Source organism: Castor canadensis, chromosome 6 (genome assembly GCF_047511655.1).
Source record: "Castor canadensis chromosome 6, mCasCan1.hap1v2, whole genome shotgun sequence".
NCBI classification, from domain to species: domain Eukaryota; kingdom Metazoa; phylum Chordata; class Mammalia; order Rodentia; family Castoridae; genus Castor; species Castor canadensis.
In genome coordinates this window covers 17154894-17274916 of record NC_133391.1, presented here as the reverse complement: position 1 = coordinate 17274916, position 120023 = coordinate 17154894, and the positions used below count along the sequence as shown (strand labels likewise).

At 42.5% G+C, this 120023-nt stretch overlaps 2 protein-coding genes and 1 pseudogene across 2 annotated transcripts; 2 read left to right on the top strand and 1 right to left on the bottom strand.

The window, feature by feature from the left end:
* Positions 1-30493: 30493 nt before the first annotated feature.
* Positions 30494-30668, top strand: LOC141424362 (U2 spliceosomal RNA; annotated as a pseudogene).
* Positions 30669-43190: 12522 nt separating this feature from the next.
* On the top strand, positions 43191-101513 carry Vkorc1l1 (vitamin K epoxide reductase complex subunit 1 like 1). The gene is made up of 3 exons (XM_074075797.1): positions 43191-43438; positions 93874-93983; positions 97775-101513. Exons 1-3 carry the CDS (start codon positions 43245-43247, stop codon positions 97999-98001), a joined length of 531 nt encoding a protein of 176 aa, XP_073931898.1. The 5' UTR covers positions 43191-43244; the 3' UTR covers positions 98002-101513.
* Positions 101443-117129, bottom strand: Gusb (glucuronidase beta). The gene is made up of 13 exons (XM_074075786.1): positions 116878-117129; positions 115804-115989; positions 115367-115548; positions 115056-115198; positions 114155-114342; positions 113632-113784; positions 113221-113399; positions 112993-113139; positions 110070-110154; positions 108065-108241; positions 105227-105362; positions 103369-103480; positions 101443-103262 (listed from the first exon to the last, which is right to left on the bottom strand). Exons 1-13 carry the CDS (start codon positions 117085-117087, stop codon positions 103148-103150), a joined length of 2013 nt encoding a protein of 670 aa, XP_073931887.1. The 5' UTR covers positions 117088-117129; the 3' UTR covers positions 101443-103147.
* Positions 117130-120023: the final 2894 nt, after the last annotated feature.

The window sequence follows — 120023 nt, the reverse complement described above, 5'->3', positions numbered from 1 at the left end:
TCTAACTGCACCCCCAAAGTTTCACTGTTTGATTTGGAAGGCCTATGCCCAGGAGGTCACCGGAAGTTGAGGAACCCAAATAGAACAGGAAAAAGTTTGAGCTGGCGAAATCCCAGCACTCAGGAGCCTTAGGCAGGAGGAATGTGAGTTCAAGGCCAGTCTGGCTACATAGCTAGACCCTGTTTCTAATTAATAAACAACCAAAGGTGTCCAACAGAGACTGCTTAAGGGAAATGTGGGGACGTGTTGCAGGACTTCTGTTAGCCATTTGATGGCACAGAACGTGCTCGGTGATGTAAAGTGAAAGATGGCCGGACAGGCTTGGAACCTTGGTCCTCCTGATCTCTGCTTCCTGAGTAGCTAGGATTATAGGTGTGAACCTCCAACACCCAGCTAGGAATATATTAAAACATCTGTTTCTATAAAAGACTGAAAGGAAATCCATCAAAGGCTATAAGTATCTCTGGCTGGCTATCATTGTTCTACATTTGATTTTTATCTTTGCACAAGTCCTTGTTTTCAGTAAGGAATAAGATTTACTTGAACCAAGTATGGTAGCGCATGTCCATAATCCCAGCACACAGGAGGCTGATTTAGGAAGATAGTTCAAGGCCAGCCTGGGCCACAGAGTGAGTTCCAACTGCACCCAAAACAGTTTCAGCTCTGCTTGTTGGAGGTAGAGCCGGAGTCATTGCACTCCCAGGTGTAATTACCTAATTACTGCCTCTCTAAACACTGCTCCAGGGGATTGGAAAGAAAGCCTTGCTTTGGTTGGATCTGACTAGCACAGATGATTCTCACCTCCTCAGAGATTTTCTTTTTAATAGGGAGAAAATAATTCCTTGCTTGTAAAGAGAAAATCAGAAATGTCTTAAATATTTGATCTTGCTGAGTTTTACCTGTGTCTGAGCTTCGGATTTGGGCTTTTCCTGCTCGCTCTGGAGCCAGATGCCCCTTGAGGGTGTGGCCTACATACCAGGCTCAGGGTGATTTTGGAGGCTCCTTAAATGAATGAATCCCAGAAGCAGGGGTTTTTGGTTTTGGTTTTGGTTTTTAATAAAACACTGAGGGGATTTTCACCTCCACCTACAAATCTTACACCTATGCTATGGGAGAGAGCAAATTAATTCACTATACTGCCCTCCTATAAGTGATCTCTTTAAATGTTGTTTTGAAAATACTCAGCTGGGTGCTGGTGGCTCACACAGCTACTTGGGAAGCTGAGGCTAGGAGGACTGAGGTTCAGGCCAGCCTAGGCAAATAGTTCATAAGACCACATCTCCAAAATAACCAGAGCAAAGTGAACTGGAGCTGTGGCTCAAGAAGTTCAAACCCCAGTCCCGCCCAAAAAGAAAAAAAAAGAAATTGAAAAAGAAAATCCCTGGTATTTTCAAAAGTGAAAAGAATAAAACAGTTAGTTTCCATATCTCATCATAAGGATTCAACAGTTAAGATCCAGAAATAATTTTCTTTATGTATCCTCATCTGTTTTCTTCTGCAATATAATTTTAGACCAAATTGCAGATGTGATGTAATTTCACTCATATGTATCTCAGTATACAGTGTTTAAAAAATGGACCCTTTTCTACTTCAGATATGGTGGCTCTCACCTGGGAGCCAGCACTGAGAGGCTGAGATAGGAGAATCTTAAGTTCAAGGCCAGCTTGGGCTACACAGCATATTCCAGGGCAGCCTGGGCTTCCCAGTGACACCCTGTCTCAAGCCCGCCCCCCCAAAAAAAACACCAAACAAACAACAAAAGTAAACCTGTTTCTTATGTAACCATAATACCATTTTCACACCTGACAAAAATCATCTGGCTCTGGTATTACACCTAGTCTAGAATAAAATTCCCCAATTCTCTAAAATACACTATTTTATATTAGTTTGCTCAACTCAGATACATACAGAAATCAACACATGAGATTGGCTTTTGTTGCTTTAACTCTCTTACCTTCTTTAGCAGTCCCCACCCTAACCCTTTAAATTTTTCTCTGGAACTGGGTCATTTGTCCTATACAATGTTCCACTTTGTGAGTCTGACTGATCCCTTCTGCTGTCATTTAAAACCATTCATCTCTCCCCATATTTCCCTAAACTGGGATTAGTGTAGAGATTTGTTGATGCTCAGATTCCATTGTGGGGGGTGGCAGGAAAACTTCCTAGGAAATGATGTGTGTTGGCATCATACGATGCCTTCTTGTCCAATTTCAGGATGCTGGACTCAGTGGTGACAGCCAGTCTCTGATTGTTTCCTACAGTGACAGCAGCCAGCAGCGGCCAGCAGCCAGTTACTTCCCTCCTTCATAGCAGAGTGTCATGTCCTCTCCATGAAGGACTTTCCTTGGCACCCCAGAAGGTAGATTCTAGAAAATTCTGCAGGACAGATTTCTTTCTCTTTGCTTTTCTTTTTTTTTTTTTTGGCAGTGCTGGGGCTTGAACTCATGGTCTACACCTTGACCCATTCCACCAGCCCCTTTTTTGCAAAGGTTTTTTTTTGAGATAGGGTCTCTTGAACTATTTGCCTGGGCTGTCTTTAAACTGCAATTCTCCTGATCTCTGCTTCCTGAGTAGCTAGGATTACAGGCATGAGCCACCAGTGCCTGACTGCAGGGAAGGTATCTGTCAGTACTATTGGCATGGCATCAAGCATCTCTCTCTCTCTCTCCCTCTCTCTCCCTTCTTTTTTCCCCCTCTCTAAATCACAGCTGACTGTCATCCACAACCACACTCTCTTCAACAAGCCCTGGTGGTCTACGTAGGCCTTAGGGTCATGTCTGTGCCTTTTATCTGCTGATCTTATATTCTTTGCCGTTTTCTTTTCCTGCTGAGATCTGTGTCTCCTATTCCTGCAGATGTGTGGGAGAGAGGAGATTTAAGACATGTGTTTTAGAAAGATAGATCCAGCATCTACGGGAGTGTCTTTTTGAGGGCTCCTTGGGAGACATGAAATTGTCTCATTCAAAGAGCCCTGGGAGCAAAAGCAGGCTCAGAGAATCAGAGGTGTTGCATTCGTTTTGAACAGTATCACAGCCACACTGCCACTGCTGGGCTGGGTCCAATCTCTCTTGTCTGCTTTCTTGAATGTGAACTGCCCTCGTGGACTCAGAAGTCAGATCTGCAGTAGATAAACACTGACTCACCTGTGTCCATGCTGCCAGGCCTTGGTGCCCCGAGCAGCTGCATGCAACATGTACAGAAAAGTTGGCAGATAGCATGTCCAGAGGAAATTGAGGCAGGATAGACTCAGGAAAATGCCGTATGATAATCAAAAGCCAGAAACTGAGAAAAATTGTTTATTAATTAATAAAATATGGGCTGGGTGCCGGTGACTCACACCTGTAATCCTACTTAATTTTGAGACTGAGAACAGAAGGATCACAGTTCTAGGTTAGCCTAGGCTAATAGTTTGCAAGACCCATCTCCAAAATAACCAGAGCAAAGTGGATTGGAGGTGTGGCTCAAGCTGTAGAGTGTCCGCTTTGCAAGCTCGAAGCCCTGAGTTCAGACCCCAGTACCGCCAAAGGAAAAAAAGAAGAAAAAAGAAAAGAAAACCACCCCCTCTGACCTTGCCTAGATAATTACTGTGCCCTGAGAACCAGGCATGCATATCTTGAAGAAAGACATTTATCCTGGGGAAAACGTTTGGTAAAATGACTCCTTTGATCACAGAAATGTTTGCAAAAGAAAAATACAAATCTTAAGGACATGTGTTTTAGAGGGAGCACCTGGTGAAACCCATCCTTCGTTTAAAGGGATGCTCAAGGAGAACAGACATCTATGTCACCAGGACTCTGGTGCCCAATCAGTTATGTCACAACAGTATAACGGGTGAACAGAACAAAAGGAAGCACTTATTCTAAGGCAAGCTTAAACCAACCTCCCTGAGGTAGAGGCACCTGTCTTAAAAGCACATGCCCTGATCTCAAACCCCAGTACTGCCATTAAAAAAAAGAAGGTGAGGCAGGCATCAGTGGCTCATGCCTGTAGTCCTAGCTACTCAGGAGGAAGAGATCAGGAAGATTGAGGTTCAAAGCCAGCCCGGGCAAATAGTTACTTGAGACCCTATCTCGAAAAAACCTTTTACAAAAAAGGGCTGGGGAGTGGCTCAAGGTGTAGGCTCTGAGTTCAAGCCCCAGTACTGCCAAAAAAAAAAAAAAAAAAAAAAGCCAGGCACCAGTGTCTTAAACCTGTAACCCCAGCTACTCAGGAAGCAGAAATCAGGAGGATTGATGTTTGAAGCCAGCCCAGGCAAATAGTCTGAAAGACCCTATCTTGAAAATGCCCAACCAAAACAAAATCAGTGGAGTGGCTCAAGTGGTAGAGCACTTGCCTAGCAAGCATGAGGCTGTGAGTTCAAACCCCAGTACTGCGTGCACACACACACATACACATACTTACAGCCACTTTTGCACCATAAATATGGCCAACTTTGAGCACTTTTTATGCCTCTTAAGTGCCTGTGACCATGTCGCTGGTCTTCCCTTCCCTTCCAAGGAGAAACTAAATTCTTTTTACCTGTTTGAAGTGGGTAATACCTTCTTTTTATTACATATACAGTTGGTTCCGTAGTGTGTAAGTCCTGATACGGCCTTGTGCCCCTCTCCCACATGGAGAGTGGCTTGATGATGTGGGAGAGGATACTGCTGCTCTCTGAGACAGTGATTCAGGTTGCAAGGAAGATGCCAGCCACCTTATTCTTAGAGACTTTATCTCCAGCTGTTCTAAGATTTCTCTTGGGGGTCATCTTTCTCTCTGCTTTCCTTGAATTTTGATTGGATCCAGTTAATCACCTCCATCCAATATGGAAAACTCAACTGCAAGTGCAGGCCATGGTCTAATGAAGCTACCTAAGATAGCCAGACTGATTTTACATGTTTAATTTTTATGGTGCTGGGGATTGAACCCAGAACTTCATGAATTCTAGGTAAGTGCTCTACCACTGGGCTACATCCCAGCCCCAGACCACTTTTTCCAAATGCCAGATGGGCCAGTGCTGCTCTCGTTTGAAGATGTTGTTTTGTCTTGGCATGTGTGTATCTTCCTGAGTCACCTTAAGTCCTTTCTAACTTAAAGTCGGACAACAACAACAACAAAAAGATTACTAATGGGTAATTAATCATCACGACCTCAAGAGCTCCCACCTTCGAGTCTCTGAGCAACCTGTTTCCATGGCCAAACCCTGAGTCATACCTTTGTGTGGAAGTGCTCCACCACCCAGCCTAGGGTGTGGCTCAGATGGTAGAGCTCTTACCTAACAAGAGCAGGGCCCTGAGTTACACCCCATACCCCAAAGCACTTGCCCAACACCCCAGCCTAAAACTGTAACATCTCATTTCCTCCCTCCCTACCTCCTTCCCTCCCTCTGTCCTTTCCTCCTTCCCTCCTCTTTTTTTCTATTCTTTGTCTTTGTGGTGCTAGGGATGGAGCCTCCTGCATGCTAGGCAAGTGCTCTACTCCTGAGCACTACTGTCCCTGTCCCCTGTCCCTACTATCTTATTTTTTAGCTGTACCTTCCCCCTCAGACTCCATCCTGATATGGGGTAGAGAGGTAGAAAGAGAATAATAACACAAAGGAGCCAGGGAACAGGTACATTTTGCCAAACATCCTGCTCCACCATGGTCCTGGAGTAATGGTTGACTTTGGTTGGGGCTACTTCTTGGTTCAGTGGCCAAAGGTCCCCAGCAATGACCCCAACATTTCCCCAACTCTAGAGATCAGTCAGAGGTTTCATATTATATCTTGTTATAGTTGTAGGTTCATGGATGTACTTCCTCCAAGCGCCATCTTGGCTCTGAGGACAACTTATTGGGTATACCATTCCCCAGTTCCCAGTTCTTGGAAAACTCCATAATTATGCACATAGCCTTAGCATAATTATTAAACCCTATTTATAAAAGTGCCTAAGTCCTAGGGGCTCCAAGCACTTGACTGCTTGTTCAAGCTGCCACCCTCAGTTTCATTTAGGGTGGTCTGTTGGTTTGTAATCACTTCTGTTTCAATAAAACCTAGCTTTTGCTTAAATAAATGTGCTGTGTTAAAGACTCCTCTGTGTGTCTGCCCCTGAATTCCTTCTTTGGTGAAACAAAGGACCCACCATTCATCTCTCCTCTGAGTTCTTTCTTTGGAGAGACCAAGGACCTGCAACTCATCTCCCCTGACAATCTCACCACATCTTCCTTTCATCTTTCCTAACACCTTTTGTAGCTTGACCCAGCCTGTCCTTCAGTCCCCTCCGAGTATTGTTCCCTTTTCTAATCAAAACAGACCTCATAAACCACCAATCTCCTCCTGAGGTCCCTGCTCTGGAGATCCCCATCCCTGGATCAGTTCATCATGTACCTTCTGCAGAAATCCACAGACAGGAGTATTGGCCAACTCCAACCACTTGCTTCCTTGGCTTCCCAAAGCAGCTTCTCTGGATCCCTGGTTAGTACTCTCTCCCATTATGTAGCCCATTTAGAAAGACCTCCATTCACGGGGTGCTGGTGGCCCACGCCTGTACTCCTAGCTACTCAGGAGGCAGAGATCAGGAGGATCGCAGTTCAAAGCCAACCTGGGCAAATAGTTCATGAGACCCTATCTCAAAAAAAAAAAACAAAAAAGGGCTGATGGAGTGGCTCAAAAGTAAGAGTGCCTCCCTAGCAAGAGTGAGGCCCTGAGTTAAAAAACAAAAAACCAAAAACTTCCATTCCCCTCCACTGTCTGTACTGAGTGGGCATTTTTCAATTTGCATATTTTATCCATTTTTCCCCAGCAATTGGCTCAAGGATGAGCACAGACCAACTTGGTTCAGTGGTGAGCCTGGTTCCTGGACCAGACTCTTTATTTCCTAGGCAGGTTGGTATGAGGTACAGTAGCTACAGCCAAGGAAGCTGATTGGCAGCATGTACAGGGTTGAGGGAGACTGGTGGCCCATCACCATGAGGGTCCTTAGGATTAAACCAGAGTGAGAAGCAGGGGTGGAAAGATGGAGAGAAAGGTGAATGATTTGAACTACTGGGCAGTTCTTGCTTCTTGGTTATAGGATTGCGTTAGTTAGGTTTTCATTGCTGAGACAAAATGCTTGAGAAAAACAATTTAAAAAGAGGAAACGTTTCTTTTGGCTCATGGTTGCAGAGGTTGGAGTCCATGGTTGGCTGTTTGTTTCTGTTTAGGCATAGCATCATGGCAGAAGGCTGTGGTGGAGCAAAATGGCTCACCTCATGACAGCCAGAAAAGAGAGAGAGAGAGAGAGAGAGAGAGAGAGAGAGAGAGAGAGAGAGAGGAGGGGAGTGAGGGAGAAAGCTAGGAGGGGGCCAGAGACAAGATTAACCCTTCAAAGTCAAAGTAATCCATTTCCTCCAGCCAGATCCCAACTCCTAGTTTCTGCCACCTCCCAATAATGCCATAAGATTTTGAATCCATCAATTAATTAACCCATTGATTAGGTTCCCTCATGATCCAATGACCACACAGTGATTTGATCCACCAGCTGAGGACCAGTCTTTTGGGGGACACTTCAAATTCAAACCATAGAATAGTTGGATTTTTCTGTTAGTGTAATTGAACAACTCCCAACTCAGGGGTCACTCTCCAGTTCCCACCTCACTTAGTCTTAGTGGGTGCCATTGTTGAGTTTTTTGCATGGTGCCATTTCTGGTTCTGACCCTTGCTCCTCCCTCTTTCCCTGTTTAAAGGATCCTTGCCATTACATTGGGCCCAACCAGGAACTCCAGGATAATCTTGTTTTAGGGTCAACATTAATTCTGTCTGCACTCTGATTCCTGTTTTCCATGTAACATAGCATAATAACATGGGACTTAGGACATAGACATCTTAGGACAGTGCCAGGTGCTGAGCTAAGCACTGGACAAACTTTTTTTAAGTTAATTTTTTTTATTAAGATATATTCATTGTCCAGGGGATTCATAGAGACGATTCCGATTAGACTTGTATGTTGGTTAGATCTCCACACCTTCTCTTCCTTCTCGGCCCCCTCCCTGCCCCACTTACAGCAATTGCAAGAAGTTTCTTTTTTCTGTTTCATATAAGTATACAAAGTCTATAGCCATATTCCCTCACCTTCATCTCCTTCGTTCATCCTCCCCCTCCCACAAGTACCCCCTCCCACTGTACCTATTTCACAATCCTGTCTTTAATTATTAATACTTAAATCAGTGTTCCAAGGGGTGTCTCAATGTTTCCCGCTCTGAGTCTATTTTACTTTGGTCCATTCAACCCCTTCCATTGCTCTTCCTTACTCCTTCACCTCCCACCCTCCATTTCACCAGCTTTCAATATACAGTCTTTATCCTCTACCTTCCTAGATGTTATATTTTACAATATTACCGATGCTCTGTCATTCTCTTTCCCTTCCCTGAGTTCCATAGAGTAGTTCTACTGTTACAAACATGTTCTGCATATGAGTTTGTATGTGGTCATGCTTGTTTTTGTGTTATATGTTTATCTTTTGGTTCTGTTTTCCACATATGAGAGACAATATGTGGCCTTTGGCTTTCTGGATCTGGCTTACTTCACTTAACATGATGTCCTCCAATTGCATCCATTTACCTTCCAACCCCATGTCATTATTCCTTGTGGCTGAGTAAAACTCCATTGTGTATATATACCACAATTTCTTGATCTGTTCATCTGTTGTAGGGTATCTGGGTTGTTTCAAGAGCTTGGGTGTTATGAATAAGCACTGGAAAGTTAAGTACGAATAACACACACTCCCTAATCTCATTCATGGAAGGAGTATCTCACATTTCATGCTCCAAGAGTTTGGGGAATCAAGGAGGGCTCCTAGGAAGAAGTGATGCCAAGGAGGCAAGTGACAGATGAGTCAAACAGAATAGGAGTTTAAGGGGAAGAGAGTTCCAAGCGGAGAGAATAACATACTCCAGAGGCTCACTGAAGAGACAGCATGGGGTATTTAGGGGATGGAAGAGTTTCAGTAGAAACTGTTGACAGGGGCCAACAGTGAGGTTGCTTTCTGTTATGAAGTTTGGATTTAATCCCCAAGGCAAGAGGAAACTAATAATCCTTTTTTTTTTTTTTTTGCATACTGGAGATTACACCCAGAGTGCTTGCTAGGCAGGTGCTCTACCACTTGAGCCATAACCTTGAGTCCTTTTTGCTTTAGTTATTTTTTCAGATAAGGTCTTGCTAACTTTTTCTGGATGGCATTGGATCACAGTCCTCCTACCTCCACCTCCTAAGTAGCTGGGATTACAGGCATGTACCACCATGTCCCACCCAAGAAGAAGCTATTTAAATGAGGCGTGCCACGATCAGATGCATGGACTAGAGCCATGTGCAGGCTGCATGTGGGAAAGCAGATGGCTTGGCGGGTGAGCTTGAGACCAAATGGGGAGCACACTGCTTTTAGAGAGGGCTTTTTAAAGTGGAAGAAACATGAGCTATTTAAGTACAGTGACAGGGAACTAAAAGAAGCAGATAGGTTAAAGATATACAGAAGAGGGAGGAAAATTGCTAAGTGTGATTTCAGAGAAGGCTAGAGAACAGGAGATCCCCACAGAGGGGAATAGCACTTTATAACAGGAGGAAAAGAGGAAAAATAGAAAGCAGGAAGCCGGGCACAGTGGCTCAACCTGTAATCCCAGCAGAGATCAGGAGGATCGGGGTTCGAAGCCAGCAAATAGATTGAGAGACACTATCTGGAAAATATCCAACACAAAAAAGGGCTGGCAGAGTGGCTCAAGGTGTAGACTGAGTTCAAGCCCCCGTACTGCAAAAGAAAAGAAAAGAAAAAAGAAAGGATAGTGTGTAGATTAAGGGTAGAAAAAGTTCAGGGAGCAGTGTGATAGTTTACGAGTGTTTGTGGAGCTGGGGTCATTAACTGCAAATGAGAGGCAAGGGCTGAGGTTAGGGACAGGAAGTGTTAGAGAAGCAACTGGGGATAAGAGATAAAGAGCTAGCTAGACATACACAGGGTCCTTCTTGGGGATAAAGCGTCCCATGAAGGGTGGCAGTGATGAAGTTACAATGGCTCCAACCTGTGTGGTTGCAGGGATCTTTCTCCTGTCCTTCTGAGACTGTCTGCAAGCCTTGGAGGGTTTCCCTTCCCTCCCATCCCCTCCCCTCTTCTCTCCTCCCCTCCATGCAAACTGTTTGCCTAGGACTGGCTTCCAACGGCAATCCTTCCAATCTCTGCCTCATGAGTACCTAGGATTACAGACTTGAGCCACCACACTTGGCTTCTGACGCCTTATTAAACACTGTCAGTAGAGGGCGATGGAGAGAACTTGCTAGAGAGAGGCTTTTCTTTCTGGTTCTGTGTGCAGCTCTCCAAGGGCCCAGGGCTTGTCCAGCACCACACTCCTGCAAAGCAGGGTGGTTAACAACATCTAGTGGTTAGCAGCTTTCCCCAGTGCCCATCCAGGCACTTCTGTAATGGAGCGTTTCCATTAATTCATCTAGCCTACAGATTCCAGACATCTGGATGGGTTTCTAGCATGTTCCACAGTGTCCCAGTATGACTTCTCTGCTGTTCAGTGACTTATGACTGTCTGGGTCCTCTTCCAGGAGGACTGAATCCCTCTGAGAGAGGATACTTGCTCAGCCTAGGAAAAGTAGCTGCTCCTTAGACAGCCTGATGAACTGCTAATCCTGTATTATTTTCTTTTTATTAGCATATATTAAATATATATGTGTGACATTTCCACATGTGTATAAATACTTTGATTAAGTTCACACCCTCTATTATTCTTTCTTGACCTCTCATTCTAAAGCAATTTTAAAGGGTTTCTTTATTCTATAGTCCTATAATCATTAAAGTTCTCTTGCTACATATCTGTTCTTATACTAAGATTAATCCATCCTTCTCTCCCTCCCTCCCTCCTCTCTCCTTCCCTCCCTCCCTCCCTCCGTCCATCCCTTCCCTTCCTTCCCTCCCTTCCTGCTGCTCTTCCTTCTTTCCCTCTCTTCCTCCCTCCATTCCTTCCTTTCTTCCTTCCTTCGAGACAGGGTCCTGCTGTGTAGTCAAGGCTGGCCTTGAAGTTTGGATCCTCCTGCTTCAGCCTCTGCACTTTATCACTTGAGCCACTCCACCAGTCCTGCTTTGTGATGGGTTTTTCTTTTTATTTATTTATTTATTTTATTCATATGTGCATACAATGTTTGGATCATTTCTCCCCGCTTCCCCCCACCCCCTCCCTTACCCCACCCCACACTTTCCCTCTCCCCCCCACCCCCTTGCTACCAGGCAGAAACTATTTTGCCCTTATCTCTAATTTTATTGAACAGAGAGTATAAGCAATAATAGGAAGGACCAAGGGTTTTTGCTAGTCGAGATAAGGATAGCTATGCAGGGTGTTGACCTGCATTGCTTTCCTGTGCATGTGTTATCTTCTAAATTAATTCTTCTCGAACTAACCTTTTCCCTAGTTCCTGGTTCCCTTCTCCTATTGGCCTCCATTGCTTTAAAGTTGTGATGGGTTTTTTCAAGATAGTATGCTTGAACTGTCTGCCCAGGCTGGCTTTGAACCACGATCCTCCTAATCTCTGCCTCCTGAGTAGCTAGGATTTTAGGCGTCAGCTATCAATGCCTGACTCCAGCAATAATTCTTTGTATGAAAATGTACTTGTTTAAACTTCTGTGTGATTTATGTCTCCTGATTCTGTCAGATACAGCATTGTTACGAGGAGGGGTAGGAGGAGGCAGAAGATAGACCCACACAGATGGGCTCTGAGAATAGGTTTGGTTATACCCTTGGCCTTGAGTGCAGTTCGAGCTCCTTTCTAATGGGAAAATGAGATGGTGGTAATTTATGACATGAAATAACCTCACAGTCAAGCTGCCATTGGGGATTGTGATGAAATGCCACCGAGGCACATGCCCTGGAAGCTAAGTAGAGTGACACTTGACAGTTATGACAGTAATGATAACATGAAGACTGTGGCTAGATTCTTTTGAGAGCACTCAAGAACTCAGAAAAATGACAAGTTCAAGTCTAACCCTCAGCTTAAGTCATGGTCTAAGAACCAGAGAGCTTCCAGGATAGTTTATTCTTGTACCTACAAGGACTGATATTTGGAAAATCAAATACACATGTAAAATATAAGAATTGCTTAATCACAATTGAATTCTGCCTCACCAAATTCCTCATGAGAAAGTAAGGATATTTAACAGGGAAAGAGTAGGATCCTAAAACTTGAAATGAAAAGTGTGTGTGGACCCAAAGGAAATTAATAATCTCTCATGGAAGTTGAGAAGCAAAAGGGGTGGTTCATACTAGTAACTGCTTCATTGCCTCTCAGTTCCAAATCCATTTTATTATTATTATTTTTATTATTATTTTGGTGGGATTGGGGTTTGAACTCAGGGCTTTGCAGTTGCAAGGCAGACTGCTCTACCACTTGAGCCATGCCTCCAGTCCATTTTGCTCTGGGTATTATTTTGAAGATGGGGTCTCAAGAACTATTTATCGATCTTCCTGATCTCACCCTCCCAAGTAGCGAGGATTACAGGTGTGAGCCACCAGCACCCAGCTTGTTATGACTTTTTTTGGCAGTACTGGAGTTTTAAGTGAAGGCTGTGTGCTTGCTAGGCAAGTGCTCTACCACTTGAGCCACGCCTCCAGTCCTTTTTTGTTTTGGTTTGCCTTTGAGACAAGATCTCACTAACTTTGCCTGGGCTGGCCTTGAACTCAAGATCCTCCTGCCTCTGCCTCCCAAGAAACTGTGATTACAGGTGTGCACCACCTCACCTGACTCCTTTTCATATTTTTGCCATAGCAGTTTTTACAGGTGGCAGCTCTAGATTCCCCATCTCAGAAGATACAGGTCAAAATTTGTTGAGGTGGTTGAGGTTGGAGGGATTGCAGCTACCAGACTTGTCTAGAAGCAGTAAACATACGCTTTTTACTTTGATAGTGGAGTGTTATTTGGTGTGACTTTAGTGGAGGCTGCTGAATACAACAGTGATGCTGAAGTACTCTGGTGCATTCTCTTGGCCACACTTGGTGGCCCATCTCTAAGATGATCTGTTGCTGGGACAGGCTTGGCAGATCCAGGAACTGGTACAGAGGTCAGGGCTGCTTACAGGGAGCTCACCAGGAAGGAGGAACAGCAAGGCAGAAAGTTCTGGATCAAGAGTGATGGTTCAGTTGGGCATAGTGGCACATACCTATAATCCCAGCACTTGGGAGGCTGAGGTAGGAGGATCTCGAGTTCCAAACTAGCTGAGTTCATGGCTAGCCTGAGATAAAGAGCAAGACCTTGTCTAAAAAAATAAAAAACGGGACTGGTGGAGTGGCTCAACTGGTAATAGTGCCTGTGTAGCACTTGTGTGAGGCACTGCCAAAAAACAAACCAACAAACAAACAAAAAAAAACCCAGGTCCAACCAAAAAAATAAATAAATAAATAAAGTTGATTCCAAGAGAAAAGTGGTTCAGAGTGGGTTCTTCAGTCTATTCTTATCTTCAAACTACAGCCCAAGCGGGAAACTGGTGGCTCATACTTGTAATCCTAGCTACTCAGAAGGCAAAGATCAAGAGAATCAAGATTGGAGGCCAGGCCGGGGGAAAAAACAAGTGAGACCCTATTTCAAAAAAAACAAACATTAAAAAAAAAAAAAAGGCTGGCAGAGTGTCTCAAGCAGTAAGGGCATCTGCGCCTAGCAAGCATGAAGCCCTGAGTTCAAACCCCAGTACCACCCAACTACAGCCCAAGACTAATGTCAGAGAGAAAGACAACTCCTGTAGGGTCTTTCAGGTTCTTGGTGAACCATTCAGGATGTGTGGTACAGTAGAACCTTGGTATCCATGGGTATTTGGTTCCAAGGAGACTGCCATTGAGGAAAACCCATGTATACAGTTTGAACAGTTCTGGTGATGTGGAACTGACACAGCTTCTCCACATCAACAGAGCTGTGCTGGAATTTGTTTCTGGGTCAAACCTGTGTATAATTTGCAGATAAGGCAGGCTTCCTGTACTGAACTCTGGGCCTTGCTAGGAGATTATGCAACATGCTTCGTGTTTTACATCTAAGTCTCTGGGTGCCTTGGGGAAATGAGACTGTAAGTAGACAAGTGTTGGGCCCTGACACTGGCTGTTGTTGCTGCACTAGGCCCCCAGAATGTCAGGGACCATTATTAAGAATATCAAAGGAAGCTGGGTGCTAGTGGCTCATGCCTGTAATCCCAGGTACTCAGGAGACAGACAGAGATCAGGAAGATCGAGGTTCAAAGCCAGCCTAGGCAAATAGTTTGTGAGACCCTATCTCAAAAAAAAAACCCATCACAAAAAAGGGCTGGTGGAGTGGCTCAAGGTGTAGGCCCTGAATTCAAACCCCAGTACTACAAAAAGTTTGGCCTTCCTTTATGACTATGATTGTGGCCTCATTTTGCAGCTCTGGGCTGGAATTAGCATGATCTGCAAGACATGGGTCATATCTTTATTGCCATTTGATTTTCATGGGTCATTAAGAGCTTATTTTTTTTTGGCAGTACTGGGATTTGAAGTCAGGGCCTGCACTTGCTAGGCGATGTTCTATCATTTGAGCCACTCTACCAGCCCAAGAACTTACTTTTTGATTAGTGTAGTATGAATATATAGCCTTAAGTTCTGCATTTGCAGATTCAACAAACTGTGGATCAAATACACTTGGAAAAAAATTGTGTATGTACTGAACATGTACAGAGCTTCCATTCTGATCATTGCTCCCTACACAATACAGATAAATCAGTCTCTATATTGTATTAAGTATTGTAAGTAATGTAGGAGAGTTGGCAGGTGTTGTGGTACACAACTATAATTCCAGCTACTTGAGAAGCTGAGCCAGTATTGCAAGTTCAAGACAAGCTTGAGCAACTTAGTTAGACCGTGTCTCAAAATAAAATTTTAAAAAGGACGGGGAATGCAGGTCAGTGATAGAGTGTTTGTAGATATGCAAATATGAGCCTCTGGGTTCAATCCCAGTACCACAAAACAAGAAAACAACAATAACATTAAAAAAAAAAACAAAACACATAGTATGTAGCTTATTTGCAGATGCTACCCCATTTTATATAAGGGACTTAAGCATCTGCAGACGTTGGCCCTGGAACCAATTTCCCACAGATTCCAAAGAATGAATGAAATTATTCTTGTGAAGGATAATTTCCACAATTATTCATTGTGAAAGAGATTTTTTTTCTGTACTGGGGTTTGAACTCAGGGCCTCACACTTGCTAGACAGGTACTCTACCACTTGAGCCACTCCACCAGCCCATGAAAGAGATTTTTGAATACCTAGTCATTGCTAAGTTTCCTTGGGATTTCTTTTGACAGTACTGGGATAGGCAGGTGCTCTACCAGTTAAGCCACACTCCAGCCCTCCTTGGGAGTTTGAAATCACCCTTAGCATAAACACTGAATAAGTACAACCTATCATTATCAATGAAAGTGAGATGACCATGAGTCAATCGGACTTTGCCCTGTAACCACCTTCCAGTACAGCATCTCAAAGGGCTGGAAATATCTATGATTATAGGTGTAAGCCAATGGTACCTGGCTATAATTCCTACTTTTTGATGAGTTATATGTGAATTAGATGATCCAATGGGTGCAAAATTTAGTATATAATAGATGCTGAATAAATATTGCTTCATGTAGCTTCTTTTTTTTTAGCTCCTTCTTAATAACTGCTTAATTTAAATTGTTTTACAATGAGTACTGGGGTTTTTTTTTTCTTAATTTCTTTGTTTCCTTCTTTTCTTTTTCCTTCCTTCCTTTCTGTTTTGTTTTGAAGTAGGGTCTCTCTGTGTAGCCCAGGTTGGCCTTGAACTTGTGGTCTCCTGCCTCAGCCTCATGAATACTGGGATTATAGATGTGTCCACCATTCCTGGCACAAATATTATTTTGTAAAAGCAATTTGTAATTATTATGTGAGGTCAAAGTCATGTAGAAAAGTCTAAAGGACAAAGTAACAAATCATGACAATTCCTACCACCAAGAGATAATGGGGTTCTGTTTCGTTTTTTTACAGTGCTGGAGATTGAACCCAGGGCCTTTTTTTTTTTGTACTGGGGTTTGAACTCAGACCTGCACCTTGAGCCATTCCATCAGCCCTTTTTTTGTGATGGGTTTTATTGAGATAGGGTCTCACAAACTGTCCACTCAGGCTGGCTTGGAACCAGGATCCACCTGATCTCTGCCTTCTGAATAGCTAGGATTATAGGTGTGAGCCACTGGCGTCTGGCACCTGGCATCCAGGGCTTCTTGAATGCTAGGCAAGTGCTCTTCCATTGAGCACTAGTTATCCCTAGCCCAGGATAACTTTTTTTTTTAACATTAGTTGGTTATCATTTCATTTTTTTGCATGTCATTATCATTTCATATTTTTTTCTGTGCAAGTAGGTAGTTAGAGCTGGGTGCCATGGTTTACACCTGTAATCCTAAGTACTAAGGAGGCAGAGATCAGTAGATTCTTGGTTCAAAGCCAACCCCTGCAAAGAGTTCATGAGATGCTCTCTTGAAAATATCCCAAACAAAAAAGGGCTGGTGGAGTGGCACAAGTGGTAGAGCAACTGCCTAACAAGCATTGGGGTCCTGGGTTCAAACCCCAGTACCACCAAAAAAAAAAATAGGTAGATTGATAAGTAGGAGACAAGTGAATAGATTAAAAATAATTTTGCACATTTTGTGTTTTAGTTTAAATACATACAACCTCTCTTGATACAGAAGCTAAGGAAACTAAAGTAAAATAAAGGAATTTCTAACATTTGTATAAATGCTGACTTACACTGATATCTTCTTCAGGGTTCACTAAAGACTGGAGGAGTGACTCAAGCAGTAGAGCGCCTGCTTTGCAAGTGTGAATCCCTGAATTCAAACCCCAGTACCACCAAAAAAAAAAAAATCCACTAAAGCTATGAAGAAAGATTAAAAACATGATTCTTAGCAGGGTGCCAGTGCCTCATGCCTTAATCCTAGCTAGTTAGGAGGCAGAGATCTGGAGGATCAAGCTTCAAAGCCAGCCCAGGCAAAATAGTCTGTGAGACCATTCCTTGAAAAACTCATCACAAAAAAAGGGCTGGTGGAGTGGCTTAAGGTGTAGGCCCTGAGTTCAAACCCCAGTACCACGAAAAACAAAAGAAAAATCATGATTCTTATAATGTCAGTTTCTACTTAGCTTCTGTATTTCCTGGATTGGAAGTTTCTGCTTAATGTACTGGATGATGTCTTGGTAAAATATATATACGCACATGTATACATATGTATTTGTGTATATGTATGTAGGCAGTATTGGGGTTGAACTCTGGGATTTGAACTTGCAAAGCAGCAGCTCTACCACTTGCACCATACCTCCAGCCCTTTTTTGTTCTGGTTATTTTGAGATAGGGTCTCATTTTTCATTCAGACCAGCCTGGACCATGACCCTTCTATTTTAGGTTTCCTACCATCTCTGGGATTACAGGAGCAAATCACCCATACCCAGCTTTTTTCCATTGAGATGGGATCTTGCCAACTTTTTTTTTTGTCCTGGGCTGGCTTTAAACCTCAATCCTCCAGATCTCAGCCTCCTGAGTAGTTAGGTGTGAGGCACCAACACCTGGTGAATACTCCTGATTCTCTCTCCTTGTCTTCAGACCTTCCTTTGAGCTTTGAGTCTAGGCTCTGAGTGTAGTTATGGAAAATCTGGCTGGGTGTTGTCAAGTGTAGGTCATGTTTTCTGCCTGAAGGCTTGTGGAATGTTTTCTTTATCCTTGAAGTTCAATGGCTTGGCCAGGACTGTCTCCAGGCCAGTTCTTCTATAATAATTTTTGTAGGTATGAATGTGTCTTTGACTGCTAGTTACATTATTCTCTATCTCAGCTTGTTCTTTTTCATCTTTTAGGTCCTCTACCTTTAGGGTCACCAACTGACAACCTGAACTTAGACTACGATCTCTGTCTAATTTCTAGATTTATTAATTTCAGTCCCTCTAATCTGTTTCTTTTTTGTTTGTTTTTGTGGTATTACAAAACAAAAACTCAGGGCCTCCACCTTGAGCCATTCCACCAGTCCTTTTTTGTGATGGGATTTTCAGTATAGAGTCTTGAGAACTATTTTCCCAGGCTGGCTTCCAACCACAGTCCTCCTGATCTCTGCCTCCTGAGTAGCCAGGATTACAGGTGTGAGCCACAAGCACACACCTTTTTAAGGTGGCCTGCCTTTGAACATGAGTTAGTCACATATTTCTATGGAGAGAACACAGTGGAAGTGTTGCCATGACAGCCAAGGCTTGGGTATAAGAGATGATAGAGTCTCCACTTGGCTCTTACTTCTGGGATGGTCTCTCTTAGATCCCACTTGTCACCCTGTGCATGAGCCCTGGCTGCATGTAGCCCAGAAAGTAGCCACATTAAAGAGCAGATATTTGCTGGGAGTAGTTGTATACTCCTGCAATCCCAGCACTTGGGAGGCCAAGGCAGAAGGTTCACAAGTTCCTGCCCAGGAACTTGGCAGTGAGACCCAACTCAAAAAAAAAAAGATACTTGAGCAAGAAAACCTTAAAGACCACTTAACCTCAGTCACTGTTTGAAGATAATCATATAAGAGACCTTGAGAGAGAATCATCTAGGGCTGGCAGAGTGGCTCAAGTGGTAGAGCTCTTGCCTAGCAAGTATGAGGCCCTGTGTTCAAGCCCAAGTATCACCAAAAAAAAAAAAAAAAAAAAATCCAGTTAAGTTTAATTAGCCTCCAGAATTATGAGAATAACAAGTGATGTTTTTATTTTACACCACTAACCTGGGGGTGATTTTTTACACAGCAATAGCTAACCAAACCGCAAAACAGTTTTCAAATACCAATACTGTGTCACTTCCCTATTTGAGCACATCTAATGGTTTAGAATTGAGTTTTGCATAAAAAAAAAAAACACAAGTGCTAGCATGATCTAGCCCTGCCTGTCATCTTCTCCCCTTTCCTCTTGCTCTTTGTGGCTCGATGGATAATCCTATAATACCAGGTGTTTTCAGGACCTTTGCACATGCTCTTCTCTGCCTAAAATGGACTTCCCAACTCAAGCATTACCTGTGCAGAGGGTCCCTCCCTCATCCTGTGGAAGTTCATCCCTATCCTCCTTCCTGTCATATCACCTGCCTGCTTCCCCCAGAGCAAACATTGCACTAAAAAATTAGCTTGAGCCAGGTGCTGGTGGCTCAATCCTAGCTACTTGATGGTCTGAGATTAGGAGGATTGAAGTTTGAGGCCATTCCAGGAAAATAGTTTACAAGACCCCCATCTCCAAAATAACTAGAGCAAAATGGACTGGAGGTGTGGCTGAAGTGGTAGAATGCTTGCTTTGCAAGTATGAAGCCCTGAGTTTAAACCCTACTATTACAAAAAAAAAAGTTAGCTTGTAAAGCCAGGCATGGTGGTATATGCCTGTAATCACAGCACTCAGGAAGCTGAGGCAGGACAATTGTAAGTTCCAGGCCAGTTAGGGCAACTTAGCAAGATCTTGACTCAAAAAACGTAAACAAAAAACAAAGACATGGAGCCATGTGAATATTGGAGAGGTGCTGGGCACTGGTGGCTCACACCTGTAATCCTAGCTACTTAGGAGGATTGTGGTTCAAAGCCAGCAGGGACAAATAGTTTGAGAGACCCTATCTTGAAGAAAAACCCATCACAAAATAAGGTCTGATGGAGTGGTTCAAGGTATAGGCCCTGAGTTCAAACCCCAGTACCACAAAAAAAAAGGAAAAAAAGATCAGGGAGGCTTTTAGCAGTGGGGCAGCTAAAGTTCCTGAAAAAGCTGGCTGTCTGTGGTGTGTCAGAACAGCTCTGAGGCCAGTGTGGCTGGTAGAGGAAAGAGGCAAGAGCTGAGGTCAGAGGAATAACAAGAGCCAGGCAGTGAGGTTTCCGAAGTCCTCCTGAGGTCTTTGGATTTTGTGCTAAGAATTGTGGAAGGCTGTTGGAGGATTGTGAACTGATCTGCTTTTTCTTTAAAGAAAATTCCAGCTGGGCACAGTGGTACTTACTTGTAATCCCCACACTTCGGAAGCTGAGGCAGGAGGATCCTGAGTTGGAGGCCAGTCTGGACTTTACAGCATGTTCAAGGACAGTCTGGGCTGTGTAACAAGACCCTGTCTCAAGAAAAAAAAAAAAAGTGGGTAGAGAATGAAGATTCCAGGGCTGTGGCTCAGTGGCAGAACTCTTGCCTAGCATGTGCAAGGTCTTGGGTTCAATCCCCAGCACCAAAAAACAAAAGATTGGCAGAGTGACTCAAGTGGTAGAAAACCTGCCTAGCAAGTGTGAGGCCCTGTGTTCAAACCTCAGTACTGCCAGAAAGAAAGAAAGAAAGAGGTAGAAGAGGGGAGAAAAAAAGAGGAAGGAAGGAAGGAACAAAGGAAGGAAGGAAGGAAGGAAGTTCTAGCTGCCTGTCAAGACCCACAGTGGCAGCAGAAGGACAGGTGAGGAACCCCCATCTCAATGTGCTGATGCCTTTCATCACTCCAAAGTAATCTAAGTGTTGAGCAGGCCTCTAAGTAAATATCCCTGACACAGGTGCAGGCCTGTGGGGTCAGGTGAGCTGTGTTAGGGTTTGAACTCAGGGCTTCACACTTGCTAGACAGGCACTCTATTTCAGTTATTTCTGAATAAGGTTTTGAGTTTATGTCCAGGCTGGCCTGGACCAGGATCTTCCTATTTACACTTGCCATGTAGCTGGGATGACTGATGTGTACCACCACACCCAGATGTTTTGTCCAGATGGGGTCTTGTGAACTTTTTGCCAAGACTGGCCTGAAACTATGATCTTCCCCATCTCTGTTTCCACCATGCCTGGCTTGACATCTTGATTCATCCTTTTCATGTTGTACACAGTGGCCTGTCTCTCATTTGTTTTAATTGCAAACACCGGAGTATCTCTTACCTCATCCATAGTTTGTGCTCTCAATAGTTTGCACTGACACAAATGATCGACACAGTTTCTGACCCAAAATAGTCCCTCAGCAGCAGTGGGCTTCTAAGAAGTGGAAGTTCCCCCATGTTTGAAAACGAAATCCACCCTTAGCGAGGGAGGAAGAATGGGGAAGAGAGAAAGCTAAGGAACCAACCAGGCTTGTCTGTAAAAACATCAAGTCCCTCAAATTGGTTTTACTTCCACAATACATCTAAGGAAGCCTCTTTTTTCAGTTTCTATACATTTTTAAAAGTTCCTACTAGGGGGGCTGGTGGAGAGGCTCAAATTGTAAGAGTGCCTGCATAGTAAGTGTGAGGCCCTGAGGTAAAACTCCAGTGCCACCAAAAAAGTGATAATGCTATGAGGCATGGTGGCACATACCTGTAATCCCAGCACTTAGGAGGTGGAGGCAGGAGGATTGCAAGTTCAAAAACAGCCCAGCCTACATAGACCATGTCTCAAAAAACAAACAAACAAATTTAAAAACAGTTCCTACTTGGCATGTGAATTGTTTTCCTTGTCAGCAAATTCAAACATTGAGTGCTTATTCTGTCACTTAATGAAGCAAATATTTTATATTTGGAAACCAACGAGGCTGAGGCAGGAGGATCGGAAGTTCAAGATGAGCCTGGCTACACAAGTCAGGGCCAGGCTGCACTGCATGTCAAGACCCTCTCTCAACAAACAGACAACAAACAAAAGCTAAAAATCCCTTTCTTGCTCAAAGAAAGTGTTTATGAAACAGCTAATCTTAAACATTTGCTGTTATTATCACACACTGCCTTTTAAGTGACCTGGGTTGTATTTTCCTGTGTTTCTAAAATGTTTAAGCATTATACTTACCATAACAATAAGAAAAAGATGCCAATGGCTCATGCTTGTAATCCCAGCTACTAAGGAGGCAGAGATCCAAGAGGACCAAGGTTTGACAGCCTGGGCAAATAGTTCAAGAGATCCTATCTCAAAAAAAGCCATCACAAAAAAGGGCTGGTGGCTCAAGGTGTATACCCTGAGTTCAAACTCCAGCACCGCAAAAAAAAAAAAGAAAAAAGAAACTACCTAGGCACCTTTCATTAACTTTAATCAACATTAACTTACTTCAGCTGTGATCCTTTGGAGCCAGGGAGTAAATGTTTGCTTTGTCTGACTGTATTATATCATTTTCACAGGAAAAATTCCAGAGGTGAAAGGGAGCAGGTTGTAGCAGATCATGGCTTCCCTAGCTAATTAAATATTTGAAAAAGAAGCCTGGGTTTAGGAATATGAAACATGAGCCAAACAAGGAACCTGAATACTGTCGTGTGCTAAGAACAGAATCAAAGAACAGCCAGGTGTGGTGGCTCATGCCTGTAATCCTAGCTAGTCGGGAGGCAGAGATCAGGAGGATTGAGGTTCAAAGCCAGCCCAGGCAAATAGTTCAGGAGACCCTGTCTTTAAAAAAATCCATCACAAAAAAGGGCTGGAGGAGTAGCTCAAGTGGTAGAGCACCTGTCTAGCAAGTGTGAGGCTCTAAGTTCAAATACCCTCACTACCAAAAAAAAAAATTGAAGGATAGAGAAGGGAAGCAAGAGTGAGACCTGCAACTCTTGCAAAGCAGATTCCCTATGGCTTGAGCCACACCTCCAATCCATTTTGCTGTGTTTATTTTGGAGATGGGGGTCTCTCGAACTATTTGTCATGGCTGGCCTCAAACTGTGATCCTTCCAATCTCAGCCTCCCAAGTAGCTAGGATTACAAGGGGGAGCCACCAGTGGCTGGCTGATTTCCTCCATTTTTACTCAAAGCCTTCTTTTTTTCCTTCTTCCCTCCTCCCTCACCGTTCTGCCCTTTTGTGTTCTGGAAACCATAAGAATAAATACTGACTTTATTTCCAAGGGTAATTTTTTAATGGAGGAGAGTCCACTGACAAAAAATATCTGCTCTACTCTTTTTTTTTTTTTGGTGGGACTGGAGTTTGAACTCAGGTCTTCACTCTTGCAAAGCAGCACTGTACCGCATGAGCCACACCTCCAGTCCCTCTGCTCTACTCTTAAACTGGTGAGTTTTCACTCTGTTTTCTCTTCTCTCTCTCCCTTCCCCCCTCTCCTCCTTCCTTTCTCTACCCTCTCCCCCTCCCCCTTCCCCTCTCCCTGTCTTCTCCCCTGCTAGCTGAGGATTGAACCAGGGCATCAGTGCTCTACCACTTGAGCTACTCCATGATCCCTTTTTGCTTTTGTTATTTTTCAGGTAGGGTCTCATGTGACCCTCCTACCTATGCTTCCCGCCTAGCTGGGATCATATGTGTACCCCACCATTCTGGGCTTGTCAGTTAAAATGGGCTCTTGCTAACTTTTTGCCTAAGCCAGTCTTGGACCTCAATCCTCCCAATCTCTGCCTCCCAAATAGCTGGAATTACAGGTGTGAGCTTCCAAGCCCAGCCTGACACTTTGTTGTTTTGTCTTTTCATTGTTCTGGCTTCCATTTTCTTATTGTTTGTTTTGCATTTGGAGTAAAACATTAGGTTTCATTTGGTCCAAGGGAAAAGTATAGAAAAGTAGACAAATTATTTCAGTCTCTACTAGCAAAACCTTTTTGGGTGTAGCCCCTTCCTCACCTGCTTCTGGCCAGTTGGCTGGTCATGCCATCTTATGTAGAGATTTGAACACATTTTTTTTTCTTTTACTTCAAGAGCAAAGTAATTTTACTTCTACTTCATGAGCCTCCAGCCACAATGGGTGAAAAAAAATTATGCTTTTTCTGTCATCTCTAACCTCTTAGGGAAGGAGTTTCTATCCTAGCCTTTGCCTTTAATTACACAGAGTGGAGTGTCTCTTAGTTCAGTACCTGGTGTAGCCCAAGAGTTTGCACAAACACAAAATTAAGAAGCACCACTTGCTGAAAGGTGTGCAAAAGGTAAAGGACAAAGTGGCTGTCCTCTGTGGTGAAGGCATTCTGTGCTGCCTTTGGCTTACCCCATTGAACTCTGGGAAGCAGGTGGCGTCAGACCTCGCCGGTTTGCCAGAGAGAGACCCCTTGCAGTAGCAGTCCACCTAAGAGCTGCTCTTCTTCTCCACATGGTGATTGGCTTAGCCTCTTTGGTTCCAGTTTTCTCATCTTGAAAATCAGGGAATGAGCAGGGTGTGGTGGTACATGTCTGTAGTCCCAGTTATTCAGAAGGCTGAGGCAGGAGGATCACTAAAGCCCAAGAATTTGGGGCCATCTTGGGCAATATAGTGAGACTGTCAGAAAAAATTTTTTTAAAAAGGTGAAGAAAGAAGAGGAGGAAGAGGAGGCAGAGAAGGAGAAAACAGAGGAGGAGGGGGAGGAAGAAGATGGGAAAGAGGAGAAGGAAGGAAAAGAAGAGGGGGAGGAGAAGGAAGGGGAGGAATTATTAAGATTGATGTGGTAGTGTATGTCTGTAATTCCAGTACTCAGAGCCTAAGGCAGGAGGATTGGGAGTTCAAGGCCAGCATGGGCTCCATGAATAAATAAATAAATAATAAAATAAAATTAGAGAATGGAACCACATGTTCCCAAAGATGATTTTCTCTTGTCAACTATATGAGTTAATGAATGAGATTTATTTTCTCATAAGTACACATCCAAAAAAAGACTGGGGCCCTGAAGTCAGGCCTTCCATGTATTTCAGCCATTTTGTAATTGCCCCAAATGAGGAAGTATTTGTGGGGCAGATCTGCCTTCCCCACTCCCTCCCTCCCTCCCTCCCTTCCTTTCTTCCTTCCTTTACTTTTTTTGGTCCAAACTATCAGTTCTTTTTTTAAAAAATTTAAGCAGATTTCATACATGCTAAAGTACTTCAATCAAAGGGCTCATCTTTTTTTTTTTTTCTTTTTTGTTTTTTGAGACAAGGGCTTGCTCTTTAGCCCAGGCTGGCCTTGAATTCATGATCCTCCTGCCTTGGCCTCTTGAGTGCTGGGATTACAGGATTGACTCATCACACATGGTTCTTTCATTGCCTTTCAATAACCTTACTTGCCTTCTCTTGACTATCTTTAGAACTACAATCTTTTGTCTTTTGAATCTAGAATTGATCTTAAAGTAAGAAGCCAAGCATGAGGTCACAACTTTGGCTAAAACAGTTTCCCTGAGAGTATGCTGTTTACTCTGAAATGCTGTCTGCCAGTCACCAGGTCACAGTTCACGCTTCCTGTCAAACTCAGAATTGCAAATGAAAAATATCCCTGGTTTCAAAGGCATAAAGTACTAGAGCCTTTCTATTCTCTTTGTTTTTTTCCTTCTTCTTCTTCTTCTTCTTCTTTTGTGGAACTGGGGTTTGAACTCAGGGCTTTCCATTTGCTAGGCGGGCACTCTACTGCTTAAGCTACAACCTTCAGTCCATTTTGCTCTAATTATTTTGGTAGAGGGCTTCTCAAACTATTTGCATAGGCTGGCCTTGAACCATGATCCTCCCAATCTCAGCCTCCCAAGTAGCTAGGATTACAGGAGCGAGACACCTCTCCCAGCAGAAATATATGTATTTGTAGAAAGGACTTAGGCCATGATGAAAGCAGATGATGGGGTTTCCCATATTCCTAATGGCATCTGGCATAATGGCCTGATGTGTAAATGGGATCACACAGTGGAAGTCAACAAAATTGTGAGAATACTTTCCCGAATACACTGGCACCTCCTAAACAGGAGTGCCATCATCCTCATCTGAGGAAGAAGGAGGTGCACAAAAATAACAGCACAGGAGCCTGACATCAGAACCTATCCCAGGAGTGTCTTCTGCAGGGGAAAGAGCGAACATGTACCATGATCAGTTGATAAGATAGTTTTAATAGAACCCACCAGTTTGGGGCTCAGATTGTAATCTTCTATTATCTACAGCTAAGCCTAGTATTTTTTTTTTTTTTGGCAGTACTGGGGTTTGAACTCAGGGCTTTACCTTTACTAGGCAGGTGCTCTACCACTTGAGCCACTCCATCAACCCTTTTTTGTGTTGGGTATTTTCAAGATAGGATCTCTCAAACTATTTGTCCAAGTCTGGCTTCGAACTTCGATCCTCCTGATCTGTTCTTCCTCAGTGGTTAGGATTACAGACGTGAGCCACCAGCCACCGACTCTAAACCTAGTTTGAGGGGGAGAACTATTTGCTTCTTTGTCTTACTCTCCCATCCCCATTTTACCTCTTTTTGTGAACATCGGTGTCTAGGGGAATCAGCAGCCATTTGTCCCTGGGGTGGGTGACAGCAGAACGTGGGAGTGGATCAGACCAGAAAGTAATGTTGGAGGTACATACCAGAGCTTCAAGTGATGCCAATAACTAGGTTGCCCTGAGGCAGTAGCAGAAGTGGATTGGAGCCAGTTGGTGTGGGAGGAAGGTCAACTCATTAGGCAGATAGTATTGTACATGGTGTCCATGTCTGTATTTACTTCATCTTCACTACAATCGTATTGAGTGATATAATAATAATAATATCTACCCAATAGATTATTATTATTATTATTATTATTATACTTTTTTTTGTGGTACTGGGATTTGAACTCAGGGCCTAACCTTGAGCCACTCCACCAGCCCTTTTTTGTGATGGGGTTTTTCAAGATAGGGTCTTGAGAACTATTTGCCTAGGGCTGGCTTTGAACCTCAATCCTCCTGATCTCTGCCTCCTGAGTAGCTAGGATTATAGGTGTAAGCCACTGGTGCCTGACTTCATTTATACTTTTATAGATGAGAAACTAATACCTACATAGGGTTTTATGTATCCAATTGTATTTTCCAAAGGTGTCAATTTTCCCCTACCTTACACATTATTCTATATTGTGACTCTGATACTCCTACCATTAAGAGATGGGGCATAGACACCATAATAGCCAGTTTTTCATTGCTGTGACAAATGACTGAGAGCAAGAACTTAAAAGGAGAAAGTGTTTATTTTGGCTATGGTTTCAGTGGTTTTAGTTCAAGGTTGGCTGACTCCGTTGCTTAGGGTCTGAGATGAGGCACAGCATCATCGTGGAAGGGGCATGAGGCAGAGGAGAGCTGTTCACCTCATGGCAGCCAGGAAGCAGAGAGAGAAAGAGACAGGAATGGGCCAGGGACAAGTCACCCTTCTAAGGCACACCCCCAGTAAGCTATTTTCTCCAACCAGGACCTACTTCCTAAATTCTACCATGTCGCAATAATGCCATCAAATTGTGGATTAATCAGTGGATTAATTATGATTAGATCAAAGTCCTCATTAACCAATCACCTCTCAATAAATGGATCACCCAATGGGAACCAAGAATTCGACACAGGAGTATTTTCAGGGACACTTCATGTCCCCTGTTCCCCTCACTTAAACCTGGAAAGGCTTCTGCAGCAAAAGTGACTTCCACAGCTCTGTCAGAAAACAGGAGTACTTTTCACCTGGTTTGTTCAAAGACTCACAGCCTGAATCCCAAAACTGCCAAAGAAGCTGTTTGACTTCTCCCAGGGCTGCCATGCTGTTAGAAAGCCCAAGCTAACCCATGATAAGAGACCCCGTGGAGAGGTCTCAAAAATATATAAAGACAAAAAAAGACAAGCTAGGCACTGATGGCTCGTCTGTAATCCCAGCTACTTGGGAGGCTAAAATCAGGAGGATCACAGTCCGAGGCCAGCCTGGGCAAATAGTCCTTGAGATGCATTTATAAAATAACCAGAGCAAAATAGACTGGAGGTATGGCACAAGTGATAGAGCACCTTCTTTGCAAGTATGAAGATAAGAGTTCAAACCCCAGTCTCACCAAAAAAAAAAAAAAAAAAAGAAAAAGTATACCCACAGCCCCAGCTGCTCAGTCACCCTGCTGTTCCAGTTTCAGCCACTGTCCTGATCTCAAACAAATGGCAATCAAGCTGTTCTGAACTCCCAACCCACAGAAACCAAGAGCAGTAATAAATTTATAATTGGATTCGGGTCACTGGGTCCAAGTACCAGAAAGTTCTTGTCTTATTGAAGAAAGAATTCAAGGACTGACACAGAAAGTACTTAAGCAAGAGCAGGTTTATTAATGCAAAGCAGAGCAGAAGTGCACCCTGCAGACAGGTGCCGGTGGCTCGCTCCTGTAGTCCCAGCTACTCAGGAGGCAGAGGTCAGGAGGATCATGGTTTGAAGCCGGCCTGACAAATAGTTCTAGAGACCCTATCTGGAGAAAAACCATTACAAACAAAAAAGGGCTGGCGGAATGGCTCAAACGGTAACAGTGCCTGCTATCAAGCATGAAGCCCTGAGTTCAAACCTCAGTGCTGCCATTAAAAAAAAAAAAAAAACCCAAAAAAGAAAAAGAAAAAGGCATGCCTTTCAGATAGGAGGGTGGGCAGGCTCAGGAAGGAGTGCTGCACTGGGTCTCAAGAACTCGAGCTTTTATTGGGGTCTGTGGACAGAGGGTGGAAGATGGGTTAGTGTGGTGTTAACTTCCAGAGGCTGTGCTATGTGTCTTCAGCTCCTCCCACATATTGTGTGGAGGAGTTCTTGGCCTTGGATGGCTTTGGATAGAGCTGTCATTTTCTCACAGACTGTGGGGGCTGTGAGATAGGAAGACCCTGCTGTGTGTCACAAGTTAGATTCTGTTCATGTCAGCAAGTCAGGATGTGATCTTTCTTTTTTAGTTTTTGTTTTTGTTCTTGTTTATTTTTGGGGGGTTGCACTGGGTTTTGAACTCAGGGCCTCACGCTTGCAATGCAGACTCTCTACCACTTGAGCCACTCCACCAGCCCTGGATGTGACCTTTTATCAACACCCAAGCCATGATTCTCAGCCATCCGGTTTGCTAACTCCCTGCCTACCCTATATCAAAATGTCTGTTGCTGGTTTAAAATCACTAAGTTTTGGGATTTGTAGTGCAACAAAAGATAAATAACCAATGCTTGCCCAAGTCTTCTGAGTGGTGCAACTGAGATTTCAACCAGATAACACCTGCATAAAAGAAGACACTTCTTTTTGAGATTTCCAATGTAATTGGTATCTCAGTCCATTTTGTGTTGCTATAACAAAATGCCTAAGACTGGGTCATTTTTAAAGAACAAAAATTTATTTGTCACAATACTGGATGCTAGGAAGTCCAAGATCAAGACATCTGCTACCTGGTGAGGCTTGATCTCTGCTTCCAAGATGGCACCTTAATGTGACATTCTCCTGAGGGGAAGAATGCTGTGTCCTCACATAGTTGAAGGGACAGGAGGGAAAGGGGCTGAACTCTGTCTGGCAAGCCCTTTTATAGTGCCACTACTGTACTCATGAGGGCTCTGCCTTCCCCAGTGGCCCCTACTTCCCAATAAGTACATTGAGGATTAAGTTTTAAACATGAGTTGGAGGGAATCACATTCAGACCATAGTCCCTAGAGACAAGAACTTATTCTTGAATAATTATGTGGGATTCAAATTCATGAGAACGGGCTATAATTTTAATATGACCATGTTTGTGTCTATAATTTAATGAGGTCTGGGATATTTAAATTACAAAGCAAAGCCAGGCCTTTTCTTTTAAAAATATGTCTAATTTCTTTCTAGCATGTGATAACCATTAAATCAATAGTGCTACTCAAAGACTCACCCTGGAGGTCAGGGGCTGGTTAAAATGCAGACCTGGTGTGGTGGTACACACTTGTAATCCCAGCACTCAGGAGGCTGAAGCAGGAGAATCTCAAATTCAAGGTCAGCCTAGGCTATAGAGCCAAACCCTGCCTCAAAAAACATACAAATAAAACAAAAGCCAGTCAGATACCAGTGGCTTGCGCTTGTAATCCTACCTATTTAGGAGGCTGAGATGAGGAGGATCACAGTTTGAGGTCAGCCCAGGGAAATAGCTTGTGAGACCCCCATCTGCAAAATAACCAGAGCAAAACAGACTGGATATGTTGCTCGAGAGGTAGAGCGCCTGCTTTGCAAGCACTAAGCCCTAAGTTTGTTTGTTTGTTTTTTAAAGCCAAAAAATAAAACAATGCGTATCTGTAGGTGGGAGTGGTTTTGTGTGCCTGTAATCCCAGCTACTTGGGAGGCTGGGGCAGGAGGATTGACTTTGAGGACAGTCTGGGATACATAGCAAGACCTCATTTCAAAAAGAAAAAAAATGCAGAACTAATAAGGATTGCCTAGAGGCTTTTGCGAACTATTCCTAGGCTTCTCCTTGTGTTGGAATCAAAGATGAAACCCAGAAATCTGCATTTTTTTTTTTTTTTAGAAATCTGCATTTTAAATGACCTCTTTTATGGAGTTATTGGAATATAGATTGGTTAAATTTTGGATAGCATTTACTGAATATGATTGTTGTAATTTTCAAGTTGCAGTTTATTTTAAGGCACTGCTTCTAGAAGAATTTAATCTCACCAGAGCTGCATTTCATTCCCACCCGTAGATAAGGATTGCAGTAACCATAGCTAGCATTTATTGAAGGCTCCTATGTGTCAGGAGCCCCAAGTATTTAATCCTCCTGAAACCCTCTAAGGCAGGCACTCCTGCTATCCTAGTTTATAGGTGAAGACAGGCAGGGGAAGGCTAGATACACAGCTGGTGAAACACAGAGCTGTGATTCAACCCATCCTCTTAACCAAAGCTGCACTGCATTTATTCCAGACTATTTTCTCTAATGCTCAAAAATGCCTCATTCGATGCTCTATGAAATTTGCTTCTTATTTAAAAGAGAAAGGTTATCGCTTCTCAGCCTTTTGGCTAAAATCAAGTGTAGTGTCTGTTCTTGATACGTCCTCTATCCGAGGACAATATGTTAAGTGGATTTTTGGAACAGGGAGATGAAATGGGGCTTGTTCCGCCTACTCCACGCTTTGACCTGGTATTGCAGTACCTCCAGGAGCGGTGCACAAAAAAAAGAGAAAGTTTTCCTGTACCCTGTGTGGGTCCTCCAATTGCTGTTGTTCTTAACAGACACAAGCCTCTTCTAAAAATTTTTGCTACGTTAACAAGACTAATTAAATCTGAGAAAGATTACGAATTGAATTATACAGTAAGGTGTGTTAGTCATTTTTCATCGGTTCAGAAAACAACCTGAGGAAGGACAGATTGGTTCACAGTTTCAGAGGTTTCAGTCCTTAGTGGCCTGGCTCCATTGCTTTCAGACTTGAAGCAGAGGAGCGCATCATGGTGAAAGGGGGTGGTGGAGGAAAGAGCTGCTCACCTCCTGACAGCCAGGAAGCAGAGAGAGACAGGCAGGAAGGAGCAGCACAAGATACGGATGGGCAGGACCCTTTAAAGGCCCATCCCCAGTGACCTACTTCCTCCAGCCAGGCCCCACTTCCTAATAGTCTGCTCGGCTATGAGCTCATCAATAGATTAACCCATTGCTGAAGCTGATTTCCTCTTCATCCAGTTATGTCTCAGTAATGCCACTAGCTGGAGACCAAGCCTTCAACACATGAGCCTTTGGGGACACTTTATACTCAAGCCAAAACACCATGGTAAAGCCTTTGTTAGTTGTTTCTCATTTTTGTGGTACTGGGGATGAATTCAGGGCCCCAAGTTTGCTAGCCAAGCCCTATACCACTTGAGCCACGCCCCCAGTTCTTTTGCTTTTACTTATTTTTCAGATAGGGTCTTGGCTTTGTCTGGGCTGGCCTCAAATTTATGAACCTCCTACCTCTGCCTCCTGAGTAGCTGGGATTACAGATCTGCACATCCAGTTTATTAATTAGTTTTGTGTGTATGTCTGTTAATTAATTTCAAATAATTTATTCTTGTGCTTCCTGTGACTTGTTGAGGAATTGCCTAACAAATCTTGGAAATTCTCTAGGAAGTTTTAAAATAAAAAAAATAACAAACATTCATGGGAATGATATTTGAGAATAACTGCTTTGTGTGTGTGTGTGTGTGTGTGTGTGGTAGTGGGGCTTGAACTCAGGGCCCACACCTTGAGCTACTCCTCCAGCCCCTTTTTTGTGATGAGTTTTTCAAGATAGGGTCTCACAAACTATTTGCCTGTGTTGGCTTTGAACCTCAATCCTCCTGATCTCTGCCTCCTGAGTAGCTAGGATTGCAGGCGTGAGCCACCAGCACCTAGTGCATAACTACTTTTGACACATTATCCTACCAAGAAATTCAGGACCTCAGCAGGATTTTTGTTATATGATTTACTTTAAATAGAAAGCATGCACACTAATTATTTGTTCCATATAGTGAATAAAAATGCAAGAAAAGGAAGAGCTCGGTGTGCAGGTAAAGTCAGGTCTGGCTGGTATTTAGCTGCATTGATGGGTTGAATGAGCCTTGGGCAAATTAACTCATTTCTTTTTGGGTAGCATGTGTGCCTTCTTGGAGAATCTCAGAAACCCTTAGGGAGGGGGGACTCTTAAAGTCAGGGTTTGCTACAGTCACACAAGACATTGAGTATTCAAGGGAATAGAATGCTGAAGAATGCATAGACATGTAGGCTCTACAAGAGAAGATGAAAAATGGTCCAGGACTCTCCATGAAGATCATGGAGATATTCCAACCTGGGTCCGTGGGGAAAATAGTTAAGGCAGAACAGGACTCCAAGGAGAGATGAGGTTTGGTGAGGCAGAAAATCAGAGGTAGAAAGTCACCGTTGGTCCATAGCCTCATGGCTTTAGAAGCTTAAAACAATTTTTATTTTTTTTCCCATGGTTCTAGTCGTCGCCTGGGTTCAGCTAAGTTATTTTCACAAGGGGATCTGTTGTGCTGGCTGGGGCTGGAGTCACTTCACAGTCTTTTTTAGCCCCATGTCTGGTAAATGCTGTTGACAAGTGGCTAAGGCCTGAACTGACTAGAAGATCTAAATACTGCAGCCTCACAGGGTGCCAGTGGCTCACACCTGTAATCCTAGCCAGTCGGGAGGTAGAGATCAGGAGGATCAAAGTTCAAAGCCAGCCAGGGCAATTAGTTCCCAAGACTCTATCTCAAAAAAAAAAAAAAAATCAACCCATCATAAAAGGGCTGGTAGAGTGGCTCACATGGTAAGAGTGCCTGCCTAGCAAGTGTGAGGCTCTGAGGTCAAACCCCAGTTCAGCAAAAAAAAAAAAAAAAAAAATGCACTTGCTGGGTATACACTACTCTGTGGTCAGGCCCTGTTCCAGAGACCAAAACAGTAGTTAACAAAACAAGCAGCTTTGGCCTTTGAAGACAGACCTAAATAAGTATAATACCCATTAGGTTTTAGGGTTGTAAAATCTGAATTCTCTGTATCTTGGTTCATGGCACAGGGTTTATTTATTTATTTATGAATTTAAGTCTGTATGTATGTATTTATTTAGAGACAGGGTCTCAGTATGTAGGCCAGACTGGTGTCAAACTTAAAAGCCTCCTGTTTCAGCCTCCTGAGTGCTGGCATTACAGGCGTGTCTGGCGGGACATTTAACTATATCATCTGTCCTGTAGTAATGTGCTCAGTGGAGGCCTCTTCGCCTGGAGGGTCAGCAGCAGGCCATCTGTTGTATCAAGGATGTTTATTGGCCTCATCCAGTTTAAAAACCAATGTGTTTCTCTTACTGACAGAATCCATTATCCTTTGAGTGTGAAAATAACATACTAATCTCCTCTCAATAGGCTATCATTTTATTGTTTCCCTGAAGGGCCCTGGGAGACTTTGGGCTTTCACACTGTGCTATAGAAAGATTTCTAGCCAGCTATTGCCATACCTCTGGGGTCCTGCACTATCCTTATTACGATTTCCAACATGTTAGCAGAGAATAGAGAGCACAGAATTCCAATTCAAAGCAAGCCGGAAATCACTGAAGAAGCTTGTACAAAACTTTTTGGAGGCTGGCGGAGTGGCTCAAGTGGTAGAACACCTGCTTAGCAAGGGTACAGGCCCTGAGTTCAAACCCCAGTACACACACACACAAAAAAAATGTTAAACCTTTTTGGATTTCTGATTCTGACATGGAAAGTTGAGCCTACACAGATCTTCCATTTTGTGCAAATACAAAAAAAAGAAAGAAAAAGAAAAACGGGTAAAATATCCTAGAGAAAAAAAAAGAAAAGCTTAAACACAGCTGAGCTTGGCAGAACATAATGCACATCTTCAGGTGTTGATGAAAATGAGACCTTAAAACCAGCACAGGAAGCAGGGCATGGTGGCATGTGCCTACAATCCCAGCTACTCAATAGGTGGAGAGAGGAGGAGGAGGCTAGGCTAGGGAAAAGCATGAGAAACTATCAAAAACAAACTTAAGTAAAAAGGGCTGGGGGCATGGCTCCAGTGGTAGAGCTCCTACCTAGCAAGCACAAGGCTGTGAGTTCAAGCCCCAGAACCACCCCCACCAAAAAAAGAAAGGTTAAAGCTACTGAGCATGGTAGTGCATACCTGTAATCCCAGCATTTGGGAGGTAGAGCCAGGAGGATCACAAGTTCAAGGCCTTCATAGGGTACATAGCAAGATTCTGCTTTGAAAGAATAATATTGCTATGAATTTCAGGTACAGGTGTTGATGCAGATGGAGGAGTTCAATTCTCTTGTGTGTACACCTAGGAGTGGAGTTACTGAATCATGCCATACTTCTCTGTTTAACTCTTTTTCTCTTTTGGCAGCACTGGGGTTTGAACTCAGGGCCTCACCCTTGCTAGACAGGAGCTCTACCACTTGAGTTACTCTTTCAGCCCTGTTTTGGGGTGGGTATTTTTCAAGATAGGGTCACTGAAAGTATTTTCCCAGGCTGGCTTTGAACTGCAATTCTACTGATATTCCTGATTTTTGCCTCCCAAGTAGATAGGATTACACGCATGAGCCACTGGTGCCTGATAATGTTTAACACTTTGAGGAACTGTCAAACTGTTTTTCCAGGGGCTGAACCATTTCATATCACTACCAGCAATGTATGAGGTTTCCAGCCATGTACCAATCCTGACATTTACATCCCTTTTTTCCCATTTGGTGGTATTGGGATTTGAACTCAGGGCCTCATGCTTGCTAGGCAGGCACTCTACTACTTAAGCCACCACACCAGCCCTTTTTGTGTGTGTGTTGGGTATTTTCAAGATAGAGTTTCTTGAACTGTTTTCATGGGGCTGTCCTCAAACTGCGATCCTCCTGATCTCTGCCTCTTGAGTAGCTAGGATGACAGGAATGAGCTTCTATACTCAGCTAACATGGATTAACACAAAGGGACCTTCCAGAACTGTGCCCACCAGCCACAGGAAGCCCTAGCTGTTGCCTGGCATTACAAAAAGGCTAATGACTAGCTATCCCTGTCTGGCAGTAGAGGAACTAAACAGGAGTTGTCCTTTGGGAGCCTCCGATATGGACATCTCACAGGCATCCCCCCAGAACACAAACTCTGTGAGACAAGGGCTTGTAGGTTCAACCTTGAAACCATGCTTGGCACACAGCAGGCACTCAATTATTTGTGGAATAAATGAATGAATTAGCCTCCTGCATTTTGTTTTGCAGTGCTGGGGATCAAACAAGAGCCTCACTGTACCACTTACCTACACTCCCAGCCCTTGCTTCCTGCTCTGTCCCCCCAGATACCACTTTCAGCTTCTGGGACAATACTTTTTTGTTCTTTGGGAAGACTGGTCCTTCATGGAATCTAACCTGTGGATCTTTCAGGGCTGCCATCTCAACATTCTTTCTCTCTACCTACAAGGACCTAGGTTGGTCCATCTGTCAGAATTCTTCACCAGTATTTTTAACATTGGAATCAAAGGATCTGTCAAAAGACAATTTTTTTCTGGTGGCACTGGTGTTTGAACTCAGGGCTTCATGCTTGCTAGAAAGGCACTCTAACACTTGAGCCACTCTGCCAGCCCTGTTTTATATTGGGTTTTTTCAAGATAAGGTCTCATGAACTATTTGTCCAGGGTGGCTTTTTGATTCTCCTTATCTCTGCCTCCTGAGTAGTTAGAATTATAGGCGTGAACCACCCACACTCTGCTCAACAAATTAAGTTTTAGATTCAGTTGCTTTGTGTTAGCTTTTGGCAGCTGTGACAAAATACCTGAGATGATCAACTTTAAGGAGGAAAGACTTATTTGGGTTCATAGTTTTGGAGATTTCAGTCCATGGTTGGTTAACTCCATTGTTTTGGGCATGTGGCAAGGCAAGACATCATGGTGGGAGTACACCATGGAGCAAAGCTGCTCACCTCATGGCAATTGGGAAGAAAAAAAGAGAGAGGAAGGGGTGGGGTCAGGGTCCTAACATCCCTTTTAAGAGCACACCTCCAATGACCTAATGTCCTTCCATTAGGCCTGCCTTTTAAAGGTTCCACCACCTCCCAATAGTGCCCCAGGGTAGGGACCAAGCTTTTACCATGTGGGCCTTTGGGGGACATTTAAGATCTTAGCTACACATGGCTTTTATTACAGATTCATGAGTTGGGCAGCAGTTTCTCTTCTACAGTTTTGTGTGTGTGTGTGTGTGTGTGTGTGTGTGTGTGTGTGTGTGTGTGTGTGCATGTGTTATCAGTAATTGATCTCAGGCTTTTGCTTGCTATCTGTCACTTGAGCCATGCCCCAGCCCTTTTTGCTTTAGTTTGTTTTTTGATAAAAGTCTCATGCTTTTGCCCTGGCTGAGCTCAGACCTTGATCCTCCTACCTCTACCTCCTGAGCAGCTGGAATTACATGCATGTGTCACCATACTCAGTTTAGGTTTTTTGGTTTTTGTTTTGGTTTTCTTGGTATGGGAGTTTAAACTCAGGGCTTCATGCTTGCTAGGCAGGCACTCTTCAGTTTGAGCCACACCTCCAGCCCTTTTTTTTGATAGGGTCTCATGTTTTTGCCTGGGGCTGGCCTCAGACTGCAATCCTCCTATCTTTACTTCCTGGCTAGCTGGAATTACAGGCATGAGCCAGCATACCTGGCCTCATCTAAAGACTTATATAAGGGCACTTTTGGCAGAACAGCTTGTTTTTATAAGGTAGCTTGAGCAGGAACAAGGAAACAGCACAATACAAAAAGCAGATTGGTAAGTACATTACTTTAGGTTAATTTCCCCCATAAGGGTTAAAGCATGGAGACTTCCTTATCACACAGACTAGAACTGGCCTGGTTGGGAATATGGCTATTATCTTTCTCCTGATTTCTTGCAAGTTCAGATAAACAACTTAGTTTCTGTTTGATGATATAGAACATGAGCAAGAGAAACTCCATTTTGTTCTGTTGGTGCAAGAGGCTCAGCCCAAAACAAGGCGCTTCTATAAATTTTATCTAACAGTTGTTTTGGAGAAAATAGAGACACAAAATGGGAGAACTACTGGAGACTGCTCTTCTGTATCCAAAACACTTACCTGAAAGATGGGACCCTGGTGTCTCACACCTGTAATCCTAGCTATTTGGGAGGCTGAGGTGGAGGAGGATCTCAGTTTGAGCCCAGGCAAATAGTTCACGAGACCCCCATCTCTAAAATAACCTGAGTAAAATGGACTGAAGGTGTGGCTCAAGTGACAGAGTGCCTGCTTTGCAAGCTCAAAATCCTGAGTTCAAACCCCAGTTCCACAAAAAAAAAAAAAAAAAGTTGGCCTAAGAGAACAAAATCAACCCTTAAAAGTGAAGAGAGAGGGAGAGAGAGAGAGAGAGATAACATGAGAGCAAGTGTTGTGGAGATCTGAGTCTCTGGTCCGTGAGTAGGGTTTTTGGTAGTACTGAAATAGAAGTAGGGACCACCACAGGGACAAGGGACAATAGATTCTCATGCCTTTTATCTGTAACCTGTTACCCACCAAGAGTCTCTTTCCTCCCTCATCAGCAATGTATGGAATGTACCTGTTTTTCATCTTCTTATCACAAGGGAAAAACCCATCAGGTGAAGGCGGGGTGCATGATGTCTCCAAGAAGGAAGAGGCCAATCATCTGTGTTCTACACACAGAAAAATCTCCTCAAAATATGAGGAAGACATGCATTAGAAATACCATCCTCATGACCAACAGAAATTACCAGAACTCAGGCCACTCCAATAACCCGATAAAAATGCTCTCACCACCGGTCCTTTTTTTTTTTTAAAGCGTTACTGGGGTTTCACCTCAGGGCTTTGTGCTTGCTAGGCTGGCACTCTACCACTTGAGCCACTCCACCAGCCCTTCCACCACTGGTCCTGTGAATCCTTTTCCTCGACTCCTTTTTCCTTCATTAAAATGTTTGACTAAGAGATTGCTCTGTACATCTCAGCCTTTATTTCCATAATCATTGGATGGGAGTTCCCTGCATCCCAGAGCTGTGAACAAGTCATGTTTGTCTGAAAATTCCAAGGTGAGAGGTAGTGGAATGTCTGTGGGGAATTCAAAGAAATATGTTTTTGTTATTTACCAAATATCAATGTTAAGAGAGGACAGAGGGTTGGATGCCGGTGGCTCACGCCTGTAATCCCAGCTACTCAGGAGGCAGAGATCAGGAGGATCCTGGTTTGAAGCCAGCCCAGGCAAATAGTTCATAAGACCCTATCTCAAAAATATCCAACACACACAAAATAGGTTGGCAGACTGGCTCAAGTGGTAGAATGTCTGCCTAGCAAGTGTGAGGCCCTGAGTTCAAATCCCTGTACCACAAAAAAAAAAGGACAGAGACAAGCCATAGAGTACTAGAAGATACCTGCAAAACACATACCTGACAAAAGACACTTCAGTAAGAAAACATAAAGAACTTCTTGGGTTGGGGGTGTTGTTCAGTGATAGAGCACTTGCCTAGCATGTTCAAGGCTGTGGGTTCAATTCTCTCTACTGCAAAAAAAGAACATTTTTGCCCAGGCCAGTCTTAGATTGGAATCCTCTTACCTTTGCCTCCCATGTAGCTGGGAGTACAGACTTACACCACCCAACATGCCTACCTTGCTTTTGGTGATAGAGTCTCACTAGCTTTTTTTTTTTTTTTTTTTTTCAAGCTGGTCTCAAACCTGGGTCCTCCTATCTCTACCTCCCATGTAACCAGGATTACAAGTGTGAGCAACCACACCTAGCCTTAAAAAAGAACTTCTTAAACCAATAAGAAGATGACAGACAACTAATTTTTAAGTGCACTAAAGACTTTCATGGCACTTGACAAAAAAAGAGCTAAGCAATTAATAAAGCATATGAAAAGGTGCTGAAGCTAGTTGCTGGTGGCTCACACCTGTAATCCTATGTACTCAGGAGATAGAAGATCGAGGTGCAAAGCCAGCCTAGGAAAATAGTTTGTGAGACCCTGCCTTGAAAAAACCCATCACAAAAGTAGGGCTAGTAGAGTGGCTCAAGGTGAAGGCCCTGAGTTCAAACCCCGGTACTGAAAAAAAAAAGGTGCTGAAATTCACTAGTCAGGGAAAGGCAATTTATTTTTTTTGGCAGTGCTGGCCATGGAACTCAGGCAATCTCACTAATGCTAGGCAAGCACTGGCTACCTCCCCAGTTACAACTTTTAAAAATGATTAACTCCCTCTACAGAGCCACCAAAATGTCTGAAACTAGTCTAGCACAGTGGCCCATGTCTGTAATCCCAGCTACTCAGGAGGCAGAGATCAAGAGGATTTTTGGTCGAGGCCAGCCCAGGCAAAAAATTTGTGAGATTCCCATCTCAACGAATAGCTGGGCATGGTGGCACACACCTCATCTCAGTTACACGGGAGGTGTAAATAGGACAATATGCCTGGGCAAAAACACAAGACCATATTTCCAAAATTACTAAAGCACAAAGGACTAGGGGAGTGGCCCAAGTAGTAGAGCGCCTATCTAGCAAGTTTGAGGCTCCGAGTTCAAACCTCAGTACCACCAAAAAAAAGTGTCTTAAACTAAAAGCACTGGTAACACTAACCCTCATACATTGGAGCAACCACTTGAGAAAACTGTTTGGTAGTGTGGTGGCCCCCATGGTGGTGCCTGACTCTCACATCTCTTCAGCAAACCTGCTCCATGGGGGCTGACTGGCCAGCCTCCAGCTGCCGCACCTTTGAGGCCACCACAGTGTTCCTTTGATGCCATGCTACCCCAGCCTCTCCCAGCCAATGACCGCTCACAGCAAGAGTGCTAGATTTGGGCCATGCCTGCTGTAGACAGCTCTGTAATGGTCAGTCTTCCCTGACCAATATGGCTGAGACTGTAGAGCTCTCCCAGCTGTCAAACCTGTCCTGTGGTCTGGAAGCTCTCCTTGCTTCTTCTTCTTCTCTCTCTCTCCAGAACTGGAGTTTGCTTCTTGGAACACCTGAATTGACATAGGTAGAATTCGCTAATACTGTCACACTCAGTAATTCCAATCCTGATAAATCCCCAATAGAAATGAAGACTGATGTCCACCAAAAGACATTTATACAATGTTCATAGCAGCTTCTTTGGTCATCATAGCTAAAACTGTGCTAATGCCTATCATAAAATAACCATAAAATTGTAGTTTTTCATACAATGGGTTTGATCCAGAATGAAAATTAATAATTCGTTATGTATAATAACAATGAATAACTCTCACAAACATAATGACAAGTGAAAGAACACAGAGGATCAATCATTCTCATTAGCTGAGTAAAGGAATCCAGAAAGAGGGGTGTATAGCACAATCATTTATTTTATTTTTTATTTTATTATTTTTATTTTGCGGTGCTGGGGTTTGAACCCAGGGCCTATACCTTGAGCCACTCCACCACCCCTTTTTTTTTTGGTGGGTTTTTTTGAGATAGGATCTCCAGAACTATTTGCCTGGGCTGGCTTCGAACTGCGATCCTCCTGATCTCTGCCTCATGAATAGGTGGGATTACAGGTGTGAGCCTGTATCTTAATCTTTTTCTTTCTTCCTTCCTTCCTTCCTTTCTTTTCTTTCTTCTTTTGGCAGCAACTTGGGTTTGAACTCAGGTCCTCACACTTGCTAGGCAGGTGCTCTATGACTTGAGCCACTCCTCCAGCCCCACAATGATTTATGAAAACCATTAGGGGTGAGAGTGGAGATCTCACGGAAGACTGTAGGAGACAACCTTTAACCCGCTCCTTCTGATATCTGTGCTCCATGTAATCAGCTCCCTTGGAGTGTGTTCTGGATTTTGGGACCATCTTCTAAGAACTAGAATGTGCAAAAGTGACGGAGACCATTTCTGAGATCACATTACACAAAGACTGTGTGTAACGTCTTTCTGGAGTTGAACCAATATATACTAAGCAAGTTGCACTGAGCTACAACTCTCTCTCTCTCTCTCTCTCTCTCCCTCTCTCTGAAATGGGATTTGAACTCAGAGCTTTGTGCTTGTAGGCAGGTGCTCTACCACACCTCCAATCCTCTTTCTTTTAATTCTTTGTTCTGGCTGGAGACCAGTTGCTGCTTCTGGAGAGGTCAAAGTGACAAGGAAGTGAGGTTCCTAGCCGATAGTGAGAGGCCTACTAAGTGACTATAAGTGAACTTGGAGGATTCTCAAGCCTGAAGATAACTCCATGCCTCAGAGGATGGGGGGAGTGGGAGGGGAGAGAGAGAGAAGAGAAATAAATAGATCCTCAGCCAGAGCTTATAGCTAAACTGTACTCAGATTGACCCACAAATACTGTGAGAAAATAACTTTTTATTTTATTCTTCAGTTTGGGATAATTTGTTACCCAACAATGGAGAGCTAATATAAGTATATTGCTTATTCTTCAAAGTCATTATATAATATAAAACTCCTGAAAACTTGGGGGCTGCAACCAGGGAAAAGCTAACATCCCCAAGAACAGTGTGTTTAGCTGGCGCTGGTGGTTCACATATGTAATCCTAGCTACTTGGGAGGCTGACTTAGGGAGGACCAAGGTTTGAGGCTAGCCAGGTGAAAAGTTCATGAATAGTCCATCTCCAAAATAAGCAGAGTGAAATGGACTGAAGGTGTGGCTCAAATGGTAGAGCACCTGCTTTGCAAGCATGAATCCTTGAGTTCAAACCCCAGTCCCCTTCTCCCTCCACACACATACAAACAAAACAAAAAACCCAGCATGTTTCTTCTTCTTCTTCTTCTTTTTTTTTTTTTAACAGAATGATGCTTTGTTTATCTAAGCTCTCAGAATTAAAGCAACGTAGCAAACACGCATATGGGGTACAAAAACACAGGTACACTTCCAGGAGCTCATAGGAAAACACAAGCACGCTAAAGAAAGATCGAAACAGGTGGAAAGAGGGGAAAAAAAAAAGACCAAACAATGCACCATAGTACATTACAAACCCTGACAATTACCACCTTAAGAAAAGTCAACACAGTGATCTCCAGGAGACAACATGTTTCTTCTTATAGACTGATTCACTGACATATGTGTCCCCTTCAGTTTTGGCTACCAGGAAGCTCGGAATGGAAGTTATGGGTCAATTTCCATAGCTGTGCAAGCCCCTATGGCCTGCTTATCTGTGTCCATACTCCTGGTCTTTCATTTTAATCTTTTTCTTTGTCCCAATTTTTTTAGTTCATCTTTATATTTCTGCTATATGAATTATGTTAAGCCATGTCACATTCCTCTTACGGAGAAGTTGTTCATTAAATCACTTTGATTTTTTTTTTCCCCCTAGCAGGACGAAGGTTTGAACTCAGGGATTCCAGCTTGCAAAGCAGGCACTCTATCGCTTGAGCCACTGCTCCAGCCCAATGTGTTCTTAATTTTAATTTTAATTATTGTTATTATTTTTTTGCGGTACTGGGGTTTGCTAGGCAGGCGCTCTACCATTTGAGCCACTTCCCCAGCCCGCGGTACTGGGGTTTGAACTAAAGACCTACACCTTGAGCCACTCCACCAGCGCTTGTTTGTGATGGGTTTTTCCGAGATAGGGTCTCGGAAACTGTTTGCCCAGGCTGGCTTCAAACTGCGATCCTCCTGATCTCTGCCTCCTGAGTAGCTAAGATTACAGGCGTGAGCCACCGGCGCCAGGCTGTTTTTGTTTTTTTGTTTTTTATTAGAAATAGTTGTGCACACTTAAAAAAAGTTTTTCACATGTTGAACACAAAGTGCTTGGAGGTGGTGCCTGGGGGAGATCACGTCAGGGACGCGTGGCTTTGCAGTTCCGCTCATTGACCAGGGTTAATTTGGATTGGGTCAGAAATATCTAGTGATAACGACGAAAACGGGAAAAGGGATGGCGACTGATTGTCGCGCTGGGGCCAAGGGCTGGCGCAGTCACACACAGTGGTAGCTTTGAAACATATTCGTCGCCCTAGTAGGCTAAGACCCTCCCGCACCGCCCCTCTCCTCCCCTAGCCACGCCCCCACGTTCTCACCCCGCCCACCGAGCGTCCCGCCGCCTCAGTCTCCGCCCGACCGCTTGGCTCGCCGGCAGTTGCGCGCTCCGCCCCCTCTCTCGGCGCCCGCGCGCGCCTTCCCCGCCCCGCCCGGCTCACTCCTTTCGGGGCGGTTGGGCCGCGCGCCTGTGGGGGCGGGGCCCGGAGGAGGCGACCAAGCCAATGGGGCGCGGCGGCGGCGGTGGCGGCGGCGGCGGCAGCGGAGGCGGTGGCGGCGGCGGCGGCGGCGGCTGGGTCGGGCCCCGACGGGCGGCGGCGGCTGAGGTGGAGGCGGAGGGCGGCGGCGGCGGAGGGGGGAAGATGGCGGCGCCCGTCCTGCTGAGAGTGTCGGTGCCGCGGTGGGAGCGGGTGGCCCGGTATGCAGTGTGCGCCGCCGGGATCCTGCTCTCCATCTACGCCTACCACGTGGAGCGGGAGAAGGAGCGGGACCCCGAGCACCGGGCCCTCTGCGACCTGGGGCCCTGGGTGAAGTGCTCGGCCGCTCTGGCCTCCAGGTAGCCGGCGGGGGAGCGGGCCGAGGGCGGGGGCTGGGCGCGCGTGGGGCTCGGGCCTGGGGGCGGCGGGCCGCGGGCCGCGGGCCGCGGGGGGCCGCAGGGGCCCAGGCCGCCGGGGTGCGGGGCAGGCGGGCGGGCCAGGCCGGCGACGGGATGAGGTGGCAGGCTGAGCGCAGCCCGAGGCCGGCGCGGGGCGAGCGGAGGGCGGGTCCCGGCTCGGCTCGCCTGACAGCTCTGCTGGGGCTGGCGGTGGGAGCGGGCCGGGGGCGTGGACCCGGCTCCGGGGATTGGGGTTGGCGGACACCGAGGCCGGGGTCCCGCCGCCGCTCCCGCCCCGGGCCGTGCGGCCAGGGTAGGGAGCTCCCTCGGGTTGCTGTTCCCAGCGCCTTCCTGCTGCTAGGACAGGTGTTTCCGTGCTTAGGCCTCTTTGTACTCGAAGGAGAATTTGCAGACTTCTGGACACGGTGGTGACATTTGCGGGCAAGCACGAATTTGACTGTAGTCGGGAAGGAAATCCCGGCACTTAACCTGATTTCTGCTTGCATTCGCCCTTGTGAATTCCAGTGCGTGCTCTGGAAGGGGCGGGGGAGGGGGATGGCCAGAGTTTTGGATCTAGTTGAAGTTTTAATTGAGAGTGTAAAAGATGAGGATGTAAATGTGAAGCGACGGTGTTTTGGGCTTTAGGATGAGTGCTAAACGTTTGTTGATGAGTGAGTACGAGTACACACTTTGCTAAACTGGTTTGTTCTACGGATAATTTTTAAGTTTTTTTAAAAATGTAATTGATTTTCTATTACATTTTCTTTTAATGCACCAAATAATCCTAGATAAATTGCTGTGAAAACAAGCAGTTTTTAAAATTCGGGGGCGGGTGTCGTTGAAAAACTCAGCAAAAATGAAAGTGATGATTTCAAAATGGATTGTTTGTAATTCACATAGAGACTTACTATCCCTAATATTTTTATGTTTATTCACAGAAATCACATTTGAAGTTTTTTTCCCCTCCTGTTGATGGGTAAAAGAAATGTACTAGTTTATTTTTACCCACATTCTTCTACCCTCGCCCCCTCCCGATTTTTTTTTTTTTTTTTGGCGACCGGGTCAGCTGTGTAGCCCAGGCTAGCCTGGAACTCTTGATCCTCCTGCTTCAGCCTCCGGAGTGCTGGCGTGACACCACACGTGGCTTTGACCCACATATTGATAATTGCATAAACCAGTAGCATTGCAGCTTGTCTTGTTCCTGTTTGCAAACTTGGACTGCTGATCTTTTCCACTTAGTCTCCCCGCCGCCCCCCCCCCCATGGGATTTGAACACAGGGCCTCATGCTCACTAGGCATGCACTCTACCACTTGAGCCCTTTTTTTGTGATGGATGTTTTCGAGATAGGGTCTTGAACTCTGTCAGAACTAGCCTGGAACTGAGATCCTCCTGATCTCTTTCTCTTGAGTAGCTGGGATTACAGGGGTGAAGCACCAGCGCCTGGCTCCACTTAGCCTTTTTCATGACCCAGGTACTCTTATCTCATTTTCTCTTTTTTTTTTTTTAATTCATATGTGCATACAATGTTTGGGTCATTTCTCCTCCCTTCCCCCCCCTTTCTCTCCGCCCCTCCCTCTCCCCCCCACCCTCTTCATTTACTCTTAAACCAAATTTCTGTAGCTTTAGGAGAAAAAATTACCACTGAGGCTGCATTAAACATTTTTAAATACATTTCAAATGTAGGTATTAAAGTGCAAAATACACTTGTTTACAGTGTGACCAAACTTGTTGGTTATTTCTAACCAAGTTAAATCTTATTAGACTCTCAGCTACTCTTCAGGAACCACGGAATGTGTTTTATGCAGACATTTTTATGGTATTTTTACTTTTAGAAGGTGCTTTTAAAAAGTAGCACACATCCCAAATTACTTGAATAAATAAATACATACTGAAAAGATGCAGCACATATTTCAAGTATTCAAGTATTTACAAAATATAAATAACTTTTGATATTAGATTAATATGAAATTTAGACAGAATTATCCATTTTAGCTTTTCATGAAGCATGCAGTTTAAAAAATTTAATGGGCTTTTTAGTACTTGGGGATGTAAAAAGTAATTTACTGTATAAGTTCTTAAAAAGACTGCTTTTGAATCTTTTAATAAATAAGATTTGTTATTTATACTGCAAGACACAGGTTTTCATCAAATGGGTTTTCATAAAGACTATAAATAATTTTAAGTATCAGCTAACATTCTAAAAGTGTTTAAAAGTATGTCAGACTAAAAGTAACTACCTCTTTATAGTTCCAAGTATGAATTCAGCATGTTGTAATTGAAACTACTGTTTCACTATACAGCACTGTACATGAAGTGCTTTAAATTTGGTGCTTGCCAAAGGATAGGATAAGAAATAAAATATTCTAATATGATCAATAAAGTAAGTTCTTTGCCTCAATAAAATTACTTCCAAGAAATTTGTCCAGTTTGATCAGTCAGCTTATAAAGTATATTCATATTTTTGTGTGTGTGGTGTGTGTACTTAACAGTGGTTTAGAAATTAAAGCAGCCTAAGTCTGATTTATAAACTGATTTTCTTTTGGAAGTGGCTAGAATAAACATTAAAGGTTTTTGACAAGGAGAAATAAGTTGGGTTTTTATTTTGTGTGTGTGTGTGTGGTGCTGGGTTTTGAACTCAGGGCCTACACCTTGAGCCACTCCAGTCCTTTTTTGTGAAGGATTTTTTCGAGATAGGGGCTCACAAACTATTTGTCCAGGTTGGCTTTGAACCTTGAACCTCCTGATCTCTGCCTCCTAAGTAGCTAGGATTACAGGCATGGGCCACCTGTTTTCCCCACTGAAGTCTTTATATGAAGGCAGAATATGGGAGACCTCAGGTTAGTTCCTTTTGTTTGAATATTGATTGGCATACTCAGCAGTATTCAAACATGCAACTATTTTAGGAAAAGACAGTTTGAGCCAGGAGTTAGTAGAAGTAAGTGTAAAGGATGAAAAAAGTTTAAAGATAAGAAAGCTCCTGAGGAAAGTCCTCTCGTAGGATCCAATGTTAACTTGTGATTTTGAATTACTTAAACTCACTTTATTCTCACTTCTTATTTCTTACGTTTTCTAATTCAAGTAGCATAGAGTAAACATTGTGAGGCAGTCTTGATTAGGGGGGTGTCTTGTATAAAGTTGTCTAGTATTTGGGAATTATAATTGCATAACAGAGCAGTTACAGACTTAGATTTCGAAAGAAATATTTTCCCCCAAATTGGGAGTAGGATTACCAGTTTTTTATTCTATTAAATACAGTCAATAAAAACAGCAACAGTAACTCATACCACCAGTGTCTATTCCCAACATCATTTCATTTAAAAAGATACTTAGCTCAAACAATTGAAAGAGCAGTATCTCAGAATAAGAAATCTTTAAATGGAATTATTTATCCTTTCTTGAAAAGTTTTCTTTCTTGTTATTTTTCTTCATTTTCACACGAATTGATTAAAATCCTGCTGCAGACCTGTGCCTGCCTGCTAGTCAACATTAAGGAAGCACTTCCTGTGCCTTGGCTTGGTGCACTGAGCTTAAATCCAGAGACTCTGGTGGGGTTCTGTCTGTGCCACTTCTGAGACTTGTGACACCTCAAGCAGTCACTTATTTTCATGGGGCTTCCATTTCTCCTCACGTTAAGTAGGGGTATTAAAACCCGTGTTGCCATGTGAATGTTAGGATTAAAGATGACATCAGAATTTACCTGACATAAAAGTATGTACTCAATTAGTGTTACTGATTGGAGATGTTACTTTTTTTTTTGCAGTGCTGATAATACATGCTTTTAAGTAGGTACATTTTTTGGCTTTAGTCATTATGTATTAAAACATTAATTGTTTTAGTATATTGCTTACTTAATAGTATAGTGTCAAGACTTAAAGACCATTTCAAACAATTTCAGAAATAGTGCAAAAGAAAAAAAGTATGTACAGTATTTTTATAGGTATTTCTTATAAGTATTATCCCATTTCCAAGAAGGTTTTCTTTGTAAAATAGTACAAATAATCTTGAAGATAATAGGCTTGACAGTTCTATAGTTCTTAAAACTAAGTATTATTTGAAAAATCATTAAGTCTACGTAAAATGTCCTTGTTTTACAAAACGTTAGACTTCGGTCTCTCTCATATCTTAAAAAATATCATCTATTTCTACCCATCCCCCATGAGATAATACACTTTCAGAATTAGAATAGACTAGAAATTTGTTCAGCAGAGACTCAGGGTTTATGACTTGCCCAGGGTAACACAAGTACTGGCAGATTGAGATTAGAAGCCTGGCTCCCAGAGTAGTACTTTAAATCAGGTATGGTGGCACAAGCCTCTAATCCCAGCAGTTGGGAGGCACATCATGAGTTCCAGGACAGCCTGGCTTATATAGAAATACTAAGTGTTACAAAAAAAAAAAAAAAAAAAGCAGAGTACTGCTTTAGAGTCCCCCCCTACCAACTCATCTTTTAAATGAGTTCTCGTGTAGGTAATTTATTTGCTGCTTCATATTTGAAAGATACACAGCATACGCAGTGAAGTCTTTACACCCCTTCACCCAGAAATGTACTTCTTCCTCTTCTTAGACAGCCAGGAAACTTCCCAGAGCCATTTAAAGACAACCGTGTTTTTTCCACTGCTTTTTTTGAACATGGGGATGTCATACATTCTGACCTGTAGCTTGCTTTTTGCTTAGCATTCTTCACATCACCATAATACTTATAAGTGCTTTTATTCATATTTAGTGAAATGTTAATAACTGCTAGTGTGTGAAAGAAAATTTCTAATACTTTCAACTAATTCAGATGAGTGTAAGAAATGCAGAGGGCTAGGTTACCATTGTTTCTTGGTACACAAATGTCAGAAGCAGTATGAAGTCAATATAAGAGGGATAGAAAGTTCAGGAAGAAGTAAATCTGGATGACTGTGCACTAGAGGGAAATGTTGATACAAAACAGATCATGCTTACTATGTGCTAGGCAGTACACTAAATGCTTTACATATTTTCTTTTTTTCTTATTTGATGGTATTAGGGCTTGAACTGAAGGCTTTGTGCTTGCTAGGTACCTGTTCCGCTGCTTGAGCCATGCCTCTAGCCCTTTTTACTCTGGTTATTTTAGAGATAGGGTCTTGATTTTTGCCCAGGTTAACCTGGATTTCAATTTTCCTGCTTTTTAAAACTTCCCTGCAGTGCTGGGATGATGGTGCATACTACCATGCCTAGCTTTCTTTCCCATGAAATAGGGTCACAGGATTTTTTTTTTGCCCAGGCTAGCCTTGAACCTCTGTCTTCCAGATCTCACCCTCTCTAGTAGCTAGGATTACAGGTGTGAGCCATCGGCGCCCAACTTAATATTAATTCTTACAACAGTTCTATGAAATAGGTAACTTTTATTGCCTTTTTACACATGAGAAAAGTGAGGTGCAAAGAATATAATGAAACTTGAGCCAGATAGTACAGTGACAGAGGCCTGATTCTAACTCAGGCAGCCTCACTAAGGAGTCTAAGCTCTTAACCACTACTTTTTATCATCATCATTATTATTAGTTATTATCACTATTATTAATTTTGAAATAGGCTCTCTCTGTGGAGCCCAGGCTGGTCTGAAATTTGTGATCCTCCTGCCTCAGCCTCCCTTGCGCTGGGATTACAGGTGCCAGCCCTCATGCCCAGCTTTTCTTTTATTTTTGTACTACTGGGGTTTGAACTCAGGGTCCACACTTCGAGCCACTCCACCAGCCATTTTTTTTTTTTTTTGTGATGGGATTTTTTAACGTAGGGTCTCTCGAACTGTTTGCCTGGGCTGGCTTTGAACTGTGATCCTCCTGAGCTCTGCCTCCTGAGTAGCTAGGATTACAGGCATGAGCCACCGGCTACTGGAAATGCCTTTTTTTTTTTGGTACCATTACTTTAAATTCTTTTAGGTTTAATATTATCAAACTAAAAAACTGCAAGTAGTGGCACCATTTTTTAATGAAAATGTGTGACAGCAATGCTTGGAGTTTGTATTATACCTTTCACCCGTTTAGAACAATCTCTTTGGAAAAGCAAGGAAGTTGTTATGAAGGCATGGTCTTCAAGAAGGAAGTTCCTAGAATGTTTGCCTTCTAAACTAAAATCTACCACAACACCTTTTGTCACACCTGGTTAGTTAACATATACGCAGTGGGGTGAGCTGACATGAGACTTATCAGGGTAACCTGGGGCAAGAAAGAGAAGAGGAAGCCAGGCACCTACAGGTACAGGGAGGAAGAAAGTCTGAGTGTGAACTGGGTTGAAGTAGCCCTTTCTGAGATGGATGACAAGTCTTAGGATATGGAGACAGCAATTGTATGTGGGTGGTGATGCCACCAATCATCAGACAGAACTAGGAATTTAAGAGGGATTGCTTCGTCGATGGTGGAAGAACTCTAGGGAACATGGGGAAAGGCCTGAAAGGGAGAAAATTGTGGCCATTAGGCAAGAATAATTAGCCAGTGGGCATATTTGAATGCAAAGGGCCTACCTGGGTTGAAAAAAAGACTAGAATCAAGAACTGGACTAGAAAAACGCACAACTTAATGTTCCTTTACATTTTATCATAAACGCGGATAAAACATAAGCCCTGAACCTTGGGTTTTTCTTCTATGAAGTACTTGTACAAGGTTGTACTAGACTTGTGTAGATTACCAGCTTCCAAAATTTATTCCTCAGAATCCTTGCTCTGGGTCAAGATTTCACAAGCATTTGATTCGTATTTGTATTTAAACATCTTGAGCTTTGAAACACTAAACATTTACATACACTCAAATGCATTATGCAAAAATTTTAACATATTAGAGACCAACTGATTTGTACTGCTGGGCTGTCTCAATGGAATTATATGAGAGGAAAGAAAAGGCCACTTGTAAAGATCACATACTATATGATGGCATTTGTATAACATTGTTGAAGTAACAAAATTGTAGAGATGGAGAAAAGGTTGTTGCTGGAGTTGTCATGGAAGGGGAGAGGTGGCTGGTTATGAAGAGGTAGCTTGAGGGAGCCTTGAGGATGGAACAGCTACACAACTGTGTATCTCAGTTGTGGTTACACAAAACTACATCTGTGACAACATTGCATAGAACTACACACACACTGAAAAACCCTGTGGATCATACCAAGGTCAATTTCTTGGTTGTGGTAGTGTACTAACGGGTTATGCAAGATATTGGGGAAGGCTGGGTGAAAGGTGCTTGGTGCAGTTTTTTTTTTTTAGTTCCTGTGGTCTGTAATTAGTTATGGTGATTTTTAAGTAAAAGATAAAAAAACAAAAAAACAATTCATTTAGAATATTTGGGTGAAAATGAGCAAAAGGAAGACACTGTTATCCTTACTGCCAACACTCAGGATAACAGCCCTAGGAATAGTGCTTCTCACTTTGTGCATGTAGTTGGATTTTTCAAAAAATGGTATCATTGTGACTGTGGCTTTATATTTATATTTCTATTTAAAAGTTCAGTCCAAATATGGTATATACATGTAATCCCAACATTTGGGAGGCTGAGACAGGAGGATCCAAAGATCAAAGCTAGCCTGGACTACATAGTAAGACCTTATCACCAAAAAAGAAATAAGTAGAATCAGTTGCTTGCTCATGTAAAATTACATAGGCAAATTCATTACGGTAGAACTCCTTGCATTTTACAATAATGTGACTGCTTCATGCATATACCTTGATGTCATGAATAGCATGTATTTTGAGATTGTATTTTTACCAAAATATTTGATTACCAAGTATTCACATTCCTCAGTATTACAGGTTTAACTTGGAAATGTTCTGCTTTGTAGTCTTTTAGACAAGTGTAAACTTAAATAGCCTTAATGTACTGTTTTTAAAAAGCACAGAGCACTCTTATCATTAATCTGTGAATCAGGTTTTTCTTGATGCTGTGCAATCAAAACAAATTTGACATGACTGCCCCAGTCATCCATGGTGATTTCAAGTTTGTGTTCATTAGAAGAGCTTTATTATTTTTACTATACATGATGCACGTTTGAGTTTTAAAATGCACTGATTTAAAAAAGTACAGGTAGAATAAAATCTGCTGTAATGTGTTTCTCATATTGTAGATCCATATAATAAAATTTATATGGAGTTTTTTTCTTTTATTTTGGAGACTGACCCAGGCTGGTCTCAAACTCTCAGCCTCCCTAGTGTGGGATTACAGCCATGCGTGCCTGTTCTTAAGTTTTGTCTTAGCGTTTCTAGTAGGATTTCAAGGATGAGTTGTTGCTGTCTTGTGGTTATCTTTTTCTTTCTTCTTCTTCTTGTTTTTTAGCAAAAAATCATTGTGTTTACCAAGTAAAATAGTGGGAAATCTATGACAAGGTAAGGAATTAAAGTGACTAGTAAAGTCACCATTGTTGTGTTTAAAGTTTATTTCTGTAACTTGTGCTAGTAGGTAGGATCACAGATTCTAGACTCAACCTGGGGTGCTCTGTCACTTGATCTCTGTTTGTCAGTGTCCTCTTTCATAAATTGAGGGCAGTAGTAGTGTTCACTTAGTATTACCATGAGTACGAAGTGCAGCAGTACATGTAAACAGTCTTAGAACAGTGATTTTACTTTGTTCTTACTTGAGATCATAATGTGTGTGTTTGATATGTTATTCCTCATTTAACATACCATGACTATCTTCCCATGTCATTAAAAATCAGAGCAGTAATGCAACAGAATGTCAAGAGCCTTGTATCCAGTACTGGGCATTCCCATTTTCAGATCCTTACCAACTTGATTTGTGAAAAGTGTCACTTCATTGCTTTGATTTGTATTTTCCCCTCCCCAAGCACTGCCAAGACACTTAATGATTTTTACATTGTTATTAACCATTACATTTCACAGGTTTTGTTTGTTTCTGAGTTTTGCTCATAGAATTTAGAATTCTGTGAATTTTGATATTGATTTAGACAAATGCTTCATTTAAAGGTAGTAGTGAATATTTTATTTTTATCACTTAAGCCATTTAGCCAGCCCTGAATATTTTATTTTTAAAGTTAATTTTTTAAAAACTTTTTTATAGTACAAAGTATGTGTGTGTCTCATTTTTTTTTTCTTTTTCCTTTCCCTCACCCAGTGTTGGGAGGGTAGAACCTAGGCTTTGAACATGCTAGTACATGCTAGTGCTAGCACTTAGCTACACCCCTAGCCCCATTTTTTCTTAAGTATGTGAAAATTTTACTTATATTTCTTTGTAATATTTTTCACGGGTTTTAAGTTTAGATGATTTTGAAATCAGTTGAGTATATATATATATATATATATATATATATTGGAGTTACATTCAGCATCCAGCTTGAATGTATATTTATGATTTTTTTTAGTTGTGAAAAAAACTCCTTTAATCATTTAGAATGTCATTTATTAGGAGTTAGATGAATCTATAGTGTAAATTTTGTGCATTTGTATTCCTTCTGGGTTTTTTTGTTGTTGTTGTTGGTACTGGGGTTTACATGCAGGGCCTCACATTGCTAGGCAGACTCTCTACCTTTTGGATTATTTGTCTTCTTTTTTGGGTAGTAGTTTCTTAGATACCACAGTAGTTAATCCTTTTTATATGACTTGCATATATTCTCTCCTAGTTTGTCTCTTGTCTTATAATTTTGTTCCTGGTAAACTGAGGAGGAGCTTGAGGCCCATCTGGGCTACATAGTGAAACCTTGTCTCAAAAAAATTTTCTTTTTGTTGTTTATGGTGTCTTTATCCATATAGAAGTTTTAACTTTATGTGGTTGTATCTTGTACTTTTTTGCAGATTCTGGTTTGTTTGTTTTTTTTCTCTGTCTTTAATATTGCTTGGCAAAATCTCTACCACCCAAGTTTTTTTTTTAATTCTCAAATATTTTGACTTTTTTTTTTTTTTTTTTTCAAAAATTTCTTCTTTTTCTTTTTGCGGTACTGGGGCTTGTACTCCAGTAAAGGGCCTTTACCTTGAGCCACTCCACCAGCCCTATTTTTGTGATGGGTTTTTCCGAGATAGTGTCTCGCAAACTATTTGCCTAGGCTGGCTTTGAATTGTGATCCTCCTGATCTCTGTCTCCTGAGTAGCTACGGTTATAGGCATGAGCCACCAGCGCCTGGCTCAGGCTGGTCTTGAACTTGCAGTTTTCCTTTCTCAGCCTCTAGAGTAGCTGGGATTACAGGCTTTACTACCATGCCTGTCTTCAATTTTTTGATAGTATAAATTCACATAGTGCTTTTCCTTTTGCTTTATTTAAAAATACTCTAGAAGGGTTTTCTTTTGTTTTGTTTTGTTTTACTCTTTTGAAAATGAGACTTTAGGTAATATGTAATTGTTATGAAACTGCGTACAATATGACAGCATATAAGGAAGAGTGAAGGTGAGAGCATTGTTTTCCAAACTCCATTGTACTAGTTTCTCCTTACTTTTGCCATATGTACTATTCATTTCTAACAGTTCTCATAAAATTTACTAAAGGAGTATCAGGCTGGGCATGATGGTGTGTGCCTTTAGTCTCCGTTATTTGGGCTGAGGTGGGAGGATCTTGAGCCCAACCTGGGCAACATAGTGAACCATGTTTCAAAAAAAAAAAAAAAGTAAATTAATCCCCCAAACCTTTGGCAATAGAACTGTGAACTCATGCATTGAGACACTGTTGTTTTTTCCTGCAGGTTAAACACATAACTAGTTTTTCAGAAGTTCTTGTACTTATGAAACACTGGTTTAATGAGAAGTGTAGGTTCAGAAATTATGGTTTGAAGTCCCAGTTTTGCCACATCCTACTTCTGTGACACTAGACATATTACTTAAGCTTCTTCTTCACTTTTCTTATTTGTTAAATGCTCTGCAGGGTGTCCTGAAATTAGCAGGTGTACCAGCAGCCAGCATAGCACATAAATATTTAACAAACATTACCTATTACTAAATTGAAGACTTTGCAAATACCTTGGTTCTCTTTTAAAGGCAGTTCTCATTTTTAAAGTGTTATGACTTATATGAAGCTAAGTCTTTGCTCTTTTCTATTTTTTCTTGTCATTAAATTAAAAAAAAAAGTCAAGATTGGTTCCTGATTTTGTATTGCCAGATTTCCTTCCAGAGAACCTTGTATTGATTTATTGCCAGCAATGCCTTGGCAGATTCAAATTTTATTATTTAAATATTTCTTTTCTTTTTCTTTTTTTTTTTTTTTTTGTCTTTTTTTGAGACAGGGTCTCACTGGCCTCAAACTTTTTTTTTTTTTTTTTTTCGCAGCACTGGAGTTTGAACTAATGGCCCTGTGTTTGCTAGGCAGGTGCTCTGCCAGCCCTTTTTTGTGATGAGTTTTTTTTCGAGGTAGGGTTTCATGAACTATTTGCACAGGGCTAGTTTCAAACCCTGATCCTCCTGATCCCTGCCTCCTGAGTAACTACAATTACAGGCAGTGAGCCACTGGTGCCTGGCTTGGTTCAAGCTCTTGATCCTCCTGAGTCTGCTTCCTGAGTACTGGGATTATAGTGGGAACCACAGCATCTGGCAATAATGAGTCTTTAAATTATTTTTTGTTTTTATTTTCTTTAACATTTCATTATTAGTCACCAGCCTTTAAGGAAAGTATTAATTAGGATTTATCCTTTCCCTTTGAACTTCTGCAGTATTCTGAGAGAGTAAGCAAGTATGTGTGCAGCACATACATGTTTCTATATTTAAGTTTGAGATTTATACGGTGCTGGAAATTAGGAAATTTAGGTAATTTTATTCTGATATTGCAGTGAGGAACCCCAGTTATATCAGAATTCTCTTCAACCTGAATCCACTATTTTCAAGTCTATAGGGTTATTGAGGGAGAGATTTGTATTAAATATTTGTACTGACAAATAGAAAACAAAATAGTTTACATTTTATTATTTCCCCCCCCCCCTTCTTCAGTGCTGTAGATGGAACCCAGGGCCTCATGCATGCTAGGCAAGCACTTTACCACTTCTGTTCCTGTTTTATTCTTAACTAGGACTTTGGCACCAAACTCTAACATAGAAGACCAGAATGAACCCAGCTGGTTCATGGGGAAATGCTGTTTTTTAGAACCTAGTTAGGCTTAAATTATTTCAAACTAAAACATCACGAGTTGGATCCCTTCGGTCTCCTCCATTCTCAATCATGACTAGATTTTCCCCTTGTGATCTGAGCAAAGCCTGGTTCTACTCTTTCCTGTCAGTTGCCCAGGGCACGTAACCAGAGAGAGCCCATTTGCCTTGGTTGGCTGCTGATTTGGCCTTGGCCACCTGCCCCCAGGCCTTTTCTTTCCAGGGAGTAGATTTGACCCTGCTGTTCCTTAGAGAAGGTTGGGGAAAGAAGACTGATCCTTTTCACACCAGTTCAGTCACATGGAAGCAGTAGAGAAGTGAGCCTGCACCTGTGCACCCACTTTTTCATAGTGAGGCTATCTAGATGCCCAGACTCAGTCAGTGTTCTCAGATCTCTTCCTTCCTGAGAGCCAGAGAAGGAACAGGAAAAGGGCCCTTGATTCCTGTGCTTAAAGGACAACCCATAGAAACTTTCAGCCATTCTCAGAAACATCTTAAGTCAGCCAGAAAGAGGTGGAGTAAAAACTGGTTTGCTGAGTAGCACACACAGTCCGTACCCTCTCAGTATGCATCATTTACTGTGAGTGACTTCTTACTCAGGAGACATTCTCTTCTCTTGTTTAATAGTTCATGACAGGTTCTTCATTCTCCATGCACAACCTGGTCCCCTCCATTCTTTTCTTACTGGCATATTCTCCAGTGCCTGGCCAGTAAGTGTTGGTGCTCATGGGTCAACTGTAGGCCCTCCTGTCACTCTCCTTTCCCTTCGCAGTCACACCCATGTCCAGAATTTTTATATCTACCCAACACAACCTCTCTTTTGAGCACTCGATCTGCATATCCAACTGTCTTTTGAATATATCTACTTGGATATTTCAAAAGTGCCTGAAATTCAACATGTCCAAGATTTAGTTCTTATTCTTCCTCTGATAATGGGGTTTGCTATCAGAGGAGGGCATCACTACCGACGCAGTTGTGCAAGTCGGAACCTGTGGCAATTCTGGTTCTTCCTCCCCTCCACCACATCCAGTAGGTTATTTGAACCTTTCAAAATTGTGAACTGTAATGTAACATAAAGAAAAATCATTGTGCTATGCACCTTTTTATGTTGTAGTTTCACCAAGCATAATGTTTGTAGCCAGTATTCAGGGCATTAAATGGAGGGCCTACACTCCAGAGAGCCTTCCGGATGCTCTCCGGATCAGCTGTACTTTTCTTTCCTCTCACAAGTAGTGTTTGTACTTTTACGATAACCACTTTCTTACTTTCTTGCATCCATACTTGATGGTTCAGTTTTGTCTACTATATGAACTTTATGTTAATGGAACCTTTTTATTTGGGGTAGGGAATGGTGTTAGGGTTTGAACTCAGGGCCTTGAGCTTGCTAGGCAGGCACTCTACTGCTTGGGCCACACCCCCAACCCTCCTTTGCTTTAGTTATTTTTCAGTTAGACTCTCCTACTTTTTTGCCTGGGGCTGATCTGAAGTTTGACCCTCCTCCCTATGCCTCCTGAGTATCCGGGATTACCAGCGTGTACTACCATATCTTACTTGTTTTAGATGGGGTCGCCCTAACTTTTTGCTGGAGCTGGCCTCAATCTATGATCCTCCTAATCTTACCTTCCTATTGTTTGTTTAAGTTGGCTGCTTTCACTCAAGTGTTGTTTTGTGAGACTCACCAATGTCTTATGGAGCTCTATTTTATCAACCATTGCTGAATAATACTCTATTATATGAATTATGACACAATTCATTTATATGTTTTATTTTTTAATGAACATTTAGGTTCCCAGTTTGTGGCTATTACAAACTGCTCCTTTGAGCAGTTTTGTGTATCTTCACTGTTAGCTGGTAATGGCAGCTTGTTTTCCAAAGTGTTTGCTTTAGTTTAGATTCCTACCAACAGCATATGAGAAGTTTATCCACTTCCTTGCCTTGTAGATAGCTTGGTTCCTACCATCCCAATGCTGTAGGATACTTTCTTAGATTTTTTGTTTGTTTGTTTGGGTTTTTTTGTTTTGTTTTGTTTTTGGCAGTGCTTAGATTTGAAGTCAGGGCCTATTCAGACAGCCCTAGTTTTTGTTTTTGTTTTGTTTTGTTTTGTTGTGTGCGTGTGTGTGTGTGTGTGTGTGTGTGTGTGTGTTGGACTTTTTTTCAAGATGGGGTCTCTAGAAGTATTTGCCCAGGCTGGCTTTGAATTTCGATCCTCCTGATCTCTGCCTCCTGAGTAGCTGGGATTGCAGGTATGAGACACTGGCGTGTGCCTGGCCTTTCTTAGTTTCTGAAGTTTGAAAATCCTATGAGAAGCTGTTTCTGTGAAATTTTGCTGGACCACAAAATGTATACCTACATGTTTCTCTCCCCCTGCCTTCATCAGCAGTGGTCTTCAACAGGGAAGTGTCCTTCACTTCTGTGGCTATAACTTCAGCTTCCATTTGTTTTAGTGTATGCGCTCTTTGAGGACATACTCCACGTCTGTCTTACTCACTATTGAGTCCTCAGTGCGTGCTGATAGTGTACTACTCAGTAGATTTCTTAAAACAACAGTGATTTGCTTTCTGCAGCTGCTGTTACATTATTGGTGAGGGTGATCTGAATTACATTTCTAACATTTTTTCCTTTCATCTTACTAACTGATGTCGGCTTGCCTAGCAACCAAAATTTTTAAATCTAACTAATCTATTGCATCATTTTCACTAGAATTGTGAGATAATTCCCCCCTTTTTTTTTTTTAACCCTAAGGAACCTAGGCCTAGACTAGTTAGGCCTCATTAACTGCATTGAAATTATATGCAACTTTATTTCTTGTGCTGGGGTTTGAACCCAAGGCCTTGTGTGCTAGGTTACACTCTACCACTGAGCCACACCAGGCCAACATTCATTTTTTTTATGTAACCAATCTTGTTTTGCATTGTGATATTTACTGTTCCTCTTGCTGTTTTAAATTTGACAAATCATGTTTTTCATCTCTGATTTTTTTTTTCGATACCAAGATTTGAACTCAGGGCCTCATGCTTGCTAGGCATATGCTTAGCCACTCCTCCTCCAACCCTTTTTTGTGTTGAGTATTTTCCAGATAGGGTCTTGTGAACTATTTCCTACCCTTGAACTACAGTCTTCGTGGTCTTTGCCTCCTGAGCAGTTAGGATTACAGGTTTGAGTCACTTGGGTTTTTTTTTTTTTTTAATAGGGAGTCTTGCTTTGCTTTGTTGCTCTGGCTGGCCTTGAACTTGTGGGCTCAAGACATCTTTCTGCTTCATCCTCTCAAGTGATTGGGACTGCAGGTGTGCACCAGTACACCTTGCTTGAAAATCTTCATTTCTGAAATGTTTACTCATCTTAGAAATCTTTCTTGTTTGCTCCAAGTTTATTTAAAACATTAAGCACCATGCATTTTATTACTTTTCCATAAGTTAATCCAGCTTTTGCTTTTTTGTTTGTGGGAGGGGATGCTAAGGATCGAACCCAGGGCTGTGTGTGCTAGGTATGTGCTTCTATCACTGATCTATACTCCTACCCTCTTTTATAGCTATTTACATTCTTTGGCAGCTCCAGTGTATTTAAACTTCAAATTTAGTTTGTTTTGAAACACTTTAGGACTGGAAGATAAAAAAAAATGGAGAGTCCATTTGCTGCTTTAATAGTTTTAATTCAACCACTTTGGCACAATTAAAATGTAGTTTCACAAAATTTGTGGTAACAGAAAGTTGGCTTAAAAAAGTTTTTATTTGCAAAAGTTGCCATATGGAGTGCTCTCTAGACAACAGGACTTTCTGAGGTTTTAAGACCCCAAAGGGTAGAGAATTAGGTCAGAGAAGCAAGCAAGTAATCAAGCAAAGCCTGAATACAAACTCCCCATTTTTGAGAGGACCACAGATTCAGAACATGAAGAACTGGAGTTATTACTTTTCTTAATTGCACTTTGACATTTGGCACTGGGGACTGAGTCCTCTTCTCATAGAGTCCAGTCTAATGCCAGACACAGGTGATATGTGCAAAATACAGGCCACAACATACTGTGGCAGTAGTGGATGATGTGAAGGTAAACTCAAGGTGAACACATCACTCATAGTCTACATTTTCCACTGAGAGGGGCCAGACAGAGATTTTATACAGAATACAGATTTGGGGTTTCATTTAGGGTAATAAGGGATTTTAACCTGTGAGTAAAAAATTAGGTGTTGCTTGAGTGCAGGTAGGAAGCCTGAAGCTTGAATTCATACTAACGCCAAGGATGGATTTTTTTCTAGCAATACTTACTGAATTTCTTATGCAGGGGTGGAATATAAAACTAGTGCATTTATTTAACATAGGTGATTTGGAGGGAAATGGACTAAGCAAGCAGATACCCCATAACCACCCTCAGTTTTGGGCATATGATGTTGGGGCCTCACCATTCCTCACATTTAAAACCTTACATAAATATGGGAACTCCCATTTCTTTCCTCATCCATGAAACCTGTTCATGGCAGCAGCATTGCTGATTACTGGCTTCATAGCCATAGACTTTCTTTCTCCTTCCAGAATGAAGGAGTCACCTCCCAGTGTTCTGTTTTGATTACTAACAGTATTTCTACTGCAAAACACAACAGTGTTTTAATTTTGAAGGAAAAGGCCTAATATTTTCATTGCTGTTAGCTAGGCTAAACCACGAATCTTTAAGCCAGGTGTTTTAGTTATTTTTCAAATTCAGATTTACTTTAGGGAATCTGAGATTACAGTCTGAACATTTTGATATTTCCAAAGATAGTGTTTTCAGCTCCTTAACCTCAGATAAGTTTTGTTTTTCAAAGAGTCTTCCTTCATCAATCTCAACCTCCCAGAACTCCTGTGGACAGAACACTAGATTGAATATGAAAATGTTGTGTCTTAGTCCTCGCTTTCATGACTTACTATGAAAACAAGCAAACAGTGGTAATTCTTTGTTAATTCTCCAGAGAGGTGGACGCCACAAGTACCCTGTATGTAGCTCCCCTCCCTCCCCTCCCCTCTCCAATGTGCTTTCAAATTTTCCCAAGTTCAGATGAGTGAAAAAAAAACACCCAAGGGTGGTGGGGGCGGTGTGTTGTCCCACTGGCCTTGTCCTTAGTGTTCTTAGTAGTAGTAATCAGCAAATGTGTTTCCCTGAAAAAATAAAAACAAACACGAAAAAAGTATAAGCTTAAGGGCCGGAGACATAGTTCAAGTGGTAGAGCACCTGCCTGGCAAGTGCAAGGCCTTAAGTTGAAACCCCAGTACTGCCAAAAAAAAAAAAAAAAAAAAAGTGTAAGTCCAAGTAGTTTAATCAACTGACAAATTACATTTTAATAACTAATATAATCAATAAAACAACAAGATGAAGAATTATAAAAACTGGACAAGTATAGTCATTTATTTATAGTTCTTTTGCAATTATGACAATTAAAAAGTTAGGAAAAGGTAATTCTTTTATGTTAGGTATTAAGACCTAACACAACTTTGAACCAGCACTCTTTCTTTTTTTTTTTTTTTTAATGTTTTTTATTTTTTTATTATTCATATGTGCATACAATGCTTGGGTCATTTCTCCCCCCTGCCCCCACTCCCTCCCTTACCACCCACTCCACCCCCTCCCTCTCCCCCCCACCCCCTTGATATCAGGCAGAAACTATTTTGCCCTTATCCCTAATTTTGTTGAAGAGAGAGTATAAGCAATAATAGGAAGGAACAAGGGTTTTTGCTAGTTGAGATAAGGATAGCTATACAGGGAGGTGACTCACATTAATTTCCTGTGCATGTGTGTTACCTTCTAGGTTAATTCTTTTTGATCTAACCTTTTCTCTAGTTCCTGGTACCCTTCTCCTATTGGCCTCAGTTGCTTTTAAGGTATCTGCTTTAGTTTCTCTGCGTTAAGGGCAACAAATGCTAGCTAATTTTTTAGGTGTCTTACCTATCCTCATATCTCCCTTGTGTGCACTCGCTTTTATCTTGTGGTCAAAGTTCAATCCCCTTGTTGTGTTTGCCCTTGATCGAATGTCCACATATGAGGGAGAACATAGGATTTTTGGTCTTTTGGGCCAGGCTAACCTCACTCAGAATGATGTTCTCCAATTCCACCCATTTACCAGCGAATGATAACATTTTGTTCTTCTTCATGGCTGCGTAAAATTCCATTGTGTATAGATACCACATTTTCTTGATCCATTCGTCAGTGGTGGGGCATCTTGGCTGTTTCCATAACTTGGCTATTGTGAATAGTGCCGCAATAAACATGGGTGTGCAGGTGCCTCTGGAATAACCTGTGTCACAGTCTTTTGGGTATATCCCCAAGAGTGGTATTGCTTTGAACCAGCACTCTTTCAATATTTAATGTTTTGAATGTGACACAAAGGTTGCCTCTTGTTAATTTATCTAGGTTGGACTGAATGCAGCACCACTTCCCACTCAAAATATATGGCCAAAGCTTGCTATGCATTGATTTAATAATACTTATAAGTAGAGAAACCATTGTTACTGAGCTAAGTTGATGGAAATGGAAGAAAAATTCTCAATTTCCTCCAACTTGGGATCTTTGAGTCAAGTTTTATACAAAATAAAACAAGTAATACCAAACTCAAATGTATTCTTTATCTTTCAACAGTGGCCTGTTAACACTGTAGATAGTTAAAATAACATTAGATGAAAGGAGTAGATTTTTTTCTGCTGCATTTCCTTTATGTGGACAGTGTTGGATTGGAAAGTGAAATTAAGATTTTCTAATATGTAGAAATTGCCCGCCATTGAAAAATAAAGCATGTGGCATTTTTCCTTGTAAGTCATTATTAAGATCTTTATTTTTGTATTATTTTTATTTTATTTTTAAAATTTCTTTGGTTGTACTGGGGGTTTGAGCTGAGGGTCTCACATTTGTTAGGCAGGCACTCTGCCACCTCAACACTCCAGCCTCTCTGTTCTGTGTTGGGTATTTTCAAGATAGGGTCTCGAGAATTATTTGCCTAGGCTGATTTCAAATGGCAATCTTCCTGATCTTAGCTTGGATTACAGGTGTGAGCCACCTGGGCCCATCTGCAAGATCTTTAAAAGTACTGAAGATTCCCCAGGTGCTGGTTTGCAAGACCCCCATGTCCAAAATAACCAGAGCAAAATGGACTGGAGGTGTGGCTCAAGTGGTAGTGCTCCTGCTTTGCAGTCATGAAGTCCTGAGTTCAAATACCAGTCCCACCAAAAAAAAAGATAGTAGATACTGAAGATAGTAGACAAATTAGATACCCAGTTCACTTTTTTTTCCCTATTAACTTGTGATCTTGCAGAAACACTGAGTTTGTGCTCTAAGTCAAATATCTCCTCCGTAACCATTGTTTTACCATTAACATTGTTAATATTAACTCATTAACAGTTTATAATATCTTTCTTTATTAGCCCATAATAAAGAGAACGATTAATGTTTTAGCATTTACATTTTCATGATTTTTGTTATGCACTAAGTATACTGTTAAGTTTCACTGACTTCTTGACAGTGAAGAAGCAGCGAGTGGTTTCTTTCTGTGTACGCTCTGTACGCTGGGGAATTACTCCATCATATCTCTTCCTAATTGTAGCTGTGTGCCAGAATGTTCTTCAGCATGAGATTCTATACCACTTTTGTTACCGCTGTCCACAGTTTTATCTAGGTTAGAGTTAGTTCTGTTGTTAGATATAAAACCAAAAATCCAGAATTCTTCCTTCATTAGCAATGTCTGTACCATCTCAAGGTGCAATGAAAGTACTGCAAGTCTTGTTTTGTCAGTTGGTCTTCTACGGCATTACTTTCTAAGTGTGGCAAACCATGCTGTCACTGCAAAGTGCACACTTAGCCAGTATTTCCAAGCAAACATTTCGGTGTAGTTATTCACTTGTTTTTTTGACAATCATAGGTAGCATTTTCATTTTAGCGATCCAAAGTACCAGGATAGGAAGCCTGTAAAATAAATATTTGTGGATAAAATCCTATTTATCTTTGTTAGCTTTTTTTTTTCTTTTAGTGGTACTGGGGATGGAACTTTGGGCCTTGGGCAAGTTAGGCAAGTGCTCTACCACTGAGCTACCTCCCCAGCCCCTTTTGTTAGCTTTTAAAATTTAGTACCTTTTTTTTTTTTTTGGTCATACTGAGGTTTGAACTCAGGGCCTCATGCCTACTAGGCAAATGCTCTGCCACTTGAGCTATTTGTACATGCCGCTGAAATTTTGATGGCTTTCTTGCCTCTGTTAACCAGTGTATCTATGGAGTGAGCATGCTGTGAGCTAGCCCTTACCATCAGTCATGGCTGCAATGCTGAACTTCTGTGAGGATCAGCTTCTCTGATCTTCACCTCTTCAGATCACTCCTTTTATCCTCACCTGGTTTACTACTATTCGTGCATTCAGCCAAGGTGTGTCCTTTCCATTCAAAAAATGCTGAGAATCTACAGCTATTTGTTCATCCATATGTAAATTCTCTAGTTTAACTAGTGTTAAATTATAAATTAAAAAGCAGATTTAAGATTAAAATGTTTGCCTGGTGCCAGTGACTCACACCTGTAATCCAGTGGCTCACACCTATAATCCTAGCTACTCAGGATGCAGAGATCAGGAGGATTGTGGTTCAAAGCCAGACAGGCAAATAGTTCTTGAGACCCTGTCTCTAAAATACTCAACACAATAAAGGACTGGTAGAGTGCCTCAGGTGGTAGAGCACCTGTGTAGCAAGCATGAGGCCTTGCATTTGAACTCCAGTACCACTACCACCCCCAAAAAAAGTTAAAATGTTTGTAAAATTAATTATTTATAAAAATGAATTAAGCCTATACAATTTCTCAGAGTTTTAGATAGTTGGCAAACCATAAAATACCTGTAGCTTGCCCCTGCTGTGCCTGACTAGTACATGTAATGCCATATGCAGCTCACCACATGAGTTTAACAAGACTTAGGTTGGTCATTACCCTGTGCAGCAAGACAGATCCACTGACATGTGTTTGATGTGGCAGTGTCAAAGTTGAACAAGTTTCTAAATGCTTATTTTGAATTTCCAGTTAGTCTCATCATGGATTTATAACAAACTGCTCATAGACCAGCACTAGTGGTGTTCCTGGTTTGAATGGCCATAGAGTACATGACCGTGTCATCTCCCAGAAAGTTGTGGGCTTTAGGTGCCCCGATAGTTAATATTATAGAAGATAGTTTCACTGCATCTTTGTAAAGTATTTATTGGATACTTCATACAACCAGGTACAGTACACAGTATTACATGTGTACATGACATAATTACATAATAAGACAGTATCAAGATAAAGGCATTTGTCTTAATAGAAATAATAAAAATGCTACAGCCTTATATTTAGTGATTTACTTTAATTTTCAAAATATTAACAATATAATACTTTTTTTTTCTGTCCTGGGAATCAAACCCAGAGCCTCAGCAAGCTTTGCCAGCACTGTACCACTAAGCTGCTACCCTAGACTCAACAGTACATTCTTGAAACATTCTGCAGGCATCTTCTGTTCTCACTGGAATTTTAGAAATTCTGCAGTGTTTATGAGTTGTGGATTTACAAAAGTAATTGACATTAGTGATGAAGGAGCTGTGTTGTTTCTTCGCCAGGAACCCATCAAGAGCCAGCCATGCATTGTGCCCTGGAACTTGTTGCACTTTCCAAAGTTAGTGTTCCAGCCGCTGCATTTCAGTACCCCTCTGTCCCCCACGTCTCTGAACTGGTTCCATTGAGTGTCAAAGTCTATCTTGATTTATGTAATCAGGTTGGCAGATTGGCTCCAGTGGTAGAGAGCACCTGCCTAGTAAGCATGAGGTCCTGAGTTCAAACTCTGGCACTGTAAAAAAAAAAAAAGTATAAGTCACATTTTCATTAACAAAGTATATTAATTTAGGGCTGGAGGTGTGACTCAAGTGGTAGAGCGTTTGCAGAGCAAGCACAAGGCCTTGAGTTCAAACCCCAGTGCCACAAAAAAAAGTTGGAGTTTGTCTAAATATTAATTATTCAGTACATAAAATAAAATGGCATTTCAGTAAGCATAACGGCATAGGAAATTTTCAGTTTTTCCGTTTCTGTGCATCACAGATCAGTAACAAATAGTCCAACAACAGCCCATCCATGGGCCACATTTTTAGGAGCACTGTGGTAGATACTTATCCTTGTGTGCCAAGCTTTAGGTGTTATTGGCCAGACTGGGTAGGGAGCTATGCATCTAAGGTAGCTGATGATGTTGCCAGTGGCAAAACCTCCAAAGAAAGAGCGTTATGTGAGACAGCTTTCCACACAGCTCCTAAGTAGACATGTAAGAGCCCATCTTGGCTGCTATGAACTGGGAAAATTGGATTTGGATGAAACGTTAAGTCATATCTATTCTTTATTCTGATAGTACAATGGTTTGGATATGGTTTGAGCTTGTCCCCCAAGGGTTCATGTGTTGCAAGCTTAGATTCCAGTGTGTAGGCATTGGGGAGGTCCTTAAGTCATTGGAGGGATTAAGGAAGTTCTTGTGAGACTCTGAGTACTTCTCACAAGGACAAGTTGTTACAATGACAGACTTGCTGAGTAGTGGTGAAGAATACAGACAGGAGGTTTTATTATGTGGCATGGACATGCCATGGGAAGAGGCCCAGGGAGCACTTCTGCTCATCTTCTAGTTGCAGACATAAACATTAGGTTTAAAGAGAGAGAGAACTGAGACAGAGGGTAAAAGGTGTGCATACTTGAGCAATCCAGACAAAGTGTTGTCTGGGTTTTGGTTCTGGAACTGAGGGAGTTACAGAAGGTTCTAGAGAAGTTGTTACTGCGGTCACCACTTGAAGGGAGCCATCTGGTTCCCATGAGAGGATTACTCCTGCTGCAGAGTGCAGCCTCCCCATTATAGGTCATTGTCCCCAATTTGGGGGAGGGGTGATTTGTCCTTCAAGGCTCTGCAGGGGTGCCAAACTCTTACCCTACTTTTAGTGAATTTGTGGGCCCAAGTTAGGAGTCAGTGCTTTTTTAGCAAAAGTAGTTTCTAAGGACCTGTTAAGCTGTCTTTCCAACCCCTCCATGTCCACTGTGAATAAACTCCCCTGTCTCCCATCTTTCCCCTTTTGGTCTTGTCAGATGCTCTTCTTCAGACACAGCCTTTGAGTGGCGACTGCTGACTCTCACAGCCACATACATGGACTCCAGAAGCCTGGTATCGCCATTCTTTCTGCTCCCCATTGCTGTTTACAAATTTCCATTTTCATATAGAAAATTTCCCTCTTGAGACTTACTTCTGCTCATTTCTAAGTCAGTTTTGAGCATTGTCTTAGTTATTTTTGTTGCTATAACAATATTTGATGCTGAGTTTGATTATAAAATAAAAGTTGATGACAATGGGTTTGTAGCCCAGCAATAGAGTGATTACCTAACCTGGCATGCTGAAAAAAATAGTTTATTTTGACTGAGTTCTGAAGGCTGGAAGTCCGAGATTGGGTGGTTGTGTATGGTGAAGGTGTCACAATGAGGCAGAAAGTGGGAGGGTTAGTAGGTGCTGGAGGAAGAGAAAGGGGCTGAACTCCCACCAACAGCTAATTCATTCCCTCAAGAAAGGCCTTGTCTTTCTTGATGACCTAATCACCTCCTCAGGCCTAACCTCTCAGCACTACCAGCATGGGAGAAAGCCCATTCCAACCATAGCAAGCGCTCATACTACTGGTGAGGCTCTGTTGTTTCCATTCTGGGGATTCTCCTGTTTACTTACCGTCCCTCTTGGATTTGCAGTTCTTGATTGGCAGCTTTTTTGTTTGTTTTAAGCAGTGTTTTTGCTTCCTTGTGAGTTTTTGTTCCAATAGTAGAGATGCCTTCACAGAATTGAGTTAGTTTTGCATTTGAATCTGCTAGGAGGAGGTAGGGTTTCAGTAGTCTAGGACTACTTTTTAATTTTTTTTATTGTTTTTTATGTTAATTATAAAATCTTTGGAATTTGTATACTATGTAGGTAAGGTAAATTGAGCTTCTATTTCTTTTCTAGGGAAAGGCTTGGAGTTTGCTTTTCTTTGTTGTTTTTCTCATGAGAGACTTTAAGAAAAGTTTATGGTTTGAATTTTTTAAACAGGGTCTCTTTGTGGCACCCAGGCTGGACTTTGAACTTGAACTCTTGATCCTTCTACCTCAGCCTCCCTTAGTGCTGGGATTATAGACATGTACTACTATGCTGGCTGTCTAAAGACTTTTATGGGGCTAGGGTTGTGGCTGAGGTTGCAGAGTGCTTGTCTGGCAAGTGCAAGGCCCTGAATTCAAACCCCAGTACTGCCTTTTTTTTTTTAATTCTGGAGAATTTCAGTCATACACAAAAAAGATAGAACATATAAAAGTTGACCAGATAGTATCATGGATCTCATGTATTTATCACACAGAATTAAGAATTACTAATTTATGACCTGTTTTGTTTAGCCCTGTTCATTCTTTCCTTCCTGAATTAGTTTACAGAAAATCTCACATGTAAAGTATCATTTCATATTTCAGTGTTCATCTCTAAAAGACAAGTGCTTTATTTAACTTAGCCATAATACTACTGTCACAGCTAGAGAAAGCCGTCAATATTGCATTCATATCAGATACCCAGTCAGTGTTCAAATTTCTGTTTGTTTCTTAAGTGTTATGTTTCAATTTGTCTAGATTATGATATTAATAAGAATACAGTGCAGGTGGTTGGTGGTGCCTTCAGTTCTCCCTCCACCTGCCTACTTCTTGCAATTTATTAGTTGAAGAAACCATGTGTTTCATCTGGGATTTCCCCCATCTGAGAAATCAGTAGTTGGGATTTAGAGGTTTGATTGGAGGAGGGGATGAGGCTACATCTTTTTTGTCGTGTAGTTACCATTTGATGTTCAGTGTCTAAACCCATTTATTAGGTATTACAAAAATGGTAATGTTCTATCATTTGTTCCTCATTTATTATCTGGAATACTTAGGTGAAGAGAAACTTCTGCTCATCTACTAGTTAGTTACCCAGTGTTGCAGTCTGTATAGAAAAGCTAGGAAAAGTGGGTGGCTTTTTCTTTATTTCCAGTTTTCAAAGTAATAAGGTGGTTCCCTAGCATTTCCAGCGATGACCAATGAGTTTGTCTCATTAAGAACGTGTACAATTTAGCATTCTTCATGTGTGTACCCCATTGCGGCTATTAATCTTTGGACACTCAAACGCCCTGCCTAAGTCTGTGTCCTTTTCACATGACTCAGTAGCCTTGGGTGGCTTCTTTATCAGCTGCTGTGACCTATGTTCTTGGTTGATCTGGTACATTCCTGCCCCTACCTAAACACGTAAACAAGTTTTTTTTAAATTTTGGGTCTTTTTGTTTACTTGCAATGCTGGGGACAGAATCCAGGGCTGTGCTCATGCTAGGCAAGAGTTCTATCACAGAGCTCCATAATCTAGATCTTACTGCTACTGACGTAGCATGTAAAAATACATGGTAAGTTCTTAATGCTCCCAGTTCAAATTCAGGACTATAAGTTTTCATTTTATCTCTGATATTTCTATCTTTTCTCCTTCCCAGCATTCTAGATCTCAAGGATAGCTAGATAAATGTCACATAATTAGCCAGTACTTAATCCTTCCTTTTACAAAGCACCAGTAGCCCCACAGACAGTGGCCTTGCTGATTTCCCATGATGTTCCTCCATCCCTGCATTCCAAATCCACTGCCCTTTTAAGTCCTATCTGTTTTGCTTCCTTGATGTCTCCCGTCCCCATCCCCTTCTGTTTCCCCCATTCTTACTGTGCTGAATCATCTCTTTGTGTCTTGTACCCTTCCACTCTGCTTTTCCGTGGCTGTGAGGGTACAGTCAGGCTCACTGCCTGCATCCGGCAGTCAAAATTCCTAGTCTCTTCAGGATTTGCCATCTTCTGTCTGCCTCTCCTTGCTTGACAGTTTCTCTGCCTTTGCTCAGCAGCTTACTCCCTTTGTCTCTTCTCCCATGGTTTTTCTTGTTTGTTTTTTGAGACAAGGTCTTGCTAGGTAGCCCTGGCTGATTAGCCTCCCGACTGCTACATTGGGTATAGCCACAATACCCAGCTTCTCATGATAAATTTTTCCAACATTTTATTTTGAAACATTTCAAACACAGCAGTTTAAACAATTTTATAGAGAATACTTGTATGCCATTAGCATGTTACTGCCCTTGTATTATATGCGTACATAACTACCAACCCCATAGCCAACTGTTAGCTTTTCAGTACTGTAACAAAATATCTGAGATAACCAATTTAAAAAGAAAAAAGTTTTATTTTGGCTCACAGTTTGAGAGATTTCAGTCCCTGGTCATTTGGCCCCATCGCCTTTGGATGTGTAGTGAGGGAATACACAATGGTGTGAGTGCTTGGCTCACATTATGATGGAAAGGAAGCAGTGCCCTCCCTCCGTGACTTAACTTCTTTCTAATGGGCTCCACCTACTAAAGTTTCTACACCTCTCAATAGTACCACAGACTAGGGACAAAGCCAGTCCGTTGAAACACATGGCATTTGGGGACATCAAGACCCAAACTACAACATTTTTACAACAGTAAAAATTTTGTCCTAAATACTTTACCTTGCATATCATTATTTGTGTACATATTTTATTTCCTTTTGAGCTAAAACAATGAAATACATAGTTTTTAAGGATATATCCTTAATTGTGACAAGGGCATACGTACACCTGTGTAATCTAAAACCGTTTGCCAGATACAAGGCAGTGGTTCTGTGTTACAGGTGATTCCTTCCCCCTCCCCCCTGGGAGGGTTCACTTGACAGTGTGGAGACATTTTGGGGCATCACAGCTGTGACGATGGAGTTAGGTAGCTTAGTACTGACATCTGGTGGGTGAGTCTGAGTTATGCTGCTGTTGAGCAGCCTTGATCCAAGGTATTACTGTAATCCTGGAGAGGTTCGTCTCACCTGTTGCCAGTCAGTTCCCCACCTCCCAGCCTTCCAGAGTGACCATTGTTGTGGGAATTTTAAACCATAGTTTTGCTTCTGTAATCATATAAATGGAGTCAAACCTTAGGTACTTCATGGCGGGCTTGCCTAAAAAGGAAACATTTCCTGTCATTCTTCAGGAAGACAAAATTTCTCCCATCAATTAGAGAAAAAAAATCTGTTGTAGAGTTTCACATTAAATAGGGATATTTAGATTTTTTTTTTTTTGGCAACATTGTTTTAACAAATGAAACAAAGCATTTCATGTGATTTTTTTTTTTTTTAGAAAAGACTAATACTCAGTGGCAACATAAAACTCAGTACAAGCAGTTTTATAAAGAAGACAATATTGTCCAAAGGTGTAGCTTTCTGGTGGTCCTGGCTGATATGAGAGTAAATCCCTGGAAGTGAATGGTTGAATGACCTTCAGACCTCCACAAAGGGTGCGTTGCTCAGCCAGGTTTTGATAAAATATGGACAGCATCCATTTATAGCGTGCAGGTAACTTAAATGTGCCTCATAAAGGGAAAGTTTCCCAATTTGGAGTTAACTAAGGTTAACTTGGTTTCTGTTAGCTATTCAGGCTTCCTCCTCCCCCCAAAGGTAGCATATAAGAACATCTGAAGGCAAGGCGCAGGAGGATTCTTTTAAAAACCCAAACAGCAGTATAGTTGTGGTTCCACACCAGTAGAAGCCTAAGTCACCAAAGTTGAAAACCATTTGTTCCTCCTAGCAGTTCTCATGGCTAATAGTCACATGCCCGTTAGTCACTGATGACCAGATCGATTCCTTTGTCAAAGGTTACTTGTTGATGTCATTCAGTTTCATGACGAAATACCACTCATATCCTGACACTACCAAATTTTTATCTCTGGCTTACACTGAATTCCATATTCACAGTGGTTTCTCTGACATCTCTGCTTGGATATGTAACATACAGTCCACGCTCAGGTCCAAAGCTGAGTTCCTGATCATCTCCCTAAAGCTTCCTCTTTCCTAACTTTCCTTCCCAGCTGCTCAAGCCAAAATCCTTGGCGTCATCTTACACCATTTCCTTTTCTAACCCTGCACATTGGATCCCAGAGCAAGCCCGAGTGGCTTTTCCTTCAGGAAAGTTCTGGGTCTTACCTACCATTCGTCTTCACTCTACTGTCACCATAATCTCTGCTAGGATGATTTCATAGTGTCATAACTGGACTCCTTATTTCTGCCCTTCTCCCTCCCTCACAGACTATTTTCAACAGTGCAGCTAGGATGAGTGTTTAAAATATAAGCAGTACCAGAACCTCTCATTGCTTCCCCAGCTCATCAGAGTAATAGCAAAAGTCATAATGGCTTTAAGACCCAAGTGATCTGCTGTTACCCTCACCCCAGTGGTTTTGTTTTGTTTTGTTTTTACTCTCCCCTTCTTTCATTTTCTCATTTCTGTTCCATCCATACTGGCTTCCTGGATGTTCTTCAAACCACAAATGCATGGTTTGTTTCCACACCTCAGGCCTTCCCTGACCACCTGATTTTACATGTACTGGAGTTTGAACTCAGGATCTCATGCTTGCTAGCTGATGCTCTACTGCTTGGGCCACCCTGGTTTGAGAGTCTCCTACTTATGCTTCCTGTGTAGCTGGGATTAACAGGTACACACCACCACACCCAGCTTTTTTTTTTTTTTTATTAGCACATAGTTTTATAGGGAGTTTCATTGTGACATTTACATATGTACTTACAAGGTATCTTAATTAGATTCACCCCCTCCATCAAAGTATCTTAATTAGATTCACCCCCCTCCATCATTCTTCCTCATCCTCCCTCCCCACTTCTTAGAACAATTTCAACAGGTTTCATTGTTCTGTTTTCATACATGTATATAAAGTACATCAGCCATATTTGCTTTCCTTTACTCTCTCCTTTCCTTGCCCCCTTCCCACTACTACCCACCCTGGAAAGGACCTGTATTACCTTATTGTCCTTCATTGTACAGCAAATGTACATTGATCAAGGTGGTTTCACGTTAGTGTTTTGCACATGTAGGATTGTACTTTAATCAAATTAGCCCCCTCTATTACTTGCTCTCCCTGTCACCCTGCTTACCTATTATTCACCAGTTTACAGTGAATTTTGTTACACTTTCTTCTTACACAGATGCAATATATTTCAATATTACTCACTCTCTGTCGTTCTCTTTTCCCTTCCCACCTCTCTGTATTCCTCCTTGGACAGACCCATTATTATTATAAATATATCCCACCTATGAATCTAAAATGTCATGTATGTATTTGTGTATACATTTATCTTTGAGGTCTAGCTTCCACATATGAGAGAAAATATGTGTCCTTTGTTCTTCTGAGCCTGGCTTACTTTACTTAACATGATGATCTCAAGTTCTATCCACTTATCTGCAAGCAACATAATGTCATTCTTCTTTATGGCTGAGTAATACTCCATTGCATCTATATACCACATTTTCTTAATCTGTTCATTGGTTGTAGAGCATCTGAGCTGTTTCATATCTTGGCTGTTGTGAATAGTGCTGCAATAAATACGACATCCAGCTTCTTTTGTTGAGGTAGGGTCTTGCTAACTTTCTTTGTCTGGGCCGGCTTTAAACAAGATCCTTCTGATCTCCATCTCCCAAGTAGCTGTGGATTATAGGAGTAAACTACCCTGAGCTACCATGCCCAGTCCTAAATTGCAATTCTTCCACCCCATATTCACCTTTCTCTGCTTTGTTTCTCGTCCTTCCCTCATGAAAATGTGAATTCCATGACGCTGTAGAATTTTGTTCCTTTATTATTGTGTTTCCAGCACCTAGTACAGTAGCAGGCAGTGGTGGACACACTGTTTTTAATTATTCAGCAGCTTACAATGCAGGTCCCTTTTACATGTGAGACACTGGGAGGCATTGGGCAGTCAGTGGTGGCTGATCCTTGTCATGGGGCATAGCCTGCTACAGGAAACACAGTAACTGATTAACCCTTGGATTTGTGATCGTGATCTAAGATGAAAGCTCTCAAGAAAAAGAGCTAAGAGGTATGAAAATAGGAAACCTAGGAGGCCCCGCCTCTGCCCAATGTCAAAAGCAGGGGTCTAGTAGATGAGCATTAAGTAGCTTGCGTAGTGTCAGGCATCTTTCTCATTTCCAATGGTTTTCTCTCTCTTCCTAAGTGATTCTTTCTAGGCATAGGTTACTCTTATTCTACTTTAATTTGGGGGGGATTTAATTTGAAGTTTTTGAATTGATACTTGAAGCACTAGTGCATGCATGGCTATAAATTCCCTCCTAAATGCAAGGCTAGCTAAGTCCCAAAAGTTTTAATAGTAGCATTTTTGTAGGCCTTTTACATGCTCAGTTAATTACTGATATATGTGGACTTTAAAACTTAACATCTGGCCAGGTGTGGTGGTGTATGAATGTAATTCCAGCACTGGGGAGGTTGAGGCAGAAGAATCAGGAGTTCAAGGTCAGCCTGGGCTTACATAGTGAAAAACCCTATCTCAAAAACTAAAAGGGGGAGGAAAAAAAACCAACCCCCCAATATCTTTTTGTTTCTATGCTCATTTGCTTCTTTTCTTACTTTCTTTTTGGATTACTCAAGCTTCTTTTATTACTCCATTTCTCAACACTATTATCTTATTCATTTACTTATTCAGATGTCATTATACTTATATCTTACTCAGATTTATTCATTTGCATTTATTTATTTACTGACTCATATATCATTATACTTATTTGTTCATTTATATTTACTTTTTTTCCATCATTGCACAATAGATTATACTATATATCCTTGGCTTATCAAAGTCTGATATTACTAGTTTTGTCCCTTCCATCAGTATATGAGCCTTGGAATATTTATGCATCACTTACTGTTCTTAACACCTGTTTTGTCATTATTGTCACACTGTTTGTAGAGTGTGGTACTGGAGATCCAACCCAGAGCATTGCATCTGCTCAGTAAGCACTCTACCACTGAGCTGCACCCCAGCCCTATTTTAGTGTTTAATTACAGACTTGTTAATCTGACAAGACTTTGATACTGTGTTACATAGTCAAGATTCATTTACTCCTCACATTTCTGCTTTCTAGTCCATCTTTGCAGTGCTTCTGTGTAGGATCATCTTTCTTTTGCCTGAAGAACTTCTTTTAGTTTGAGTCCCTTAGTGAACAAATTTGGCTTTTATTCATCTGGTAAAGGAAGCTTTTTAGTTTCATTTTCAAATGATATTTGTGTGTGATAGAACTGTAGGTTGGCAGTTGTTTGCTTGTAGCGCCCTTCATTCTGGTGATGGAGCTGGTCTTAGTCCTTTCCTCCACCCTCTGGCTGTGTTTAAAGATGTTGTTTTCTAAGTTTTACTATGATGTGCCTATGTGAGTTTTTCTTTGTGTGCCTCTTTGGGGTTCAATCCTTGTTGAGTCATGACTTGTTATCTTCAATTTTGGAAAGGTTTTTTTTTTTTTTTCAGCCCTGGGGTTTGAACACAGGATCTCACACTTGTTAGGCAGGCACCCTTACCACTTGAGCCACTCCATCAGCCTTGGAAAATTTTAACAGTTATCTTACTCTTCAAATACTTGTGAAGAGTATTTGAATACAAGGTGTGACACTAAATCATGGCAGAGGGTGGGGGGTAATTGATGTGGTTGTTCATCTCTGTGATGTTGAGGTCTATCAAAAAGATGACAGGAGTTGGAGTGGGGAGAAGACTAAGGCTTCCTTGGATGAAAGGGTGGGACCATAAAGTGTGATTATAAATTTGGTAGGAGACAGTAATGAAAGCAGTGGCTGGGGCTACCTGCATTGAGATGTACCTCCAAGGAGCAGAAAGTAAAGAGGAGCAAAGTCATGAAAGCAGAAGCACAAAGGAAGGGGGATGCTTTCCTCTCCCGGCCCTACAAGGCAGCAAGGGGACTTGCCTTGTTAGAAAATAGCTATAGCAGGTGAAATAGTATTTTTTTTTTTAAGTTAAGAGCTTTTTGAGCAGGAATTTCAAAGGCCATAGTTAAGAGGTTTGGGAAGGGAAAGGAATGAGAATTTAGATTTTAATGGAGAGAACAGCCGTATGAGATCCGTGTGATGATAGATGAGAGGAAGCCTGACGTCTGGCAGAGACAGGTTGCTACCTGCTGTTGAGCATAATGAGATTGGTGCTGATAGGTTTCTGGGATAAAGCAGCAATCAGATTTTCTCCCATGATCACCCCAGCTTCATTCAGTACAGGAGTGGATGCTTTATTGGTTCTTATAGCCTGCAGCATAGGTCGCCTGGCCAGCGAAGGATTCTCCGTGGGGACTCAGTCTGATCTAATATCTTCATCCCTGGCTCACCAAGGCTGGACATAGCAGGTTCCAATGGTTTTGAAATTTTAAAACCCATAACTAGATCCTAGGCCATGATGAATGCACCAGGTTAAATCTCAGTTGTAAGTTCCCTGGTGGCCAACTGGCCACTTAATGGCAAATTTGTCTTTACCTTCTGTTAATTTGGACTCCAACTTTACATCCTCTAGCTGTGTCATCCTTATCAATAGTGGCAACAGTCTGGCAAATTACAACTTTTGCTGTAAAGGGCCAGATAGCAAATATTTTAGGCTTGGCCAGTTGTTGATCTTCATTCCCACCTACTTTGCTGTCTATTATAGTGTGAAAACAGCCAGAAACAGAATAAATGATAGTGGCTGCACGTCAATTAAACTTTATTTACAAAGAAGGAGTGAGCTAAATTTGGTCATAAGATGTAGTTTGTCAATCCCTGGTAAGATAAAACCTCTTGGGATTTTTCTCTTTTTAAACTTGGATCACTGTCAGTCTTTTACAGTGCACTTCATAGTAAATTTTTATATGATACAGTCTTCAAATTTAGTGAAAGTTTTTCTTACAATTTTTGCAAATATGGTAACAAATGATTAAATTTGTTTTATTTGTATAGACTGAGTAATGAGTGACAATTGTATCTACCCATTCCATTAAGTCATTAAGATTATACTCTACTCTTTCTTACACTTGACCTCCTATCGTTCTTCCTCCTGTGTGCTTGACTCATGAATGGCCTACCCAGTCGACCTGGAAACTTGGAGTCAGTCATCATTCTGCCACAGTTCATTGTCAAATCCTGTTCCTTGTATTTCCTGAATTTCTTTTTGTGCTGCCCTTAGTCCTAACTCAGACCTTCCTGTGTCACCTACACCACTCCTGTGTGCTCCTGGTTGCTCTCACTCTTTCCAGTCTGATCCTTGCAGTCCGTGCTCCATCCCAACACCACACATTCCTTGCCCTCTTATGCACAATTAATCCTCTGCACGTGAGTCCATAGGTGCTTCGCAGTATTTATTACATGATTTTTCTGTGTTTTAAAACTAAACTTCTTGAGGGCAGGGCTGTGATTTATTCATTTATGTGCTTACCCTCACAGCCCCACCACTTCGCACACCTACTGCTTCTATGCAGAATTGGTAAAATTTGAATGACTGAATTTCATTTCCAGAGAAACAGTGAGCTAAATACATGTGTTTATTTTTATACCCTCAGGAAACTCCAAGGAAATGGGAATGAAGGAATGAAGAACTTGTATAAAATCATTGGGACAAAAAGAATGAGAAAGTAGATGCATGCTGAAAACACTGACACCCAGGCACCTTGGTCCCCATCTTTACCCCTGGCAGTAGGACGCTAGTGGAAGTTTTTTATTTTTTCTACAGAAACATTTTTTCCTAGAAAAACTATTTACAGATACTGTCATGTGGAGATCTCTAATGATATGACTAGCTCTCTGTGTAATTATCCACGTATTGTAATATCTAATTTTGACAGAGCTATAGTCAGTAACAAAAATCCTATTCCACTTTAAAATTTTAAATAATAGTAAAAATTAATTTCAGTTAGGCATGGTGGCACACACTTGCAATCTCAGCACTTGGGAGGCTGAGGCAGGAGGATCATGAGTTTGAGGCCATCCTGGGCTACATAGCGAGAGGTCCTGTCTCAAAAATTTTAATTTTGGGCTGGCAGAGTGTCTCAAGTAGTAGAGCACCTGGCTAGCAAATATGAGACCCTGAGTTCAAACCCCAGTACCACAAAAATAAGTAAGTAAATAAATAAATAAGTTTCTATGCAGCAGCATTCAGTATTTTGTTTGGTAATGTTGTCACCACTACCATCAATAGAATAGTTCCCTTTAATAGTCAGTCTTCTCTGGAATATGACTTAAATGGAATTCTAAAGGTCTTTCGGTCTGGCTTTGTTCACTTACCACAGTGCATTTGAGACCCATCCACGTTCAATGTGGGATAACCTTTCCTTTTTATTGCTGAGCAATATTCCATAATATCTTACCAGTTTGTTCATTCACCTGTAGAGGACAATTGGGGTTTTTTTAGCTTGGGGCAGTTTTAAATAAAGCCACTATGAATATTTGTGAACAGATTTTTGTGTGAGCGTAAGTTTTTCTCTTGAGTAAATAGAGGTAGGATTGCTAGTTCAGATGATAAGTGTATTTTTTAACTTCGTAAGAAACTGCCAATGAGCCAGGTGCAGTGGTGTGTGCATCTATAATCCCAGTCACTCTGGAGGCAGAGACTGAAGGATCTCTTGAGCCTGGGAATTCAGGGCCAGCCTTGACAGCATAGCAAGATCCTGTCTCAAAGAAAAAAAAAAAAGAGGACTGGAGGTGTGGCTCAAGCACAAAAGCACCTGCCTTGCAAGTGTGAAGCCCTGGGTTCAAACTCCAGTACTGAAAAAAAGAGAAGAGAAAAAAGAAAAGAAACTGCTAATTTGTTTTCATATAATTTTGTCTGACTACCAACAATGAAGATCAAGTTACTTTGTGTCATCAGGAGCACCTAGTTTTGTTTCTTTTAGCTGTACTGGAGTTTGAACTCAGGGCCTCAGGCTTGCTAGGCAGGTGATCTACCACTTGAGCTACTTCACCAGCCCTGTGTTTGACTTTTTTGCTAAGTTTCGTCATTTGGGGTTTTTTTTCTAGTTGACATATAAAAATTGCACATTGTATGGGTACCATGTATGTTTGAATACATGTGTACACTGTGTAATGTTCAACTCAGTAAGCATATCTGTTTCCTTAAACATGTTTCAAAGAAAACATTCAAAATCCTTCCGTAGAGCTGTAATGCACTGTGCCAGTGTCTGAGTCTGGACTCTTAAATGTTAAAATAATGTAATTTTTTTGTCTTCTCATCTATTGTGCTCCATCCATCATTTGTGGCTAGTGGCTATCTAACAGTATGAAGTGCAGATTGAGACTCAAGGTTTTGCACACAATGCCAGTTGTACACAGGGTTTGTTGAGAAGACTGTGATTTTCCCCATCAAGCTCCCTTTGCTCTTTGCAGAACTCAGTTGTGACTGTGAGCTCTGTGCTCTTCACTGTCTTCTCTTGTATCACACTGCCTTGATTACTGAAGCTGCAGAACAATATCATGAAGTTTGTTTTTTTCACTTGTTTTGGCTTTTCTAGTTCCTTTACTTCACCGTAAATGTTTGCCATTATCTACAGAAAATCCTATTGCTGTTAATTACATTGAATCTGTAGAGCAGTCTAAGGAGAATAACCTAACAATACTGAGTCTTCCAGTCTGTGAAGGAAATACCTTTCTCTTGTGTGTAGATCTTCCTTGACTTATATCATCGTTTAATAACTTTCCTTGACTTATATCATCGTTCAATAACTTTAAGTAAAGATGAGGCAGGTTGCAATTAGGGAAAGTTCGGAAGTCTTAGAAAATATGACTTACTTTTGTATTTCAGTTGAACATTCCTGTCCTTCTCTGAGCCTTCTTTTCAGTTGCCAATGTGTGCAGGTTACTACACCCTAGCTCAGGGACAACTCAGTCCAGTCCATCCTCACCTGGCCCTGGTATCACCATGGCCCTCCCCACTCATGGATTATGGGTTGGGAATCATCAGGTTCTTCCCTTCCCATAGGTTAACGTAAGTTTTTAAAGCACCTGGAAAAGAGAAGTACTCTCTGCTTCCGCCCCCACCTGGTCCCACTATGCCCCCTTTTGTAAATCCCTTCCCTGACTTGTAATAAACTACACTTATACACTCATGTCCTGCCACATCGGACACAAAGAATTTGAAAATCTTCTGACCAGAGACTACATCATTGCTGTTAGCATGGACACTAGGCATATTTTGTTAGATCTGTACCTATGGCTTATTGATTTATTGCTCAATCTAAGTTACAGTGTTTTGTTGAGGATTTTTGTGTCTATTTTCATGATTGGTACTGTTGTTCTACAATGTAGTTATTTGTGTTTTATTTATTTTTTTATTTATTTTGGTGGTACTGGCTATTTAAGTCAGGGCTTCATGCTTGCTGGGCAGGCACTTTACCACTTGAGCCACAACTCCAGTCCTTTTCACTTTGGTAATTTTTGAGTTTGGGTCTCACATTATGCCCAGGTAGGCCTGGACCTTGAGCCTTCTGCTTATACCATAGCTGGAATGAACAGGTGTGCTCCACCATGCCTGATTTATCGACTGAGATGGGATCTCGCTACCTTCAAAGTAGCCGGGATTAGAGGATTGGGCCATTGCATCTGGTTTTCTTTTTCCTCATAATGCCTTTGCCTGGTTTTGATGCTAGGGTAATACTGGACTTCCAAAATGAATGAAGAAGTGTTCCCTCCTTTTCTGTTTTCTGGTAGAATTTGCCAGTGAAACCACACCATCTGGACCAGGTGATTTTGTTTTCTTGAAAGAATTTAGACTATTAATATGACTGTCCAAATTCTTTATTTCTTTGTGACTGAATTTTGGTATTTGTGAGTTTCAAAGTATTGAGACATATCAAATTTATAACAGAATTGTGATTGGTATTCTCTTATCCTTTTAATGTGCATAAATGTCTCTTTCATTTCTGATAGTGATACTTGTGTCTTCTCTCTCATTTCTGGTAACATGCACTATGTCTTGTTTCCTTTTATCAAAGGTTTATGAATAAAGGATAGATAGAGGCTTATTGATTTTATTGATTGTTTCAAAGAACTAGCCTTTTCTGAAATTTTTTTTCTGTTTTAAATTTCACTGATTTTATACTGGGGTTTGAACTCAGAGCCTCTCCCACGTGAAGCATACCTCCAGCCTTGGTTTTCCAGGGCTTTTTTTTTTTTTTAATTCATATGTGCATACAAGGCTTGGGTCATTTCTCCCCCCTGCTCCCACCCCCTCCTTACCACCCACTCCTCCCCCTCCTTCTCCTCCCCACCTCCTCAATGCCCAGCAGAAACTATTTTGCCCTTATTTCTAATTTTGTTGTAGAGAGAGTATAAGCAATAAAAGGAAGGAACAAGGGTTTTTGCTGGTTGAGATAAGGATAGCTATACAGGGAGGTGACTCACATTGATTTCCTGTGCGTGTGTGTTACCTTCTAGGTTAATTCTTTTTGATCTCACCTTTTCTCTAGTTCCTGGTCCCCTTTTCCTATTGGCCTCAGTTGCTTTTAAGGTATCTGCTTTAGTTTCTCTGCGTTAAGGGCAACAAATGCTAGCTAGTTTTTTAGGTGTCTTACCTATCCTCACCCCTCCCTTGTATGCTCTCACTTTTATCATGTGCTAAAAGTCAAATCCCCTTGTTGTGTTTGCCCTTGATCTAATGTCCACATATGAGGGAGAACATAGGATTTTTGGTCTTTTGGGCCAAGCTAACCTCACTCAGAATGATGTTCTCCAATTCCACCCATTTACCAGCGAATGATAACATTTCATTCTTCTTCATGGCTGCATAAAATTCCATTGTGTATAGATACCACATTTTATTAATCCATTCGTCAGTGCTGGGGCCTCTTGGCTGTTTCCATAACTTGGCTATTGTGAATAGTGCCGCAATAAACATGGGTGTGCAGGTGCCTCTGGAGTAACCTGTGTTACAGTCTTTTGGGTATATCCCCAAGAGTGGTATTGCTGGATCAAATGGTAGATCAATGTCTAGCTTTTTAAGTAGCCTCCAAATTTTTTTCCAGAGTGGTTGTACTAGTTTACATTCCAACCAACAGTGTAAGAGGGTTCCTTTTTCCCTGCATCCTTGCCAACACCTGTTGGTGGTGGTGTTGCTAATAATGGCTATTCTAACAGGGGTGAGGTAGAATCTTAGTGTGGTTTTCATTTCCATTTCCTTTATTGCTAGAGATGCTGAGCATTTTTTCATGTGTTTTTTGGCTATTTGAATTTCTTCTTTTGAGGAAGTTCTGTTTAGTTCACTTGCCCATTTCTTTATTGGTTCATTAGTTTTGGGAGAATTTAGTTTTTTAAGTTCCCTAAATATTCTAGTTACCAGTCCTTTGATGTATAGCTGGCAAATATTTTCTCCCACTCTGTGGGTGTTCTCTTCAGTTTAGAGACCATTTCTTTTGATGAACAGAAGCTTTTTAGTTTTATGAGGTCCCATTTATCTATGCTGTCTCTTAGTTGCTGTGCTGCAAGGGTTTCATTGAGAAAGTGCTTACCTATACCTACTAATTCCAGAGTATTTCCTACTCTTTCCTGTATCAACTTTAGAGTTTGGGGTCTGATATTAAGATCCTTGATCCATTTTGAGTTAATCTTGGTATAGGGTGATATACACGGATCTAGTTTCAGTTTTTTGCAGACTGCTAACCAGTTTTCCCAGAAGTTTTTGTTGAATAGTCTGTCTTTTCTCCATCGTATATTTTTAGCTCCTTTGTCAAAGACAAGTTGGTTATAGTTTTGTGGCTGCATATCTGGGTCCTCTATTCTGTTCCACTGGTCTTCATGTCTGTTTTTATGCCAGTACCATGCTGTTTTTATTGCTACTGCTTTGTAATATAGTTTGAAGTCAAATATTGTGATACCTCCAGCATTGTTCTTTTGACTGAGTATTGCCTTGGCTATGCGTGGCTTCCTGTGTTTCCATATAAATTTCACAGTAGATTTTTTGGTCTCTTTAATGAATGTCATTGGAATTTTGATGGGAATTGCATTAAACATGTAGATTACTTTGGGGAGTATCGACATTTTTTACTATGTTGATTCTACCAATCCATGAGCATGGGAGATCTGTCCACTTTCTATAGTCTTCCTCAGTCTCTTTCTTCAGAAGTGTATAGTTTTCCTTGTAGAGGTCTTTCACATCTTTTGTTAGGTTTACACCTAGGTATTTGATTTTTTTTTGAGGCTATTGTAAATGGAATTGTTTTCATACATTCTTTTTCAGTTTGCTCATTGTTAGTGTATAGAAATGCTAATGATTTTTCTATGTTGATTTCATATCCTGCTACCTTGCTATAGCTATTGATGATGTCTAGAAGCTTCTGAGTAGAATTTTTTGGGTCTTTAAGGTATAGGATCATGTCATCTGCAAATAGGGATATTTTGACAGTTTCTTTACCTATTTGTATTCCTTTTATTCCTTCTTGCCTAATGCTCTGGCTAGGAATTCCAGTACTATGTTGAATAGGAGTGGAGATAGTGGGCATCCTTGTCTGGTTCCTGATTTTAGAGCGAATGGTTTCAGTTTTTCTCCGTTAAGTATAATGCTGGCTGTAGGTATGTCATATATAGCTTTTATAATGTTGAGGTACTTTCCTTCTATTCCTAGTTTTCTTAGAGCTTTTATCATGAAATGGTGTTGGATCTTATCAAAGGCTTTTTCTGCATCTATTGAGATGATCAAGTGGTTTTTGTCTTTGCTTCTGTTAATGTGGTTTATTATGTTTATTGATTTTCGTATGTTGAACCACCCCTGCATCCCTGGGATGAAGCCTACTTGGTCGTGGTGAATGATCTTTTTGATGTGTTGTTGAATTCGGTTTGCCATAATTTTGTTGAGGATTTTTGCATCAATGTTCATTAAGGAGATTGGCCTACAGTTCTCCTTTTTGGAGGTGTCTTTGCCTGGTTTTGGGATAAGTGTAATACTGGCTTCATAAAATGTGTTTGGCAGTTTTCCTTCCCTTTCTATTTCGTGGAACAGTTTAAGGAGGGTTGGTATCAGTTCTTCTTTAAAGGTCTGATAGAATTCAGCAGAGAATCCATGAGGTCCTGGGCTTTTCTTTTTGGGGAGACTCTTGATTGCTGCTTCAATTTCATTTTGTGTTATAGATCTATTCAGGTGATTAATTTCCTCTTGGTTCAGTTTTGGATGGTCATGTGTATCTAGAAATCTGTCCATTTCTTTAAGATTTTCAAGTTTATTTGAATATAGGTTCTCAAAGTAGTCTCTGATGATTTCCTGGACTTCCATGGTGTTTGTTGTTATCTCCCCTTTTGCGTTCCTGATTCTACTAATTTGGGTTTTTTTCTGTCCTCATTTTAGTCAGGTTTGCCAGGGGTCTATCCATCTTGTTTATTTTTTCAAAGAACCAACTTTTTGTTTCATTAATTCTTTGTATGGTTTTTTTGGTTTCTATTTCGTTGATTTCAGCTCTTATTTTTATTATTTCTCTCCTATTTGTTTTGGGATTTGCTTGTTCTTGTTTTGCTAGGAGTTCGAGATGTATCATTAGGTCATTGATTTGGGATCTTTCAATCTTTTTAATATATGCACTCATGGCTATAAACTTTCCTCTCAGGACTGCCTTAGCTGTGTCCCATAGGTTCCGGTCGGTTGTGTTTTCATTTTCATTGACTTCCAGGAACTTTTTAATTTCCTCTTTTATTTCATCGATGATCCATTCTTCATTAAGTAATGAGTTATTTAGTTTCCAGCTGTTTGCATATTTTTTGTCTTTACTTTTGTTGTTGAGTTCTACTTTTACTGTGTTGTGATCAGATAGTATGCACGGTATAATTTCTATTTTCTTATATTTGCTGAGGCTTGCTTTGTGCCCTAGGATATGATCTATTTTGGAGAAGGTTCCATGGGCTGCTGAGAAGAATGTATATTGTGTAGAAGTTGGATGACATGTTCTGTAGACATCAACTAGGTCCATTTGATCTATTGCATATTTTAGATCTTGGATTTCTTTATTGATTTTTTGTTTGGATGACCTATCTATTGATGATAATGGGGTGTTAAAGTCTCCCACAACCATTGTGTTGGCGTTTATATATGCTTTTAGGTCTTTCAGGGTACATTTGATGAAATTGGGTGTGTTGGCATTGGGTGCATACAGGTTGATAATTATTATTTCCTTTTGGTCTATTTCCCCTTTTATTAGTATGGAATGTCCTTCTTTATCTCGTTTGATCAATGTAGGTTTCAAGTCTACTTTGTCAGAGATAAGTATTGCTACTCCTACCTGTTTTCGGGGGCCATTGGCTTGGTAAATCTTCTTCCAGCCTTTCATCCTTAGCCTGTGCTTATTTCTGTCGGTGAGATTGGTCTCCTGTAAGCAACAAATTGTTGGATCTTCCTTTTTAATCCATTTTGTCAAGCGGTGCCTTTTGATGGGTGAATTAAGTCTGCTAACATTAAGCATTAGTACTGATAGGTATGTGGTGATTCCTTTCATTCAGTTGTCTTAGTTGTTTGAAGGTTTGATTGTGTGTACCTAAGTTGAGGTTACTCTCTGCTGTCTTGCTTTTTCTTTTCCTGTGGTTTGGTGTTGCCTGTCTTTTCATGGTTAAGTTGGGTTTCACTTTCTGTGTGCAGAATCCCTTGAAGAATCCTTTGTAGTGGTGGGTTTGTGATCACATATTGTTTTAGTTTCTGCTTATCATGGAAGACTTTTATTGCTCCATCTATTTTGAATGATAGCTTTGCTGGGTATAGTATCCTGGGGTTGAAGTTATTTTCATTCAGTGCCCGGAAGATCACACCCCATGCTCTTCTTGCTTTTAATGTTTCTGTTGAGAAGTCTGCTGTGATTTTGATGGGTTTACCTTTGTATGTTACTTGTTTTTTCTCTCTTGCAGCCTTCAATATTCTTTCCTTAGTTTCTGAACTTGTTTTAATGATGATATGTCGTGGGGTAGTTCTATTTTGATTTGGTTTGTTTGTGTCCTGGAGGCCTCTTGCATCTGTATGGGTATATCTTTCTCTAGATTTGGGAAATTTTCTGTTATTATTTTGTTAAATATATTATGCATTCCCTTCGCTTGCACCTCTTCTTTGATGCCCATGATTCTCAAGTTTGGTCTTTTGATGGAGTCGGTGAGTTCTTGCATTTTCTTTTCATAGGTCTTGAGTTGTTTAATTAATAGTTCTTCGGGTTTTCCTTTAATTACCATTTCATCTTCAAGTTCTGAGATTCTGTCTTCTGTTTGTTCTATTCTGCTGGATTGGCCTTCCGTTTTGTTTTGCAGTTCTGTTTCGTTCTTTTTTCTGAGGTTTTCCATATCCTGGCTGTTTTCCTCTTTAATGTTGTCTATTTTTTGTCCTTAGTTCATTTATCTGTTTATTCATCGTGTTCTCTCTTTCACTTTGGTGTTTATACAGTGCTTCTATGGTTTCCTTTATTTCTTCTTTTGCTTTTTCAAAATCTCTATTTTTGTTGTCTTGGAATTTCTTGAGTGTCTCCTATACATTTTGGTTGACCCTATCCAGTATCATCTCTATAAAATTCTCATTGAGTACCCGTAGTATGTCTTCTTTTAAATTATTCTTGTGGGCTTCATCGGGTCCTTTGGCATAGTTTATCTTCATTGGAGTCTGGATCTGAGTACCTGTTTTCTTTATTCCCCTCTGGTTCCTGCACTAATTTTTTGCTGTGGGGAAACTGGGTTTCCCTGTTTTTTCTGTCTTCCTGTCATTGTCTTTGGTGTTTTTACTGTCCCTGTACTTTGTGCAATTAAGTATTTTCTAGCTTGTAATAATAACAATGGTAATATTGAGAATGGAAGGGTGAGCTGAGATGGAAAGCAAGAAGTTAAAGAAATGGGAAAAACAAATACACAGACTGGAGGGAGAAAACAGAACAAGGTATCAGACAAGAAGATTTCAAATGTATAAACAGGGAGCTTTAGTGTACTAATCGACAGTAAGCTGAACAGACATTAGAAAGACAGAGAGGATTGAAAATAAAAAATAAAGGTAAGAATAAAAATAAAAAATAAGTAAATGAAAGAAAAATCTATTTATAAAAATGTATTAAGATAAGATGAAAAAATAGAAAATTTTAAAAAACCAAAAAACCTCCAAGTTCAAATGCAGTGACGTCTCAGTCTCCCATCCTGGAGTTGGTGCCTCAGATGTTGTTCTGTAGTTGTCTCATCAAAGGGGATGCATAAAGTAGAACAAAACTACACACTCACACACACACACACACACACACAAAAAGCCCCACCAAGTGTCCCCAGTTCAAATGCAATACAGTTTCAGTAAGTTTTTCAGCTTGCAGGTGTAATTTGGTTCTCTCATCAAAGGTAGGGAGACAAAGAAAAAAAAAAAAAAGTCTGGAGACAGTTCTGAGAATGGTATCTGCAGCTGTGGCTTGCCTGCCTGCTGCTGTCAGCCTGCTGTTGCTGGAGGCGTTATTTATACAGATCTCAGGGGTGAGCTTAGCCCTCACCTGGCCCTGCAGGCTTTGTTTGCTCAGAGTTCTCCTGTGCGGGGGCCTCTGCTACAGGCTTTCCCCTTTCCAAGCACTGGGAAAGGTGACACTGCACCTGTGTTGTCAGGCCTGCATGTTTATTTACAGTTCGTGTGGGAGGTGGGTCTTCCCCCCTCTCCTGTGGAGTTTTCCTCCCTCCGCCACTCTCACCAGCTTTTCCGCTCCTGGTTGCTGGTCGCACGCCCCTGGTCCCGCCAGAGCCTCTCCGCCCGCCTGGCTTGTTTATTTACAGTCCCGGGAAGGATTCCCTTCCCCCAATCTTCAGCGCTCAGGGCGCCCCACCCTCTTTTCCGCTTGTCTTATTTGTTCTTATTGCTTATTACTCAGTTTCTCTTTTTTTCCTGGGTGGAGGTCAGTCTGTCCAGGGGGCTATGCTGCTCTGGCCCAGGCTTGTCTGTGGGAGAACCGCGGTACTGCGAAGCTCACCTGGTCCTCGTCTTCCCAAGCTGTCTGGACGCCGGCGACTGGCGGCCCCGGGGGCCCTCCTGGTTTCTCCGTTTAACGTGAAGTGGAGATTCTCTGCGCCGGCTGGAGGTGTGGAGGGGTCAAAGTTATGCCTCTTCTCAGTGGTTATGCCTGCAAAGTGTGTCTCCAGCGTCTCTCCAAGATTTCACTATAGGAGGGTCGCTTTCTGCTTCCTTCCTCTAGCCACCATCTTGGAATCCCCTCCAGGGCTTTAATCTTAGTGTTGTTTCCCACCTGGCTTGCTTTAGATCTAGTTTATTTTTCTTTTAGTGGTTCTGTAAAGAAGCTTAGATTGATAATTTATTTTTTTACTATATGGTAAGAATTTTAATGCTACAAATTTTCCCCTACTACTTCAGCTGCATATCACCAATTCTGATACTTTATTTACTTCATGTTTTCTAGTTTCTTTAGGACATTTTCTTTGATCATGAAATTTTTTTAACTCTTTAATACATAAAATTTCCACATGTTTATGGGATGTCATGTGGTGTTTCAGCATATGGCTAGATTGTCAAGTGTTTAAATTAGGATAGAGATCTACTTAATTTCAAAATAGGCATTTTCTACTGCTGATTTCCAGTTTAATTCTGTTATGGTAAGAGGGCATATTTTGCATGCTTTCAGTTATTTTAAATTTGATACGATTCTGGCCCAGTGCTAGTATGTATACTTAGCAGGGATAAACCCTGGGTTCAGTCCTTAGCACCTTCCCCAACAAAGTTGTTTTGTGTTGTTAAATCTTGTTTACAATTTGGGAGGGGGTGAGAGGAGAAGAATGGGACTGGGGTTTGTGCTTGCAAAACAGGCACTCTACCACGTGAGTAATGCATCCAGTCCACTTTGTTGTGGTTATTTTGGAGCAGGGGTCTTGTGAACTGTTTGCCCAGGTTGGTGGCAAACCTCATTCTTCCTGATCTCAGCCTCAAGTAGCAAGGATTGCAGGTATACACCACAAGGCTGCAGGCCCCCACCTCTACAATGTTTATTTTTATTTACCATATTGTTTTATCTTGGTGAATTTTCATGTGTATTTGAAAAGAGCATGTTTTGTTATTTTGGGTGGAATAGTCTGTAAATGTCAGGTAGGGTTAATAGTTCTTTTCAAGCTGTCTGTGTCCTTTCTGAACTCTTGAGTATAATTTTAAGTATAGTACTGCTGTAGGCTTGTGTTTTCTGGTCAGAAGATTCCCAAGTTCTTTGTGTCTGGCATGGAAGAATCCAGGCCACGTGAATGTAGTAAGGGAAGTAATAGAGTTACGCTAAGGGAAGGCATCACAAAAAAACAGTGGTGACTCCCCCTGACCAGGCAGGATGGAGAAGCAGGAAGCAGAGAGAAAGCGCTCTGTTTCAAGGCATTTTAAACCACCAGGAACCAGTGTGAAGGAAGGGACTTGGGGAGTCCCTGGGCTGGGGTGATGGATACACTGCATACACTTGGGCTAAATCCACTCACTTCACTGGGTTGAAGTTTCCATAGATTTGCAATTGAAAAGGAGGCTGACAGTGGGTGAGGGAGGGTGTCTAATCTGAAATACCCAAGGTTAAATTGTAGAGATTTAAGTGTCCCAGTCTTCCTGTTTTCTGTCCTGCCTCAGTGATTGTAGATTTATCTCTTCTTTCAGTTCTGTTAGTTGGTGCTTCATTTATTTGGAGTTCTTGTTAAATGTGTACACATTTGGAATTTTTTTGTCTTCTTAGTTGACTATTTTGACAATGTCAGTCTTTCAGTTGGTAAGTTCAGACCCATGACAGGAAATCAATGAGTTATGGTCCTTTCCCTTTTCATCTTCCTCATATCTCATCATTTTGTTTTAAGATATAAGGTCTCACTTTGTTGCCCAGACTGGGTTCAGTTCCTGAGATCAGGCAGTCCTCCTCCTCCTTGCAGCTTCCCAAGTGCAGTGACTGCAGCTGCATGCCCACACACCACTTAACTGTTAATATAGCTATGGATGTGTTTAGTTTTAGGTATACCTTTTAATAAATTATATGTACTTTCCTGTACATAAAGGGTGCTTCCCTAAAGTAATTTTTGTTTTGTTTTTGTGATAGGTAGCTCAGGCTGGCCTTTGAACTTGTGATCCTCCTACCTCATCCTCCTGAGTGCTAAGATTACAGGCATGCACTAACATTCTCAGCTTATAAAGTTTTTTTTTTTTTTTTTTTTGTGGTACTGGAGTTTGAACTCAGGGCTTCACACTTGCTAGGCAGGCACTCTACCACTTGGCCATTCTGGTATTTTTTAAATACCGGTGCTCCTTGAGTTTCATCCCACCACTGAGAAAAAAGAAAGAAACAACGAAAACAAAAAATTTAGAGCTTATGGGACAGGAAGGGACAAGCTGGTCAGAACTTGTATAACCAAATAATATAACTTATTATAACTTATATAACCAAATAATATAACTTATTATAACTTATAACCAAATAATGAAAGGAAAGAAACAATAATCCTAGTGAAAATACTGGTAGGTTTAAAGGTATGCTAAATTTCAAGTCAATAACTAATGTGGGTGTAGGACTTTACCTTGAGTGGGGAGGGAAGATGTAATGGAAGCTTGCTGGGTAGGGACATAAGGAAGACCTGGGACAGAACTGTGGAAACAACTATAATATTTCAAGAAGTACCTGGTGACTGTGTAGACTCTTATTTCTCTGGCCTGTGGCATCCAGGTTGATTTGTCTACCTTCAATCAGCTACTTTTATTCAATGCAAAACTTAATATGTATGGACCCTGTGACTTGTCCTATGACAATACAGTGATAACTGTTATGTTGACTTACCAAGAGTAGTTTGGGCTAATGGAGTGACCCTGGTGGTAGAACGCCTGCCTAGCAAGTGTGAGGCCCTGAGTTCAAACCCAGTAATGCAAAAAATAAAAATAAAAAAGTTGTGGTGTGGTATAAGTAAAAATTGTGACGTAATTGGGAAGGTAGAGGGAGGAGGGAAGTGACAGTGTATTAAATCCTAGTCTAGGCTACCTACAAGTGACAGGTTGTCTCAAAATGATAAGCATTCTTTTTACATTTTTATTAGCATGTATTAGTTGTTCAGGGGATTCAATGAAACATTTACATACGTGCTTACAGTGTATCTTAATTATATTCACACCCTCCATCATTCTTCCTCACCCCCCCTTTCCTCTTAGAATAAGCATTTAAAAAGAAAGAAATTTGTGAGTAAATACTTAAAGAAACCCCTAAGGTGAATGGTAAGTGTTTGCCCCTGATGATGGTAACTCTGAGGATGGTAACTCAGGCTCAAAGAGCTACTGTTTTTCAGGTACTATCTGATCTTTAAAACAATATGCATTTGTCTTGAATAGAATTGAATAATCTTAACAAATGAATATACAAATCTTCTACTAAGTTCCTCAGAAAATCTTATGGTGGTAATCACAAGTACTTATTAACAATATGACAGATACCATACTAAGCTCAGTAACATGCATTATCCCCCTCTTTACACTTTCTTGGATCCAATCTTTCCTTTCACTGGTTATGAGATAACATGAAAAATGCATGGATTTTTTTTTCTGAAAGAATTTTACACGTCACTTGACACTTAGTATCTACCATGACCTGAGAAAGACACAAGACGCTCACTTCTTGGCACAAGCTGCTTATTTCCTCAAAAGAAACCTTGACAAAGATTTTATAGGCCCTGAACAATTAATTAACTTCTGTGTTTCTACTGCCCATTGTTATTTAATTTTATCATCTGGATCAGCATACTGATGTGGTTATTTTTTTCTTCTGGAAAGTTATTAAGCTGATGTATCATAACTTATGAACTTAAAGTGAAGGAAGTATGGGTGGTTTTTCTATTTTTGTTCCCTTGGAATGCATGTTAGCTGTTTTATTTTGTTCGAGGACTTCATCTCTGATTTGTCTTGACATTGGGTTTTATCTGAAATTCTACTGTCATTAAAGGGGCTTTTTCCTTTCAGAGGAATGGGTGAAAAATTATAAAAGAAGTTGTAATTGGTGCAACATAAAAAAATTAATATATCAAGCTTTATGTGTTCAGAAGTGGAAGCAACCCAGCTATATGTAGGCGGGTGAATGGATAAACAAAATATGGCATATCCATACAGTGGAATACTATTCAGCCATAAGGGGGAAGTCTTGTCACATGCTGCAGCATGCATGCGTCTTGAGAATGTTACACTAACTGAAATAAGACAGCACAAAAAGGCACCTCATAGAAACAGAATAGAATGGTCACCATTCTATTCCAGGGAAAATAGCCTACGTAATGCCAGTCTGCTTTGCTTCTGAGTTGACTTACCTACAACTATTACATGCTGTTTCATCAGATTAACTTCCTTAATTATATGTATTAAGGAAATCATCTGTTACTGAAAGGGCTGGGATGGTAATTGGATTTTATAACAGTGGGACTAAGAGCAGGTTTCTTCCAGGCTCTGGTGTTACTTTGAAAACTTATTGCTTCTTCCTGATAAAATGACATATTCATTTTTTGGATTACTGCATTGTTTTCAAGGAAAATATCCATGTGGTCTTAGATAAGTAATCAGGCATGGTTTGTCCTTGATAATTTTGCCAGTACTTCAGTTATTTCCATTGCCAAAAGCAGTGACATTTGTGCTCCTATTGGGATGGGTGCGTCTGGGAAGCTGGGGTCCCAGTTTCTCTCCATCTGCACTGATGCCCTGTGGCAGGTTGCCTTCACACTAGAGCACCAAGTGACTGTTGTTGGTTGCAATTAGAGTAAAATTCAAGTTTTTCAGCATGGCTTGAGAGCCAGGCCCTCTCCGACCGCCATGTGCCAGCCTCAGTACCTTTCTTTTGCACATTTGAGGCTCATTCCTACCTCAAGGCCTTTGTATTTGACTTTCTTTATGAGACTGGGTTCTGTCATCATCCAGGATTTTATTTAAAACTTAATTCCTGAGAGAGTTCTTCCCTGGGTATCTAGTTAGAGGAGCTCCCCCGCCAAGCCCTCTCTGTCTAGACCTGTAAGCCCCACAGTGTGGTCTTTGGATCAGAAGTGTCAATATCTCCTAGGAGAGTTTGCTTTTGTGGGAAGGGTGCAGTCTTAGGCCCCACCGCAGACCCACTGCAGCAAAATCTGCATTTTAGTTGCGCCTTTTCTTTCTTTTTTTTGTGGGACTGGGGTTTGAACGCAGGGCTTCGAGCTTGCAAAGCAGAGGCTCTACCGCTTAGCCACACCTCCAGTAAAATCTGCATTTTAATAAGTCTTCCCTAGGTGTTTACACTTCAAAATTTTCAGAAGCCCAGATCTAAAGTGTGCAGAGCCCCAATTTTTCTGAGAGACTTGTCCATCCTTGAAGGTAGGGTGGTCATTTGATTACCTGTTTATTGCTTCCCTAACTAGAACAGAATTGCCACAGGCAGCACCTTGTCTGTGGGTTCACGTCTGGAACCCCAGCACCTCGAGTGTCTGCACCACTCTTTTAAGTATTTGGTGAGTGAGAGAATAAATGAACATAATGATTACTTCGTGCTCTTTTAAATGTAAGGCTCTTGCTTCGTTGTAAAGTTGGGGTTATTATCTCAGTATTATCATTATGAAGGGGTTTAGTTCTCAAACATGAGTACTGTTAAACTAGTGAAGGTAATAGAAATCCTCTACTTATCCTTATTTCTGGGCGGTTTGTCTTCAGAAACAAAGTTTAGGTTTTATTAGAGTGTATCTCTACTGACTTAACACTTTAACGGTTACATTTGCTTTCTTTTTGGTATTTAAAAAGCACACTTCATTCAGAATTAAAATAATCTTAAAGATTATCTTTATATCCAGAGCAAATGTTGATTTGATATTTGTACCATTTTATTAAATTAGAATTTAACAATCCATTTGATTGATAAGTAAGAAAAAAGATTCTGAAAATGCTAAGTGAAATACAAACTTTGAAGTTGAACTTTAAGAACTGTTGGGACATACACCATGTCAGATTTTTACTTTGGAGATGAGATTCTAGGAAAGACCTATGGCTTCAAAATTGCCCTCCACTGAGAGATGCGTTCCCAGATTGTTTCTGCACATGTAGCCTGGTGAAACTTGCCAGCACACACTCTTCAATTTACACAGTTTGAATAAAAGACTAGGTCAGCTCACATCAATGGCTTTCAACCCGGGGCAATTTTGCCCCCAAGCAGACTTTGCAATAGCTGTATACTTTTTGGTAGTCACACCAGAGGTAGTGCTAAACCCTGTGATTCAAAGAACAGCCCCACTGCCCCAAAGGCCAGTGGCATCACTGTAGGGACTCTGGCTTACATTGGGAGAGGCCTCCTGCAGACTCTGATGCCATAGAAAAGAACGCTTGTCTCATTTTTCAGAAAAAAGAATCTGTAGAACTTTGCTGCTTCCAGATGCAGATGGGTATAATGGCATTCTTAGATATGATTATATTAGATCATTACTTTTAATCAAACGCAGTATAGAAATCCAGTGACTGGCCTCCCTCTGCAGGTAATTAGATAACATTCTCAAGTAATTTTTCATTTTTGAACATAGGGAACCTCAAATATAGGGTTACTGGTTTTCCTTATTTTACAGATGGGGTCGAGGATTTGGTCTTTTGGGTTCCATTTTTGGAAAAGATGGTGTATTAAACCAGCCAAACAGTGTCTTTGGACTTATATTTTATATACTGCAGTTATTACTTGGTAAGTATTTATACAGCAATACAAAAATAAATTTGTTATATGCCATTTAGTGCTTTGTGTCTTTGCCCTAAAGTGTGTCTTTATATATTAAATAGAAGCATATGTTAATGCTAGAACCACCAGCTGGTAGCATATTCTTGTGTTGTGAAAATGTGATTCAGAGTTTTTATCATGCTAATGTTGAGCTTGGTGTCAGTGGTGTTTAACCATGGATAGCAGCATTTCATGATGTCCCTTGAAAAAACCAGTCCCATCACGGAAATTATTACTCCAGTCTTCCTTATAAACTTGTATGTTGCAGACTCTAGCCATTTGGAGACGCCATGTAGTAAGAAGACATTAGTAGTGGACCATGCTCATAGTTCCATCACTTCCGCATCTGTTACTCGGTGTCTTCTTCCTCCTGTAGGTTAGCCAAGCTGACTCCTTAGCTGCATCCCCAGCCCTGCCTTTCACTTTTTAAACAGCTGTGTGTGAGCTCTCATTTTCAACGCAGTGCTGGCTGTCTTTTGAAATGTTGTGTTATTGTTGACCTGTGAGGTTCACACTTTTTGCCTGCATAACGCTGCAGTGATCAACTGTGTTTAAAAGTCCCTACTTTGTCTTGGAATTATTTCTACAAAATACATTTCCAGGCATGGGGTTAATGAATCAAAAAAAAAAGGATTTTTCATGGATTTTGACAGATATTACCAAGTTGCTTTCCCCCTAGTTTGGCTTCCCCAAAACTTCATCCAGCCTTCATTTTTTAAGTGTTTTCTGTCAAATTTCTAATAATTACATATTAGTAGTTATTATTTTTAGTATATCTTCATGTTTTTCTTGCCTGTTAAGTTACTGAGATCCTGGTAACAGTCCATTTTCATATTTGTTACAAATGCTACCTTTTTTAATAGAAAGTTAGTTTTGTGAATTTTTATTGTATAAGATTTTTTATTTTGTGTTTAATGCATTTTTTTTGCTTTTGCATTTCAACCATTACTATTTCATTCCATTTTTGCCATCTCTTTAATGATTTAACTCATTAAAAATATATTTAACTCTTCTATGTGAAGTTGATTTGTTATGAGGCACATTGTGAACATGAATTTTTCAGAATAATCCTGTTTGCTACTTCTGTATATATTTATCCTGCAGAAATATAAAGATGTATACACAGGATGTTTATAGCACTATCACTTAAATAGCAGGAAATTAGGGGCATCCTAGTAATAGGTAATGATTGAATAAATTAGGGCACATTCACATTAGAAAATACTAGATTAAGATACTCAGTGAAAAGGCAAATTGTGGTTTAATAGGTATAAATACATTTTGTGTATGTGTATGTAAATGTATAGAAAAGGATCTGATGGTTGGAAGGGAGGGAGAAATATCACTTTTTATTTAGTTTTTATCTATTTATTTAGATTTCTAAAGAAGAATATATAAGCCCAAATGTAAGGAAATTGTTTGTTTTCCCTTAATAGGAAAGAGCATAAGAAAAATCTCTTTGACTATATTAATTTGGGAGATAGAGGTGAAGCAATCAAATTTTGATTTATGTTAACTTGTTAATTTCATCATATGTACATATTTTAAATATGTATTTTTCCATTCATGTTTTATGAAACTTTTTTAGCCTCTTCACTTGCTTTTGTAATGTCAGCGTGTCTTTGTCATTGGAGGTGCATCCAACACATCCAAGCACACCATGTCCACTCTCTCCGAAGCTTAAGCATTAAGTTTCAATTTCCTATAGGTAGTACCTTCTACCGCTCACAAATTAAAGGTGAGCTGCTCCACAGCAAGAACTTGTCCAGTTTCCATCATTCCTCACCCCTACTAGGAGCTTGTTTTGCTGTCGCAAGTTTCTTTATACAGATACAGGAAAATGCAAATAATAATCCTAATTTTTCCTCCCTTTCTAAATATAAAAGGCACATGCTGTACACAATTCTACAGCTTGCCTTTTTTTGATTTTCTTTTTTCACTTGATTGATCTGTCTTGGTGATCTTTTTATATTGGTACATTTAGTGTCTTATTTTTTTTACAGCTGTGAAAATATTGTGATTGTAGCATCATTTATTTAAACTTAAAGTACATTTGAAATTCTTTTAGGGATTTACTTATTTACATTACAATAATACTGAACTAATAGCTCTCTAGAATGCATTCTAGGTCCTTTATTCTAGCTCATTTAATTTTCACAGCAGACTTCAGATGTTTAAAAGATGAGGACTAAGAAATAAAGAAATAATTTACTTGTGCATTTTATTTATTAATTTTTGTGGTGTTAGGGATCCAAACTAGGGCCCTTGTGCGTGCTAGGCAAGCATATGCCACTAGTTACATCCCCAGTCCACATGCATCTTTTTTTTTTTTTTTTTTGGTGGTTCTGGGTTTTGAAATCTGGGCCTCACATTTGCTAGGCAGGTGCTCTAACACTTGAGCCATTCTGCTAGCCCCATGTGCATCATTTTAAAACTAACTTGCTTAGTGTGAAGCCCTAAGTTCAATGTGTGAGGCCTTGAGTTCAATGGCATCATTAATTTTTGAAGTTTTAAGTGCTTACGATATATCACAGTTGAATTCATCTGCTCCGTTATTCTCCTTTATCCCCCTCCACACAAGCATTAGATATTTGGATAGGTGAAGTCAGCAAATATCTTTAGTAACAAACTGGAAAGAAAATAATTTAGGGTTCTGTAGAGCACAGCAGCACCTTAACTCCCCGCCTTTCCAGTGAGGAAACAGCCATAGATTTGATGTCAAAGAACGAGAATGGCTGGGTTCCAATAAAACTTGGACAAAAGTGGTTGGCTGGCTTTGCCATCAGTGGCACAAATAATTCAGCAGCATCTCACTGTTGATTAGCCTTGTTCAAGTGTTGCCATTGAGTTCTGACTGCCCCAAGGCAGAGCAAGCCAAAACCTAGCTATGCTGCGGCCTGCAGGCCTCTTCCCTGCCTTTCTCTTTGGCAGGGCGCATCAAGATTGCAGCTCCTTAACTGACTTCTTTAAATCTACCATCACCTGTTCTTATTTTTCCTTTACACATTGGGTAGTGCTCTGCCTTCTGTCCTTGAAAATAAATGCATGTATTTATATTGTTGGCTGGAGGAAATTACAAAACAGTACGTGTGAAGGCAAGAGTCACGAGTTCAGACATATTTTTGTTCTGAGCCCTGCTTACCCCTCACCCTAAACCTTTTTTCTTCTTCATCAGGTTTGACCCAAATGTGGCCAACTGGCCAAATGTGGTTTCCCTTATCCACCAGGGTCAGCTGTTTTAAAATGTTTATGAAGCTGTCTACCCTCTCCCAGCAGCATGCACTTACAGTCATCTCCCACTATGGGTTTTTGATCAATTTGATCTAAAGATGAAAAACAAATTCCTATCCCCAAATGGGGAGCCTGTAGTGAAAAGGCCAGGGGTCTCACAAATGTGCCCAGCTGGAAAGAAAAGTGTAGACTCGCGTTCCTTTATTCATCAGGAGAGTTGGGGCTGTTGATCTTACAAATCAGCTTCATTGCTTCATGTTACTGTGAAGTTGCGGATTTTCTTTATGTGTATATCCTTAACTAAGGCTAGCTTCTGAAATAAGCAATATTTCCTGTGGAAATATTGATAAATTATTGCAGCTATAAAACTGGCATCCCTTCTGCAGAGTCAGCCTGCCTGCTCTTCACAGAATAGACCAGTAGGATTTTTCCTCAGATCTCATACATGGCAGCAAACCACAAATGTTAGCCTTGAGCTCTGCCGCCATCCCTGTACAGACGCCTGACGAGCTGTCTTTCTCTTGCAGGCATGACAGCAAGCGCAGTCGCAGCTCTGGTCCTCATGACGTCCTCCATCGTGTCAGTCATAGGGTCTCTGTACCTGGCCTACATTCTGTACTTTGTGCTAAAGGAGTTTTGCATCATCTGCGTCACCACGTATGCACTGAACTTCATCCTTCTCACCATCAACTACAAACGGCTAGTTTACTTGAACGAGGCCTGGAAACGGCAGCTGCAGCCCAAGCAGGACTGACGGCCACAGCACGCTCAGTCTCACGTCCCTTTTCCATTAAGTTTATTTTGCAGGTTTTTTTATTATTATTCTTCACAACAGACACTTTCCCTAAGAATCTTAAACTGATTTTTTAAAATACTGTAAATTAGAAGGGGCCCTAGCTATTTTGTGTCAATCTTCATTTTAAATATGGATACAAAAAAGGATACGCCGAGCCAATCAAAGACAAGCTTTAACTTTACTTTGAAGATGTTTGTGAGATAATAAAATGTAGCCCTAGCCCCCTTTCCTCAATCGTAAAGTGAGCAGCCATTGCTAGTAATTCTTCAGTGTGTACAAATTCAATTTCAGGCATAACGAGTGTGATCATGACATGAACATATTTTAGAATAGATACTGTATTAAATGTTGCCATGTGTATGATGTGTAATGTGTTTTTAGCCCACGGATTTAAACATGTACATTCAACTAGAATCCATTCATGTGATACTTGTAAATAAAGGTAGAAATATTGGATCCACCCCTGCAGAACTTACTGTACAGGTTAGCTGAAGAGTAGCAATGAAGAGTCGTCAGCTCAGTGTTGACGGAGGCAGTAGAGAACACAGTAAGCCCACACAGAGCATCTTGCAGAAAGCACTGACAGCAAAACAAGAAGGGGGGTTGGCTCCCTTCATCTCCCTGCTCTGAAAGGAAGAAACTAAATCTGAACGTCCAAGTCGAGTCTGTGTCTAGTCAAAAACTGGATCAATTGTAGCCTTACAGAATGAGTCATGTGACCAGATCTTCAAGTCCAAGGCCTTCAGGACACTCATGGTGGGAAAATGGGAATTTCTTTGGAGCAAACTGGAAATATCAATATGGAATTTTTAGATAAAGCCCAATCTTAGGATAGTTGGATTTCCAATGCAGGTATTTTTCCTTGACATCAATCGGTGCCAGTCAACCAAACAGTATTGTGACTGAACTAACAAGTGTGAGTCCAGCCGACCAGGTGGGGTTGCTCTTGGTGGCCCCCTAGTGTTTTCCCTGCTTGTTTCTTTTTGCACTAAGGATTGTTAGCAACTGTTTTAGAATCAAATACGGGATCTGTGAACTTTAGGGCTGACGCTGCGCTGTTTGCATAGTCAGGACAAAGCACTACAGGTGGAAATATCTGAAGGTGAAATACAGTAATGTTATCTTGCTCTTTCTAATAACTACACAGATGCAGTAAGAAGAAACTCTTAAAGATGATCTGAAGAAACCCAAATGAAATTGTGACAGTATGTTTCTATGGTAACATCTATCAGAATGTTAAAAGTGCCTTCTGTCTTAAATCTCAAACCAAATATTTTGTGTTGAACTTGGGCAGAAGTGTCCTTCTTTCCTTTCTTACTGTGAAGACTTGCATTCTCTAGAAAGGTTCTGTGTAGTCATTGTATTCCTTAGAGAAGAAGTAGCAATGTTTTTGCTTCCAGTTTGATTAATCATTATGTTAAAAAAAAATAGACCTGTAACTTTTGAGAGCTTTATTTACCTTCTTTTTGAAGGAAGGTGACAAGGTTCTGTTATGTGAACTAAAATGTACAGTCAGTAGTTGAGTAGTTTACAGCTGTCATAATTGAGGCAGTGTGGGTCTCCTGACCCAAGGCAGGTCTAAAATCTGAATTATAATGAACTTCAAATGGTTTGAACCAGCTTCCTAAAAAAGTTTAATTCAGATTTCTTCAAGGTTTGTTTCCCTATGAATGTGAATATTCATTGCCTGTGTTATGTATGAACTGCTGTTGTGCTCTGAAGTTGCTAAAGAACTCTAGAAAGCAATGATTGGATGTCAGTGGTGTTGGAGAAGCAAGTTCTTGTGTTTGTAGCAGTGAGGCCAGGTCTGCAGCAGTTGCTGGTTCTCCCTCCTCAGCTAGAGTGCAAGTGGAAGGAGGTAGGTGGTGTATATGATACAGTTGTGCTAAACAAATTCCTTGGGTCCCAATTCCAAATGGTCTTTCACCATACTTTGTGTCAGTCGGTATAGTTAAAGCTTGTCTTGATGTTGCATTTTTGTGTCTTCATCTCTTATGTGAGGAAACCTAAAAATATTCAGCCAGACTCTTCAAGTTTTTCCTTTGCTTTCCTAAGTCTTGGGGAAGCCACTGTTTGTGGGCTATGTAAAAAAGTTTGCCACATTCCTTCAAGCCAGTAGAATTAAGACCCTTTTCTCACTGAGAGGTAAACAGATGCCTGCAGAAACAGAAAGCCTGTTGCGTGTCATCTGGTACTTATCTGCCCTGGAGGAATTCAGGCTCCACGCCTCCTTCTTCACAACCCAGAAGAGGGGAAACACCCTGTGGTCAAATCTGAACATTCTTATAACTGTTTTTAACTGAATATTTAAACAACACACCAGTGCTGAAGTGTTGACAGAATAGGGAAAAAAAATTTGGTTCCAGCAGTAATTCCATGCTTCACGGTTGTGAAGTTGCTCAAAACAAGTGAAGCCCATTTTTTTCTTAACAGTCAAATATTTGAAGAAACAGGAGACACTGTGAGTAGAGGATGAATTCTAGGGAACCCAGGTGGTCTGCGGTGTTAATATTGGGCTTTTCTTGCAGCTAGTTTCTGTCAGTGGGGTAAACTTCTGAAAAAACTCAGGTTTAACTAGCTGTGTGCCAGGAATTACTTTCACTTGATATATACAACCTCTCCTTAAATTCTTACTTTTTAAAGAATGTTAAGAGCACTGACTATTTTCATACAAAGAGGTTTGTTGCATTTGGTACAAAGGATCTTCGAACCTACTAGGTAAGATACAGGACCAAGACTACAATAAAACTAAACCTATTTGTTGGCTTTTGTTTGCTTTTTAATCATTTCCATTTATTTTCAAAACGCTACCTTTTAAAAAGCACGAAGAAATCTTTAGCAGTTACTTCCTAAGGTAGATTGGCACCACCGCTCGAAGCCAGTGAATACTGACAGAACTCATCTTAAAAATCAGTATTAGACAAACGCCAACAAAGAACCCCACTGTCAATTCTGGTGACCTGTTTGGGGAGACATGCCTGACCCATGACCTTTGTCTCATGTTTCCCTCCAACACACAAGCATTGGTGAAGTGTTTCTACTTAGATGTTTTAGGCAGCACTTATGAATCCTAACTTGTGAGAACAACCCTTCAATAAAAACAAAAGGGGCAGAGGCAGGAGTCCAGGCTATTTGGTTAAACATTTTTTCAACAAATTAGTTCAGAAAAGTTGAAATGTTTTGTTATAAAACTGAATCGAACACAGCCTGAATGTTAGGTATATGTTCTGTGTAGTTTGAGCCATCACAGATGTTTATTACGAGTGCTCTAAGCCCATGAGGAAGCCTTCACTTAATGGAGGTCACTAGGCAGAATTCCCCTTTAATATAGATAGGAGAATTCTTTATCAGAGATTTAGGACACCGTTTTGCTAACTGGTTAAAAAAAAAAAAAACATGTAAATATGTAAGAATGTTTATTTGTTGCACATAACTTTTGGTATAAAATAAATGTAGAGTTACCTGTGGAAGCTGTGTGCCGTCATTTTTATACTGCAGGACTACATTTTTACAAAGATGCTCACATGAAGACGCTAGATTCAATAGGCACCTATCGTACACATCAAGCCCATGCTGCGCCCCATCCCTCCAGGATTATGGACCAAATATGTCTCCAGTCATGTGTAACCCATAGAACGTAGATTTTTGGGGATTCCTTTTGGTTTGTGATGTATGTGTCTGTCAAGAATCAGTGACAAAAGAATACTTAAGACTTTTAGCAGGTGTTTTTCCACAGCTTCCTCTAGCTTGCCTTCAGCACGTCATTCTTACTCCTCTAAAGAGGTGATGTCTACAGGAAAGGTGAAGCCACTCAAAACAGAGCTTAGGCAGACCTTGCCAAACACAGCAAATGGGTTGTGCTGGAACCTCAGGACCTACCTACAAAATGGACTTCACCCATAATCTGCAGAATATTCACATGTGCCATTTGTCAAATGAAGAACTTTATGTATTTTCTGACATTAAACTAGGACACAGCTTGTTGGTTACTTCAAAGAACTTAAATGGTAACATGGAATGGAACCCTCAGAATTCCTATTTGCTGACTGCACTTTTTTTGGGGGGGCAGTAATGGGGCTTGAACTCAGGGCCTCATGCTTGCTAGGCAAATGCTCTACCATTTGAGCCACTCCGCCAGTCCTTTGTACTTTATTTTTCAGATAGGGTCTCATGTTTTTCGCCCAGGCTGGCTTAGACTGTGATCTTCCTGATTCTCCCAATCTCTGCCTTCCAAGAGTAGCTGGGGCCACAGGTTTGCACCACCATGCCTGGCTTATTTTTAAAAGTGGTTTGAAGAAACCTAGTTAGAGTAGGCTAAATTATCTCTAATTTTTCATAGAACTTGGAAAGGAAGACTAAAAGGGGATGAGTGTTGACATTTCAATCAGGCACAACAGAAGTGGTTAGGCTACGTGTCCAGAACTGTACTGGTCACTGTCTTCCATTTGGCTGGCCACCAAAAGGAGTATTTTTTTTAAAACAAATGGCTTGATGGATTGTCAAATCTCAGGACCATTCAGTGGAGCCTATGGAAGGGGGAGGGGGAAGCTCAACTTCGCAGAGTTTCGCTGTCAGTTGCGAAGGCACGGAGTGCTCACTCACAGACCCAACTTGCTTAGAGGTATGTCACGTTGCGTGATATCAGCTGTGATAGAACCCACAGGCTACTATAATATCAAGACTACAGGTGAGATTGGGACAACGTCCCAGGAGACCGGTTACCTCAGAGCTCCAAGTCAGGTAGTCATCAATGCTTAAACCTTTCTTTTTTGTCCTAACTATGGAGTTTGTGGCATCAACCTTGTGAGTGACAGTGACACGACAGCACTTCTATAAGTATGTCAGTACCTGTGAGACTATGGCAATGAAAGTCTTTCTGAGTCAAGGCTGGCCTGCTTTCATACCAGAGCGCAGTGCTGGGGCCATGGTAGGTCTGCAAACAGCCTGGTGTGGGTGCTAGGGCACCAGGTTCTCAGGTCTGCATACAGCTCAGGCTTTGGAAGCAGCCTGGCACACAAAAGAGAGTCCATGTGTTTTCCACCAGGACAAGCATTCTGTTTAAGGCATGCCAACTCTTTATTCCCATACCAGAAAAGCCGTATTATCACCTTTGGCACCCCCCTTCTGGGAGATTACCACAAAATCCAGACCAGAAGCCTTCTGGTACCATGGACAGCCCAGGAGGCATGTACTCTGTTTGGGGCAGCCAGCGTCCCTTCCTTGGGGAGGAGGGAGGAGAGGTGTAGTCAGCAGGGGTGATTCTGGCTTTAAAAAATTAACCTCCTGTTTCCAAAATACTGTGAGTTCACCACCGGGCCAAGCTACCTGGTCTGGTTGGCAAGCCTCCAGTACCGCTCCCGCAGGAGAAACGCGGCACTTTTGGGTTGTCTCTGCCGGGTGAAGATTCCTTTTCTGTTCCCAATGGCTCTCGAGGGTGCTGAAAAACAAGCCAAGAATACTGCACTGACTTCTGATGACAGCCTGGAGCCCAGGGAGCCACACTGGGCATGGAGTGACAACACTGTCCTCACAAGGCAGGGCTGGTTGGTCTAAAGTAATATAGGCCAAAGTTCAAAACAGTTCAGATTCCTGGTGTATTAATTTCTAGTCTGTTGGAGGAGAAAATCAAAGTACTTTATCTTACACTTGCAAAATAAGGGTTAATGTAACTTAAAAGTAGTAGTCATATAACTATAATTATTAATATAACAATATTTTATGAGTTGTCAGCTGTCTGATAACAGGTGGTGGGACAGTCACCCTTGGCAAGGCTTGGGCCTCCTACTGGGAGCTAGCATGCTAACGGTGCCTACTGCCTACAGGAACTCTTAAGTGGATTTAAGTCCTCCAGAGCTGACGTCCTGCTTGGCTCCCTCTACTGGTGACTGGTCTGCCAGGTGATGGCTGGGAAGCTGGCACCTGGCAAAGGGGCTTTTTTTTCTTTTCTTTTTTTTTTCGGGGGCTTATTACTGAGGCTTGAACTCAGAGCCTCCCACTTGCTAGGTAGGCGCTCTACCACTTGAGCCATACCACCGCCCCTGAGCTGCACTTTTGATAGACTTGCCCTCTGCCCTCTGGAGACACTGCAGCCCAATGGAAAGGAGCACTTTCCCACTAGAAGTTTCAAGACAGTAATTTTCATCAGCCGGGTGTGATGGTACACAGCTGTAGTTCCAGCTACTCAGGAGTCTGAGGCAGGAAAATCACTTGGGCCCAGAAGTTTGAGGCTGGCATGGGCAACGTAGCAAGAACCCACCTCAAAACCAAACAAAACCAGGACAATAGTCGCTTCCACGATAGACAAATATCTGGCTGTATTCCATTTCAAATGGAATCCTACGAGGTGACTGGCCTTTTTTCCACCTTACAGGTTCATGAAGAACAGCCAGCTGACTTGCCAGAAGTCACAGGGCTTATTTCTCACTATACACTGGCACCAGGCCACCTCACTGCCTTCCACAGTATTTCCAGAAGCCATAATCCGTGTGCTGAGCAGAGTAGAGGTTCCTGTTCTCATCCTTTCTCCCTTTTCTCTTGTCACCTCATCTCATTCTCCTTTATCCCCTTTGCATTCAATATCTTAGTTAACCTTGAGTCTTTCGAAGATCTGTCCTCTCCATAAGTCACGTAATTTCCTCCACTACCATGTCCTTCTCCCCCACAAACTGCTCTCGTAAGTTTATGGTAAGTCAAGAAACTAGAAATAAGAGGTGTGGGAAGAACTGCAGCACTCACTTGGGAAGGTGACAAGTGGCTCTCCCCCTCTTGAGAAAGTGTGGCTGCTTTCTCTTTGAAGACTTACACATTCCCACATGCAAGGAGCTTTAAATTGACCTGCATTGGGTGAGCCTTTTTTATTAAAATCAGTGATATGTAGACTGAATCATCTTGGCTTTGTACCCTACTCTACAGTAATGGGTGTATCCCAAAAGTACATCCAGTCTCAGGGCCTCTTTTACTCCTGGAAAGACCAGAGCAAGCTTGCTACTGTTGCTTCAAAGTAGGAGACTCCACACTGAAGATACTGAGTTCAAAATCAGCCTGGGCTACCAAATCAAACCAGGCTAATGGAGAGGCTCAAGTGGCAGAGCACCTGCCTAGCAATCTTGAGGCCCTGAGTTCAAACCCCAGTGCTGCCAAGGAAAAAGGAAAAAAAAAAAAAAAAAGCCAAACCCTCACTTACACTGGTTAGTCATGAAATCGGCAAAATTCCAGATGAGCTCTCCGACCACATATTCTTTGCGCTTCTGATCCAGAACCAAATGGTACTGCTCAAGCAGACTCTTCTGGTACTCCTCACTGAACATCAGAGGTGGGTCCTGCACTCGGCAAAGGGAAGTTGAGAGTCAGAGCTGGCAGAACTGTAAATGTTAGATAAAAATAGAGATCCACTTGACGGTGACCAAAATATCTGTCCTCATGGTGGGCTGTAGGACTCACTGGGGTAGAGACAGATCTGACGTAACCCAGAGTAAAAAAAGATTACTTCAAAAAAGGCTTAATTAGTTACTGCTTTAGTTACAAACATAATTTGCTATTTATCTTACTTGCCCATTTCTATCCAGTCTTAAAGTACACTGGAAGTAAAAATATGTCTTTGCCTCAGGTTTTTTTGTTTTGTTTTTGGAGTTTTTTGGGTTTTTTTTTTTCTGGTTTTTTTGAGACAGTCTCACTGTATAGATGGCTTCAAACTCAAGATCCTCCTGCCTCAGCCTCACGAATATGGATTTACAGGTATGTACCACCGCACTGGGCTTTGCTTCAAGTTTTTGTTTTTCTGTGGTACTGAGGATGGAGCCTAGGGCCTCATGCACGTCACCCAAGTGCTCGACCACTGAGCCACACTTGCCTTGAGTTTTAGTAGCTGCCAGTGGGAAGTGGCATGACTTGAGCATAACCCACCTTAGATACACCTGCAGCTGGTCTGGGCAAGCCCCTGCTGCTAAGTACATTTAACCATCTGCCAGTTCACCTAGTTCCTGCTTATGACACTGGAGGCAAGTGTCACTGCCGTCAAGAGATTTACAATCTAAGGCACAAGCTGCAAGTGAGAGGGGTGACCATGGAGCCTGCAAAGGAGGAGCTGGGGACAGCAAGCAACAGATGTGACAGACAGCACCACCAGGAGCCCCCGAGAGAAGCAGCTGAGCTGAGCCCTGCCAGGTGACAAGAAGGATGTCTACACAACAGGTTACAAGATGGCTGCCTACAACAGGTGACAAGGAGACTGTCTACATCAACAGGAGACAATAAGGCCATTTAAATAACATACAACAAGAAGGCTGTCTACAACAGCTGAAGGCTGCGTCTATGGACTTAGTTGATATTTAGTGAAGCACACGTGTGATTGACAATGAGAAGATGCTGAAGGGACACAGTCCAAGTCTCTGTCTCATAGGAAATTTTTGGAGGCTCAGGTCATATAAGTTCGACGAAGTGACATTTGAGTCATTTTAGGCTGTGCTGCTGGCTTTAACTCTTCCAATGAGAAAGTCTAAAACACCACTGAAAATGCACAGGATATACAGCTGCACAGTAGGTTTTGTTCTGGTTCTAAAGCTAAATTTGAGGCAGGGCAGATGTACATTGTCTCACATAAACACAGCTGCTCTAATACAGTACCCACAAGTCACATGTGGCTGCTTAAATTTAAATAATGCTTAGTCAATCTAGTCCAGTAGCCAGTCTTCAGTAGCCAGAGGTTGCTGTCATTCTGGATGGACAGAGAACATTTCCATCATTGCAAAGGACCTATTGGCACCACCCACTCTGAGAGTTTCTTAAATATTCAGTTGGGTCAGGTGCTTGGGAGGCTAAGGCAAAAACATGGTGAGTTTGAGGCCACCCTGGCCTCCATAGCAAAACCCTGTCTCAAAAAAAAAAAAAAAAAACGAGCTTGGAGGGGCTGCAGTTCAGTGGTAGAGCGCGTGCCTAGCATGCACAGGCCCTGGGTTCCACCCCCAGCACCACAAAAAATAAATTAAAAAGGACAAAACCAAGCAGGCAAAGTAGCATATCCTTGTGAGAAAATGGACAAGAAAACAAAGATAGTGATTTCAGGCTAGAGGTGTGGCTCAAGTGGTACAGCGTCTGCCTAGCAAGCATGAAACCCTGAGTTCAAGCCCCAGTACTGCCAAAGAAAATCTTATACAAAATTTCCACTCATTCCCTCAGTAAATCTAACAGGTGGGGCAAACCTCCCCCCAAAAAGGGACCAATAAAGCTGACACTTGAGCAGGAATCTTCCAGTGGACCATTGTGCCACTAACATGGCATGCCAGGCAGAAGCAGTTCGAGCAAGAGGAGCACAGGAGCTCTGGGGGACAGATGGGTGGTGGGGAGAAGGGATGAAAACAGGAAAGAGAGCTAGCAAAGGATACTGGGTGTCTTGACTGGGGCTTAGGGCTTTGTCCTGTGGACCAGGGAAAACCAATGACGGGACTCCTAAAGTTTGAATTTGTTAAAATTAGAGATAAGGGCAAAATAGTTTCTGCTGGGTATTGAGGGGGTTGGGGGGGAGAGGGAGGGGATGGAGTGGGTGGTAAGGGAGGGGGTGGGGGCAGGGGAGAGAAATGACCCAAGCCTTGTATGCACATATGAATAATAATAATAATAATTAAAAATTTTAAAAAAAAGTAAATCAGAGAAAAAAAAAAAAGTTTGAATTTGTTAGACCTCTTGGAGCCAGGTGTGGTGGCTCATGTCTGTATTCCCGGCACTCAGAGGCTGAGGTAGGAGGATCATGAGTTCAAGGCCAGCCTGGAATACCAATCAACCAATCAAAATAAAGACCACTTGGTCAGCAGGTGGGAGGCTATCTAGAAACAAGGCCCATAAGAGAGTGGCCTGAAAACCAACCAGTGAGGTAGATGCCTGTGTACTTGGTAGAGAAGAATAGGGGACCTGCCTCAGGGCTGAAGGAAGGTCATCAGTATAATCAAGGGACAGGAAGGGCTTGCAGAAATGGGTGATGTCACCATCCAACAGACAGAAAACACAACACTGCATATGGTGTACATACCACATGGAGCCCTGGGATGGCTTCTGCTCCATACTCGCTCTGGATAATTGGCTTGTGGTAGGTGTTATACCAGGTCTCAAACTGGGTCTGCAGCTGCGGCTGAATCACCTCCAGGTGCCCGAAGTCGTGGTACCAAGAGTAGTAACTGTTCACACAGATAACGTCCACATAGGGTGCCTGGGACGAGAGTATTCAAGAAGATGGGGCAGCAGCCCTGGGGCTCTTAGGCCTGTGGGGCTCTTCTGGCAGAGAAGGTAAGAAGGGGACACAGAAAATGATTCAGGTCCTGGAACCATCCTGCCCCACACAAAGGGAACAACCAAGAAGTGACCCAGTGGGGCCAATGTACAGTGCTGAGCTGACACTCCTGACCAGCTGCAGCTGGGCTCTGAGACTACAAGGGACAGCGCAGGAGCAGGAGCCCAGGGACCCCACCCAGCTAGATTCTGTTCCTTGGTTCGTGCTCCTGACTCATCTTCCCTTACATACCAGAGACGTGGTCCCACCTGAAGGACTGACACAGTTCTTCTCCTAAAGAACCTTTTGTTCTTTTGGTGCTGGGGTTAGAACCCAGGTCTTGCACACGCTAAGCACACACTCTACCACTGACCTACACCCCCAGCCCTCTCAGGAAGAGCCTTGATCCACCATGGCACCTGTTAAGTCATGCTGTGGTTGGGAGATTCCTCCCAGGAGATGGTGGAGTGACAATGGGGCAGGAACGCCTCAAGTCTAAACCAAACAGGACTGAGCAGCAAAGAGTAGCATATCCAACTCACTAACCTAATGCCACAGGGACACAACTAGTTTTTTGGGGTTTTTTTTTTGTGGTGGGGAGGAGAATGGAGATTGGACCCAGGGCCTACTGCATGCTAGGCAAATACTCTTACCACTTGAGCTAAGCCCCCAGCCCACGTGCCTCTTTCCAGTAAAAATGTTCATCCCCAAGCTTCCCCTGTACTGATACGGTCTTTCCCAAGTGACCCCAGCCCCTTCCAGGCTGTTCTGTTAGGAAGACACATAAGGAAGCTGGGGACGCCCAGGTGGACACACTGCATAGACCACAGGACCACCAGGTGAGTCTGGCCACCTGGAGACCCGGCACAAGGCACCCAGCAAAGCTTCCCTGTTCACACAGAAGACAGAATGGGAAGCACCGCCACTTGGGCTCCGAGCACATCCCAGGCCGCCTCAAGTCACATGGCACAGTGCGGTTTTATGCTTCTCAGAAGGACTGTTCTGCAGACAGAGGCGGAACAGACCTGGCTCTCTCCATCGTGTTAAAGTGATAGCTCCACAGTCCTGACCTGCTTCAGTTGCCTCACCCATTCTTTCTCAGACTTTCTACAGCAGCTTCTCACACGCTTCCCTTTGGCTCCCTGTGAGGAGCATTTTCTTGCTCCCTTGTCTACAGTGTCAGTGTGACTCACCATAGTTCCCAAGGGACCACTGTACCCAGGCTACCAAGCCCGAGACAGGAGGAAGGCGGGTAGTACAGAGCAAAGAGTGGGTGCAGCCGGCTCTCCCTTGGATCCCAACCCCACCAACTACATCTAGGCATTGCCCCTACAGGCTGCTTCCTCACAGAATCCCTGAGGGCTTTTCAAAGGCCCGGGCTCCTACCCTTGCCTCACGACAGCAGAATGCAGAGACCTGGCCTTTCAGAGCGCTGCCGGTCATCAGCCAGGCCTCAGAAGCACTGGGCCAGATGGACTCTAAACTCCCTTCCACCTTTCACGTTTGATTGGCTTATTAAGTTGAAAAGCATAAAATCTAGTCAAGGTGCAAAACAGACTGAGTGCTCACAGAACTAGGTACGTCTCCCCCATGTGACCTCCTTGGATTTAGAATGGCGATGCCAGCCGGGTAAGCAGGGGGTGGGTTCTCTCTAACCTGAAGACCACTGTGGAAAAGCTAGCCTGGCTGCCCGTGGTTAACAAGCCCATCAGGCCAGCACTGGAGGACGGACGAAGAAGAGAGGCAGTGTGGAGACCCCTGGGCTCACCCCCAGATCTGCTTTATAGTTGGAGTTGGTCACGAAGGTCACAGGCCGGGAGGGGTCCAAGGTTTTGGTATGGAAGATCACGGTCCTGTTCGGAGGGCAGAAGACAAGGCTGTCAGTGTGGAATGGCTCCTGGGTGTCTCTCACATTCCCTTCCCATTTTCCCCAGCCACAAGAAACAGTGCCCCTGCCTTCCTCCCAACCTCCAAGTGTGCTTTAGGTGAGCTAACGTGTTCCTCTAGTCTAAGGTCATGGTCCCCAGGTCACTCTCCACCACCTCCCCCTCTCCAGAAGGAAGCCATCCTCATGGGGGCAGGTGGCACACAGAGCTGAAGTGCTCAGACTGGACACTGTCCAAAACTAGGTTCTGAATCTCTGATGAAGCTGTTGAATACAAGAGTGGATGGGGGTTGATCAGGATGGAATTTATATCTTATTTATTTATTTCGTGCTACTGAGGTTTGAACTCAAGGCCTACACCTTGAGCTAATTAGCCAGACCTTTTTTGTGAAGGGTTTTTTTTTGAGATAGGGTTTCTTGAACTATTTGCCTACGGCTAGCTTTGAACCTCAATCCTCCTGATTTCTGCCTTGAGTAGCTGGGATTACAGGTGTGAGCCACCAGCACCTGGCTTGGGATGTTTATTAATATGATGAATAACTAGGAAGTATGTGTTAGGAGGTAGGCTGGTGCTGGGTACTGTGTGGTCCACACTGCAAGGAACAGTGGAGACAGAAACACAGGTACAAACAAAAATGACTGGTGACAGCAGGAACTGAGGGGCAGCACAGGGCTCTGAGAGACTGTATCAGGTGACATTTATGTAAGAGCCTCTCTGGAGACGTGGCATTTGTGCTGATTTGAATTGACCAACAACAAATGGAGAAGAGGTTCCCAAAAGAGGGGCAGCTATGGTCAGGGTTTGGTGCCCAGGCCCTGGACAGCTCTGTGCATACCTGCCCCTATCCCTACGGCCCCAGAGCACGCCTCTCCTTCGCCATCTCCCAAAAAAACTGTGCGGAAGACTGGGCAAGGTGGCACATGCCTGTAATCCCACATTCAGAAGGCTAAGGCAGGAGGATATGGAGTTCAACCCCAGCCTGAGCTACATAGCGAGACCTTGTCTCAAAAAAACAAAGCTGGGTATATAACTCAGTGATATGGCACTTCCTTAGCATATGCAAGGCCCTGGATTTGAGGTTCAACACCTCAAAAAAAATTTGCAGCTAGGCAGCAGTGGTTCATGCCTGTAATCCTAGCTACTTGGGAGGCCGACATCAGGAGGAGTGCCATTTGAGGCCAACCCAGGCAAAAGATTCACAAGACTCCATCTCAACAGAAAAAAGGCTAGGCATGGCGGTATATGCCTACATCCCAGCAACAGCAGGAAGCCTAAAATACGAGAATAGTGAACTGGGCTGACCTAGGAAAAAGAGTAAGACTCTATTTCCAAAATAACCAGAGCAAAAAAGGCTGGGGGCATGGCTCAAGTGATAGAATGTCTGTATAGCAAGTGAAAAGCCCTGAGTTCCAACTCCAGTACCATATAAAACAACAAAAAATTTGCACACCATTGAAAAGCCTGTTTATAAATATGTGCCTAGATAAGATAAACTGGGTTTATAAAGCCTAACTGCACTTTACAGAGACCCCAAAGCACCACAAAGTGGTGTTTTACACAGTTTGAACACACACTAAATTTCTCAGGAATGTGTTTTGTTCAGAACTTTACCTAGAGCGTTTCGACACTCTAGAAATGCCCATCACTGAAGGAAATACAACTCACAGGGTTAGAATTACCCGCAAGGCACTCCTACAAGTCTGTTTCTGTTTCTAGGGGTTTTTGTTATTGTTGTTTTGGTGGCATGGGGGTTTGAACTCAGGGCCTCACGCTTTTAGGCAGGTGCTCTACCACTTGAGCCATTCTACCACCCTTGTTTTTTGATTTTTGAAAGAGGGTTTCAACTATGTTTGAGGTTGACCTCAAACTCTTCATCCTTCTACCTTAACTTCCCAAGTGCTGAGATTACAGGGATATACCACCACCCCTGTCCAGTCTACTTTTGAGGCTGTGCATTCAGGCATTTCCACATTTAGGTGAAACATCTGATTCTTCATTAGTTCTTTGGGGGAGTTAGGCTCATGCATTCAAATACTACTTCATAAATAAATAATTCTTAGGCAGCCTGGTGCCGGTGGTTCAGGCCTGTAATCCTAGCTACATGGGAGGCTGAGATCCAGAGGTTGAGGTTTGAGGCCAGCTTTGGCAAATAGTTTACAAGACCCCATCTCTGAAATAATCAATGAAAAATGGACTGGAGGTGTAGCTCAAGTGGTAGAGCACCTGCTTTGCAAGTGTGAAGCCCTGAGTTCAAACTCCGGTCCCACCAAAAAATAAAAATAACACTTAGGTCAGGCTGGCAGAGTGGCTCAAGTGGTAGAGCGCCTACCTAACTCTTAGGCCCACATCACTAATTTTTTTGTGGTGGTGGGGAGGGAGGGATTAAAACCAGTGCTTTTGCTTACTAGTCAAGTACTGCACCACTTGAGCCACACCCCCAGCCTTTTTGGGTTTTGCTTTGTGTTTGAGATAGGGTCTCGCTACCTTTGTCCAGGTTGGCCTCAAATTTGAGATCCTTCTGCCTCTGCCTCCCAACTAGCTGGGATTACAGATGTGAACCACCATACCCTGCTCATGTCACTACCTTTTTTTTTTTTTTTTCAATTTGAAGTTCTGTGTATCAACAGGTAACTCTGGATTTCATTTCAGGAGTGAATAATAGGAGACAGAACGTCACACTGGGTTGAAAACTACAATTTGGGAGCAAGGTCCACCTCAGTTGTCAGCGCTGCAATTGAGGCAGAGCCAGGCCAAAGGGCTGAGGTGTCACCCTGGCTGGACCCAGGGAACACAGGAGACACTCACTTAAAGTAGAAGCCAGCAGGCGTCAGGTAGGAGGAGGGCTCATTAGCCACTGACCACATCACCACGGCTGGGTGATTCTTGTCTCTCTGCACCATTTCCTCCATCACCTGCATGTGGTGCTGTAGAGACTCATTCCCGAAGCTCTCCCTGCAGGACGGGAAGGAGAGGCAGTGAGTATCACGGCCCCCTAAGCTGGGCAGCTGGGCAGCGTGGGTGGCAGGGACTCACGGCAGCACGATGCCCACGCCAGGACACTCATCGATGACCACGATCCCCTGGCGGTCACACTGCTGCATCACCTCCTCAGCGTAGGGGTAGTGGCTGGTGCGGAAGGCATTGGCTCCCAGCCAACGAAGCAGGTTGAAGTCTTTCACCAGCAGGGACCAATCAAAGCCCTTCCCCCGAATCTAGGGGACAGCAAAGTTGAGTGACCCCTACCCCTGTCAATGTAAAGATACACTTCCTTCTAGAGCCAGGCCCCACCAAGTCACCCCTACCTGGCCCTGGCACAGAAGCCATTTCGGTGTGGTTTTGAGGGTGCTGAGTCACCCTCAGCTGCCAAAGAGCACAGGGGGAAGGGAATGGAGATGACAGTGACCAGAAACAGCACATGACAGGGACACAGGAGCCACAACTCACATCCGAATCCTCATGCTTGTTGACCCCATGGAAATAGAAAGGTTGCCCATTAATGAGGAACTGGCTCTTGGTGACAGCCACTGTGCGAATCCCGACAGGAAGCGTGTAGAAGTCAGACAGAGGACCATGCGCCGTCTCTGTGGTCATCTTCACCTACGACAAAGAGCCAGCACACCAGGTGAAAGCCTGAGGACTGGGCTGCACTTGTGCCACCCTTTTACTGAAACCAGGTCTTGCTGTGTTGCCCAGGCTGGCCTTGACCTCTTGGGTTCAATAGATCCTCCTGTCCCAGTTAGGAAGGACCTATGAGCCTACAAGCAGAGAGCAGAAATGAAAGGTTCAGCCCTGAGGAAGGAAGAATGCTAGGGCCTGCTCCTCAAAGCCAGACCTCCCAAGGGTTGGGGAAAGTCACAAAGCTCAGGGGACTGTGCCTATCCTGTCCCCGTTCCTGCCAAAGCCAGGGTTACCAGACACGAGGGCAAAAGGCCTCCCTTAGCTCCAGGTACAAGCCACCATTAATTACCTCCAATGAGTACAAGTAGGCGGGGTGCTCATGCATGAGGTACGGCCACCAGAGGTGGGCAGAGGGTACCACCAGTTGGCCCCGGTTCCCTGTCCCTTGCACCACAACTCTGCCTTCCTCATCCAGAAGACGCACTTCCAGCTGGAAGTGTTCACTGCCCTGGACAAAAATCAGGTAATTCACCAGCCCTGCAGGAAGTGAGAGATCAGGGCTGAGGGAGGAATGTCACCCACATGACATGGGGGAGAGCACTCTAAGAAGTCCACTAGGCCCCAAGACTGCAACAAATGAGTTTGCTTCTTGCTTATGGACAGTGAGGGGGGGCTGAGTGAGAGGTGGGACAATAGGGAAAAGACCTATGGTTCTCATCCTGAGATGTTATCTTGGGTGAGGTCCCACTTCTCACTGGACCTCATTTCTTCACGAAGCCATCTCAGATGGTCTGAACTTTAGTTTCTAAGGGTGCCATGAAGGTTATGAGATGCCAAGAAAGTCAGGCATGGTGGCTCACACCTGTAATTCCAGCTACTAAGGAGGCAGAGATCAGGAGGACTGCCGTTTCAGACCAGCCAAAGCAAAAAACAAGCAAAACCCCACCTCAACCAATAAGCCAGGTGCCTGTCATGCCCGCTACATCAGAAGCATATAGGTAGGAGGACAGAAATCCATACCAGTCCTCCAAAAAACATGAGACCCTATATGAAAAGTAACTAAAGCAAAAAGGACTAGGGTTGTGGCTCAAGTAGTAGAGCACTTGCCTAGCAATTGTGAGGCTCTTAATTCAAACCTCAGTTCAGCCAAAAAAAGAAGAGAGAAAATCCTTTTCCTGGGGAATCTTTCCAAACAGGCGACAGAGCCACCCTGGGTTCGGCCAAGCACAGAGCATGCCAAGAGCCCTCACCAGTGTCTTGCTCCACCTCAGTGGTGACAGTGATGTCATCAATGTATGTGGTGGGTGTGGTGTAAAGGAGTACAGGACGATGCAGCCCAGCGTAGTTGAAGAAGTCAAAGTTTACGTCCTGGACAAAGTAACCCTTGGGATACCTGGGGTGGGGGGAGCAATGGTTAACCACCCTTGCCTGGGGTCCTTTGACCTCAACGCGCTTCTCCCTGGCCTCCCTGGATCCAGGCCCTCTACTCTGCTGAGCTAAGGCCACCCTGTCCCCAGCAGGAAGGCCACTAAGGCGGGGTGGGGGTGGGGCTACCACTCACTTGGAGGTATCCTTCTGGTAGCGGATGGTCCCCGGCGGCAGGGTGTGGGGGGTAAGTGTGTTGTTGATGGCGATGGTGATACGACAGGAAGTCAGGGGCCCAGTCTGCACCAGCTTGCTGATGTCGGCCTCAAAGGGGAGGTGGCCCCCCTCGTGCTGTGTCACATGGACCCCATTCACCCACTGCAAATACAAGATGATGGGAGGACAGGGCAACAGGCCAGGAGTGAAGAGGGGAAGCCCTGCCAGCTGCCACCTGCTACACTAGCCTGACAGGAGGATGCAGCTCCAATGAAACAAATTAGGCAACACTTCCTACCACCAGGCATGAGTGCCCCCACTGTCCCACCCCAGAAATGAAGCTGTCAGCTGACAGATGGGAGCCAGGTAGCCCATGCATGCATACCCTCCCCTCTGGCGGTGGCTCCCCATACTGACCACAATGGCATAGTAGTGGGCACTGCCAATCCTTAGCACCACTCTGGTGCTCACATCTTGAGTCCACCGCTGGGGCAGGGTCACCTCCCGCTCATACCACACCCAGCCGATAAAGTCACGCAGCTGCCTGTCTTGGCCCATGTCATTGAAGCTGGAGGGAACTGGCATGTCCAGGATGGGGCCCGACTGTGGAAAGAACAACTGGAGTAGGTCCAGATCCCCTAAGAATCGAGGGCCACTGTCCTTCACGGCTGTACCCTCAGTGCCTAGTACCAGCCCTAACACACAGGAGGGAAACTAGAAATGCTGGCTGAACGGATGGAGAGCTTACTGATGGCAGGTCACAGGCCAAAGTGGTTTGTGCCAGGAGGCCATTGAGGTCGAAGAACTTCCTCTGGGCAGGCCAGGGTGAAGACCTCCACGGAGAGGGGTGAGCCCAGGACCACCACCCAGCACAATAGCAGGAAGGACCAAATCCTGACTAAGAGGCAGATGACCAACTGCCACAAAGAGGAAGGCTGGCAGGAGCCTCTGTGCTGATGAAACTGAGCAGGGCAATGCAGGCACCCAGCCCCCCTCACTTCCTCCTTTGCTTAAGGCTGGGCAGCAAAGTCCAAAAACGGATTTCTGTGCCAACCCTACCCAGCCAGGAGGGGATACCCGAGAGTGGAACCCCAGGGGCTGGGTGCCAAGTCCTGTCCTCTATCTAAACCTCAGAACAGGGCCCTTCCTGTCTGGCAGCGCTGGGGTCCCAAGATGTCCAAGCTCCTCCCTGTTCCACGATCGCCCCACATCCACACGGTGCAGTGTGCATGGGGGACACGGGCTTGGCGTCCCCCTCCGGAGATGAGGGCGCTGGTCCAGGGTTCATCTCTTTATTTTTGCAGAGCTGGGCACCCCCAGGCCTCTTGCATGCAAGACAAGTGCTCACCACTGAGCCACACTCCCAGCACGGTTAATCTTTAACTTGACTCCTCAGGGGTCGGCCAGCTCCCACTGCACAAGAAACAGGGTTGCGGGGTGCAGGCTCGCTACCCCACCTCCCGAACTTCCCGGCCCGGCTCGGCCCCGCACCTCCCGCAGCGGCCGGCGGTACCACTGCTGGTCGAAGCCCTGGTGCCGGCTGTCGGAGAAGTCGGCGCGGAAGCTCCAGAGGCCGTCCAGCTCCTTGCGCTCCCGCGACGGGCTCTCCCTGGGGTACAGCATCCCGCCCTGCAGCGCCAGCGCGCAGCCCCAGAACAGCGGGCCCAGCACGGCCCAGGTCCCCGCCGGCCTCCACCTCATGGCTCCCGCGCCACTGCTCGGCCGCCAGCCGTCCGGCTCCAAGTAGCGCGGGGGGCGTGGTCGTGGGGGCGTGGCTGCTGATCACGTGACTCGTCGGAGGCCGCTCGCGCCATTTTGGTTGAGGGCAAGTGCCTGAGTTGGAGGATCGCTGCGATGCCTGACGCTCCCGGAACGGCCGTCCTGTAGCCCAGGGGCAGGTCTTTGGGGAGGAGAAAGATCCTCACCTCGCCCCCAGCCCTAAGGGCGGAGGTCCCCGGGTCGCCTTCCCGCGGGAATGCCAGGCGTCCCTGCCAGCCTCGCCCGGCACCGCCTTCGCAGTAATTGCCCTCTGCTTCCCAGGACTGCTGCTCTCCAGGTTGGGCCCGAGCAGAACCCTGAGGTCCCAGTCCTACACCCCACCCATTTTCTGCAGGGAGCGGAGACTGAGACAACTGCGCCCAGCCCTGCTGACACCAGGGGAATTTTCTTCCAGGCCTCATGGTGTCAGTCCAGCAGGGAGCCTTGCCCCAACCCCAAATTGCATGCACTTCCCTCTTTCATTGCATGCACTTAAAGATGTGATCCCCAAATTAACCGTCACACAAATAGATACATATTAAGTGGCATCATTGCCATTAGAGGTTATTTCTTCATATTTTCTGTGTTTTCCAAATATTCTATTATGAATATACATTAAAATCAGAATCAAACCAGTAAATGATTTAAAAAGAGGAACAACTAAAGGTCTTTCTGTTCCTCTAAATTAATCAATTGAGCCAGGCGCTATGGCTCACTTCTGTAATCCTAGCTACTTGGCAGGCAGAGAGATCAGGAGGATCAAGGCTCAAGGCCAGCCTGGGCAAAAAGTTAGCTAGACCCCATTTCAACCAATAGCTGGGCGTAGTAGTACACACCTGTCGTGCCAGTCATGCAGGCAATGTAAAGTAGGAGGATCATGGTCCAGACAGCCTGGGCAAAAAGCAAACCCTATGTCCAAAATAACCAGAGTAAAAAGGGCTGAAGATGTGCCTCAAGCAGTACAGCACCTGCCTTGCAAGCATGAAGCCCTGAGTTCTAACTCTACGACAGCCAAAAAAAAAAAAAAAAGCAATAGATTTTTCATTTACTGGTCAGCTTTTATATATGTAGTTAGTACCAATTGATTTTCTACTGTCTATTGAAGGGCAAGGGGAACAGAACTAGTAAAACTTAGCTTCTGAACTTGAAAAGCTCTGAGCCAGACCCTAGAGGGTAAAGCCACTCCACCACTCTCCTCCCCAAGCTGTGCAGCCTGAATCCGAATCTGGGGAGGAGTTTGGGAGTTGGCAGCAGTGAGAAAGGCTGAGGTCACCAAAGGAGTGAATGCAGGCAGAGGAATGCTTCAAAGAAAAGCCCTGAGATGCCCCAACGTTTGAGAACAGGGCATAAATAGGACAGTGAGCAGGTCCCCACCTCCTTCACACAGTTCTAAACTCCTTGGCCTGCTTCAGCATCCTCTGTCCCCACCTCCCACACTTTTTTGGGGGCAGTACTAGGACTTGAACTCAGGACCTCATGCTTGCTAGGCAGGTGTTCTACCACTTGAGCCATTCTCCAGCCCCTTCCCAACTTTTAATTCCTGAATATAACATGTTACAGATGCCTCTGTGTCCTGGCTTATGCTTGTCAAGGAAAAAACAAGTCAAAATGGAGTAACTTTGGTTTCAAATTCTTATTTATTTATTTATTTGCAGTACTGGGGTTTGAACTCAGGGCCTACATTTTGAGCCACTCCACCAGCCCAAATTTTTTGTGATGGGTGTTTTTGAGGTAGGGTCTCAAGAACTATTTGCCCAGGCTGACTTCAAACCTCAATCCTCCTGATCTCTGCCTCCTGAGTAGCTGGGATTACAATCATGAACCAGCAGTGCCAGGCTTGGTTTTGAATTCTTAAAACAGAGTCAGGAGGTGACTGTGGATCAGACCTCAAACACATCTCCAGCTGACCTTTGAACTAGGCTGTGCACACACCCACCACTGCATGTGCAAGCTGACTTTTGGACTGGGCCAAACTTAGGTTTCCTAAAACATTGTTGGCACCTGCTGTCTGTACAATGACTCCTTCCCTCTAAGCTACCCAGAGGGTACCATTCCCGTACCCTAGAAAGGATCTTAACTTTTGTTCTGCCAATGTGGTAACCAATCCTAACCCCTGACCAGTGAGCTGGGGTTGTAACTCAGTGGTACAGTGCTTGCCTAGCATGGGGGAGGCCTGGAGGTTGACCCCAGAACAGCCACAAACAAAACCCCTCCTATCAAGTCATACAATTTCTAATACCCTTGTTGTTCAAAGCTATAAATACAGCCACCATCTTGTAAAACCTCAGAACATATTTTCAAGACTGAATCTGGCCAGGCACTAGTGGCTCACACCTGTAATCCTAGCTACTCAAGAAGCAGAGATCAGGAGGATCACAGTTTGAAGCCAACCCTGGGTAAATAGTTTGTGAGCTCTTTGGTTATTATCTTTATTATTATCAATAAAAATTATCAATTTATTATCTTTCAAGATATCTTGAAAATGCCCAACCCAAAGAAGGGCTGGTGGAGTTGCTCAAGTAGTAGAGCCCCTGCCTAGCAAGTGTAAGGCCCTGAGTTCAAACCCTAGTACCACCAACAAAAGAAAACTTTAAAAAAAGATTAAATCTATCTTTTCCCAGATTACAATCCTAAAACATTATTTGTTCTATCCTCTGTCATGTTTTTTTCCTCCTCTTAAAGGCCCTTCCTCCTCATCTGACTAGTCAAAATCTTACCTTCTCATCCTTCTTCTAATTCTTCCATACTCAGTTCCAACACCTTTATCTTCACTTCCCTTGGCCCAGATCATTCTCCTACACACACAGCCCCAAATTCACTGAGGAGTTTGGGCCTCCACCATCCCACTCAGGTCCCCACAGCAGCCTTTCCATTCCAGG

Coding starts and splice junctions, on each gene's coding strand:
- Vkorc1l1 (XM_074075797.1), top strand. CDS start 43,245: ATGGCGGCGCCCGTCCTGCTGAGAGTGTCGGTGCCGCGGTGGGAGCGG. Junction 43,439..93,873: donor TCGGCCGCTCTGGCCTCCAG/GTAGCCGGCGGG, acceptor CTTATTTTACAG/ATGGGGTCGAGGATTTGGTC. Junction 93,984..97,774: donor TATACTGCAGTTATTACTTG/GTAAGTATTTAT, acceptor TTTCTCTTGCAG/GCATGACAGCAAGCGCAGTC.
- Gusb (XM_074075786.1), bottom strand. CDS start 117,087: ATGAGGTGGAGGCCGGCGGGGACCTGGGCCGTGCTGGGCCCGCTGTTC. Junction 110,155..112,992: donor CCTGCTGGCTTCTACTTTAA/GTGAGTGTCTCC, acceptor CCCTCCGAACAG/GACCGTGATCTTCCATACCA. Junction 108,242..110,069: donor ACTATAAAGCAGATCTGGGG/GTGAGCCCAGGG, acceptor CTCTCGTCCCAG/GCACCCTATGTGGACGTTAT.